Source organism: Vigna umbellata, chromosome 1 (genome assembly GCF_029865625.1).
Source record: "Vigna umbellata cultivar VRB3 chromosome 1, Vumbellata_1.0, whole genome shotgun sequence".
NCBI classification, from domain to species: domain Eukaryota; kingdom Viridiplantae; phylum Streptophyta; class Magnoliopsida; order Fabales; family Fabaceae; genus Vigna; species Vigna umbellata.
Window position 1 is genome coordinate 106442258 of NC_142165.1, and position 112892 is coordinate 106555149.

General features: G+C 31.0%; 16 protein-coding genes and 1 pseudogene across 19 annotated transcripts; 8 read left to right on the forward strand and 9 right to left on the reverse strand.

Annotated features, from left to right (window-relative positions):
- Window positions 1-7094: 7094 nt before the first annotated feature.
- Window positions 7095-9424, forward strand: LOC124835372 (transcription factor MYB108-like). Its single transcript, XM_047310284.2, has 3 exons — window positions 7095-7574; window positions 7977-8106; window positions 8382-9424. Exons 1-3 carry the CDS (start codon window positions 7418-7420, stop codon window positions 9037-9039), a joined length of 945 nt encoding a protein of 314 aa, XP_047166240.1. The 5' UTR covers window positions 7095-7417; the 3' UTR covers window positions 9040-9424.
- Window positions 9425-24361: 14937 nt separating this feature from the next.
- LOC124835377 (alkaline/neutral invertase A, mitochondrial) lies at window positions 24362-29383 on the forward strand. Its single transcript, XM_047310289.2, has 6 exons — window positions 24362-25450; window positions 26125-26290; window positions 26489-26700; window positions 27352-27845; window positions 28098-28146; window positions 28752-29383. Exons 1-6 carry the CDS (start codon window positions 24659-24661, stop codon window positions 29076-29078), a joined length of 2040 nt encoding a protein of 679 aa, XP_047166245.1. The 5' UTR covers window positions 24362-24658; the 3' UTR covers window positions 29079-29383.
- A 127-nt stretch (window positions 29384-29510) lies between these two features.
- Window positions 29511-32868, reverse strand: LOC124835378 (gibberellin 2-beta-dioxygenase 2-like). Its single transcript, XM_047310290.2, has 3 exons — window positions 32442-32868; window positions 30541-30895; window positions 29511-29992 (listed from the first exon to the last, which is right to left on the reverse strand). Exons 1-3 carry the CDS (start codon window positions 32807-32809, stop codon window positions 29744-29746), a joined length of 972 nt encoding a protein of 323 aa, XP_047166246.1. The 5' UTR covers window positions 32810-32868; the 3' UTR covers window positions 29511-29743.
- Window positions 32869-44151: 11283 nt separating this feature from the next.
- On the reverse strand, window positions 44152-47041 carry LOC124835388 (transcription initiation factor TFIID subunit 9). The gene is made up of 2 exons (XM_047310308.2): window positions 46596-47041; window positions 44152-44607 (listed from the first exon to the last, which is right to left on the reverse strand). The coding sequence occupies exons 1-2, from the start codon at window positions 46857-46859 to the stop codon at window positions 44338-44340; spliced, it is 534 nt and encodes a 177-aa protein (XP_047166264.1). The 5' UTR covers window positions 46860-47041; the 3' UTR covers window positions 44152-44337.
- Window positions 47042-49672: 2631 nt separating this feature from the next.
- SFR2 (Glycosyl hydrolase superfamily protein) lies at window positions 49673-54254 on the forward strand. Its single transcript, XM_047310285.2, has 10 exons — window positions 49673-50032; window positions 50462-50774; window positions 51000-51138; window positions 51311-51477; window positions 51892-52113; window positions 52436-52604; window positions 52681-52914; window positions 53012-53161; window positions 53247-53376; window positions 53974-54254. Exons 1-10 carry the CDS (start codon window positions 49861-49863, stop codon window positions 54162-54164), a joined length of 1887 nt encoding a protein of 628 aa, XP_047166241.1. The 5' UTR covers window positions 49673-49860; the 3' UTR covers window positions 54165-54254.
- A 1669-nt stretch (window positions 54255-55923) lies between these two features.
- LOC124835375 (serine carboxypeptidase-like 26) lies at window positions 55924-58649 on the forward strand. 2 transcript variants are annotated; one of them, XM_088105409.1, is made up of 10 exons: window positions 55924-56334; window positions 56445-56552; window positions 56646-56738; window positions 56819-56911; window positions 56992-57080; window positions 57219-57500; window positions 57592-57749; window positions 57907-57932; window positions 58212-58317; window positions 58397-58649. In XM_088105409.1, the coding sequence occupies exons 1-7, from the start codon at window positions 56055-56057 to the stop codon at window positions 57736-57738; spliced, it is 1092 nt and encodes a 363-aa protein (XP_087961535.1). In that variant the 5' UTR covers window positions 55924-56054; the 3' UTR covers window positions 57739-57749; window positions 57907-57932; window positions 58212-58317; window positions 58397-58649. The 2 variants fall into 2 exon arrangements, with proteins under 2 accessions (XP_087961535.1, XP_047166243.2); XM_047310287.2 differs by having other exon boundaries at window positions 55926-56334; window positions 57837-57932.
- A 3101-nt stretch (window positions 58650-61750) lies between these two features.
- Window positions 61751-62463, reverse strand: LOC148207046 (plant/protein (Protein of unknown function, DUF538)). The gene has a single exon (XM_088115891.1). The coding sequence runs from the start codon at window positions 62291-62293 to the stop codon at window positions 61853-61855; it is 441 nt and encodes a 146-aa protein (XP_087972017.1). The 5' UTR covers window positions 62294-62463; the 3' UTR covers window positions 61751-61852.
- A 3221-nt stretch (window positions 62464-65684) lies between these two features.
- RWA2 (O-acetyltransferase family protein) lies at window positions 65685-71376 on the reverse strand. Of its 2 annotated transcripts, none has more exons than XM_047299234.2 (15): window positions 70940-71363; window positions 70614-70705; window positions 70007-70147; window positions 69857-69913; window positions 69697-69769; window positions 68939-69097; window positions 68532-68681; window positions 68186-68441; window positions 67982-68103; window positions 67719-67805; window positions 67545-67633; window positions 67384-67446; window positions 67153-67209; window positions 66448-66544; window positions 65685-66368 (listed from the first exon to the last, which is right to left on the reverse strand). In XM_047299234.2, the coding sequence occupies exons 1-15, from the start codon at window positions 70970-70972 to the stop codon at window positions 66186-66188; spliced, it is 1659 nt and encodes a 552-aa protein (XP_047155190.2). In that variant the 5' UTR covers window positions 70973-71363; the 3' UTR covers window positions 65685-66185. The 2 variants fall into 2 exon arrangements, with proteins under 2 accessions (XP_047155190.2, XP_087961536.1); XM_088105410.1 differs by having other exon boundaries at window positions 66227-66368; window positions 66448-66539; window positions 70940-71376.
- Window positions 71377-73091: 1715 nt separating this feature from the next.
- On the reverse strand, window positions 73092-75185 carry LOC124826410 (uncharacterized). Its single transcript, XM_047299235.2, has 2 exons — window positions 74655-75185; window positions 73092-73673 (listed from the first exon to the last, which is right to left on the reverse strand). Exons 1-2 carry the CDS (start codon window positions 75006-75008, stop codon window positions 73440-73442), a joined length of 588 nt encoding a protein of 195 aa, XP_047155191.1. The 5' UTR covers window positions 75009-75185; the 3' UTR covers window positions 73092-73439.
- A 4749-nt stretch (window positions 75186-79934) lies between these two features.
- Window positions 79935-80707, forward strand: LOC124826407 (cell wall / vacuolar inhibitor of fructosidase 1 pseudogene; annotated as a pseudogene).
- Window positions 80708-81449: 742 nt separating this feature from the next.
- LOC124826415 (cell wall / vacuolar inhibitor of fructosidase 1-like) lies at window positions 81450-82567 on the forward strand. Of its 2 annotated transcripts, XM_088105413.1 has the most exons (2): window positions 81450-81768; window positions 81936-82567. In XM_088105413.1, the coding sequence occupies exons 1-2, from the start codon at window positions 81655-81657 to the stop codon at window positions 82374-82376; spliced, it is 555 nt and encodes a 184-aa protein (XP_087961539.1). In that variant the 5' UTR covers window positions 81450-81654; the 3' UTR covers window positions 82377-82567. The 2 variants fall into 2 exon arrangements, with proteins under 2 accessions (XP_087961539.1, XP_047155198.1); XM_047299242.2 differs by lacking the exon at window positions 81450-81768 and having other exon boundaries at window positions 81776-82567.
- Window positions 82568-83060: 493 nt separating this feature from the next.
- LOC124826413 (peroxidase superfamily protein) lies at window positions 83061-85481 on the reverse strand. Its single transcript, XM_047299240.2, has 4 exons — window positions 84394-85481; window positions 84118-84309; window positions 83720-83885; window positions 83061-83614 (listed from the first exon to the last, which is right to left on the reverse strand). The coding sequence occupies exons 1-4, from the start codon at window positions 84625-84627 to the stop codon at window positions 83229-83231; spliced, it is 978 nt and encodes a 325-aa protein (XP_047155196.1). The 5' UTR covers window positions 84628-85481; the 3' UTR covers window positions 83061-83228.
- A 536-nt stretch (window positions 85482-86017) lies between these two features.
- On the forward strand, window positions 86018-86909 carry LOC124826418 (cell wall / vacuolar inhibitor of fructosidase 1-like). Its single transcript, XM_047299245.2, has one exon. The coding sequence runs from the start codon at window positions 86026-86028 to the stop codon at window positions 86584-86586; it is 561 nt and encodes a 186-aa protein (XP_047155201.2). The 5' UTR covers window positions 86018-86025; the 3' UTR covers window positions 86587-86909.
- A 611-nt stretch (window positions 86910-87520) lies between these two features.
- Window positions 87521-90073, forward strand: LOC124826417 (cell wall / vacuolar inhibitor of fructosidase 1-like). The gene has a single exon (XM_088105411.1). It carries the CDS (start codon window positions 89359-89361, stop codon window positions 89917-89919), a length of 561 nt encoding a protein of 186 aa, XP_087961537.1. The 5' UTR covers window positions 87521-89358; the 3' UTR covers window positions 89920-90073.
- A 1440-nt stretch (window positions 90074-91513) lies between these two features.
- LOC124826416 (uncharacterized) lies at window positions 91514-93954 on the reverse strand. The gene is made up of 4 exons (XM_047299243.2): window positions 93668-93954; window positions 92746-93480; window positions 92025-92169; window positions 91514-91905 (listed from the first exon to the last, which is right to left on the reverse strand). Exons 2-4 carry the CDS (start codon window positions 93266-93268, stop codon window positions 91860-91862), a joined length of 714 nt encoding a protein of 237 aa, XP_047155199.2. The 5' UTR covers window positions 93269-93480; window positions 93668-93954; the 3' UTR covers window positions 91514-91859.
- Window positions 93955-101081: 7127 nt separating this feature from the next.
- GALK (Mevalonate/galactokinase family protein) lies at window positions 101082-106149 on the reverse strand. The gene is made up of 13 exons (XM_047299246.2): window positions 105860-106149; window positions 105537-105715; window positions 105362-105408; window positions 104857-104951; window positions 104601-104683; window positions 103951-104019; window positions 103250-103435; window positions 102653-102787; window positions 102345-102479; window positions 102062-102132; window positions 101781-101858; window positions 101422-101563; window positions 101082-101321 (listed from the first exon to the last, which is right to left on the reverse strand). Exons 1-13 carry the CDS (start codon window positions 106020-106022, stop codon window positions 101211-101213), a joined length of 1494 nt encoding a protein of 497 aa, XP_047155202.1. The 5' UTR covers window positions 106023-106149; the 3' UTR covers window positions 101082-101210.
- A 2775-nt stretch (window positions 106150-108924) lies between these two features.
- Window positions 108925-112586, reverse strand: QQT2 (P-loop containing nucleoside triphosphate hydrolases superfamily protein). The gene is made up of 6 exons (XM_047299247.2): window positions 112428-112586; window positions 112026-112161; window positions 111696-111922; window positions 111056-111346; window positions 109743-109948; window positions 108925-109639 (listed from the first exon to the last, which is right to left on the reverse strand). Exons 1-6 carry the CDS (start codon window positions 112506-112508, stop codon window positions 109348-109350), a joined length of 1233 nt encoding a protein of 410 aa, XP_047155203.1. The 5' UTR covers window positions 112509-112586; the 3' UTR covers window positions 108925-109347.
- Window positions 112587-112892: the final 306 nt, after the last annotated feature.

A 112892-nucleotide genomic window follows, 5' to 3' on the forward strand; every position in this document is an offset into this window, starting at 1 on the left:
CGATAAGAACATAGTATTCAGTTGATCCAGAAGTTCTTTTTAATCCCCTCTTAATTTTAATAATAAAAAAAGTCGACGTCAAGTAGATAACATTTCAATCATGATTGTAGTCTACAATATTATAATAAATTTCAAATTCAAGAAAAAAATATAAAGAAACAAAATAGGAATTTAAGAAATTAAAAAGTACAAAAAGAATTAATTTCTTATTTTTTTTGAAGTGTTTAAAATTATCTAATTTTAAGTAATTAAATTACAACAGTAAATTCTTGAAAGTTAATTTTAAAAATTATTTATTTAAATAACGTATTAATATTTTATATTCTTTATAAAAATAAAAGAAACAAAAATGGTTAAGTACATTGTTTTTATGAATAAAAAGTGTAATTAAAGTTTTTTAATATTATAATAGTTATCAAAACAAAATAAAAATAGTAAGATTTGTATTGGAATAATAAAAAGATAGATATATGCAAAACATAAATAATTACAAAAAGGATATACTAAAAAAATAATTACAAATAGAAAGAGTGTGTTGTTTGTGCTTTTTAAATAAGCTCAAATATGAAAATGAATTTAAATTAAATTTGAACACTTAAAAAATTCAAAGAAAAAAAAAGTATAAACCTATTTATAAATTTTCTTTTTTAAACAAATTAAAACCACACCAATTTGTTGTGTGTTTCACCCTTTCTTTTGTTGGATCAAGTATGCTGTAATTCTTTTTACATAATTTACGTATTAAATTTTGGATGTTATTGTGAAATAACACCAAGTTTTCTTCATTAATTAATCAGAAAGCTTCCCGACAAGAACACATAACAAGGATTCGAAAAAACAAAAAAATTGTAGAAAAACTTGTGTTCATACTATAAGTGACAAAGAAGCGAACTTTGTCGACATTATGAAGCACAGAAGCTTTAGTTTTACATGCCACGTGATTCTCATGTGAAAAGATTAATGTTTCGTCTTTCTTGTGCACACATGATAATCTCATATACAGACACTGGGCTATGATAATCAAACCCTAATTTTTTAAACATGACCAATCATCTAAAACAATAGCCATGGTTAAATTATTCCTTAGTTTGTTTTTCAATATTATCTAAGGCAAACACGTTTTTAAAGCTCCATTAAGAAAATCACAGGGTAACCCACTGAAGCTCAATAAATAAAGTAAAATTTTAATGTGTGTAATCCTTGTCGACATTCATGGAACCCAACTTCTTTCATCTAACCCCCTTTTCCTTTTATCATTATATATATTAAGATGAAGAAAAAGCCTAACTCATATTATATTTTATCTAAGATAATAAGTGTTAAACTTTTCTGTTAACTTTTTATTAAACTATGGAGATTACCAATCAATCAATCATATCTTCTGATTTTTAATGTAAGTTTTTAATGTACATTTATATTTATGCAAATAACATTATCGATACAATTAACCTTTTAAAATTTAGCAAGTCATGTTTACTTTTTTATCATGTTATAAGGATAAACTATATATTTATTGATTTTGTCAAAACTTACCAAATTTATTTTATGTTTTATTAGTAATATTTGAGAACGATAAATTGGACAGACACTCCCAAATATGGTTGAAAGATTAATTAAAGGTGATTAATTAAAAATAATATAATTTTAAAAATAATAAATGTTGTTTTAAGTTTTGTTATATTTAAGCCTTTTTATTTTTCTTCCTCTTTCATACATGCACTCTCTTTTATTTTATTTTTCTCTTGTTATTGGATTCTTCTATTTTTCTCTCCTAAGGCATTTCTTTTTGTACCTTCTTTTTAGTTTTTAAAATCAGTCTTATGCTTTCTTTTTTTTTCTTAATCTGGATATTTAAACAACAATTAAGTAATAATTATCAAGTCTAATGAATCATAATTTCTTTTATAGTAAGTTCTCTTCAGTTTTATAAAGTTCTTTATCTTTTATGTTCTTTGGTTTTACCTTGTAAAGGTTTCACAGATTTAATATGATAAATATCATATCAAATGGTTTATAACTTTCTTATTAACACAAACACATTTCAAATACATGATATATTAAGTTGATTTATGAAATTAATCGATTTTGATAATGTGGATAATTATGAGTCGTGAAGGATTTGTTTTGATATCTAAAAACTCGTAATTGTTATTTAGGATTTGCTTGAATGAGTATATATTGTATATTAAATACAATATTGTTGAGTTTGAATAGTCAACTTAAGAATGAATAACAAGATGAAGAGGTGGAATGAACAAAATTACTACAAAAATACATTTTAACTAGGTAAAACTTAATACCAAAAAGCTTTAAGACATTAAAAAGCATTAAATCTTTAGACCATTTTAAAGTTACTTTGAGTTATCATTGAATATTTAATGCATTCTCAATATATTATGTGTATCCAGTCACTACATTTTAGTTTTGATATCAGTTATGGATATAAAGAATTGCATCATTTCAAATCTAAAATATTAACATAATTAATTTATAATTTTTTTTATTAAATTTTATCATTTTTATTCAACAGACTTATAATTAGATTTTCAACAAAGCAAAATACGATTTATTTATGTTTTATATATCTTTCTTAATATACTTTATTTGAACTTGAGTTAAATAATACTAGTTGGATATTGGTGATGTGTCAGCACTTATTTGAATTATGTTGAATATATATATATATATATATATATATATATATGGGGTTTGCTAACGCGCGTACGCCTGTTTTTCAGTTGGTACATTTTAGCAATGTGTACCGGATTTTAGTAGACAAAAATATCCTTATATATCATGGATTCTAAGTTTTAAGGTTAAGGGTATTTTAATAATTTTCATTCTCAAAACTAAAAAAAAAAAGAAATCCCCAAACCCTTACTCACCTCTCTCATTCCTCTCAACCCTTTCTCTTTCCTCTTTCTCACTCCAATCTTTTATCTGTTATCCCCACTGTAGCCCCAATTCAAAAAATCAAAAACACTTGTTGTTAAACAATCTTACAAAAAAATGATTTATAATTTTTGTCTTATCTAATTTTATCTAATTTTCACAAGCATAATGACATCAAAGGAATTGGTAATTGGCTTGGAAAAAATCAGAAACACTCAGTTGTTAAACAATTTCTTATAAAAAAATGACTTTATAATGAGTTTTCATTTTATAATTTTTGTCGTATATAATTTTATCTAATTTTCACAAGCATAATGACATCAGAAAGAATTGGTAATTGGCCTAGAGGGTTTTTTTTAGAGATGATGATTCAACAAATACAGATGATGAAATTAGAGAGGTTAGTGAAGATGGTGAAATTGAAGAGATCTTGAATGAACCTTTGCCTTGAAGGTGAATGTGAATATGTCAATGACTCAACTCTTTACAAAGGAAAATTTTTTAAAGGCATGTGTTTCAGATTTTTTTCAATTGGGGCTACAGTAGGAGTGAGAGAGATGAAAGAGAAAGGATTGAGAGGAATGAGAGAGGTGAGTAAGGGTTTGGGGGGTTTCTTTTTTTTTTTTAAGTTTTGAAAATGAAAATTATTAAAATACCCTTAACCTTAAAACTTGGAATCCATAATATATAAGGATATTTTTGTCTACTAAAATCCGGTACACATTGCTAAAATGTACCAACTGAAAAACAGGCGTACGCGCGTTAGCAAAGCCCTATATATATATATATATATATATATATATATATATATATATATATATATATATATATATATATATATAATCTCATCTTGATAATATTTAAATGACTATTATGTAAAAAACGAAAGTACGAAGATAAAATATTGAAAAATAAAAATATACATTTGCATATTTCAAGGAATATTTGTATAAACATAATATATAAAATCAACTATATCCTCCGATCTAAAAGCGAAGCTGTGTAATAGTTTTTAAATTATTTATTTCATCAAACATGTTTACTCCTTATAATTCAATATAATATAAGTATTAAATATTAATTATTTTTTAGACTATTTAAAAGATGGAAGGAGTTTACTTTAATTGTTTTTAAAATATCAAATTTTGAATCACAACCATCAACATTTTTCATGAAAACACACCGTAAATGAAATTCTCAAAATCATTTACAATTTCAGTTTTAATAACAAAATAAAAATACCTCAATTTGATGTACGATTCTACACTTGTAAATGATACTGTACCAATCTAGTAGTAGAGCAGTAACACAAAAGAACACGAATACAAGTTTACCAAAGAAGAGAAGCAAAAGATCAAAGGATTAAGAGAGTCACTTATCGTAATAAAATTTTCTACCTCACTTTTTCACATAAAAACACAATTGCTTTCATTTTTTATTTAATACTATTTTTAGTATAATATTTTTCAAAATCATTTAATATGATTTCTTAAATTCTTTTTATTTAATACAATTTTCATATTTATTAAAAAAAAGTTAATATAGTCTATTCCCTTAGAAAATAACAACATAATAATAACCATATAAATAATATATGACATTGTTCACAATAACACCAATATTTGGATTTTAAGTATTATTTATATTATTACATTGCTTAGAAAGTAATAATATAACATTTTAAATGACACCTATTATTTTTCAATGTCACTAAATTATCTAATATGAAATTAACTTTTGTCATCACTTTATAAATGGTACACACACATCAATTTAACGAAAGATATTATTAAATTTTTACAGTGTTTGGGTGTGGGATCAAGAATTATTGTCAAATACTTATATACACTTTTCTCTGAGTCAGTTTGTGTTATTTTAAGTATATTTAGTCAAATTCTTCTACGTTTTCTTGAACTCCAAATCATACATGCAGATACTATTAAAGACACTCGGACGTTCAAGTCAGTAATCTAACCAATCGGATATCATAATAAAATCTTAAATTCGTAATAAATACAATTACTTAAATCCTTATTTGAGACTTGTATTTATAGGTTTCCAAATGGAATTATGATTAGCTATAATCACGACTCAATACCTAATAAGTAAGATTTACCAGCAAATTTGATTAAAGATTGTACTTAAAATTGCATAGGATTCATGATCGTTCAATCATCTTATTCTCTTCGGACAATTTCTTACTTGCCTGTATGAGTATATGGTACACATACACGGTACAAATTATATAAAAAAAAATGAAGAAAAATATTAAATAAACAAATGTTATATTAAAATTGAGTATAAAAGCCTTATTTTAATTTTTGTAAGTTGTATTTTCTTAGTTTTTACTTGATCCCCAGAGGATAGTTGAGGAGGAAGTGTTGGCCAGAGATGGACCAGTCCCTAGTCAGAACCTGCTTTATGCAACTTAATAAGAGCATCGGTTTCAGAAAGAATGTTCCTAGGGGCAAGGTCCCATCAACCTGCTGCAGTGCCCACACCACCATAAAAAAACCCTATTTTTTTCTTTAAAATTAAAAGCTGGATCTATATGTGATAATTGTGAATAAAGTTTAACGTAAAAGTTGCGAGAGAACAAAGTTTCTTTCAAGCTGCATTGAAAATCGACTAATAATCTTGCAGGGGAAAGTTACCTTTCGTTTGGGAAAAGGTGAAAAACATAAATATTTTACGAAGAAACAATTTTAAATATGCAAATAAAACTAAAACGATGTTGTGTGAAGCTGATGAAGATGAAAAATGGTCCCCGGAAAGGTGGTAAAAATTCAAAGGGTAGTAAATGAAAATTTGATTGCAGCCGTCCTAGACGAGGCACATGACACAAAATGTATAAATCTTGGCCTTATTAAATTGCACCATTACTTACAGAGAGAGTGAGAAATTTTCATTTACTACACAGAACTGTAGTCTACTTTCGATTTCAATGCCTCAGATTAGTGCCTGAAGCGCTCGGTAATATCACCAATATTAAATCCTTATTTATTACCAAACACTTCATCTTTAATTCCCTAAGTATTGAAGATTGTTAAGCGTGTGTGTTGTTTATTACTTCCTTTCATGTTTCTCACTAAACAGAGACATGACATAAACCAAAATAACATTTAGCCTATCACAATACAAGCTTTGCTTCACACAACTCCTTCAACTCCATCATTTCAGAGTGGCCTATATTAAAAGTAGAGAAGGTTTGTGACGTGACTCAGATAGAAAGAAAAGAGCAAATTAACAAATTCATCAATTAATTTGGCTTTAATTGCTATATATGTATAAAAATAAAATAAAAAATTATTGAAAAGTTAACTTTAAATTTAACTTAATCTTATAAAAATAATTTATAAAATAAAGTCTGTATCATTTTTTATATTATAAATTAATTTTGTTTTTAGTTAATACGTTATTTCCAACACATTTTTTTATATTAAGACATAATAAAACTAGATATTAATGAATGATTTAATTGTTAAAAATGAAAGAAAGTTTCACATTGAATGAAACAAGATGAATATAAATTTATTATATCTACATAAAATAAGAAACTTTTTAAAGTAATATCAAAAACATGCAAGTCCCTGAAAGTTTAACCAAAAGTAGAGAATATCTTAAATTTAATTCAATATTATAAAACTTCTTATAACATAATATTTACACATATTTTTATATTCTAAATTAACATTACATTAACGGAGACTTTCAATTTGGATTGATGCGTATAAGAACGAGTGAAATGACTCTTCAAAATGGTTTTATTTTTATCTAACAGGTACACTAGAGTTGACAAGTTGAGAATGAGACATGAAATGCCTTATCTTATAATTGTGGTATATATATATACCCTTTTGAACATATGTTTAGAAAGATAGAAAAGAAGGCCATTAATTATTGTTTTCACGAAAATGAACCATTGATTATTTTTTGAAGCCACGTTAAATAAAAAAAATTACAGGAAATTTAATATTTGTTAAATATGTAGCGATATAGAAAGCAGGTGTATTTTGTCATGTGCAGAGGAAGATATTTGTGTAAGTAGTATGAACACAGAAAGAGAGGAGAGGAGGGAGTCCGTGGTCAGACAGAACAGCTGGTAACTTGAAAACGCTTAAAGTTAAGATTGAAAGTGTGTTGTGTTGTGAGCATTGGTACGCACGCGCACACAAGAAAGAAGGAAAGAAAGTCAAAGTGTGATACTTAAAAACTATAATTAATTATGCTCCAAATTACTACACATTCTTAAGTGTTACTTAATTAATCATCTTCTCTCTCTTCCATCGTTTTCCCTTTCTCCCACATTTTGCAAAACCCCCTCCTTCCGTATTTATAAGAACCTCACCCTTCTTTATCTCCCTTGTAACAATCCAATCCAACACAACTCAACTCCCTTTTCTCTCCCTTTCTCAATCTCAATCTCCATCCACCGCCAAACTCAAACACAACCCAACAAACAAACAAACAAACAAACCAACCTCTTTTCTTCTTTCCTTTTGATACAATCTTAGTTGCGTCACCAATGGATGAAAAACCAAGAAGAACCTGCAACACCCTTTTCACTGACGACGAGATCGACCTTCGACGAGGCCCTTGGACCGTCGATGAGGACCTCACTCTCATCAATTACATTGCCACTCACGGCGAAGGTCGCTGGAACACCCTCGCCCTCTCTGCCGGTATATATCTCTTAATTCATTCAGATTTCTACTTTTCGATCTTCCACCGTAATTCTGGTGTCATCTCTACCTTTTAATTGTTCCAATGGATTTTGGGTAGCCAAAGTTCCATTCTTTTGGTTTTTTGGATAAGTTTACAGATATGTGTATGGTATATAAAATTCATGAATATTGGTTGGTGGTAATTGCTCGGGCGCACCCACTTGTGAAAAAAGGGAAAAGAAAATGAATTGATGCTTCCTCTCTCAATCATTAACGTTTCAGAAAAAGAAAGTGCCATATAAAGGAGGCTGGGAATGCTCTTTCGTTTTCCCTCCTTTGCAGTGTTGTGTTATTTATACCGGCTGTGCTTTACCAATCTGAGTAATAAGTTATATAACCTTTCTCCTCATGATTTCATAGGGCTGAAACGAACGGGGAAGAGTTGCAGACTGAGGTGGCTCAACTATCTTCGTCCTGATGTTCGACGTGGAAACATCACGCTTGAGGAACAACTTTTGATCCTGGAGCTCCATTCTCGCTGGGGAAACCGGTAATTAATTACCCTAAATATGCATGCATTCGTTTCAAAATACCTATTCTTCTTTTCTATATCTTATGCATAAACTGTTGAACATCAAATCAAGGACCTTTAATTATTATTATTATAAATCATTTAACGATTCTGATATTACAGTAAATGTTTTCGTGTGGGATAAAAATAGTGACAACCAAAAGAGAAAGCAATATATATTATATATTAAGAGTTTTTCTTTTAGTAGAAATATATGTGCTTTATTATTAACTACTGTTTATGGGTGGGTTCAGATGGTCGAAAATTGCTCAATATTTGCCTGGTAGAACGGACAATGAGATAAAAAACTATTGGAGAACTCGTGTCCAAAAGCATGCGAAACAGCTCAAATGTGACGTGAACAGCAAACAGTTCAAGGACGCCATGCGTTACCTTTGGATGCCGAGGTTGGTGGAACGCATTCAAGCAGCTGCAACTGCAACTGCCTCGGTCGCCACCAACAATGCATACACCTCTGAGAACAACATTAAAAACAACCAAATAGAGGTTCATAATCTCAAGGACAAAATGGGATTAATCGAACCTTCTCTCATGAACAACGACTTCGTGGGTTCCTACGTCATGCAAAGTCACACCCCAGAGAACAGTAGCACGGCTTTGTCGTCATCGGACTCGTTCGGGACTCAAGTCTCAACAAAATCCGATCTCACCGATTATTACAGCGTTCCGGTTAGCAGTAACAATAACAACGCTACTCCTGCAGATTATTATCAACCCTCTCAAATGAGTTACTCCAACTGCATCGGCAGCCCACCCGGGTTTTTCCCTCAAGGATTGGATTTTCAATCCCTAGATCCGTGGAACCTCCAGAATGGGGACTCGTCTGACAATTTTTGGAACGTCGAAAACATGTTGTTCTTGGAGCAACATCTCATGAACGACAACATGTGAAACATTCGAACTCAAAAAAAGAAAAAGAAAAAAAAACTTAGATGCAATTCTTTAAGTAAGTTTAGCGCTGTATTTTAATTAAAGTTAAAGTTAACGTTTATTGAAGTGAAACTTTAATTTTAATTGAATAATAACAGCACTAAAAATAAGAGTTGTTTTCAAGTTGTAGTATTTTACAGATACCAAGAGCAGGTGGAAGTAGAAAAAAAAAATAGAGACATCAAATAAATAAGTTATTCATGTGTAGGTATACAAAATCCATGATGGTGATGGAGGTGTTATCTGAAAATTGTGGATTAAGGAATTAATTGGGGATTATTTTTCAGCCTATTATAAATGGTTTATTGTAATGGTTGTTTTCTTTATAGATGATTTGATTCTTTGATACTATTAGCCATGTTCTGTTTTAGTTTTGATTCGATTCTGGTTTTCATTCTCTTGCTTTGTTTAGTAGGTAGCTAGTGAGGGCATTATAGATGGAGAATGGTAGAAAAAATAAATAATAATTTAAGAAGCACACTTTATAATTTTCTTGCCTACAAGTGTTATTATATTAGATTATGAGTAATCCCACTCTTGAAAGCTTGTCCATGGGACCTGAACCAGCCCCTATCTTCCAAAGTTTCTAGATTGGTAAAGAAAATGTGGTAATTTTTTAGACGTGGTAGAGTATTATTGGTGACCAAGCTCCAATCTTGAAGTTGGCCATTAGGGAAATTTTCTTTTATAAAGTTCCAAAATATGCCCCCAAAGTACCACCTCCAATAACCCTAATTCTTCTCACGCTTGTTGCCTTTCGTACGGACACCATTATTTTTTTCACTCACCTCCAATCCTTCATCGGTAATATCACACTTTCACCACCCAACTTTATTCTTAAATACTTCATTAATGCCTCCCTCCATTACACGTGTCACCCAACAAAAACTCTCAATACTACCAACTTTTTATTATCAAATTATAAAACCTTTTAATAACTATGTTTTTGGTAGTATTATCAAAACAAATTACTGATCCGATTCAATGTTGATCACTTAGTGAATTAATCTAATTCGGTTTATTTATTAATTAATTAAAAAAATATGAATCCAACTTGTTCCATCATGAGTTTGTGAGTTAAACGAATTGACTCATTTTTACTTAATTTCTTTTTCACTTTCTTTTTTCAGGATTCATATAACATGTTATCAAATTGAAAGAATAATAATTGGACCAATTGATATAGAAAAGGATTTTGCATAGATAGAATAAGGATTTGAATTGTAATATCTTTTATTTCATTAAATAATTAATTAATTTCATTTCATTAAAAGAAATTAAAAAAAATAAATGAGTTGGTGAGTCAATCTGGTCACGGTTCAACCTGTGTGAGTCAAATTTTTAGTGAATTAGGTCAAAATTAGATCATCAAAATTTCACATTTTTTCAACTCAACCCAATTTAAATCCGTGATAGACCAGATTAGTTTACGAACTTCGACATGTTTTCACAACAATTTTTTTTGTATTACCTTATTACCATGTGAAATGTAGGGTATACCGGATCAAACTTTTTTTTATGAAATAATTAAAGCCTTTAAATGAAAAAAAAATGACAAATTAAACAAGATTTGTTAATAAATAAATAGACAAATTTAGTTATATTTTAGTCTTTTGGAATTCCTTGAGGTGGGTCCCGGGGAATGAATGCCACGGTGAATTCCAACGTGGATATCGTGTGGGTCCCGCCCTGGCTTGACTTGAAAGTTGGAAGTCGCTTCCCCTGGTCCCACACACCGAGATTGATTTTCAATTTGATTTGAATTGCATTTGCATTTGAATTTGCATTGCGGGTAGAAAATCAAATTTGGCACTGAGAATAAAATTAAAGTCTTGTTTGGTCCGCACACTTTTTAATTTTCCTTTATTTCTTTGTGTTGTGGAGTCCAGTTATACAATACTTTTTCTACTTTCAACTTTTCTAATTCCTCTACTCAACCTCGATACGTTTCTCGTACGTATAAACCATTCTCGTTTTCTAAGCAAAATACAACCCTCATTCTTACAACTCCATTTTTATTTTATTTTTCACACTAAAAAAGGTAGGTACTAAAATTCATTTCTATTTTCCTTTTAAGGAGTTAATTTATTTTTATTTATACAAATTATACACGTATTTAGAAAATAAATTTTCATTTAAATGTAAATTAAATTATTTATTTTTAGAAATAACAAAATTTCGTAAAGATATAGACATTGTTTGTCACTAATTATGGTTGGTTAGTTTCCATTTGATGTTAGTTTATTTTGTTCATCAATTAACAGGTATTAAAGTTTTTTTTATCAATATAGATAAGAGATATTTGTCGTGTTACTCAAAGTTTTATCAATCATTTTTAATTCATATAAATTAGAGTTTTATCAAACTACATTAGAAATGATTTATTAGTCAACACCACTCACATTTTTCTCAATCAATATTTGTAAGACAATTTTCTTTTGCCAATGTTAACTGAAAAAATATTAATGAACACTGATAAAAAAAAAAGTCAACAAAAAAATATGATTATTATATCCTCACTTATATTACTAAAAGATAACCTAGCCCACGAGAATCAATGAACATCTCTATTAACATTAACAAGAAAACTCTCGATAAATTTTGGCTAAAAAATACTCTTTATCAACATTGATTTAAACGTCATAAATTGATATTTTTAATTTATATAGTAATTAAAATATTCTATCTAAACAAAATTTTAAATGTTTTAAATCTTTTAAATTACAAAAGTTTAATTTGATTTATTTTAATTTTCCTAATATTGTTAATTTTTCTATTAAATACAATATCAAGGTTTTTTTTTTGTGACCTTAATTTTTTAAGAAAGTATTAAAGCAATTAATCATACGTAATAAATATTACTAGTTACACTGATCTGCTTCATAAGGTTCGTCTAAAGAGAAAATAGTTAAATTAATTTCTTCATGAAATAAAATTAATGTATAAAAATTTTGTCAAAAAATATCTCACGCTTTCTACATTTTATTTTTAATTTATATGGTGTGTTAATTTTGATTTATAAAAAAACTATTCTCAATTTTTTTTAAATATCGTTAAAGTATGTTTATGATTTTTCAACAGTGACATATCTTAGAAAAATAAAATCATTTTAAGACATATAAATTTTAAGACATTAATTTTTAACAATTTTGTTAGAAATTTTAAATAAAATATATAAATTGATGTAAGTCTTAATTTTGTACATCGATTTTAGAGATTGATTTAAAATCTATTTTTTAATGTGGTATTAAAGTTACTGTTAAAATCTATTATAAAAAAATTAGATGTTTGTTAGATATATTATTGTATTTATTGTCGAATAATTTTAAAAATATACATATTTTGGTGTGAAAGATGTTCCATGTCAATTATAAATTAAATTAATTTAAAGTAGTTTGTTTTTCCACCCTATATAGTTATAAATATAAAAAAGTTTAACTAAATATACTTTTATATGTGATTAATTACACAAGAGTGTTTCATACGACGAGGTTTCTTTTCAAACAAGTTAATAAATTAGTTTACAATCATATTTAAATCAGATTCTCCATAAAAGACCACTAAAAGTAATTAACTGATCCATGAGTTAAAATTAATATATTAATTTATATAATACATTTATACAACTCTTCAAAAAAAAATTAACTTTCACATACTTAGTTTTCGTATAGAGAATTCATTTTCTTTGTCATATTTAGATGTCTCTATCGTATAATATAAACTACATTGAGCTTTGAAAATATTGGGTGTAAATTTTGAACTTGTGACTTTAATTGAAGTGACACTGAACACTACATAATAAATAATTATATCTAGAGTGTAATATTTCTCACTATATACTTATATCGATTTATATATAAATTGAATCAGCTGTAATTAGTTTTTTGTGTTACGAATCACAGCTGAAAATTTCAACTTCAACTTTAAGTTCAACGGTTGCGGCTGCGAATAGTTGGTTTCAGCCATTTTTTAAAATATTTTTATTTAAAAAGAAGAATACATGTAAAAAGAAAAACACGTGGGAACTTGTAAACACGCACACCAAAGCATTGTTACAGGCACGCGCCCTACACAGATTCCCCGCCGCCACTCTTCGCCCTTTTTCATTTTCTAATTTTTTATTCATCTAATTTCTCACATCACAAAATACATTTTCTTTTTTCTTTTAATCACATTATATTAATAATCTATATTTTCTTTTCCACCACGTTATTATTTGAATCTTCCTGAACTATTTTAGTGGAATCTAATAGAAAAAATTGGGCCAATAGAAACCAAGAAAAAGTCTTTACCATTTACTTCATTAACAGAGACGGACATAATTAACAAGAATGGATTAATCCTCACTTGTTCAATGGAGAGATTTACATAAAATAAAAAAAATGTTATTTTGTGAAAGTTATTTTACGGAAATTATAAAAAACCTCTCACAAATTGATTAGATTTAAAATGATCCTGCTAATTTATATAGATGACACAAATTGATTAGATTTAAAATCATGCTGCTAATTTGTATAGATAATAGTAATAATGGGAGTTTTAAAATTTTTTTAATAGGTTATTCACTTTCTTATTATATAATACTTTTTCATTTTTTTTCTCTTATTTTTTACATTTTTTATGTCCAAAAAAATTTATACTTAATATTTTTTTTAACTTTAACACTGTAACTTATGTCTTCAAAATTTCTCACTCCTTCTCCCCTTTCAAAATTTCTCACTCCCTTTCCTCAAAATTTCTCATTTTCTTGTTTCCGTCGCTTACTCATCCAATAATGTATCATTTTCTTTCTTATTGGTTTTTCATTCCGTCTTCCCATATAATTATTTCCTCTTCCAGTAGAGTCGCCTGTGACGAAGAAATACCTCACCCAACAATGAAAATATATTAAAGAAAATGATATGGAAAGAGAGAATGGGAGAAGCAAGAAGAAAATGAATGATATGTTGTTGGAGGAGTAAGTGACAAAAACAAGAAAGTGTGATATTTTGAGAGTAAAGAGAAAGTGTGAAATTTTGAGAGGAAAAAGGGAGTGAAAATTTTGGAGATAAGTTGGAGGGTTAAAGTTTATAAAATAATATTAAGTATAAATTTTTTAGAGGTAAGAAATATAAAAAATAAGAGAAGAAAAAAAAATGTATTATAATTTGAGCAGGTTAATAACCTCTTAGAAAAAAGGTTTAAAGCTCTCATCATTTAGACAACCTAACATATTCTAAATTTGATGAATTTGTGGTGGTTTATTATAACTTCCTACCCATGCAGATGGTATGGAAGCTGATTACAACTCCACGCCCGAGACTAATGTCTACATTGATTGGTATATGCATCTTTAGTTCTGGTCGGGCATACGTGACGAATGACTTTTGGATGAAAAGAACGAAACTGGATCTTTGGATGAAAAGAGCCGAACTGAAAGTCTCAGAAAACGAAAATCATTTTAGAAAGAGGGAAGAAAGATCAGAAAAGAAAGAAGATTCAGCAGAGAAAACAGAAAAAGATTGTACAAAAAGAAGAAAGATCAGAAAAGAAAAAATATTTAATCCAGAAGAAAAAAAAAGATTTTACAAAGGAAGAAGGAATATCAGAAAAGAAAGATTCAACCGACAAGACAATTTTTTTTTACATAGAATGAAGAAAGATAAGAAAAGAAAGATCAACCGAGAAGAAGGAAAAAGATTTTACAAAGAAGGAAGAAAGATCATAAAAGAAAGAAGGTTCAACTTTTGTTAAATGACTCATGAGATTTATACTATGGATGCATTTAAATTAAATCACTTTTTGTTAACTTTTTTTAAAATCAATAAAACTTTACGAGTTTTATATCATTCAACTTAAGTGGTAGAAATGAAGTGTTATAAAACTTAGTAACAACTTGTATAAATTTAATTACTAAAAACATCATTCTTTAAGGAAGTTTCTTAAAGTATTTTTTTAATGACTTTAATATCCATATTAATTAGTTTCAAAGTATAATATTATCGATAAGAAATATATATTCAAGTTTGTTTTAGTAGTAAAGAATTTCAGAAGAAAAAATTAAGAAACCTAGTTTTTTTTATAAATTTTAATACACACTAAAAAAAATGTTATTTTACCGAGGTTATTTTGCCAAAGTTATAAAAAAACTCTTATAAACTGAATGATGCTGCTAGATTGTCTAAATAATAGTAATAATTGTAGTTTTAAACTTTCTTTTGAAGAGGTTATTAACCTCCTCAAATTATAATACCTTTTTCCCTTCTTTCATCTTATTTTTTACATTTCTTACCTCTAAAAAATTAATACTCAATATTTTTTATAAACTTGGACTCTCCAACAATGTATGTCTCCAAAATTTTGAGAGAGAAAAAGAAATGGAAATTTTGGAGATATATGTTGGAGAGTCAAAGTTTATAAAAAATATTCAGTATAAATTTTTTAGACGTAAAAAATGTAAAAAATAAGAGAAGAAAAGGAAAAAAAGTATTATAACCTGAGAAGGTTAATAACCTCTTAAAAAAAGTTTAAAACTCCCACTATTAGTGTCATCACAACCTGTTAGCATCATTTTATATCTGGTAAAATTATGGAGGTTTTTTATAACTTTTGCAGAATAACCTCCCAAAATAACATTTTTTTTAGTGGGTATTAAAATTTATAAACAAAAGAATGAGTTTTTTAATTTTTTCTAAAATTGTTTACCATTAAAACAAACTTGAATATATATTTCTTACAAATAATATTATACTATGAAACTAATTAATACGAATATTAAAGTCATTAAAAGAATATTTTAAGAAATCTCTTTAAAGAATTATTTCTTTTGTAATTAAATTTGTACAAATTGTTACTGAATTTTATAACACTTAACTTTTATGACTTAAATGAATGATTTAGAACTCATGAAATTTTTGTGATTTAAAAAAACAAAGTTAACAAAAAGTCATTTAATTTTTGTTAAATGACTCATGAGATTCATACTATGGATGCATTCAAATTAAATGACTTTTTGTTAACTTTTTTCTTCAATCACAAAAAATTAATGAGTTCTAAATCATTCAATTTAAGTTATAGAAGTGAAGTATTATAAAACTTAGTAACAACTTGTATAAATTGAATTACTAAATACACCAATTTTTATAGGAGTTTCTTAAAGTATTTTTTTAATGACTATAATATTAGTATTAATTAGTTTCAAGGTATAATATTATTTGTAAGTAATATATATATTTAAGTTTTTTTAATAGTAAAAAATTTCAGAAAAAATTAAGAAACTCATTTTTTGTTTATAAATATTAATACATACACTACAAAAAAAAATTTGTGGAAGTTATAAAAAAATCCCCACAAATTGATCAAATTTAGAATGACGCTGTTAGGTGTCTAAATGATACTAATATGGGAGTTTTAATATTTTTTTGAAGAGGTTATTAACCTCCTCAAATTATAATACCTTTTTCTCTTTCCTTCTCTTAATTTTTACATTTCTTATCTCTAAACAATGTATACTTAATATTTTTTATGAACTTTAACCCTCCAACATATGTCTCCAAAATTTATACTTGTTCTTCCCTCTCAAAATTTCCCACTCTCTCCACCCCTCAAAATTTCACACTTTCTTGTTTTCGTCACTTACTCCCCCAACAACGTATCATTTCCTTTAATATTTTTTTACTCGTCACAGACGAAGCTGTTGGAAGAGGAAAGAATGATACGGGAAGAGGAAATGAAAGAAGCAAGAAGAAAAAGAATGATACAATGTTGGAAGAAAAAAAAAAGTGTGAAATTTTGAGAGGAAAGATAAAGTGGAAAATTTTGAGAGGGAAGAAGGAGTGGAAATTTTGGAGACATACGTTGAAGGGTTAAAGTTTATAAAAAATATTAAGTATAAATTTTTAAGAGGTGAGAAATGTAAAAAAATAAGAGAAGAAAAGGAAAAAAAGTATTATAATTTGAGGAGTTAATAAGCTTTTCAACAAAAAGTTTAAAACTCTCATTATTTAGACAACCTATGGTTTATTATAACTTCCTCCACATGCAGTGGTATGGAAGCCGATTACAGCTCCACATCTGAGACTGATGCCTACACTGATTGATATAGGCATCTTCTGTTCTAGTAGGGCATACGTGACGAATGACTTTTGGATGAAAAGAGTCGAACTAGTGGGACATACTTGAAGTATGATTATTTCAAATTACAGTAAACATATTGAGTCTATTTCAAATTGCAAAAGACCAACCTTTTTAAAATTTTCAATATCATTTGTATGAATTAGCATACATATATTAACAAAATTAAAAAAGAGATTAATACAATAAAAAGAATGAATGATGGCTAGAAACACCAAAATACATAAGAAAAAAAAGTATACAAAAGAAGAAAGATCATAAAAAAATTAATTTTCTTTTGTTTATAAATTTTAATACACATTTACACTATTTTATAAGATGTGAAGAATAAATTTTAATGTGTTTATATAAAACTTAAATATTAAAAAACTTACCGAATAATTATTATGCTATTCACAAACAAATCAAAAAGTAATTGGTCGTTGATTGCGTGAAGCATTGTGATGAAAACAGGTTGGAAAAACATGGTTGGAAGTTTTTTTTTTTCTGTTTTTTTTTTCTATAAAGGCCAACTCCTCACAGCCACATGTTGGTTGTGTACAAAAGTTAATGCTGATCTTGTAATTGACCTCAAAAATACACCTAACTTGTTTCCAATCCGTAACTAAAATCTCCATGTTTCATTTGTCATTCTACTTAAAGTAAATACACCTTTTTCTGCTTCTTTCATTCTTATCTAACACTAATGGAACCAACCTCTCTTTTTTGTTGCTAATTAAGATACGAAACTAGGATTTGAGTATGTCTAATGCTTAAATCACATAAATGGAAAGTTCTAATCATCATCATACTCTGCCAATTCAAGTCTAATCATTGAATTCACTGCGTATGGAGATACCATTTTACATTAATTAGCTTCAAACTTCAGCAAGGTATACAACAGTTTTGAAAAAAATAAAAATGTGATGAGAGCTTTGTGGATTTGAAATTTCACATTAAATCAAAATGAGTTAGGTAAATAATAAGTTATGATAAGTTTTATTATACATTAATTAGTGATGCTCTAATTCACAAGGAATTTATATCATTTTCAATCCAAAATTTTAAGACTTTGGATTTGAGTGATATTAATATCTTACCTGGATTAGACTCCTATTTTATTGTTGTGTTTTTTCAATAAATTTTTTTCTTCTCGTTACATCCATAAATAATATCAAAGTCGATAACTAATTTTTGTAACAGAGTCACACAAATACAATATGTTTTTTGTATTGAAAGTATTTCTAATAAAAGTTTCAGATACACATGTCGTGTTAAGATGAAATGTGGTATGAAAAGAAATATTTGTTATTGAAAATGTTTCTACTAAAAAATTAAGGTGGAAAAAACTCATCTTTAAGGCCTTGTTCTTTTGAGTGGATTTAAGAGAATGAATTTGCGAGGATTTGAAGATAAATTTTTTTGTCGTTTATTTGAGTGAATTTGGAGGTAAATGAGAGTGAATTTGGAAATAAATTTTTTTAATTTGTCACGTCAATACAATTCTATACTAATTCTCACAAATTTTATTTCCAAATTCACTCTCATTTACCTCCAAATTCACTCAAATAAATGACAAAAAAATTTATCTTTAAATCCTCTCAAATCCACTCAAAAGAACAGGACCTAAAAGAAATTATTAAAAATTTAAGTGTGAATCTAAGTTTTACCTTAATTAGATATAAAAAAAATTAAACATAGTATAAGGATAAAATTTCATAAGCTTATTATATTAAAAATAATATTAAATTATTATATAATTTGAATTCTAATTCTATTAATATTATGTGTTCATAAACCTCTCCCATAAGTATTGTTTATCATTATTAACTCATGCATGCGTATAATTAGTGAATGATGAGGTTATACAAAGCGTATGATTAACACACACACACACATATATATATATATATATATATATATATATATATATATATATATATATATATATATATAATTAATTAATGTTATACTTTTATTCACACGTATTTTATTTTTCTGGCCCTCAACGTGTTTCCCAGTCCTTATTCTCCTATTCTAAAACAATTTTCAATTACATGCTAGTATAATTAGTGGAGCTTAATTAAAAGAAACAAGAAAATCTCCTTAATTATTTATTAACGTAGAATATAATGGGCACGATGATATGCGTGTTAGTTGGGTACAGCAACAGGAAACACGTTTTTCGTGTTCTTAAGCTTTTGGATAAGATCAAACATAAGCTTCTATTATGTCATGAAATATTTCTTTATCACTATTTGTTTTAGTTAATGCGTGATTAACTACTGTTGTTGTTTTCTGAACTGTTGTCTCTCATTCAATATATAAAAAAAATAAACTAAAATTCTGATACTATATTACAATACATAAAAAATTGAAATTTGACAACAAAAATAGAATCATATATAATAATTTAAAGGAATTGAATTAAACATCTTGTTTCTTTAAGGAGTATCTTTTTTATTGTTTAATTAATTCGACAAAGTGAACATAATGCCATGACAATTAATTGATAAAGTTGGAAGAAGGAGAAGAAGTAGTAACAGTTAAATTTGAAGTATAAATTCTTGATCCAATGATTAAAGATAACTAATTGTTTAGTAAAGAAATAATTAGATATTAATTAGTGGTTGACTAGAAAGAAGTAGAAAATATGGCGTAATAACTTTAACGCATAAAACACGAGTGAGGTAGAGTGCATAATTATATAACATATGTGTTTGTCTAAAACTATATCACTGATTACGTAAGAGATTATTAAAATTTAAATCATGTGAACACTTTTTTCTTCTATGCCTTTGGCTACACGCCTTTCTCTTGCTCTAAAGATTCTACCCTTAAATTTATATTCTTTTAAATGTTTTAGTAATTCTCATATGGAATTTTAAATATATCATAAAATAAATTCTGAAATAATAACAGAAAGTGTCACATAATCTAAATCCAAACAAAAACTCCGTGAAAAAGATTCAAAATTTATTAAGCATTCCTCAAAAAACTTAATTTCGGAAGTGATTAATAAATCATTTAAATTAAATTTCGGAAGTGTATAATTTCATATATATATATATATATATATATATATTGAAATTAATTTGTGATGCCGTTTTTCGAAATTAATAAGTCAGATAGTGACCTTGCTCATACAAAATTATTGTTGAAGATAAATCACAGTTTTAGATCTTAGTAATTTAATTATTTATAATTCACGGGTTTTACCAATTTAAAATACTACGATTGGTCTCGAAATTATACAACTCATGACTATACTAAAAATGAAATTAATATTGTAAATTTCACAATTAAGATAGAACTTGAAATTTAGTTCCATATTTATTTATCCTTGTTGCTTAAATGCTTTGGCTACAACAATACTCATTATTAAATCCAATGTTTAAGAAAGAAACTTATAAATAAGGACACTATAAAATGGATAACATTAATGGAGCTTTTGGAAATTAAATGAATTATAAAGAAATATAAAAAAGGATAAAATGCATGATTGCTTAAAAAATGGTGCAGAACGAAACTAGAGGGGTGTAGGAAGCAAATCCCAGTATTAATCAGTTAAATAGTCTGAATTTATTTTATAAATTCGTCTTTGGGCTACACATTGCTAATTTAGAAGATAATGCTACTCTCACCCCTGATTTTACTACAATCACTTCCTAGTTTTTCAAAAATGTATTTAACAAAATCACCCTCAGCATAAATGTAGTTATTTAATTACATTATAAGATATAATTTCAATATCGTCAAATCAGTCATTTAAATGGTTTGAATGATGATACGAGTTAATAGGAGTCAGATTAGTCGCAAGTAGTTTGATGTTAATTAAATATAGTGATTTCTATATCATATTTAATTATTATTATTGTTGTTATTATTATTATTATTATTATTATTAATATTAAATAAAATAATAATTAATTTTATTAAATCGTAAATCAAATTCTTAGATAAATGTTTGTTATGTGCCCTTAAGCACATTTTTAACTATATTCAAAGTTGTTTTTTAATATCAGCTTTCAACGTTTGTTTTCATGTTATTGTTTTACTTTTTAAACTTTCTCTCTCTCATGATCTTTAATTCATTGTCTAGTTAAAATTACAAAAAGGCATATTTTATTTTTATTTCTTAAACTAATATTTAAAAAAAAAAAGATATATCTATTGATAATACAAACTTTTTAACACTATCATATGTAAAAAGAATTGTCATATGTGATCATTTTTGTTTTACAATTAAATAATAATATGAATATTCTTCTTATTATCGTGTGTAAAATTCAACTTGAAAATGATAGATATAGATATTCCTATAATGTTTTTAAATAATTACACCTGTAATAAAATAAATTGAATAATTACATTTAATACTTTATTTTAAAGTTTTAAATTAGATACGAAGGTCAAAATTACAAATTTTTCCCAATTGACGCACTAAAGGAATGGCAATCATGAGAATTATAGTCATGGACCGTTTTTAAAGTATCGGTTGAGTTACAAAAAGTTTATTACATCAGTATAGTTTCAATTATTTATATAATAAATTTTATCCCTTAATATATAATTTTAGCGTATAAAAATATATCAGTTTATGTTAATAAAAATAAACAAACGTGGTTCTAAATATTGATGTTTATTTAAGTAAATTATTTTAAGATCAATTAAATTTTAAGGGTTCATAAATTTTTGTATTTTAAATTAATTCTCAAGTTTTTATGTTATACTGAATACTCCGATTTTTTATATATTTTTAATTAAATGATATGATTGTTATGTTATAACATGATATTGCTTACTTGTTTCTATATATTAATAAATATGAAGTTTTATGATTAATATAAAATGATAAAAGTAATTTTGATTGTGTTCATAAAAAAATATGTTGAATAACCAAATTGTTATATTCGAATAATTTCTACGTCATGAACTATGATTGATGTCACTATTCCTAATGTAAATGCTTAGGATTTAGAGGTATAATATTTGTATCCAACATAATTTTAAATAAAAATAATAAAAGTCATCAGTATGTTAAACACAACAATTCATATATTTTTAATACGTGAGAAATAAGTACAATAACATATAAAATAATAATATATCACTTTGTTAAAATAAAAAGACTCTGTTAAAAAAAAATTAAACACTCACTATACTACAAAATTTTAATACAGATTTAATTATAAATATTAAAATTTGTGGAAGAATTAAAAGTTAATTAAGTATTGTTTTAATATAAAATATTTCACACATATAAGGGATAGATGTGAACTTAGAAAGAGGAAGGGGTGAAGTAACAAAATCTTTACAAAGAATATTTGGGCCCATATAATCCGTTCCAAGTTGCAAGGAGAATCTATTCTTCGGATTTGGGTGTTGCTCCCTCCACCCCCACACATCTCTTCCTCCACCTCCCCTTTACTATTTTGCCCCTTCCTCCACCTTTCCTTTACTATTTTACCCCTCAGTAAAATTTTATTTTTAAAATTGTTGTTTTTTAATTTTATTCATTTATAACATATTTCATTGATAACCTACGTAGTTTCTTGTATGAGTAAAATATTTTTCTACAAAGCTTGGTGATCGTGAAAAGAATTATCAAACAATCTTCTTCTTGTTCTCGGTGTAGTACGTGGTGCAGTGCGTTTATGGTGTAGTGTCCTTGTCGTGGTTCCTCTCCAGGTACGTAGTCATAATCCTTCCAATAATCCTAAACCCTAAATCCTTCCCATACTTCCAATAATCCTTTTAATATCCAAGCCTATAATCCTTGCATGAGCCGCAAAACGTAGTAAAATAAAAACGAAACGTAAAAGGAACACTGCCTCTGGACGGATGACATCCTTCAACGGATGTCAACATCCGTTTTGCCTTCAACGGATGTTGACATCCGTTGAAGGATGTCATCTGTCCAGGCAGTGTTCCTTTTACGTTTCGTTTTTATTTTATTTGTTTATTTTATTTACAGTAATTTATATTTAAATTTATAATTTTAAATGTTATATAGGGTTAGTTTTTAAACGTAATAATTTTGTTAAAATATGAATTTGTTAAAATATGAATTTGTTATAGGTGGAGAAGAAGCTTAACGGAAGAGAGAAAGGTAAACGAAAATGGAAGAGAGGAAGAGGTGCAGAGGGAAGTAAATCAGAAGTTTTAAATAAATTAAAATATTAAAATAATAAAAATAAAAAATTTTAACTTTTGAGGATATAATTATCATTTTAGAAGGATATAATTGGCATTTTAAAAAATTGGGGAAGTGGAAGAAGAGACGTGTGGGGGTGGAGGGAGTAACACCCTTCGGATTTTGTGTAAACTCACGCAACTTTAACGTGCGCAAATATTTTTTGTCCAGAAACCGAAACCGAAAAAGAATGCCACGTGCGACAATATAGCTTGCACGTGGGAAGCGCAAATCAAACATATCGCGATATTTGAGACAGTGAAGATTATTATCTTACCGTGTAACGGAACCAATAAATAGTTGCCACGTAGACTTACGCGGCGTGCACCGTGGGAAGTGTAGTTGAAAAACATGTGCTTTTGTAGCGTTGTAGGGTCGGAACTTGTTTGTTGCCTCATCCATTCAAATATCTACAGTTTTTAATACCCGAAAAGACGGTTTTACCCTCCATGATTATCCTCACCACGTCACCGCTTTATTTGATTTCCCAATTTGTCCCTTTTTTTACTTGCTTTACCTTCTGAAATTGCTTTCTAAAAGAAAGGGAATCCAACCTTACAAATCACAATACGTAAATACAAAGAAAACAACGTAGAGTACACACATCCTTACCAAAATGCATACGCCTCATCAGAAAAGAAAATCAATATACGTTATAATAGCATCATAAAATTATTTTTTATTATTAGTAGCAATTTTTTTAAAATAAAATAAATTAAAATTATACTTTTTTAATTCATAACTTATTATAATTAAATTCATAAGTATATGACCAACTCATCTGGTTAAGTTAGTACGTGTCTTTTGCTGGGTGGGAAGTTCATTGAACCAACGAAGGGTATTATTGTAAAATCAGATGTGGTAACTCAAAACGAGAATCCCAGCACGTGCGAGGGATAGTGACGTAATTACACTTTTCGTCAATTTGGGAAGCTGTCCTCTTTCTCGTCCCAACTTTCCTCTCTGAGCGCCTATAAAGTGGCTTCGTGAGTTTCGTTCTTTCATTTCTTCATATCTCAAACACTTTTCGCTTTCATTGAAACCATTCGATCTCTTCCTCGCCTTCTCAAACAGTAAGTAAACCCACGAATCATTGTAAATTTTACCATTACCATTCTTTTAGTTATTAACTTAGAATCTTCCCTTTCTAGATTTATAATTGTAATAATTCTTTGTTATATATACGTTGATGTTACTGGGATATACATAAGGTGTTGAACATAGGAAAAGTCTTGATTTTTAATACTTTAGAGCGGTTTCATTTTCTGGGCTGTAGTTGTTTTCTCATACCAAATGACTAGTGGTAGTTCTGTTGGAATCTCTACCATGAGGCCTTGTTGTAGAATCTTTTGTAACTACAAAAGTCCATCGCTTTTTGGGTTTTCTCCAACGAACTTCGGTGATTCAGCGATCACGGGCATGTTGTCCAGATCAGGTCATCCCAAGTCAACCCATCGTTATAGATATAATACCTGTGATACTCAGATTGTAGGGTACATAAACGTGATCAAACCGAATCGGAGGGATTTTAGTATTTCCGGTTCGAATTGGCGTCTTGCTAGGGATTTTAGCACTAGTGTTTGTATCAATGTTGGTAGTTTTAGGCCTAGGGTTGTGTCCTTGATACCGCATGTAGCGTCGGATTTTAGGAACCAGTCTACATCGGTCGATTCTCATGCTCATGACACGAGCTTTGAGAAGATTTACATTCAGAGCGGCTTGAATGTGAAGCCATTGGTGATTGAAACAATTGAGACTGATCAAGGTGTATTGGAGGAAGTATCTGAAGAAACATGTGGTGAGTCAAATGTAAATTTAGATCATTTGAAGGATTTAAGTGAGAATAAGGTTCAGAGGAAGGTCTCTGAGGTTGAAAAGGAAGCTTGGAAGTTGCTTCGGGATGCTGTCGTCACATACTGTGGGAATCCCGTTGGGACCGTTGCAGCTAATGATTCTGCTGACAAACAACCGCTGAATTATGATCAAGTCTTTATCCGTGATTTTGTTCCATCGGCGCTTGCCTTTTTGCTCAATGGCGAAGGGGAAATTGTCAAGAATTTTCTACTTCACACATTGCAATTGCAGGTATGTTATGGCGTTATTAGCTCAATTAGATTGTTTCTGCATACACTTGTTTTCTGTTCTTCTACATATTAGTTATGTGTACACCGCTATTTATGTTGTGCATACTCTGTTGAGATGATATTATTTAGCTTTAATGCTGCATAACAAATAACTGATGTTCTTTTCTATCCATCAATTGTATATTTGAAAGGAATTTACGCATAGATTGTTTCTTATTTGTGAATCAGAGAAAGATAAGACGTCATGTATCTAGTTCTCATTGTCGCCCTTATTTTAAATTATCCTATGTTAGACATTACGGAAGAAATGTCAAAGCGCATGTTGGGATTCACGTTAGAAAAGCCTAAACCATTGTTTGGCCAAAATCTTCCCTTTTGTAATTTTTGCTCAAACATTAGTTTGGAGATTCCAACTTCAAGACAAACATTCTCTAAGTGCTTCTCATCTACTGGACCTTTTTCATTTTTTCATAACTCAAGAAACAAAGAATCCTTGTAAATGCCTCACGACTCTCAAGCTAAGTTAACATGTAACCAATGAATGAGAGGGAAGGACTAGTATGTAAAGTGTTGTCGGCAAACATATAGATGAAGCTGTTATTGGACTTGAATTAATTTCTTTTGGTGTACTTGTTTCTTGTTTTAGTATTTTAATTAAAAGTTTATGTTTGCCAGAGTTGGGAGAAGACTGTTGACTGCTACAGCCCAGGTCAAGGGTTGATGCCTGCAAGCTTCAAGGTTAGAACTGTGCCTCTTGACGGTAACAATGAAGCATTTGAGGAAGTTTTGGATCCTGATTTTGGTGAATCAGCTATTGGACGTGTTGCACCTGTCGATTCAGGTAACTTGTTTATTGTTGTGGAAGCTTAAGACATTTTCTATTACATTAAATGCTACCTACACTATCATTATTATGTTGTTCCTTTTCCGGATATAGTCTTGCTATATTTTTGCTTATTCAAAATTAACTTAACATCTATATTTTACAAATCATATTTAGGCCAATATTTTAAAGCTTATGCTACATTCTCCTTTACAGGACTGTGGTGGATTATATTGTTGAGAGCTTACGGGAAATTAACGGGTGACTATACTTTGCAAGAGAGAGTGGATGTCCAAACAGGCATAAGACTGATCCTTAAGCTGTGTCTGACTGATGGATTTGACATGTTTCCTTCTTTATTAGTCACTGATGGTTCCTGCATGATTGATAGAAGGATGGGCATTCATGGCCACCCTCTTGAGATCCAGGCAAGCTGATAACTTTATCTCTATTTATATAAGCAAGTAGGAATTATGATTTATTTTGCTCTTCTTAATGTATGGTACTGAGGGATTTTTTTTTTCATTGATAATATATTAGCTATCTCTATTCATGTAAGGAATTATCAGTTATTTTTTTCTTCATAATGTATAAAATAGGGAATTATTTCCTTGATAGATAATATATGAATATGCTTTTCTGCTCTGTATTTGAAGCATGGCAGCATATTCTCTCAGTTAGATTATTTGAGCAAGAACAAGTGATGTCACTGTGATTCAACAAAACTTAATTACTTGACATAGACCTCTCAGTTGAGAGTTTGAAATGTATAATTTTTCATTTACTCATTTTTGGACACAGACTGATGTAACTTTTCATATTAAAAATTAAAATTAATTCAGCATTTCAAGTTCACAATGTGCATTACTCAATAATATCTACTGCTTGCCCAGTGTTTGCTACATCTTTATACAATTAGTTTTAAAATGGATTACAATCAGTTTTGGGCTGCGGCCTTGTTGACTCTTTAATAGTCTATTGTGTTTCCCTCCTCTTTCATGTTGGTTGTCGCATGTCTGAATATATACCTGGATACTTATTAATTTCCCCTTGGGTGGATTTTAATTGCACACTTGCAGGCGTTATTTTACTCGGCTTTACGCTGCTCACGGGAGATGCTGATAGTCAATGATGCAACTAAGAGCCTGGTGGCTGCTGTCAGTAATCGCTTGAGTGCACTCTGCTTTCACATGAGAGAGTATTATTGGGTTGATATGAAGAAGATTAATGAAATTTATCGGTATAAAACAGAAGAGTATTCTACTGATGCTGTAAACAAGTTTAATATCTATCCAGAGCAAATTCCTTCATGGCTAGTGGACTGGATATCCGAGGATGGCGGATACTTCATTGGTAATGTGCAACCTGCTCATATGGACTTCAGGTTTTTCACACTTGGAAACCTTTGGGCCATTGTTTCTTCTTTAGGAACAACAAGCCAAAACCAGGGTATTTTAAATTTAATTGAAGCAAAATGGGATGATATTGTTGCTCAAATGCCTCTCAAGATTTGTTATCCGGCTCTGGAGAGTGAGGAATGGCGTATCATCACTGGCTGTGACCCCAAGAACACGTAAGGCTATTCTAAATTTCTTGTTCTCTTTTGAATTTCGCAGTGTTTCTTGGCACAACCACTTGGATGCAAAAGTTCACAATTTGTGTGATGCAAAACATTGAAATAAATTGTCAATGATTCAATATCTTGCCAGAGATAGTCGTGTTTTCTTGTATTGTAAAGGTTTTGGCTGTTGCCTTACTCTTGTTTGATATTTATCTCCTGCTCTAAATTACAAACTTTAATGATAATTTGTTAAACTGCTTGCAGCCCTTGGTCATATCATAATGGAGGATCTTGGCCAACGCTTCTCTGGCAGGTCAGTTGTATATTTGTTTGGATCAAGTCATCCCTGTGATTGTTTGTTACTTCTTCTGCTTTTATGTACAAGAAGATAATAATATTTAATTCATCAAGACCAAATTCTATTTATAGTTTTTTTCAACCTATTCGTGCTAGTTGGTTAAGAGTCTAATTTAACAATAAACAAGTGGATGTCTTGTTAATAGATTTCACAATAATTAAGGGTATAAAAAAACTAAACGTTGTTGACTAAGACATTTAAAAGTGGAACTATGTTTGCTATAATAGGATAAAAAAACGTTTTTATTTATTTTTCTTATTCAAAGGAGGAGAGGAACCATTGACTCCAAAAGATAAATAGAAGTACATAACATTTCACGTTAGCATTAATTAGTATGACAGCTATTATTAATTTTTATCTTTTAAAACATGTCATCTGGTATTGATATTAATTTTCTTTAGTTCCTGTTTTGTAATAATTTTATGGCCTGATATATAAATTTAATTACTATTGGTTCGATGACGATTTAGGTTTATGTCGTCCAATTATATGGCAATGCAAAAAATTTAACATTGACTTTTATTATATTGGCTAACTAGTATGATATGTTTAAACTTCAGTTCACATTAGCCTGCATGAAGATGGGAAGGCCCGACTTGGCACAGAAGGCTGTTGATTCAGCAGGGAAAAGGCTTTCATTGGATAAATGGCCCGAATATTACGACACACGAAATGGAAGGTTCATTGGGAAGCAATCACGGTTGATGCAGACATGGACCATTGCTGGTTTCTTGACCTCAAAGATGCTTCTAGAAAATCCAGAAAAGGCATCCTTGTTGTTTTGGGAGGAGGATTTTGAACTTCTTCAGAACTGTGTCTGCATGCTAAGCAAAACTGGTAGAAGAAAGTGTTCCCGTTTTGCTTCAAGGTCTCAGTTTCTTGTTTAACGTCAACATTCTCCCACTAGAGTGCCATTGTTTGGTGAACTAATGTATTGCAATAATTGATTATGCATGTTAACTATTTATGTTGTTTGGTGACAACGGATAACAGTATAACAGTTATATTGCATCATTTATTTATGCGGGGTAACTCACTCCATGCCATGTGTGGCATCAGTGAATCATATATTTGAACAGTACCACACTAGTTCTATAAGAACCGGTTATTGTACCACCAGAGTACTTTTGTAAATCTTTGCTAATTGAAGGATTGATATATCTAGTGAAAGAAATCTTACTTTAGGACTGAATTCAATTGAGTCTTGCTTTTATTTTTCCAGGGGTATTGACTAAGTAGTCAAAAGGGAGGTTTTTTGAAGTATTGAAAATGAACTTTATAATCAAATGTTAATATATAAAAGGAAATGTTTGTTATCGTTAAAAAAATAGGGTAGTTGAAGTTAGCATAGCAGATAAATAAAAGAAAGAGATGTATAATTTTGGTTGGAAGGAAAGAAGAGAGAGAGAGAGAGAGAAAAAGTTGAAGGATTGGAATTTATGATGATTGGTGGAAAGGAGTACAGAGAAGTTATCTTAGGGTAGTGAAGTTAATAATGAGTGGGGAGAGTATGGAAAAAAATGGGGAAGCAGAGGAAAAGAGTGAGTGGTGGTCAGCGTTTGCAGTTTCTGAAAAGCTGAAGGCGTGTGTCTCCAAGCCTGAGAGAATATGTGGCTTTCTTGTATTCGGCCCAAGTGAATGGTCGGAAGAGAGAGGGCCTCTGAGGTGTCACCATAACTGAGGGAGCAACAATGGTTTGATGCAGAGGTGGAGCCCCAAAATATGCCACTGACATTCTACACTTGTATGAGTTCGTCATTGCCCTGTGTCTCACGCTCACAAATCTTCCATTTGTCATAACCTTAACACAACACCAACACCCACATAAATCAATCACACTTCAACCCCCACTTTCCCAACATTCATTTCTCATTTCATTACTTCATATCATATTCATTTCTTACACTTGTCATTAATTTCATTCAAATGTTCCCCAAATATTTTAGTAGATGATTTCAGACCCACTGAAATTTAGTTCAAAAGCTGCAGTGAAAAGAAAAGAAAAAGAAAAATACATTGATTCCCATGTCATTTCACCTCACTTCACTTCCCATCAACTTTTAAGATTTCTTTTTCTCTTTCTGTGCCAGCATACAAACCAGGCCCCCCACTCCCTGTTTTTTTTTCTCCTTTGCAAATCGAATCAACCTCTGTGTTCTGTTCTCTTCTGTGGGGTTCAAAGACTAAACCTTTCACGTTATTATTCTATACAAGTCATTATAATGTGTTTGAGTATGTAGGAAAGAGAAAGAGGAAAAATAAGCATGTTCCCAACTAATGTTAATGCATTAGAAAGTGTATATGATGGAGTGAAAAAGGAAGCAAAGCATATTACATGCATAGAGATACCTGTAGTACATCACCGACGTTGACATAGAATGCAGAGGGGTCAGGTGTGACTGGGATCCATACCCCATCTGGAAGAGAAATTTGGAGGCCTCCGACGTCGTTGGATCGGAGAATGGTAAGGATCTGAGGGTCAGAATGCTCCCCAAACCCAACCTTGGTAATTTGTGATGACTTGTCCTTATCTCTGTTAATTATAGGTGGGTAGTGATTGAGTCTCAGCACTGAGTCACTTTCACCATCCCTTATCAATCTGCTGAAAACCCAAGTGTCCGGGACCCCCAGCTCCTCTGCCATCACCTCCAATATCTCACATGCTAGTTCTTTCACTGCTTCTGTGTATGCACTCAAGCTTTTCCTGCATCCCATTATTCAAATCACACACAAAACAGACATATAAATATCTCTCTTTTTTCTTTTATTCTATATGACCAACCTCCAGGTTTTATAACGAACACAAATATCATTTTTTAATTACCAAGAATCAAATTGTAATTTTCCCTTCCTTAATTAAGGGGAATACCATCGTCAACACTGTTAATATCCATTTTATATATACATATAAAAAAGAAGAAGCTCGAGTTGTATAGCATAATGTCAGAATAATGAGTTGCAACATGTCATTTTTTTCAAATACTGGTTATTGGTTGACTCACTTTAGGACTTGTTCGTTCAAAGGGGAAACTTTGAAACCATTATTCTCTCTCCCTTCTTTGCTGGCCAGTCAGATACAACTCACACCAATGTACTTCCAAAAGCGTTATACTTATTCATTGAACGCTGCTAGTAACAGTGTCTGCTTCAATTTTTTTTCTATACTATATTAAATTTACAAAAATAATACTCTTATACTTATTCATTGAAAGCTGCAGTGTCTGCTTCAATTTTTTGCTATCCTATTTAATTAGATTTACAAAAATAATACTTTGATACGGATATTTTCTTTTACACTCAAATGATAAGCATATTTCTTTTTACATTCAAATGACACGAGTGAGTCTTAGTTTTTTTTAAATAGATCATGATATTTTAATAATATTTTTTTATAATTTTTTGATAAAAAATTATGTGTCACTATTTTATTGGTTCGTATATTTAAAATGGATCATAAAAAATTAAAAAAAAAAGTTGTTAAAAGAGATTTTTTTTAAATATTTATTAAGGATGAAAGAGTAATTTTGAAAGAAAAAATTGAAAAGTACCGTGTGACATGAATGTTATTGTCACCGTCACCTGTGGGTGTCAATATACCGGTGCTCTTAAATTTATTAATACATGATATACATTGAGTAAAAGTTAACTACTATTTTTAGCAAGATCTTCTATTTTAGTCATATCTATTCATCAAATGATATTTAAGCTTCAGACCTTACTCTAAGAACAACGAATCCACTTCTACATTGTTGGTTGGTATGGTGTGTATGGCATAAACTGATGAATTTACCCTCTGTGTGTATATATACATATATTTAATATCTGATGCATGTGTAAACAGATTTTTGTTATTATATTAAAGTTAAAGGTAAATATACGTACCACTTGTTAATTCTAAGTCTGGATTATGTAAACGTGTGTACATGTTGTTATTGAACGAAAATATTATTGTTGTGTGCGACATGTATAATAATCTGTTCTGATAATTTCGTGTATAGCATGCAGCTAAATTTGATTAACTTTTCCTATATAAGCTATAAATATGCATAACATTTGAGATAATTAACATAAATGAGCAAAGTGAGAATCTGTCTGAGATAATTGGCAGAAGAATTGTTGAAAAATATGATATGAAAAAGGGTGGTAGTTAGGGAGCATGTGGAGTTAACAGTAAAGGAAGCATGCAGTAAATATAAATAAGAGGTGACATGATGCATAAGATAGATAGATAGATAGATAGATAGAGATACCTGAGATTTAATGGGTCAGTGGATATGGTTTTGGAAATGTGAGCAATGGAGTCGGTGGTGGCACTGAGGAGAAGGTACTCGACCTCACCCATGTCTCCATTGACACCTATGTTCTTGCACCCATATGCAGGTACCGCCACTTTCTTTTCCACCATCGGTTTCCCAAAGAAACCGAAACCTGCTTCTTCGGTTTTCGCTATAACTTCCTTGCTGATACCGTGGTTTATCACTTTGAAGAAACCGTATTCTTCGCACGCTTTCACGATCACCTTCGCCACTTCCGCTCTCTCCCCTGAGAAGTCCACCACGGGAACCTCTCTCGGGAGAATCCCTTCGCTCTTCATTGGGTTTCGGGCAGCCAACACCATTTTTCTAGATTTTGCAGATATCTGTTACTGACTGAAGAGAATGCAGAGGGAAAACAGAAGAGAAGAAGATGAAGAAGATGGTGAATTGTGAGCGGAGATAGTGGCCTATTTATGCACCAATAATAGGAGAGAATCCATGGGAGGAAGAGATTAAAATAATCTATATTTCACTTTAAATAAACTCTAAACCTAGTTCAATAATTAATTTTAAATTAAAATTACAGATAGAAAAAAGATGCACAGATTATATATCAGTGCTTATAATGTAATAAAAATGGCGTAAATGATGTGAACTTATTAGAATCTGATGAAAATAATTCTAATCTAAATATTTCTTATATTATTATTTAATTATAAACTATTATTATAGTATTTAAAAGAGTCATAACTGCTGCAATTTCTAATTGAATAATGTGGTAATGCAATTCAGTTGATGTTGTTGAGACGAGTTTAATGAGAAAGCATTATTTATGTAGAGTAATTTTATGTTTTTTGTTTAATCGAAATTATAATTGATATATGATTTATTCAGAAAATTGTATTATGAGACAGGACTGAACAAATTTAATATACTATAAAATACTTATAAACTTCAAACTTTGATATCTAAAACAGTTTTTAATTAAGTAATATCATAGAAAATATGGACATGAAAGCTGAAGGTTATCTGAAAAGGTAAATGGATGAAAATTGTACTTGATGTTTCTCTTGGAAGTGGGTGAAATTTATAGTTAAAAAAATGAAGTACAATGCAAGTAGCAAAATTCCCAGAAAAGAACGTTGACTTTCTACAGACTTTCTTGACTCCCCCATTGGCTTTTTCACTTTAGTTAGTATTTACTGGTCTAAATCGTCCTTTTCATCAACCTTTTTTATTCTCTTTTTGACTTGCTACGCTTTCCCTCTTCAATGCTCACTTCACGTGCAAATCTATGCCTTCGAATTAAGAATGATTCTGCAAATTTTTTAACCTTCTCTTTTACATTCATACTAGTAAGTAGTTTGTTGAAAATGGGTTTGAAAATGAAAGTATAATAAGGTGGTTTAGGTTTAGGGTTTCCATGCACACTTGCTTTAAATAGAGGGCTTCACGTTCCCACAGAGTCGATATCATAGGACGAAGCTTTGCTGTTTAGGGTCACCCTAATTATATAGGAACGCCAGCTAACAATACAATCCCACACGTCCTTATCAAATCCTTGTGCCATTGAGTACTCACATGTCTTTAAAGAAGGGTCCATTAGTATATCACTTACACCGTCTTCAACACACTTTCAATTGGGTCGAAAACTTTCCCTTCATATTTTAGGTTAATCTTTTCGATTATTTTCACTTCACTTATTTCACAGTCTTTTCAATTATTTTTCTATAAAATCTAAATCCGAGCGATTGATACTTGTCAGAGACATTTCGATGCTTAAGTTAATTTTTAATTATTGATCGATTACTACAGTATATATCTCTTTATCTTATTTATGTATTTATAAATTTTAAAATGAATTTTTGATAAAATTAGTCCAATCACGATCAAAAATCCTCCAAACATGTTTTTTACTTCATTAATTAAATTGCGAGATTTTTGATGCACTATGAACTCAATGGTTGCAGAAACATTATTAATCATTCGGTTGATATCATACGAGGATTGCTAAAGTTGATTTTCTATGTATTTGATCGATCGAATAACGTATACTGGTTTATATATATGATACAAATTCATTCGTTTGTTTACACTTCCTTTTCTTGGTTGTCCTATTTCTATCCAAATCCTTTTCTTTACATTTATCATTCTTCCCTCTTTGAATATTTCAATCATGGAATTGCCAATTGAGTGTGTTATGACCAACTCATGACACTCAACTATCAATGTTAAAGGCCCCATTTTCAACCACACTCATTCTCACCAAAACTAACCTAAATTGTGAGTTTATAAGATCACTAAATAGTAAAATAATTACATTTAAAGATGGCAGAAAAACTTATCTTTTTCTCCATCGTCTTCTTTGACTTATAACAGTCTTGGAATGCGTAATAATTATTTAATACATAAAGTGTGGTTATGATGTGATATATACAAGAGGAGTAAGTGAGTGCATGATGCTGTGAGAATTTAAAAATGATAAATATACATTATTATTTGTGTAAAGTACTGAAGATATTTTAAAGCTGACTACGACCTGTAGCTGTACAATTTAAGTATATGATATTATTATATTCTTTGAATATGCAAGAACCATTTGTTTAAATTTAATATTGATTTATTAGTAGCTTAATCTCAAAGAATCGTTAGTACCATTCAGATAAATCAAATGCTAAACAATGTATTCATGACTTGTGCTTACAAACATTAAAGGTTGACTTAGTAGTAAAAAAGTTTAAGTAATTCTTATATCTGAATCTCATTACACAGAAAAAATTGGACAATTTATGAAAGAGAACGTAGACTTCTTTTTTGGATTATGCTCTTCTTCCTTTATATATAGCTTCATTTAGGGTTTTTTTTTAAAACAAACGAATAATTTGGTTCTGGCATAAGATTTTTAGTAGAAATGGATAGAAAAGAACTATGAAAGGAAGAAATAAAATAAAATAATTGATTTTCTATAAGTTAATAAAAAGGGTGTTGCTCCCTCCACCACCACACTTTTTTCCTTCCGCTTTCTCAATTTTTTTTAATTCTAATTATATCCTCGTATTAAAATTTTTTACTTTTACTATTTTACTATTTTAATTTATTTCAAACCTAGTTCTCCTACTTTACTCCCTCCATCCAATCTTTCCATTTCCCATTTCCGTTTAACAATTTGTCTTCCGTTTTACTCTGCCACTCCATTTGTCTTCTTCGTTTCATTTCTCCTCCGTTTCTTTTTTTTTCATTTTCCTTACATTATTAAAAATATATTCAAAATTAATAAATCAAAACATTTAAATTAAATTATTAAAATATCTCCAAAATAAAGAATAAACTAATAAAACAAACCCTAAAAACCTTTAAAGGGAGGTGACATCCTTCAACGGAAGTCAATATCTGTTTAAGGAAAAATTGATGTCAACATCCGTTTTTACCTTAAACGGATGTTGACATCCGTTGAAGGATGTCACCGTTTAAAGGCTACGTTTTTTATTTTAGGGTTTTATTTGAAGGTTTATTCGAATACGCACCTTATTTGAAGGTCTATTCGAATACGCACATAGAGGAAGCACCACACACTGCACCATGAGAGCCACACTGCACCACGAGAGGGAGACTGTTTCATAATTCTTTCCACCACCACCAACCTTTGTGAATGGGTAAAATTAAAAAATAATAATCCTAAAAATAAAATTTTACTTAGGGACAAAATAGTAAAAGGAAGGTGGAGGGAGAAAGGTGTGGTGGTGGAGGGAGCAACACCCTATTAAAAAAATCGTGGAAACTGCTAAAAAATACTTTAAATTGATAAATTGATAGGAAATGAGAGGGAAAACACATACTCTATTTTTTCTTTTCTTAAAAATAAATTTGTTTTTATATCTTCTTTTTAAAAAAACTGATTTTTTGTGTTAAGTACAAAAACTATTCTTTTGAACGAGTATACACGTGTATTAAGCATCAATCACAAGCTGGCATGGTTGGATACACATGGCATCCATGTGAAAATCAAATTAAGTTTAATTTGTAGAGATAAAAAAGTTATTTTGTATTTTTTTTATATAATTCAATTGAATATACTTTTTAGATTAAACATTGATACCACGTATACTCATTTTTCATTTTAACAAAAATAAATAAACCCTTATAAAGATATTTTCAACAAATTATTAATATTAAAACAATGGAACTAAGTAGAACGTGCGATGTATACTTTGGCTACAATGTTAGGTTTATCGAAGAGAACAATAATTGACCAACTGTAGGATTAAAAAAACAGCGGCTAATGATGTTAATTAGGATGTCTTGAACCAATATTAAACTCTGTAAAAAAGAAAGAGATAGGAAATTTGAATTTAATTTTTATGTTGGTGTCTTTGAGGTTGGGGTAGGTTTGCTTTTTCCCATGCAGTGAGAAGATTATTCCCATACTTCCATGTCAAAAGCTATTATAAAACAAAAATTCACATAAACTATAGCATTAATTCCAGAGACTAAGTTCCTTCTGACTTCCACTTTTCCAGGTTCATCTCGATCAGTCTAATCTTCCAACAACATCTACCTTTATTTTATGCCTCAGTGGAAGCTCGTACTTCTAATTTTTAAACATTCATCTTTGTTTCATAAAGAGCAAACAAATAGAAGTAGAAACCAGAACAAGATAAAGAAAAAAAATAAAAAAATGAAAAAAATTAATGAAACGAAAATATATTTAATTGAAAAATGTTGCAAAATTACTTGTTATAATTAGGTTTGTTAATAAGAAGAATTGATCACACAATCTCTTTTACTCTCTATTTCAACTTCATTATATCAATTTTATATTTCTAAAGCATTGATGGGGAATTAAACCTATCATCTCTTTGATCTTTCTTCTAACTTTGTCACTAAATCATTCTTATATATTTTAAGAGTAACCTTCATGTTTAATGTTATTATGAAATTTTATATAAAGATTTATTAAAAAATACAACTCAATAAATCTCAAATTCAACTAATATAAATTATTAACATCACCTTTAATCAAATTTTAAAATAATATATTTACGATATTTTATTTTATAACGTGTTTAATTTTCTTGTATATATCTTATATATTTAAAGTTTTTGTACTGAACCGATCGAATAAGATTACCGAAAAGGGACAACCAGTGTAAATAAATAGATAGTTAATAATATCAAACATCATTCAATCAAGATAAGTAAATGTTGTTTATTAGCTGACTGCACAGTTGTAGAGATGGGAAACCAACAGCTGGACGACTTTTAACAACAAAGACCACTAAAATATCGTTTCTACTCAAGATTATTTGTAAAAGTTATTTAGGAGATGATGGGTTGTGATTGGGTATGATTAGAATTCCACTAATCACAAGCACATCACAAAACCTATAAATAGAGGTCAAAGGTAAGAAGATAGGTGATTGCATTTGTTATATTACTAACTTGAGTGTTGGAGTCAGAATGTCTTTGACAAGTACACTTTAGAACGTGAAAAGAGAATGATGTTGCTTAAGAACATTCAAAACTACTACTCAGAAGAAAGTGTAAAAGAGTATTCTATGGAGATCATCGATTTTACACCCGAAACATTTTTTTTGAATTTTGTACTTGAAGTTTAATTTTATTTTATATATTTTGTAGAAAACTAAACTTTTTTTTTGTCATGAGTTAATATATATGATGTTTGACAAGGCATGAATTAAATGGCGGAGGTTGTGTTATTGATAATAAGAAGATTAAGATGAAAATAGAGATAGGAGGTAGAGATAGATGGTAGGGAGTTAGGGTCGTCCTTGTAGTTATAGGGTATGGTTTGGTAAATAGGGGTCCAGATAGAGTCCTCTTTGCCTTTCTCCCTTCAATTATTAACACACCTTATACAATTATTATATCACTCACATAATTGCCCAACAAAAGCGATAGTACACTATCACCCTAATAATTGCCATATAGTACACTCTTTCTATACCTCCTAATTAATCATATTATCAACTTTTTATTTTTTTCTTAATCTTATTATAATATTATTCTCATGTATGTCAAAAACATAATACTCTCCATAAATAAATGCTTGTGGTCCATGAAAATAGCAGCATGGCCAATGAAGAAGACGATACATTTTCTCTTCTTGTTTATTCAACTTTCTCATTTCCTTTTCACCTTTACAAACTTTCAAAACCAGCTTAAATCAAAATTATAAACCACCTAAATGTCAACCATCATTTTTACATAACCGAAAGTGGATCCTACCATTTATAATTTCATTAATAAGAAAGTAAAATTCTATTATATACATGAATGGCAATATCATATGATAAATTATTTAATACAAATAAATAAAATAAGAAGAAGAAGTGTATAAGATGCTCTAGTGGGTGGACGATAAATGAGAGTTAAATTTGAAAAAGAGAAGAAAAATGTTTGAATAAGAGAAGCATTTAGCAAAAAAATATATATTGAGTTTAAGAATATTGTATTCTCACAAAATCATCTTTTAATGGATAACCTGTAAGATAATGTTGTTGAATGTGAAATTTTGAATACTGTGCAAAAAGAGGTTTAGATAAGAGATATGTATAATGATGAGTGGTGTTGGAAGGTGAAATAAAATGAGAATTTATTTTATAAAATCTAGAAATAATTGTACCAAGAATAATAAGGTGAGAAGTCAATCAAATGGAATATATGTAGGACATGGAAAATAAAGTACCTGTTTTATTTTTCTTTTTTATGGAGGTGATAACAAATAAGTTAATTACAGAATATAGAAGTTGAAAAATAGAAAAGGTTGTATAAAATGATTATGGCCTTTGTTGTCCTTTTTCTTATTAAGACTTGGAAACTACAAAAACCACTTTCTTATTAAGGCATAAGGGATATGGGTGCAAATCAACGTAAAAAAATAAAAGAAATTAACATAGTCATAGAAAAAAAAAAGTGGAAAGAAATAAAATAATTATGAAAATGCAAGTGCGTATTTTATGTATATGGATGAAGAATGTGGAAGGTGGTAGATACCTATATTAGGTTAGCTTCTATTTTTCTATCTATTTTTCATGTTATAATACTGGTTTTTGGTTGTCCAAAAATGTTTATATACTATTTTTTTAATTGAGCTTAAATATAATATAAACCGAGTTAGAAAAAATTTAAGTATATAACAACATAAAAAAATATATGAATATATAAATGATCATATAGAAAAAAATTGAGTGAGTACCTTTTTCTTTGTAAGAATCAACTGTATTTATAACAAAGGTAGAAAAAAATATTGTAGATATGATAATTGATTATTAAATAAAGTTAATTGACAAAATTCGTTTAAAATATTTCATATGTGCATCAATTATCATATTTAATAAAATTTATGATGTAATATCTCATAACTATATTTATTATGATAATAATATTTTATAATATATTATAACTGTATTTATTACGAGGACAATATGTATAGTAAGATATCACTTGAATAATCAATTGATTTAATATTATAATATATATTAAAAGAAACATCATGTAAATGTATGAGAAAACAAAAACTACCAAAAAGATACTTATAGCAATTTAAAACACTGGTTTTTGAGATTCAATTTGTTAGTTTATACAAAAAAAAATGGATGTAATTTTGAATGAGACACATTAAAATAAATTATTTAACATGTTTTATCTTCTTTTTTTTTTTCTTTTTTTTAGATATTGGTCAACAAAGCGAGTTAAAAAGGTATCTGAATTGGGGTTATTTTATAAATTCAAATTCGTTTTTTAAAAGGATAATTTTAAAAAGTGATACAAAAATTAAGTACTTTATAAAAAAAATATCTATAAATCTATTTTTAAGTTTTAGATTAGAAATTATGTGAGTTTTTATATAAATAGAATGTGTTTGATGGTACATTTTTTTACAATGAAATTTTCTCTAAAAAAGGCCATTAAGAAAGGACAAAAGATTTGTGTGTTTTCTGAAAAAGGTTTAGAAATGTTTGTATGAAAATTAAAAAGACAATAATGAAAGAAAGTTTTGGTGTATTTTATTACACGACTTGGCTTGTTCCAATAATTTACTGTAACAACTGTTGATGCACATGCAATCATTTCTAATGCTTCAGAGTACGCAACTGCTTCTATACGATTCAAGGTTCCTTTATAACGAATTAACAAAATTCATTAAATTTTACAAGAAAATTAAACTTATTTTCTTCTCTCTCCCCAATTTTTATTTTTATTTTATTTTTATCGAAAAATAAAATTGAAATTTATTGTGAATATGTTAATTAATGCTTTGATTTGTGTTTGTTTGATGGATTATAATGATAAGCAGATTGAAGAATGGATATGAAATTATTTAGGTTTAATTAATTTTATGTACCTTAAAGTATTTGAAGAAAGCTTTTGTTAAAAAAATAATTGTTGAATGTTTAATTTCTTTTATCTAAATACTTTGTTGTATAATTTTGGTGTTGAGGAAATAATGTGATTGTTAATTTTGTCTTTTTTTTTTTATCTTTAACTTGTTCATCAACTTCTCTTTTTCCTTTTCAATTTTCTCTAACTCGTTTTTAAAGAATGAAGAAAAAAATTAATCCATAATTTGAAGAAGACTGAAGATAGAAAAACAACAAAATAAATAAATTAAGGGCGAAAAGATAAAATTTAATTAATAACAAAAATCAAATAACTAAACACACGAAAATAATAAAATATTTTAAACACTCACAGTAAAAATTTATAATGAAGATTTAATAAGAAAAATATTCAAATATTGAGATAGTTTAAAATTTAATTAATGTATAATTATATATCTCAATCTCAAATTATATTGAAACTCAAATATTTACACATAAATTAACAATAAAAAAGTTACCTTTTTTTATATGCTGTCTATTGCAAGATTGTTTTGTTAATAAATTAGAAATCATAATAACTATATAACTCTTTTAATTTTTGTTCATAAATGTTAAAGTACTCCTTCCATTTCAGTTTGAGTTGATGTAGTTTTCTGAATAAATATTAAAGTACTCTTTTCTTCTTTATTTTATGACAACTTTTATTTTTTCAGCAAAGATACTCACAACTTTTGTTTCTCAATCTCTTTTTATTCCTGATGCGAAAAGTTATATTATTTGTTGGAATAGATGAACATTTACTCTTATCACCCTTAAGAAGCTAATTAACATGTCAGCTAAAGTTTTGATTTAATTAATATCTGTTTAAGAACGTTATTACTAAGAAAAAAAAGTCCTATAAGAGTTGATTTAGTAATTCTTAACTTAATAGTGAGTCAATAATTCATTTAGCCAATAATTAATAAAGGGTTTAATTGAATTGATTTAACTTCAACTTGGTCATTAATAATGTAAACTACTTCTTTTCAAAATAAGTAACATTTGTGATTTTTCGTTAGGATTAATAAAAAATAATAAACAACTTCATGTGAGGAGATTAACTTGTTCAATTATTTTTGTTTGTCGTTAAAAAAATTATGTCGAGTGCATATCAAAACCGTTATTTCAATACTTTTTTAAGACGAAATTGTAAGAAAAAAAAAACATTTTTAAAAGTTTAACACGTTACTTAATATGGAGCTTTTATTGTGTTAAATCTTTATTTTTGAAATAGAGAAAATCAACGACGAACCTACATGAAAAGACATTTTTTTTAATCAACAAACCTACATGATATGAGTGTTTAAATATATTCAGAGTTGATAAAATTACAAGTAAACATTTATAATTTTTGTGTTTTGCTTTTATTTCTTTTATTATGTATTTTGACCTATTAATCTATATTTATATATAAATCTATATATAAAGAAAAGTCTTATCTTTTTTTTATATCTACGTTTTCTAATTTTACCTTTTAAATAATCGCTTTTTTTTTAATTTGACCATTTTTTTTAACTTGTTTCAGTATATAAATGAGTAGGATCGAGAAATACACTGTTATCACTTTCTCTTCTTTCTTGCGTCTGAATCATTTGTTCCAATGTTTCACTTCTTCAAGTCCAAGTCGAGCAGTGGTAGCTGCTAAAGGCCTTCCGACACTCAAGTTAGATTTTACTTAATGAACTTAATTCACAATTAAGTGTCAAACTCATTTAAGCTAATATTTTCTCTATAACTTACCCCTATATTTATAGGTATTTCGTGGACCTTAAACTGATGTTGGCCCAATACATTAATGTTCGCGTTAGCCCAATTATAGCTCGACATTCATAGGCCCACTTCACCTGCTTAACCTATAATTTAATGAATAAACTGAACAGTCTTGAATATATATAGAAAACCGTTCGATTATTATGTTGTGTTTATCGTCATGACTTATTTACGTAGTTTACCGTCGTGGACCTTAACTGATGTTGACCCAATATACTAATGTTCGCGTTAGCCCAATTACAACTCAACACTCACAGGCCCACTTCACCTGTTTAATTTATAATTTAATGAATAAACTGAACAATCTTGAATATACATAGAAAACCGTTAGGTTACTATGTTATGTTTGTCGATGACTTATTACTTAGCTTACTGATCGAATCTTACAGTATACCATACAAAATTTAATAATTTTTAATTATAAAACTACTTATAAAATAAATAAAAACTATTTATACAAATTATTTATATTTAATATATAATGATAATAACTTTGTTATTTTTAATTATAAAAAAAATGTGAACGTAAGTGTGTTAAGTGGTTCTACAAAGATGGATCAAAGAATGAACACATAGGTATGCTTGAAGTAATGGGCACAAAAGTGATTGATGGTAGTTATATTTTGTTAAACTAATTTTTGAAAAAAAAAGTAGTTTTTAATTGTTTAAGAAAACTTTAATAAACGCGATTAATTATAAAAAAAAAATGCTTACCCAGGAATTAAATGTGTCACATTATAAACACTCAGATTCTTCTCTAAGGTAATAAGTAGTTCGTAGCAAAATTATTACTCTTCTTGAGTTCAATATTCTATCAAATAAAATAATTTGGTTTATAAGATCACATTTTTCTTAATTCACACATTTTGTTTTGAATATCTCAATTCTTTTTTTTTATTTTGCATTAATTTTGGGTTTAACTAAAACGTAGTTCGAGAAAATGTATTTTCTTAAATAGTTTTATAGAATTTCACCATACCACATAATATTAGGGTTAACCATGTATTAATCGCGTGTCCATTCATGCTTAGTAATTTTGATGAGGTGTGGTATAATTCTCACATTGCAACTTTGTCTACTTGTACCCAGAAAATGGACATACAGAAGGAAGATAACAAATTTTTGCATATTTGTGTGACGGGTTAATATAAAGAGAAAATCAGTTTAACAATTCATAAATTTCTTTAATATTTTTTTCATATGTAATTTATTCCAAGAAAAATTGGTCGTTTTTTAAATTTTACTCCTGATATATATATATATATATATATACATATATATATATATGTATATGTATATGTATATATATGTATATGTATATATATTCATAAAATTGGTCCAATTAGCTTTAACAAATTATTTTCTATTCAATCCAAATTGACCAAATGAAATGTACTTATACTCAGCTCAAATTTTCTATATACAAACCTAACTGAAAACAGAAAAAACACCTCAACTCATTACAAATTTTTTAAATTGAATGTCATTTCACAGTTTGCAAGCTCCAAACCAACCGAGAGACAATGCTCACATGGACTTTGAAACGAATCACATGTACATATTCCAAGCAGAATGAACCGTTTGGAAACTTTTTCATTTCATTATAATGTCAAAACCTAGTGAATGTTACACAATAAAACAAACATGGTATCGTTTATAGAGATTTTGTAGCTAATAATACTGTTGTACAACAATTACACAAAAGTTAGACTAAAACATGTCACATAAGGGAATTCAAATTAATCCTTTTGGCGTTTGGGCAGGGGAAATGAAACTCTCTGATGGGGATTCTGCTGCAGCTCTACCTTGTCTTCCTGAGTGGGATTGGGAATGGTAGTTTCTTCATCCTCTGTTTCTTCTAGAGGTTCAGCAGGCCTTTTGTTTCGAATTCCAAACTGGTAGTTAGGACTGATTAATGTGTCCTGGTCAGGCGGAAGTGGGATACCGGGTCCTGCTATAGTCTTTGGCAATGGTATCTTGTTGCGGTTCTGAGCCAACTCCAGCAGCACCTGGCAAGTGATTATATTAAACATTTTATTTTTCAAGAAGACATAATATTTGATGGAAAAGAGTGTTGGAGATCCTATATTGATTAGAAATATGACTAAATTATAATATATAACTGAATATAAATTTCACTTTATAAGTCAGTTTTATAAGTTGAATTAAACTAAAAATTCATTTCCTAATTAAGTGCAGATGGTATTGGATCACCAAAGAGACAGATGACTTCTACGCAAACAAATAATTCCAGATTGCAGCTCATGACATGGTAATTAGTAACTAATAAAATGAATCTTAGAAAAAATGTTTCTATATAATTTAGAAAAGGCTATCTCAGCCATGATTCTCAAACAAATGAATATTAAAAATTAGTAGAAGATTAATATCTGCAACCTAGTAATGAAACTGCAACACAGAAAGGTGGACGCTTTTCACACAAAAGAAAAGAAGACAAGAATAATTTACATGAATTTAAAAATAAATTTATAAAAACTATATGGCACAGGAACTTGTGCCACGGTTGTCAGATTGAAATGTACATAATTGTGCTAGTTTACAATTCAAGGCAAAGAACATAAACTCGCTAGAAAAACTTAGACAGACTCGAGTGGATACTATATTCATTCACAGTTTCATGTAAACTTGGTCAGTCAAAGTCTAGAACAACCCAAATAATATTCTCCAAAACATGAGAAAAACAACTGCCTTTTAGGTGTTAGGTCATTCTATCCAATACGCTCTACAACTGGTCATGCAAGTTTACTGGAGTACTCTGTCCATACTGTCAGTGCAGGTTTTGATTTGAAGAGAGTGGACAAGATCTGCAGATGGTTCTTAAGGTCTAGTCCTCCTGATACAAGTACAAAGGGAATATTGATAGAAAATTTGATGCCTTTTAAAGAAGGAGCTCAGACCTCCTCAATGGAGTGGAATAAAGCTAGCAGCTATGAAGCAGCATGTCCGGGTTCAGGCTAAAAAGTCCTTCTATCCAGGTTTGTATCTTACATACAATGATTTTCAAAAATAGAAGCATTTTGTTGGTGTATTAAACCAGCAAATAATGGTAGCTAGGTTTGTAGGAAACTTTTAAAAAGTTAGAGAGTTGGCTACAAGATATACATGATTCTTGGCAATGAAACCAAGTTGGGAGGCATGTATGGCAAGCGGATAATAGGGTTGTCTATGATCCAAAAAATGTAAAAATTGCAGATTTGCTTTCTAATTCCAGATGGTTTCTGCCTGCAGCTACAAATCAAGATCTGTCAAAATTGGGGAGTGTATCAGAGCCATAAGGCCCTTGCACAGTGATCAACAAGACACATTCATATGGATGCCCAATTACTCAGTTTTCCATAAAAGTATGCACCAATCCTCCTCTCCTGGTTCATATATTCTTTGTTATGGTGCATCTAACCATATGTCGAACAACAAAAATCCCCTTTCTCACATTCGTAAAAAGCTTGATGCAAGTGACCATGAGCTCCAGTTTAAAGGGGAAGTGTTAAATATAGAAGACGCAGCACTTGTAGATGCTAGTTTTAGCACATGTATTATCTATATGATTGGATTGAAAATTAACCTATGTTAGGGATATCACAGAACACACTATTCTCAATATGAATATAAATGTGTGGTCATCATTTGACACACGATTACCAAACCTAGTAATAAAAAGAAAATTAATCTTTGGAAGTAAGAGAACCCAACTATTTCAAGTCCTGTGGTGGGCTTTGCTTGAGTTGCGACACAAAGATTTAAACTTCACATAAACAAGGCAACCTTTCACACTACCTTAACTCTTGCAAACTCGAGCAAATTGCTTCAAACTATCAGCACACCCAATTAAGCCAACAAAATTAACACACTTGACTTTTAACCTCAGACAACAAAAAAGAATCCCTGTTTTTTTTCTCTCATAAGTGTTTATAACCATAAATTCACATGAAACAAAGTTGAACAATTGGAAAGGCGAATTATTAATTACTGTTATTACCTCACGAGGTGGTGGTTGCGAGAAGCTGAAGTTAATCTTGGATTGAATCGCAAGCTTGACATCGTCACAATCGATTGAGGATTTTCCGGCGTGCTCTGAATAGACTTGTGCATCGGTTAATACATCGACGACGTATCGATACCACAGTTCAAGGAACTTGTGAATGACGCGAGGCTCGTACTCCTCCACGCCCATTGACTTCAACAAAGACTTCACAATCTTTGCATCCCTTGGCATTCCCGACTCTTCGTCTTTGTCACCCATACCTCGCTACTGCTCCACCGGAAGACAAAATGTAATTCAAACGCACGGTGGCCGGAATCGCCGTGGACGGTGTCGGACGGATGCTGGTTATTCGCCTAGAAAGACTTTGGGAGAAGTCTAGGGCACGAAAACTTCCTTTTGCATGGGCCTCGTGAGTCGGAATTTTAAAAGGCTCAAATGAAAACACTGTGGCCCATGGGCTTTGTTATTCGCACTTCCCAGTTTTATCTTTCTGTCTGCCCATCGTTCAACAGAAATTTAATTTTTCTTCGTAGAAGGGGGAGTTGTTACTTTACAGTACCCATGGTGTCCTTAATGTATTTGTATTTTTTATTTTTATTAAATTTTGTGAATAAGTTTAGTAACTTGAAAATAAAATATTAACTGCTTTTGTTAATTTTAGCATGTGATTTATTTATTTTAAATAATTTTAATAATACTAATGATAAATTAGAAGAAATAATCAAACAAATCAAACTAAGAGAGCATACTGATATTGAAAAAAATAATAATAAAAGGTTTAATTAAATATTTTATCAATGAAATTTTAAATATTTTTGTGAATTTCACCCTCAATTTTCCATTTTGTGAATATTATTATCTGAAATTGAAAAGAATGTATATTTTATGTTTTTTCATATTTTAAATTACCCGTTTTATATTGAATTTGCAATTTTGTAATTTTACTTTGAATTTTCAATTTCAGAATTTATATTACTGAAACTTTAATTTCATAGATTTTAACATTGAAATTTTAATTTTATGAACTTTACATTGAACTTTCAATTTCACCAATTCTATTATTTAAATATAAAAATTATATGCATCTATCTTTCTACTTATTAGATTTCAATTTATGAATAATATAATTGATATGACTAATAATAACATTGAGTGTAAATTTGAGGTGGAACACTATTACTTGGACAATGTTAAACAAATGAAATTTGTGTACATAACTTCTTATGATAATAATTTGCAAATTTTGGATGATATCGTTTGAGAAATTTTCTACTTATCAATTGACCAAAACATATTTTTCCTTTATTTTCTATAATAACTAGATGATAAAATATTTTTAAAATAATTCATCGAGAGAAAATTAAATTAAATATTTATAGTCATTTTAGAACAAATCAATATTACAAAAATTAAATTCGTTTATAAATATTCAAAAGTACCTTCACAGTTTTCAATTTTATATAATACTTAAAAGTAAGTATTTTAGCATAATATCTGATTAATTAAATCCAATAAACTATAACATTTGAATTTTCGAACTTTTAGATGTGACTCAACATATTAGGTTAAAATAATTCAGCTATATTTTTTCAATTTTCTTTTGCTGTAAAATTGTTTATTTAATTGGTAGTTTAAGTTATATTAGTTATATCACATAAATCGTGTCCATAAACCCTAACAAATTGTCATAATAATTATTGATTATCTGTGTTGAATTTATTTTTTAAAAACAAATTTTAAATTTCTGTTCGTATCTTTCTCATTTTCCCTGTTATATAATTTTTAAACATATTAGTTATTCTATAATCATTCGAAACAGAACTCGGTGAAATGTTAAAAACATAAATTGGGTAAGATTTTAATTATGATCAATGTAACGTTTAAGGATTTTAAACTATTTTTTATGCTAATAAATTAAATAATTAGTTCAATATTCAGTAGTGTTACATGATCTTTACTACTCATTACAATATGAAATATTTTTTGTTTTTATTTATTTTTATCACATCATTACATTTTTATGTTCTTATTTTTCTTATAATGTGATTATATATAGAAAAATATTTTCCTATATATTATTTCGATTTACAGTGATGATTTTTAAATCCTTTGATAAAATGAGGTTCAAAGTCTTAATCATCATCAGTTTGGATTCCGAAACAATTTAGTCTTCCTAAATATAAATATAAGTTAATCTGAACTCGGTTTAATTAACTGTGAATTAAATGAGTTTGAGTATGATGTATGATCCAAATAGAATTCTTTATTATTTTTTATATATTTTTATTATTAGTATTTATTAGTTAGGTTGAAAATTTGATTTCTTTTCAAAATGTCCTTTATTAATATTTTTTCGAATGCTCTGATTTTACTGAGAAAAATAAGTTTTTAGTTTTTTTTATTAATTGAGTTTTTATTTTCAAATAATTAAAATAATTAAGTATTTATCATTAGTTTTGTATTAATACGGGTAAAAGAAGTGTCAGTTTATGATTTTTTTTTAAATTATTTAATTATTTTTAAAATAAAAATAAAATAAAAAATAATAATAATAAAATAATTCAAAAATTTAGAAATTAAAAAAAAAACACTACGTGTTAGGACGGAACTAACAATAAAGACTTAATTATTTTAATTTTTTTTGAAAATAAAGATCATTGAAAAAAAATAATTAAAATCTTTGATACTTTTTAATAAAATTAGAGTTGTCAAACCGATTAAACTTAATATTTTAATATTTTAATAGTTTAAATATTTAATTTATTTATTTATTATTTTTATACATTTAACAAAAATAGGTGATTATTTTAATTTCAAATCAATACAATTTAATTGTACTGTAATAAATATATAAAATAAATGTTCAATCGTATTGATGAATAATTAATGCAATGTTCTTTCTATTATAGATGCGACGTTAAAAATAATGATACTACACATTATCTCATTATAAACAAAAAGCACTAAATAAAATATTGTTGAGAATATTCATGCATCTTCGTGTTCTGGTAGATTGAAGATAAATAAAAAATGACAGTTATCCAACAAAAATTCCATATAGACACTCCTATGCTGGCACGCGCCACGTGGATACAACACTCACTCTCAATCTTTCGCAGTGAGAGACTAAGTTCAGAAAACGCCGGTGAAAGTAGCGTCGTTGATTTGGGGGAAGTGACGTGGAGATCACGCGCACCTTGTCATCTTCTTCTATTTTCATGGCTTAGAGGGTTACTTAGCAACTGAAACACGCATTACGATGACGCTGGTCGCGCTCTTCCTCACCGCCACCAAGCTCGCCGGAGCTCTCTTTACTCTCACCGTTGCCGCCAACGCCTTCTCCTATTCCCGCTTCCGCAAGAACAACCTTCGCCGATTCCGCTCCCCTATTGACGAAACTTCCGACACTCTCGCCGACTTCAACGTCTCCGGTAACTTGCAGTAAAACGCTCTCTCTTCATCAGTAACGTTTTGTTTCCCTCGTCAAAAGCCTTTGTTCTCAACGACCTAGCGGAGGGAGCGTTTTCAGGCTCATGTCCATTAAGTTCAATTACACAGAAACTCTATATTATGATTGGGTGCTTTTAATTACGAATTTAATCAAGTTGCAGTTACAAAAGTCATGTAATCATTGTAGATGAAATTCGTGTTTGGGATAATTTCGGCAGCATTTTCAAGGTTTCTGTAGAATTATCTATAACCCGTAACTTCCTGTAAGCTCTCTAGGTGTTTGTTTAAAAGCATACGATGAGGTTAAGAGGCTGTGAATTTTAAGGTGTATGAAAAGTGAGCTCTTTAGGTGTTTGTTTGAAAGCATATGGAGAAGGATACGAGTTATATTTTTTTATTTTTTGTTTCAGAAGAAGAGTTTTTCTTTGGTCTGGCTACAGCACCGGCTCATGTCGAGGACAGGCTTGATGATGCTTGGATCCAGTTCGCTGAGGAAAAGACCGGTGACTCCGAGGGGAGGCAGACAGTGGATGCTGTGATGGGTTCTGCTTCTGGCGACGGTGGTTCCCAGCGGGCCGTGACGTCTCCGCGGGGCAGGAAGCCTCTTAAGTTGGCTATGGAGGCCATGATTAGGGGATTTGAGAAGTACTTGGAAGTGGAAGGAAAAGAAGGGGAAGAAGAACCTCGTCCTAATGTAACTGCTTGGCATAATGTTCCACGCCCGTAAGCCCTGTGATTATTTTGTTTTGACGTTATTTTATAGTAATTACCTCAAAATCAATGATGATATTGAGAGTATCAAAACATTGGCAGATTCCTATAAAACTCCTTTTGTAAACATTATGTAACTCTCTTAATTCAAAATTGAGAATTTTACCCTCCACATCTCCATAAAGTAGAAAACGCTGTAGCTTTATGGCTATCTTGTAAGAAATTTCTGATTTTCAGGGAGGAGAGGTTAAGATTTTGGTCTGATCCTGAAACAGAAATAAATTTGGCCAAGGATACTGGTGTTACCGTTTTTCGCATGGGAATAGATTGGACAAGAATCATGCCAATGGAGCCAGTAAACAGCCTTAATGAATCTGTAAGTTAGAAGCGGACCTTTCAAAATGACGATAAAAAATTACGGTGCCATTCATGGCGAAGCTTATTCAGTCAAAAGCTTTAGTGGAGATTATGAACATGCTTTTCAATTCTCAGTTTTATGTTGAACCTTATCAATAACTATGAGTAACTCAGGTGTTTCTCTTTCTTAGGTTAACTATGCTGCATTGGAACGGTATAAGTGGATTATCAATAGGGTTCGATCATATGGAATGAAGGTGATGCTTACACTTTTCCATCACTCACTTCCACCCTGGGCTGGTGAATATGGCGGTTGGAAGCTGGAAAAGACAGTGGATTATTTCATGGACTTTACCAGGTTAGTTTTTCCTTTAGTGTTTGTTATCTGTATGCTATTATTTTCTTATCAGAGCAGCAATTGAACCGCGCTAATTGCTAAGAAAATCATTCGAAAGTTAAATGAAAAGCTGATGTGTTCCTCTGTGAATTCTCTATCTAGACTCCATTATAATATTTTAGTTTGAGTTTCCAATGTCACATTTAACCATCCTTCCATCTCATTACTTATGACTACTAATTACATGCATTTGTTTATTTAATGCATATTTGAGAAAGTTTAGAGATTGAAATTCCTGCTTCTATATACGATTTGTTCTTTTCATGAATATCAATGTTCCTGTTTAGATCACATTATTGTCTAGTCCTATCGAGTTACTCATCTTATGATAGTATATTCATGAAACTTTTTCTCATATCCTCTCTTTTCATGTAGGCTTGTTGTAGACAGTGTCTCAGATTTGGTAGACTATTGGGTAACATTTAATGAGCCCCATGTCTTCTGTATGCTTACTTACTGTGCTGGTGCTTGGCCTGGAGGTCATCCTGATATGCTTGAGGTCGCAACTTCAGCACTTCCAACTGGTGTTTTTCAGCAGGCCATGCATTGGATGTCTGTTGCACACTCAAAGGCATATGATTACATCCACGGACAAAGGTTTTTCTTTCTCGTAGGAGCTTTAGATTTGTTGCAAGTTTATATTGCGCATATAGATCATCATAGACCTGATTATGGAATTTAAAAATGTTTATGATATTTATCCTCTTTTCTTGGGCTCATTAATATTAAACTTTATCTATTAGCTTTTGTCCATGTCCATTCTCTGTCTGAGTTCGTGGCTACTATACCTTTCTATTGCAATCAATTCTTTTATGCCTTATCCCTTCATATACGTAAGCTAAACATTTGGAGTTGACCACTCAGGCTCTTTTCTATTTTTATGTTTATAGTTATCTGAACTATAATATCTTTTTGGCAGTAACCCATTAAATTCAATAGTTGGTGTAGCACATCATGTGTCATTTATGCGACCCTATGGTTTGTATGACATTGCTGCTGTTTCACTGGCTAATTCATTGACTCTCTTCCCATACATTGATGGAATATCTGAAAAGCTGGACTATATAGGCATAAACTACTATGGGCAGGTTTGCTTTATTAACCTTGACATGCACTATGGATGAAATCTGGCATACACACTATCAATTCTGACATTTATTTCAGGAAGTGGTTTCGGGGGCAGGCCTGAAGCTGGTGGAAAATGATGAGTATAGTGAATCTGGTCGTGGGGTATACCCTGATGGCTTATACCGCATGTTGCTTCAATTCCATGAAAGATACAGACATCTAAAAATTCCCTTCATCATTACTGAAAATGGGGTTTCGGATGAGACAGATTTGATCCGCCGGCCATATCTCTTGGAGCATTTGCTAGCTGTTTATGCTGCCATAAAAATGGTTCTGATAGTGGATTAAATTTTATTTCCTTAAAATTAACTTATTATTTCATAAACACCAATTTGATTGTAGAATTTTTATAATAATTGTTCTACAGGGTGTACGTGTACTTGGTTACCTGTTCTGGACTATTTCTGATAACTGGGAATGGGCCGATGGATATGGTCCCAAGTTCGGACTTGTTGCAGTTGACCGGGCAAATAATCTTGCACGGATCCCTCGCCCCTCTTACCATCTATTTTCTAAAGTTCGAACTCCCTGTCTGTATTTGCTTTTCCGTGACATTTGCTCTGTCTAGTTTTGAATCACTTCCTATGGGCTCTTGATTGCAGATTGTGAACACGGGCAAAGTTACACGTGAAGATCGTGAACGAGCATGGGATGAACTCCAAAGAGCTGCCAAAGAGAAGAAAACGAGACCATTTTATCGGGCTGTGAATAAACACCGTTTAATGTATGCAGGTAATTATTTACTCATGATATGATTGCAAAGTTTTCCGATTGTTCTTTAACTGTATTAGTATGATCTCGCCTTGTTAATTTAGTTGATGCCTTGCCACTTTGGCAACAAATTACATGAAAACCCAATAGTTAATGGCTTAGACAGCAGTTGCATAATAAGTATTACTTCAGTCAAGACAATCAATTACAATGGACTGTGAACCAAATCAACTATAATTATATAAAACCCATTTTAGATCCACGGCAGTTAGATTTAGAATGTCTAATTGAGATTGCATATGCCTATAATTAAGAAAAATGAACCTGCTATACATTAGTCCCAAAATACTGTTCCCTCAGACCATGTATCAGAATACTGTTCCCTCAGACCTGAATGCCTCCCGCTGAATTTGGGTTTTGGCTCCTTTGAGAAAGGCTACGCCAGGCAAATATAGCACCTTGTGTCAAGGTGATCATGTTGAAAAAGAAAATGTTTGGCTATGTTAATCCATGTGAAACATTTAAAAGCTTATGTTCATAGGTATAGACATAGTTAGAATTTTCTTGTGAGGGTTATACAGAAAAGTTTCTAAGAAGTCTTCTTGGTTCTCGTGACAGGTGGACTTGATGAGCCAGTACAGCGACCTTATATAGATCGAGATTGGCGGTTTGGTCATTACCAGATGGAAGGACTCCAGGATCACTTGAGCCGCTTCTCACGATTCATTATTCGACCCTTCTCCCCCAAAAAGAAAACAAAATCTCAAGAGAAGAATCCCAAATTAATTCTTCAGCCTCTTGAAACTTAACACTTCACAACTTACCTATTTCTCTTGTTCTGAAATCTATATTTTGTGCACTAAGCACTTTTAATTTCAATATTCAAGTGAGTTGTTTTATGTCCAAGTATTCCTAATTCCTACTGCTCATGGCATATCTGAATATTAAACGAAATCGCATCACTTTATTTCTCAAAATCACTTCATTTTAGGAATTCATTTTCGTTAGAAATTTTTTAGTGCTACATTCATCGATTTAAAAACATCGAAATGAAAATTCATAATCCTATTACTTTAAAGTTAACCTTAATATAATATTCTTATATATTATATAGATTGAAGTAGAAACTAAGTTGAGTTATGAGTCATTGTAACATATTTTAAATATTTATTAAAATTGAGGTTATTAAAATAAATTAAAAGTAACTAATTTTGATAAGTTTTCATGATTTTCTTTTTACACAACAAATTTCTGTGATATCTCGAGTTTATAGAAAAGACAATTATTTACTCGTTCGAATCCATCACAATTTGCAAGTCATCTTACGAACTATCATTCTTTTTTATATATAAAAACTAAATTATACTTTCGGTCATTTAGCATTTTATTTAAATTCAGTTTAACCTTTTTCATTTTTTAAATTAATTAAATCCTTTATTTTTAATATTATCTTTTAGTTTAAAATAATTTGTATTAATATTTCAGACATATTCGCCGCTTAATATAATTAATTAAAATTATTATTTTTTATTACACTAATTTAATTATTCAATTTACAACTTTAATTACAATAAATTTATTAATTAAATAAATTTTTAAAATTAATATTCTTTTTTATTTATTAGATGATTATAACTTAATAGTTACACATTTATTAATTACTATATTTTTACTAATTAATTAATTAACAAGCTTTATATAATTTATTAATTATATAAAATACAACAACTTTATACAAATTACTTATTAGTGTAGTTACGGCAAGCAACATGTTACTTCTAGAACTAAAATTACTTTTTATTATTGTTAGATAAGAAAAGATAAACCCTTGTAGTGGATTCTGAACACACTATATGCGAGGAAATTTAGGCTTTGTTCACTTGAATGGATTTGGAAGATACTGATTGAATGAATTTGAGAGGATTTGAAAATAAATTTTGTTGTTGTTTATTTGAGTGAATTTAAAGTTAAGTGGGAGTGTATTTGGAAATAAATTCTTTTAATTTGTCACATCAATCAAATTCTACATTGATTCTCACAAAAGTTGTTTTCAAATTCATTCTCATTCTCAGTTATCTCAAAATTCTCTCAAATAAACAACAAAAAAATTTATCTTTAAATCCTCTCAAATCTATTCAATCATTTTCTCCGAGATCCATTCAAGTGAACAAAGATTAGTGTTTATACCAAAATAATCACTTCTTAAACTTTTATTATTTTATTCTAAACAATAGTGACTTTCCCACTATTTTTAATTGCCATTTTTTTCGTATTACCCTTATTTTTAGTGTATCTTTCACTCTCAAATATGTTCCAATCCAATCCCTTCTATCCAAACGAAGCCTTAGGAAAATAAAACAAGTGAATGAGGCCAAAGATGCGTTGAATTGGGTAGAATATTGATGTGATGTAGTGCAGTTTATGCAGATAAGGGACCACCACAGGGGTTGGTGAACACTGGCCATAAACGTACCTGTTCACATCAAAAACACAAATATTATCTGTATTATAAAACATGCACAATTTTTTAAACTATATAAAGTATTATATAAATCACTGTAAAAGGACACAAACACAAAAAAAAAAAAAAAAACAGTTCCACGTGTACATCGGCCATTTCCGAGAATTCCGAGTGATTTCATGAGAGTCAGCAATGTTAGCACTATAAGAAAATAATGAACTGAATGGTTTAGCGAAAGATGTCCCTTTTCAAGATGAACATCATCAATGTTATTCTCATTCTCCCTTTCATATGTTTCTATGTTCTGAGTACTTTCTTCATTAAAGCATCTGCAGTAAATGCAGCATACGAGTCTGATAGAATAATCGATCTTCCTGGTCAATCTTCAACCCCCTCAATCTCACACTTTTCAGGTTACATCACTGTCAATGAAAACCATGGAAGGGCCCTTTTCTACTGGTTCTTTGAAGCTCAGTCTCAACCCTCCAACAAGCCTCTTCTTCTCTGGCTCAATGGAGGTTTCTTCTTCTCCTTTTATTACATACTTTTTCACTTTTAATTTCTCTCATGTTCTCCATAGTTAGAGATCTTAATGTATTGAAACCATTTCATTGGTTGGCATTTGGAGGACCTGGATGCTCCTCTATTGGGTATGGTGCCGTTGTTGAGATTGGACCTCTTATAGTCAGCAAAAACGGGGAAGGACTACATTTCAACCCATATTCCTGGAATCAAGGTTTGGAGTTTCTGGTCTCTTTGTTTGGTTGTTGTTATCTTTTATTGCTTCCGATTATTCTGCTTCTTGCTTCAAAACTTGAAACCCTTGCAGAAGCAAATTTGTTGTTCGTGGAGTCCCCTGTTGGAGTTGGATTTTCTTATACCAACACCTCTTCTGACACCATCTTAGAGGATAACTTAGTTGGTGAGTTTCCCTGACAAAAAGATAAATTCTTCTGATTTTGTTGATTGAAGTGATGATATTTGTTGAAATACTTGAATCAGCTGAGGATGCTTACAATTTCTTGGTGAATTGGCTACAAAGATTCCCACAGTTCAAATCCCGGGACTTTTTTATATCAGGAGAAAGCTACGGTGGTCAGTGTTTAACTTCACTGTGATTTCTCTGTCACATACCTTACTGCCATCATCACAATTCCATTTTCCATATTTTCCAGGTCACTATATCCCTCAGCTTGCAGAGTTAATCTTTGATCGAAACAGAGATAGCAACAAATACCCCTTTATTAATCTTAAAGGTTTTATTGTAAGTAAATCGGACACAGCTCATTCTTTTTGTGAAAATTGAAGCTTTATCTCAAGAACTATTAGTGACCTTCAAAAGTCTGAATATGCATGCATCCCAGATGATTTCTTTGCTTTCTAAATAGATTCACATGTTCAGGTAGGTAACCCAGAGACTGATGATTACTATGACTACAAAGGTCTTCTGGAATATGCATGGAGCCACGCAGTTATATCAGACCAGCAATATGAGAAAGCAAAACAAGTATGCGATTTTAAACAATTTGAATGGTCTAATGAATGCAACAAGGCCATGAACGAAGTCTTCCGAGATTACTCAGAAATTGACATATACAACATTTATGCCCCGGCATGTCATTCAAACAGTACATCCTCAATAGCTGATGATAGCAACAGTGACGGCCCCGAATCATTTACCAAGGTTGATAAATAACATCACAGATTTATAATTATTACCGTTAATTTATTCCATGCCGAGTTGCTTAAGTTAAGGGAGAATTTGGTTATTGCAGGTGAGAAATTATCATAGAGAACGAAGGATGAGAATTTTTGGGGGCTATGATCCTTGCTATTCCAATTATGCAGAAGAGTATTTCAACAGAAAAGATGTTCAATCATCATTTCATGCAGACACTAAAAGAGCCACTAACGTGGCATAGAAGGTTTGCAAGTAAGCACTTAAATTTGTTCCTTGAATGTATCTACAGTATTAACTTTTACCAATGAACATTGAATATTAATTTCATGATTTTCCTAGTAATTCCATATTGAGAGCTTACAACTTCTCTGTGTTCTCGGTCCTACCCATCTACACCAAACTCATAAAGGGTGGGCTTAAGATATGGATATACAGGTATTTATCTTTCTCTCTTTCAAGATAAAAAAGTGTCTCATCACTAACATGATTGCTAACTTTAGATACAAACAATGTGCATTAATGAAAAGATGAAATTTTTACTTGGTTTGAGCAAAAGGGTGACTCACTCATGTGCTACCCATGCAGGGATTCTTTTTTTCCAATAACCATTGTTATGTCATGACTGCATTAATTAGGTTCCATTTCTGATAAGTTGAGTAGGAAAGTTCAAACTCACATCTAAGAAATTAAAGAGATGTTTTGTCTGTGGTACAGTGGAGACGCAGATGGAAGAGTGCCAGTGATAGGGACAAGATATTGCGTTGAGGCTCTTGGATTACCTCTCAAATCTAGGTGGCGAACATGGTACCATGATAATCAGGTATATACATATATGAGTGGTAAATTTTGATTAATTATGATGTAATTTGTTTATGTGTGAGATGTTTGGTTGTAAGCAGGTTGGAGGAAGAACAGTGGAATATGAAGGATTGACGTATGTGACAGTGAGAGGAGCTGGTCACTTGGTGCCATTGAACAAACCTAGTGAAGCTCTCACTCTTATTAATTCCTTCTTAAAAGGAGACCATCTTCCTATTCGTGGATAATCATTCTTACCGATTTCAGTTGCCAATTTTTCTGACAACTATATCAAAATCCTATGTTTCAATATCAATAAATCGGCAGCAGTAATAATTCAGATGCCTTCTTTTTCTGTGTTATCTTTCACTAACTCACTTTCTAATAAGAATATGTCATATCGGATAACAATAGAGTCTTGTTGCCATGACTTGTTGACAAATATTTCTCTGAAACAGTTAAATTTGGTTTGTTTATAAACTAATTTATAATTAAAAGTTAATTTAGCTCATAAAAAGGCTCTTAATTTTTTGTTTTAATATTTTTCTCCTTAAATATTCTTCTAGAGTAGTTTCTCCAAGTAGGCCAACGTTGAATTGATGACACGGTTATTTCGTAGAGAAATTATTAGGTGATTCTAAATCACCACTATAGTGCCAACCAACCAACCAATTTTTAAGTTATGGATTTTAAATTTAAATTAAAATAATTAATAATATTTAATTATGCTACATAAGTTAAATGATTAATAATATTTAAAGTAAAATAATTAATAATATTTTTCTCTAAGTTTGATGCAAAATTGAAATATATCTCTATCCTAAATTTTAATATATTTTAGGTTTAAACCCTCGTTTGGTCTTCATATTTGTTTGTCAATCTCAAATGGGTCATCATTTTTTTCCGGTCTCAATTGGGTCCATAAACTTGTAAATTATCTTAATTTCGTCCAAATATTTGAAAAATTAAGTCAATTAAGTCATGTCTTATAACTTTTCACAAACGGTGTTAAAATTGGCTGATGTGGTACACACTTAATGTCAGATTTGCAGAGCTCTTAATCCTAAGATATGTCAATTGGCAGAGACGGATCCTGATAATACTTAGACAATACTTAGTAACAAATTAAATAACAAATTCCACATAATATTCCACTTATAAGACATATACATCAGCCGATTAAGTGTGCACCACGTCAGTCAATTTTAACGCCGTTTGTGAAAACTTAACGGACATGGCTTAATTGACTCAATTTTTCAAATATTTGGACCTAATTGAGATAATTTACAAGTTTATGGACCCAATTGAGACCGAAAAAAGAACAATGACCCACTTCAGATTGACCAACAAATATGATGACCAAATGAGGGTTTAAACCTATATTTTAACATTTAAAATTAATTAATATATATTTTGTAACCTTTTAATCCCATAAATCTATAAATATATCACTATAACTATATAATGAGATATTTTCTTGTGTACACATTAATTATTTCCATTTTTTCCTTTTTAGTATAATTGTTTACTAATTTTTAAAATAATATTGACAATTTCATAATTTGGAAAACCGTTTCTATGAAGGTTTAACAATTTTTTACTTAAATATTATTTAATAAGTCAAAAGTTTTAATAATTTTATTTTTTTATTATTAATATTAATATTATTTATGACAATGATACATATCCAACTTAACACAGTCTAACAAGATTCATCTACTATGATTGATATAGAATAATTACGTAATATTTTAAGATATATTTATTGAATGTTGAAGAATTTTTTACAAGCAAGTTTTCTCACTCCTTCGAAAGTTGATTGAAAATTTCGATAAAAACAAATAATAAAGTAATTTAAATAATAAATGTTATAATTTCTAAATATATATTGTCACCATTATAAACCATTTTATTATGATTTTTTAGCAATTTTATTTAATAATTTTACTATTTTAATAATAATTTATTTTTAGATTTTGAAAGTTTACTATAATATTAGAAAGAATAAAGGAATAAACTCCAAAAGTTGTTGAGACACATCAGAATTTTGAAACCCATATCTTGAAAGAGCATAACAAAATTATAATAAATTTTTATTAGTAAAATCTTTAAATATGGTTTGTCTAGATAAAATCACTAGACAATTATATAAAATAGAGATTTAATATTGAAAAAATATAAGAATATGACACAATTTTAATATTAATAAAAATGGATATTTGCCATAATAGTAATAAATAAAATAGTTTAAGGAGCAAGTAATTTATTATTGTACTTGTGCGATATTTATTCAGTCTTTTATACTACATTATATATTATTAATATTATATATATATATATATATATATATATATATATATATATTATTTTCTATTTTAAGTTTTTTAAATTCAAAATAATTATATTTATTTTATCAAAACCAACTCTTATAAAAATTTAAATTTTTATTTTAATTATATATATATATATATATAAATAGATATAAAAAATATTATTATGGAGTAAAATAATAATTAGTTGTTGCCTTTGAAGGTGATAAACTTGAAATTTTAAACACACAAAGAAGAAATGACATAATAATTTATGTATAATTATGCATTTAATCAAAAAATGATATATGCGTAGATCATATTTTCTATAATATAAAAATGAAATTATTTATGATTAGTACAATTTTTCCATCTGTATAAATTTAGAGAAAGTGAATTAAGGTGTGTGTATAGTCATTGACCACATAATAATTGTTTGCCACCATTTTCTGGCAACTTCTTTTACTGCACCACGTCTCCATCATCATTTCTTATTATTTTCAACGCTTATATTTAGTGATTTGTTTTCTAGTTTTCTAGCTTTCTTTCAACCATTTTCATCATCATCACAAACTTATCATCAATCTCTGTTTCTTTCAAAATACTTTTAAATTCATTTGATACAAAACACTGATCAAAATATTTTAAAAAAAAATAATATCAAATAAATATAAAAATTTTAAATTCATTTGATATAAAACATTTGATACAAAACACTGATCAAAATATTTTTAAAAAAATAATATCAAATAAATATAAAAAATTTAGGTGTGTAATATTTTTCTATCAAATATATATAACATCATGCTCTTATACTATATGATGATTTCTTATTATTGATGTTGTGAGCCATCATCCTCCACAACATATTATATAATGAAGAGATGCATTGATGCAAGCACAAATGTTTCTTTTCACGTAACCTATGCTAATCAAATGAAAGGCACACGCCTCTTCAAAGACTTTATTACGTAAACAGTTTGAAGAATAAGCACCTCTTCGCATATCCTAAACATATACCATTTTCTTTCTCTTCTCTTCCTTTCAATTAAGGAAATAAACTTACAATATCATCATTCATATATACAGTATTTTGAACCAAAAAAAGAGGCTTAAACACAACTGTTATCTCAATAATCTGCTAAACGGATGATAATTCAATATCAGAACATTGACAGAATTTGTAATTAATATATACAATATTTAAAAGTGTTTGTTTTTTGTTCTTGAATAATTACAGAGTGAAACTTAGGTTGGTTTGAAGAAGGAGAATGGAAAAGACATGGAGAGACCAACGAAAGATTTGAAGGTGATGATAGATCCTTCCGGTGGACTCCTAACAGAAATCTCATTCAAAGTGAACCAAACCAAAAACTCCTTGGCCTTCACCCCAGTAAGATTCTTGATCTTGTTTGGCTCCACATAAGCAGTGACAATAGAATCATAACAGACAAGTATGTTATCAAACCTGTGCTCCTTCTTCTTCTCAAGCTTTAGCCAAACAAACCCTATTTCCTTCACATACCCACATTCTTCAATGTTCTCAATTCTCAACAGCCCTTCAGGTAGACCTTTTTCTGCCAGCAACAAACAGAACTTCTCCCTGCAAACTTTGTCCCCGTGATAAACCTCAGCTTTCGACTTCAATTCCTCTGTTAATAAACGCTTTGCTGCTGCTGCTTTCTGCATTGTCAAATATCTCTGTGTTTATCCAACAAATGGCGGTGATCTTCCTACAGCTTTTTGTATAAATTGGCCTATATATGTTGATTATAGATGAGTTTTGGAGATCATAGGAAAATTTTGAGGCCTTCACCGCTTCGCTCGAATATTCGGGTTTTATAATATATATACCTAAAATATACACGACCAAACAAATGAAGGTTCTTCCACATCCCCCGTATCTTCTTCATATATAAATACTCAATTGCCCTTTTTGTATATTATTCAATATTTTTATTTACTAAATTCTATTTTACTTAGGAATAATGTAAAATATTCTAAATAAATATCATGTTCAAAACTATTTTTTACGGTTGAATTTTATGTGTTCCTTGGAAACGTAAAAACATAAATAACTTTTTCCTTCTGTGTGTTTTGGTTTTAGTCCTTTTCATTTTATAATTTTTACCTGTCGTTATTTGATTTTGGCCTCTACACTTGACTTTTTCCAAAGCTAGTAGATAAAAAATATTTTTAATTATAAATTTATCATTTTGTGTTTTCAATCTGTCATTTTTTCTCAATAATTTGTAAAAAGATAGTGAAAAAATACAGTAAAAATTATTATTTCTGATTACATTTTTGGTCATAATAAATTAACAACTTTTTTTATAATAGATTATGTATTATTATTTTATTAATTTGTATATTTAAAACAAATCAATCACAACCTCTCACTTGTAAAAAAGTTGTTAAAACAATATTTTTCTTTTATTATTATACATACTTTGAGTTTCATGGTGCAGGTGCGTTTTCTTTGATATAAGGGGCAATTAGTTAACGGGTGTTACTCCCTCCACCACCACATTTTCTCCCTCCACCTCTCCAATTCTATTATATATTTTTTGAATTACAAAACTAACCTTTTATAATTACACAAATAATCTTTTTACTTTTTAATCATAATTATTTACTTTAACCCTAAAACTTATCTTTCTACCCCTTCTCACCCACCTCCCAACCCCTCAGATTCTCACCTAAACTCCATCAGATTTGTTTCTCATCTTCCATTTTTTCTCACAAGGTTAGTGATGATATTTTTAATTTTTTTTTAAATGCAATGCATATATCTCTGTGTTGTGCTCTGTGTTGTGCTGTGCTCTGCGTTTTTTTGCTGTGTGCGTGTGTTGGGAGAAAGGAAGAAGATAACCAGGCCAAAAACGGATGTCGGGTATCCGTTTGGATCTGAAACGGATGTCGATATCTGTCGACGGATGTTGACATCCGTTTTCCCTTAAACGGATGTTGACATCCGTTGACGGGATGCTCACATCCTTTTAAAGATTATACGATTTATATTTTAGGGTTTTATTACGCACCTTTACGCCTCTGAACCTCTCACGCCTCTGAACCAGTACCTTGAAGCACCACCACACTGTGAGGAAAAATGGAAGATGAGAAACAAATCTGATGGAGTTTAGGTGAGAATCTGAGGGGTTGGAAGGTGGGTGAGAAGGGGTAGAAAGATAGATTTTAGGGTTAAAGTAAATAATTAGGATTAAAAAATAAAAAAAAAGGTTATTTGTGTAATTATAAAATGTTAGTTTTCTAATTCAAAAAATATGTAATAGAATTGGGAAGGTGGAGGGAGAAAATGTGGTGGTGGAGGGAGTAACACCCTTAGTTAACGTGCATTTTGCGAACAATGGTCTTGGGCCGGTTCAATGTTTTGGCAGCAGCTCCATCATAGCAGTTTCTTCTTGCACCTCTGTATCTTTCTTTCTGCACCACCATAATTGTTTTTCCATTCTATGCTCATAGAAAGTCAATTTTTATTACATAATCATGTAACCGAATTTTTTTTTAAATTAATAATTTTGAATTCTATAATTTGAAAATCAATTTTGAATTCTAGATTATATAATTTTTCAAAACTTCGGAATTACACTGTTAAAAAGTCAAGAAATTTTGAATGTACAATCCAAAGAGGGCAAAATAAGAAAATAAAAAAAATTATGATAAAGGCTAGAAACAACAATTTAATAGTACTCAGTTTAAACACACATTATGGGTGTAGTTACTATGAAAGTTGTAATAAATTAATCGCTAGTCATTTTTTATGTATTTCCTAGTTGGTTATAGTGATGATCTTATAACTAAAAAAATAAGATTAAGATTAAAATTTGTCGATTCGCAATGATTTTCTATCAAGAAATTATGTACTTTTAATTTTTCATTATAGGCTAAATTAATCTTTTGGTCTCAAATTTAGTTGAAATAGATTATGTTCTCTAATTTTTATTTTTATTTTAATTAAGTCTCTTTTTTAAAAAATTTGATTCAATTAGATTTTTTTTAATATATTCATACCAACCACATTAATAATAAGTTTTTTTATTTTATTTATTATAATAATAAAATTGTTTACATGTCAAATCAGATTTTTTTGTTACATACGTAATTATCTAATATTCAATTAAATTTCTATATTTATTATTTAATTCAATTAAATTTTAATTTATTTTAAATGAAATCATGTTATTTGAGAATTTTTTTATATAAATATTATATTGATATTTTTGTTAAAATTAATATTTTTATTAGATATTTCTCAAATTATTTTTAAACCAATTTTTGAACCATATTATTAGATTCAACTTAAATAAATTACTTTTAAACAAATATATATTAAATTTATACATATAAAAGCATTTTTTATACCCACATTTGTTTTCTAAGAGGCACTAAATTTAGAAATATATAGAATTGAAATTAAAGAATATAATCATAAATAATTCAAAATATATTATAATTCATGTAATGATATTTATATCTATTTATATATTATAATACACTTTAATTAATTTAGAATCTCCAACTTCTCATTATGATACATATGCATCTTGAACATCAAATTATATATTTATAACTGGCAACTTGGTAATAAATAAGTTTATCAAATAACAAATCTTATTAAGAGGAGACTTTCAAATAACTTTAGTTTTAACTAAAAATCAACCAATTTATATGATGAAATTTGTAATTATATAAATTTGTCTTATATCTGTTAATGTGAAATCTCTAACATAAGCTGTGACCAACACAAAGTAAGGTTGCATAAAATAAAATAAAAAATAAAAAATCAAATTGCAACGTCACCCTCTTATCTATACAACTCAAACTCCTAAAACTGCAGAGCTATTAGACTATTAGAATAATTCCATTTTGCTTCTTATGGGTACAAGTTTACTTTTACTTCTGTGACTCAAAAAAGAGATGAATGCGTCTTTAGGTAAAAGAAAAGGCCTGACAAACCAATGGTAGCAGCTGGCTCGGTATTCGTCCATCCACAGGAAACTATCATAGAAGCTTGCAACACTATATACATATGCAAATTTTAAACCTGCGAATTTTTGCATATCAAGATTTAGTGAAATGTATGAGGCATAAAATGCAAATGTAAACGATAAAATTTCAACTGTTCCACACAAGTAGGCTGTATTTCATTTGTGGTGGTGGCATAGCTTCCTAATTTGATATGATATATCTCTACATATTATTCACTCAAACAATGTCGCATTCAACAGAGGTGTTAGGATCCATGACAAAAAGCGAAAGTTTATTTTAGCTTTTATGTAGCTCTTTAACCGTAGATTAGTTCTACAGTAGCCTAGTTTTAAAACTCTGTCAAGAAGACAGTTTATCCATAGGGCATGCAAGCAAAAAACCGTCTTTCTTACCAGCCTCGTTATCATCTTCTGTTACCAACAAACTATGTTGTTACATGTAAGAAAACCTCATGCCTATCTTGAGTGCTTTCATACACATTCATGCTATCAGGTGTGATGTATGAAAGGATGTTTGAGCTTAACTGGTAGATTGCTTATATCTAACGATAATTTAAGTGATTCGGACCAGATCATGTTATTGCAATAACACTTACCAACATTTGAGGTACCCTAAGGAAGCCAAGGGACAAAGAATATAAAACAACTGAGATTGTTGTTGCTGTAATTAAATTGTGTAAAAGACGCTTGTCGTCTTTGCTGGGCACAAATGCCACCTTGAGTACATTTGTCAGGTCAAAAAGCCTATAGGAAATCTGCGAAGAAAGTTAAAATCAGAACCAATCAACATAAAAAAAAAAAAAAAACTCAATCCAACTAGTGCTTTTTACTTACTGCAACATATATGGAAGTAGTAAGCATGAAGTTCAACATTGGGTAGTCTGGGATCAGGGAAAGCAACAATTTGGGTTGTCCATCTGGAACACCTGACCTAAAATCAGCCAATTACATAAAGGAAGAATTAATATATTCAGATAAATAACAAAAATAATTACATTACACTATACATGTACACAAGTTGCATCAAGCACGAAAGTAATTGTGCATGAATGTATATTAGAACCAAATTTTAGAACAACAAAAGCAATTAGTTTAGCAAAATCCCTTTCCCCCCTCAAGGACGAGGTAATCATCCAACAATTTAAATCCAATTTGCCCCAATTTCTAGTGCAAAGCATATTCATTGTTATGTTTTTGATATGGCAAATTGATATATATGAAACTATTTATTAGTTAATACACAGCATAGTTTCTAAATTCAAAGTTATCACTCCACCAAAAATTAGTAATTAAAATAATTCAAAATTAAATGCTCAACATTGAGTGTAACGAAGCAAATCTAGTCTATTATACCATGCCAAACAAGTGAAATCATACATGCCCAAACATGTATCCAGGTCATGTCTAGGAATCGAATATGGTTGGGTCACTGACTATATGTGCACCAAATAACCCCTCAACTCATATTAGGACAACCAATACATAAGATCTAGTAAAGCATCAATAAATACTAAAAGCAGTATATCAGCTTCAAAGTACCTTAACCAGATATGGATCTGGGAGATGTAAGTCTCCAGTGTAATCTTTCCAAGCCATCTAGCAAAAGTAGAAGCATTATAAATAAATTAACAAATTGCCAGCCTTAAAACAAAGTGAAGAAAGTTAAATTTGACAGCATTTAGCAGTAAATTAAGTCATTGAGTATGAAGGCATGTCCATGGGAAGAGAAGAAGAAGAATAAAAGATTGTACTTCTACAAAAACAACTTACGCAAAAAGTGTCAGAGTATAGCTACGGAAACTTTGTGTGACATTCCGCAAGCATATGTAAACCCTGTCAAATAAAAAGGTGTCACATTAATAACTGAAAAGGTCTCTCGCCAGGTTCCTTCCCCTCCTCCTGAATGGAATAGCAAGGAAAAATAAACATACGTTATGGGAATCCACGAAGTATAAGGATGGCATTTATTGTATGAAAGCTTGTCCAGCTTGTATATATGCTCAAACCAAAAATAACCCACCTAGAAATCAACTCAAATGGTCAGGCCATCAAATAAAACAAAGTACAGGATAGTAATATAATAATGCTATTAAAAAATACGATACCGATGAGCATATCAGCACAATAGCTGCTTTGATTGATACTCTGCGCTTGATTTCTGCTTCCTCCAATTTTTCCATCCATCGTTCAACCTTATATACAATGTGACAGTCAACAATATACTCAACTCACAGGTAAAAAAAAACAAAAAGAAAGAGAGAGGAGACAGAATTTGGAGATATTTTCCTTCTTCATAATCATCACCTCGATCAGAGAGGATGATAAGATTTGTTTGAATTAATTCAAAAACATAAAATGGGAAACTTACAGTTGGATGATAATAGGCATAAATCATGCCAATTATCCATATGTAGCGATCAAGCCCTGAGCGAAAATGCCATTCATGCAAGCGGGAAAGATGCGATTTGGCAGGATTAGGATCAGTATAACCTGCAAGTTTAAAGAAACCTTCCAGTTAGCATGATCTGTTGTTCTTTTAGTGGTGCAGTCAAATATTGCAAATGTTACTAACCAAGAAGGAAAGTAAATGGACTCCAAAGCCATTCAAAGACTCCAGGTATCTCCCATACCAAGATAACAACCAAGAAGCAAGCAATGATTTTCACAGCAATGACTGACCCAATCTCATTGTACTTGTTGAGAATACCAAGTGCCCCATAAACCATAAGAGTGAAAAGTGTGTGCATGGGGCAGATGTAGTATAACATGTAACTGTTGTTGAGTACAATACAACAGAACACCACAAAGAAATTAAGCCTCCACATCATCTGCTCGACCAGAGAAATTAAAAATTTGCTGCAGTTAGTACATACCAAATATGAAAAATAAGGCTTTTATTGTTCAAGGAAATTGCATACCTGAGCAAATCTAGCCAGACTAAAATCTTTACGAACATAATAATATGAGAAGTTCCCAAATCCAGTCATCCAAACATATGCGGCAATGAACAATCGGATTGCATTGTAGATTTCAGATGCAGCAAAGTAATGGTACATCAAAAACAAAACCTGTTATGGATGTTAAACAATAGAAATATGAAATTTTAAAATTTGAAGAATTTACATTATTAACTATAAGTATGGAAGAGTTGAATAATCAGAACATCTAATGCAAAAATCAACAAAACAACAAACAGAACTGCATTTCCATATCACTAAATGTATTAATTTCAGGGGGTCTGCACTTGCATAACTCAGAAGTTTCAGGGAGTTTATCCAGCATATATGGAAAGAGAAAAGCAACATCAACCGAAAAAGTGACAAACCTGCATCCAGCCTTTCCATTCTTCAGTCTGGTGTCTATTTAAATAAAGGATGGATTTCCCAGAAAATGGTGACTTGTCTTGATGTTTCTTAAAGGAAGTCATTGCCGAAACTATTATGAGGAGAAAATAGAGAAATAGGAAGAGATCCCTATTGTAACTCTGCAAAACAGATGACCATTGACAAAGATTGTATCACTTGAGGATAGTAGTCACATGACAAAGATGATTTTTAAATATATATATATATATATATATATATATATATATATATATATATATATATATATATATATATATATATTACTGCTTTCACGGTAATTAAGAGTACTGATTTTTTCTAACCCATGAGCAACAGCAATGGGCACTGACTAAGGTGGTACATTGTGCTTTGTGTGTGTCTTCATGCAACAAGCAATTCACTCCTATATCCTTTCTCTTTTCCCTCTACTTTAATGATTGATTCCAATCGTTTGTCAATTTTTTATTCAAGAAGAGAGTTTAACCTTTCTTGGATTTTCATAAGTTTACACTTTGACTTGTTATAATGTATCTTAAAGGAAGTCATGGTTACAGAAACAAAAGAAATATGAACCGCCACAAAAAAATTTGCTGAAAAAATAAGAAGGTAATAGTTATGTTAAAGATAATAAGCATGCCAATGTGCAGCAATTTTGTTTGCTGAACTGACTATGCAAGCACAAAATAGTACTCGTCAAGAAATGAAACGAAGAAGATAAATATCCTGATTAAAGATCAACCTTTTTTGACGAGGCAAAGAAATCCGTGCGGTCACACAGATAAAAGTAAGCCAAAAGGAGACTAAATTCAGACCTGTCATGGAGGAAAAACAGGGGAAATGAAAAACAAATAGTCTGATCCACATAAACAAATAATTCTCATTTCATATAATTTACTTACATCGCTCTGAGTGTCAAACGGTTTTCTAGAAGGAAATACTCATCCATCAAAAGGAATCTGAAGAAATAAGGAAAACACCAAGCGTGTAAGTGCAAGTTTAAGCATAAAACCATAATTTAAGCAAAAACAAGGGCGACATGGATTACAAACCGGATAATGGATGGTGAGGCAGTTATGCTCCGCGCCCTCGGGGATCCCGATTGTAGAGCTCCTCCCTCCAATAAAACTGCTTTGTCTTCATCTTTAACAGCATCACTACCCATTTCAACCAAGTTGATATCCGACTGCCCACTAAACGAGAACAACTTCCATAAGAAATCATGGCAACAATTTTCTAATGCACTTCCATTCTTAAACGTAGGAATAATATAATATTTCTGGAAGAACCTCCACACTATAACTCTCACACAAAACTCTTGACTCTGCCACTTAATTAATTAATCCATATCGGATTATCACATTCTTTATTCTGAAAAATTGTGGTAGATTAAAAGAAAACAGAAGTTGCATAACGGTAGCATCATAATTCATAACTATTAAAACCCGTTATTGCGACATAAATATACGCACGTTAATCCAATTGTCGCCAACTACTTAACTCAACACTTCAACGAATAACACAGCAACTGTAAGTCATCATTTAGTTTTCTAGTTATCTCGAAATTCGCAGAAGCTATATTCCCGTAATTGAAAAAATTGTGCCCACAGGTGCAACTAAACTAACGCCACAAAGAGTTATCGATCCAGTCGAACTTACGCTCTGGACGAGACAGAGCTTTTCCGATACTCCAATATCTCCGAATATATCCATGCCACAACGACCGGAGTGATCCCGAGCAAGAACGACACCTGCAAGAGTAACGAACCGAAGAATCAATAGCGATCACTAATCACAAACACAGACACTTCAAAGTAAAAATAAGCAACGATTAACAAGCAGCGAAAAAACAAGAATCAGTCTCTCGCACAAACACAACACATCAAATACCACGATGAGATAAACATGAATGAGTAACTAGCGGCAACAAAATACGAGTCGGTGCAAGATCTGATGGCTCTAGAAGACCGAACGAGAAGGCGTACCTGACCGGGAGTAACAGGACTGAAGATAAGCATTTCGGAGAAGCAAAAGATGCAGAAGAATCGCAGCACAGTTCCGAATGCCGATGCAGCGGAAATCACAGGAACCGAAGCGGCATTCGAAGAATGAGAGCGGTTCGACGGTGATTCGCCACCGGATCTGGTGGAGAGAAATGGAGTTTCCTAATTCAGCGAGAATGAAAGAACAATTGAAGAGAATTTTCAGTGCGCAAAATGCTTCATGTGGTTCACTTGGTAAATACAAGAAGAGCGCAGTGAGCGACGGTAGGTGATAACAGTAGAACTCACTGCGCGTCTTTGTTGAAGAAGAAGAAAAGAGTGTCGAGCAGAGAAAAACAAATCCAACAAAATTCTCAATTATTTATTTTTTTGAGGAAGTCATTAACCATTTCACTGTTATCTTCTTCTCATTTTATATAAAAATTACATATAAGAAAAATAAAATTTGACTTGTGTTTCTCTTTTTTTACTCTCTCCACGGAGTCTACCGAATGCCGACAATGCAGATGAATGTAGTGATAATGTGTTTGATCTAAATTCGGGTCATGGGGTGGGTGTAGTTCCAATTAATGTCATTTGTTTGGTTAATTTAATTTCAACCTAACTAGAATTAAATATAATGATTTAATGTAATTATGAAGTTAATTGAAATTTGAAGTGTATTAAAAAATATTGCAAAAGTATTAAATATGCATAAAGATGGATAATGGCATTACACCTGCCCCCGTCATATATGGTGGGAAGAGAATTGAATGGTGGGAAAGGGATTGGTATTTGCTTTACCGACACCAGTATTAATTTTAAAAATATGTTGCCAAATAGTTATTTGAGTATTTGAATGTAATTTATAATTAAATATGTAAAAAGAGGAAACAGATATGTGAAAACAAGAATATGTAAAATTTCTATTGCAACCCCAAACCTTCTTACTTCACCCATATATTTTATTTAGTTTTCTGCTACAGTTTAAAATAAAAGCCCAAACCTAAAAATTCAAATCTCTTTTCACTATTATATAAGTTTTTTTCCTGTACCCATTAATTACACCCTCAAACTCACAAAACAAAAACTTAAATATCTTTTCTTATTATTTCATACCACCGGCGTCCTGCTGCACTTCTGTTCTCCACTGTAATCTTTGAGAGGAAGCACAAAAAGAAAAAAAAAATCCGTTTTGAATAAAGGTTTTGAAAAAAAAGTTTGTTTAGAAAAACTCAATCTAAAAACTGTAATTGATGTTTCAGAATGAAAATTTTGTATAGGAAAAGTATTAAATATTTAGTGCAGAAGTTAAAAGTATTAAATATTTTGATTTAAGGGATAATATTCAATTTAACATACTATATTCTTTTAATTTACCGAACTTATAGGTTTGATTCTATGTAATATAAAAAACTATATTTAAGTCTACCATTAGATTCAAACTGGTGAGCATTTTCTATATTTATAAAGATGAAAGAGGAAACTTTAGAGGTGCTAAAAAAAACTTAACCTGATTGTTTAATTCTGTCTCTCTATTTATCTCTTGCCTGCAACTTTGATTTAATTTTACCATTATGGACAAATATCCAAACAGTGGCAGACATCACAATAGGCCATCAGTTCATTTCAATCGAGTATAGTGGCCAGGCCAGCCATCTCAACCGTACAGCACTCAAACAAAAACAATAATGCACGGATTTTACTTTTATGGCATGTACACCTTTTTTTTACAGCAAACACCTAAAATTCTAAAAGACCAAGTACGACCAGTTTCAAGTTCACCCCGCCAAGTTTCTGCTTTTATGGAATGTAAAAGCTTTTCTTTTTTTTTCTGAAGGAACCTTGTAAAAGAGATTCTAAAGAAGTACGTGTGTGAATAGTTTAACTTAGATTCTAAAAAAACATGTATGAATAATTTCAACTTCACCTCTTTCAGTGGGAACGATTGATTGATAGTCAGATACTCTTAATCAAACAAAATGGCACAAAAGAAATGCAGCACCAATCGACCCTGTGGTTGAAACCCGTCAAAGCACAACTATATCATCATGGATGCAATGAGGAGTTCACTTTCTGAGTGCCTAAAATAGAAGAGTGGATGCCCTTGCCGATCCAGTAATCACAAGTCCAGGTAAACATGAATCACCCATCAAAAATGTAATAGAAACCAATGAGCATAGATTTTAAAAAGAAAAAATATTTTGTCAGAGGAAGAAATTTACCAACAGATACAGTAATACATAACATGAGATCTACTGAGCTACAAAGTACTTAAAAACATTCAAATGTGCAAAATTTGTTCTACCGAATGTTTAACCCATTATAGACTATGCACCAAGCATTTGAAAGTAATAAGCCTAATAATGTCGCAGCATAATGATACAAGAGAGAATGAAACAATTCCCATAACCTTTCTCTGCAGTGTTTTTAAAGGTCAAAGGGAGATAAGTTAACCTATGGTTGACTAGTTTAATCCCTTAAGCCAAGAAGGGACCCAACTCTACCGCTTAGAGGGTCTCTCATCATCATCATCATCTTCTCCGCCATCATCGTCGTCTGAACCATCTTTATCCGATCTCTTCCGTTTTGGAGGAATCTGAGCCTTCTCACCGTTCTCGTCATCAACATCTTCATCTTCCTCTTCCCCATTCTCCTCTGGTTCAAAATCACTAGATGCTTCCTCCTCCTCAGCAGTGCCTAAAGGTCGAATAAGATACTCTGTTCCCAAATCCTCCTACAAGTAATTCAAACGCAGGACGCCATGGCAAAGTAGAAAATTATATTTATAGATTATTGCAAAAGATACACATGGACTATGGAGCAACTCAATAGATTCAGTACTAAAATTTATTTCACACATCTTCATTTTCATTTTTGCTACGGAATAAAATTTGACACAAACTATGCTCTTTAAACAAAAACTTCATTATATTAAGTAGATTCTCAACAATCCCCTCCCCCATAAAAAAACCATGACGACTAAATTGGGGAAAAATAAAGAGATCCAAACAATGCCAATGAAGGACCTCCGGTCCATTATACAATGCATATTCCAAGTGAACGTGTATTCATTGTTTCCCCCGTATGGTTGGCATCAAACAAGACAACAAGAACAAATTCGCAAGCATATCAAAATATTAATGAAAGGAATTATCAAAAGATAAAGATCAAACAATAAAAGGTTGGAATTGAACAATTTAATGATTAATATTTCGTTAAACATAAAGTATAGTAAAATTCATGTATGTCTAAAATTAAATAGGAGCTATAACCAACTTTCCCCCTCCTTTTTTCCAATCAGTACAAACCGTACTGATCCGTGTATTTCTGAAACAAGGGAAAAGGACATTCCAGCAGTGAAATGTTACGACAGATCCAGCACATCAGAGATAAAAATGAAAATAGAACACAGTAACGATACAACACAACGCAATTCCACTGCAAAAAGGTTGTTCCAAAAGAAAAAAGGAAAACTCAGAAAGATGTAAGGTCCGTAAATGATTAAATGAAGAAGTTTGTGAAGAATTCCTGAATAGTAAACTATAGCTTGAAACAGAATAAAATTTGGGGAAAACATAAATTATAGGGGAAATCAAACGAATCAGGGGAAAGTTAAAATATAATAAACAATCCAGGATAAATAATGGCAACGAAACCAAAACCGTAACAATTACAGGAAATTAGGGATTTAAGAAATTAAATCAGAGATAACTACCTCTTCCCCGTGGTCATCCTCATCCTCCTCCTCGTCATCTTCGTCGTCGTCATCATCTTCGTCGTCGTCATCGTCGTCTCCGTCTCCAGGATCAGCACCGTGCTGGACACCACCTTCTTCTTCCTCTTCGTCATCTTCGTCGTCGTTACCGGCATCGGGAGCATCGTCTTCATCATCATCTTCGTCGTCATCATTGCCGTCTTCATCGTCATCGTCGTCATCATCCTCGTCATCGTCTTCATCGTCTTCGGCGTCGTCTACTTCATCCTCGGAGTTGTACTCTTCGTCGTCCTCACTCAAAAGCGTGATCTCGTTCTCCTCCACTTGCTCGCTCAATTCCTCCTTGACCTTCATCTTCGAATCCAGAAACCCGAGCACGTTTGCCACACCGTTTTCAAATTCTTTGCTCAGCGAAAATCGATCGAAAACCGAGCACGCGAGAATGGAGAAAACAGCCAAGTTACCAGCCTCTTCCCTTCGCTTCCCCAGTTGCTCTGCAGCACTGATCTTAGCCGTTGAAACACGAATTCACACGGATTGATGACGTGTCACTCGATCGGACGGTCTATGTAAAAGCATTTGCGTTTCAGCGGAGATAGTGTGATTGCGCCTTGCGGCGCTCACTACTCCTATTTTCACAGTCACGTGTGTCACGTGCTACTGAAATGACAGAATCCAGGGTTAGGGTTTTCTTTACCGGATCATTCATTCGGATTCCAGTTTCCTACCCGGACCCGTACGTGTCCATAATTTTAGTTAGCTTAGTAAGACAATTTCTTTTTCCATCCCTCTAATTCCTTTTCACACCTCTTTTCTTTTAAAATTTCTAACTTCTCGTTTTGTTTATCATAATATTTTATTTGAGTTTTCTTTGATTGTATAAAGTGAAAATATTTTATATTAAATAATTTATGAGAAAATATGTAAATTTAGTGTTTTATTTCAAGTAGTGTAATTTGAAGTATAAAAATAAAATTTTACGTTATATAATCCAAAATACTATTTTATGTTATAAATTACACAATCTAAAAACAAAGTTTGTATCAGACGTCACATAATTAGAATTCACCATAAAAAATTCAAAATTTTATGAATGACAACTTTTCAACCAACGTGGTTTATTTCATGAGCGTATCTAACACGAGTTCCTTGAGTGTATATACAATGATTTCATATATTGTTGTTTTAATTAAATTTTATCATGCCATGGTGTCATTCTACGTTAATTTTTTTATCAAGACTCTTGTAGTAAAGAGAAAAAATAAATAAATAAGTTGGTGAAAGAGAAAATAGAAAAAAAAACATAGAAATTTTATTTGGCTGGAGAGGAATATGTGACAAATATAGTAAACATAGAAATAGTTTTATTAAATAGAATGTAAAAATAATATTTTTATTTGTTCATATATTATTATTATATAAATAAATAAAAATATTATAATTGATTATAACATGATATAATAGAATATATTAAAATCATGATGTATTTTTTTAAAAGAACTGAAAATATAATCGGTTATGCTTGATAATTAAATGGCCAATCATATTATAATTTAATAATGGCTTTTATGCCTTATTTTCTCTGAAGTGCGGAAAGTTTGAACTGTGAGTTTCTTTGTGGTTATTCATGTTTCGTGTAACATATAATATTATTTGTTAAAATATGAAATTTACAAAAGTGAAACTGAAAACTGGAGAGATAGATGTTGCGATAACACAGCTAAGCATTCCACATTATATGATACATGATGGATCATGGAAGTCAACATTTGTAGAAGCTGAGATGAGACATCTTTCATCTTTATGAACTGTGATAAAACCACACATTCAGACCAAACATAAGAAAATGCATGATGCAAGAAAACCTGTGTTTGCAACCATTCCTTTTTTCGCTGTATGCTGTGATCAATGCAAGTATCTGATTATAGCTCTTCTTTCTCTTCAAAAAGGCTTTCCATGCACACTTCCCAAAACACAAAACCTACCTCAATAATTTTCTTCATCGTGGAAGAGAAGCAACAAACATCTCAATGCTATATGGATAATTTATTCAATAATTTAGGTTTAGGCATGGGTTATTAATTTATCGTGATTATAAATGTTAGGTTTTCTTTTAACAAAAAAAATATATGTTACTTATTAATAATTTATTTATATTTATATAAATTTAATTTAAATAAAACTAAAGATAAGATGATTTCATAATACGTGCAAACTTTGTCTTACAACTCGGTTTTATAGAGTTGAGATAGGTTTAAAATCAACTTCTTACTCTGGTATCATAGTCGTTTGTTTGACATATTGTGTCATCCGCTATTGAAAATATTTGTTGTTTGTTGAATATATTGTTACACTCACTATTAAATCATTACCGGATCACTCAATAATGTCTAGTCACACATATGTACCTGGAAGGGAATATGTTGAAAGTTTCACTTCAATTAAAAATAAAACAATTTTATGATGTATATTAAATACAAACTTCAAACCGAATTTGTAAGGTTAAAATAAATTTAAAATTCACCTCTAACATTAAAAAAATAACAAATACAAATACAAATATAAATATATATATATATATATATATATATATATATATATATAAAAGAAAAAACATATTTTATATATGCTTGTTATAATTTTAATCATCATAAAATGTTTTTAAGATATCCAAAATAATTTCTTCTCCATCATAAAATGAATGTAAAAGAAAAAAAATGGTAATGTGAGATTTTAAAAGATAATATATTAAAGAAAAAAATTCCTATAAACATTAAAATTGAAATTTATTCATTTTATAAGAACTAAACATAACAAACTCAAAGTTTTAAAAAGTGAAAAATATTTCTTTATACAATAACAAAAATGCATTCATTTCATATTAACTAAAAACATTTTTAAACTTTAACATCAATCTTAGTATAGATTTAATATTTTATCAGATTATTAAACAAAAGTGTAATAAAATATTAATTAACGTGAGTCATGAATTTGGATACAGGAATATATCTTGTAGGTAAGGTATACACAGATATTGAACTTTCTACCTAATATGTTTGGGCAGATATATATATTTTTAAAAATATCGGTATTTATGCCAATATTATTCATTAATTATCATCCTAATGATAAACATTGCTTAGTTTTTCAGCTTGTTAGGTCAAGTGGAGTGTTTGGGAAGAATCTATAGACTAATATTGTATGAAAAAAAGAGGCTTAATAATTACCTAACAAGTATATCATTCTATATGCTATATTAATTTATTTTTTATTTTTTAATAATTTGCTTGAGTGTTTCATCTATTAGGTTATTTTAGAAAAATAAAAATAGTATATGTAAATTAAACTGGCTTCAGATTGTAGTATTTATTTATCAAGGGGTGAGATTCAATGCAACTATGCATATGTGCTTTAGCACTTTCCTTCCTAAAATTACTTACAATTATTGTATTATATTATTACTACTTGCGTCTCACGTCCAATCATTGCATGCAAATACAGCTGCAAATTAAAATATTTTTTAATTAAATACCTTTTTCCTGCGTATAATAATTAAGATATACATAGTGGAAGAAAAAGTTCATACACTGAATTTAGCTTCTCTAAATTAAAGGTTAAAAAATATACTTCAAGAAGAAAATGTCAACCTCGTTGAATGTGAGTCTATTAAAAAATATTCAATCATCTTAAAAAAAATCGTATTTAATTTTCTTAGAATGAGATCAATTAATTCCGAAATGGAAAAAGAAACACACCGTGTTGTATGGATATACAAGATAACATATACATATATACTTATATTAATAGTATATATATATATATATATATATATATATATATATATATATATATATATATATATATATATATATATATATATATATATATATATAAGAAATAACCTTTAATGACTTAATTGGAGAAGCTAAAACTCATACAAGTAAAGTTTATGTGAAAAATTAGTTTTATGATTTTGGGTCATGAGATATATTGTTTTAAAAATTTATATGGAAATTAAATTGATTTTATATTGTAGTATATTAAAAGGTTAAATAACAATGCAATACAACCATGTATTTGTGCTTTATCACTTTAGTTTCTAAAATAATTACTACTTGGAGCACCACCAATCATCGCATGCAAATAGAGCCGCAAATTAACATCACCAACATTTTTAATTAAATACATTCTTTTGTACATATGATAATAATAATTAAGACATAGCCATTAAAACTAATTTTCAATTATTGATTACAAGGATCTTTGTCGTAACTTAGGATTGAATTTGCAAGCCGAAAAAGTAAATTTAACGAGCCAACATAGAACGGTGGATATTTAATCACAGAAAGCAAATTTGAATGAAGATGATAAATAATTTTGAAAAATGATAGTTGCACATTTTTTATTCAAAGTTGTAAATTCTTTGTATTTCTCTAAATATATGAAAGATAATACTCGAAACTGATATTTTGTTTTTTTAAACTAATCCACATCAAACATAAAGTTAACAAATCAAATTGTCATTAACAAAACAATTACATTTTATTTACAAAATGCTTCCTTAAATGTTATAAAAAAGATGACAAAATCATGAACAAAATTATATATTACTATATTTTTAAGAATTTATCTGGGATGTGTTTGCAAGTTTCTTAAAATACAACAAAAACTTCTAAAAAATTTATGAGAATTTCAAAATTAGTAAAAAATTCTAAAAAGATTAAAAGAATAAATCTAAGATATAAAAAGAATAATAAAAGAAAAGAAGAAAAACTAATAAAATAATTTAAGAAATAAAATTTACTTTTGAGAAGAGAAAACTTAATCTTAGTCAAAAACAGCTCTCAAAAAACTTAATCTTATTCAAAAACAGTTATTACAATAATCAATATTAAAAAATGACCGTTGACAAACTTTAATGAAAGAAAGGAAAAAAAATCTATACATTTATAAACATTAATGTGAAAATAAAAACTGTTAGTGATCAACCTTTGAAATTAACGTTTCTTTTATTATTATTATTTTATAACATAAAATGCATAAGGTTTTTTTGTCATCGATTAAATTTATTAAAAAATAGAAACAAATAAAATTTATTAACAAGAAATAAACAGACAAAAAATTTGTAATTTTAAATAAATTTAGCAAATAATAATTTTGTTTTTGGAGAAAGTAGATTTGTAACACGAAAAAAAGTTCGAGTGTCTTTGTGGAAAAAGTAAAATGAGAGTGAGGGAGGTCCACAACGTGAGCCTCGAACTATAAAATGGCGTAGCAGCGTTCCATAAGGTGGAATCAAGCTACTGTGATCGATCATCACCAATCTCTTTCGAAGATTCAAAATGACAAACTCGAAATCACTGATTCTGTGCTTCTTTCTCCAAGCCATTTTTGTTATGGTTACAATACCAGCAAGTCACTGCAGAAGCTTTCTTCCAAGCAATGAAAATCTGATAGAGAGCACTTGCAAGAGAACACCCAACTACAATCTCTGCCTTCAAACACTGAAGGTAAGCCCTGGAAGCTCCACAGCTGATGTCTCGGGGCTGGCTCTTATCATGGTCAAAGTGATGAAAGCCAAAGCAAACGATGCCTTGAAAATAATCCATGACTTGCAGGGGAAGGGAGCAGGACCTAAGCAGAGAAGAGCCTTGAGTTCTTGTGCCAGTAAATACAAAGCAGTGTTGATAGCTGATGTTCCACAAGCCACCGAGGCTCTGCAGAAAGGAGACCCCAAGTTTGCTGAGGATGGAGCCAATGATGCTGCTAATGAGGCTACCTTTTGTGAGAGTGATTTCTCTGGGAAATCTCCACTCACCAAACAGAACAATGCTATGCACGATGTTGCTGCTATTACTGCTGCTATTGTTAGATTGCTGCTCTAGATTTTCAACTTCCTCGAACCAGTACTTAGTTGTATTCACTGATTGTTGCAGATGTCTTGGAACCTGCTCTTGCCTGTTATGTAAAAAAAAAAAGCTGGTATCTATTTTAAAGCTCTTATAATAAGTTATATGTAATAAAATCCAAGCCTCTCGTGATTCTGATTTGCATTGAGACTAGTATCGTAATTCCTCTTTACTCTGATTTTCATGTGAAGATTTGTATATTTTCATTTGCTTTTGCTGGTAATGGTTTTAAGAAAAGGGTTTGCTATCACAGCTACGTAAGGTCGTGGAGTCTGTATGCTCACATGGTTGAGTCTGGACAATATTTTTAATGGAGAAACAAAAGAGGAGTTTTTCTAGAAGTCGTACAAATGGTAAAAATTTAATTTTTTTCAAAAAAATCGCGTTTTTCAGAAATATCAAGAATTATGGTGAAACTGTTAGTTAATTACGTTTTACCTATGTTTTCTTTTAAAGACAAAGCTACTTAAAAATACAGTAAAGTTATGTTTTTCACATTTGTTCAGCTGTTTTATCATAAGATCAAATGACATTATTATTGAATGACAGAAAGTTGAGTTTTTGGAAGAAATTTATTCTTGTATGAATGTTAACAAAAAGAGAGAGACCCATGAACATGATTTATGAATTATTGGGAATTGAGGATAGGCATAACTGGTATATTATTCTTGTGTATGCTTTTTTTCCCTCCCTCCTCACTAATGCGTGTCTCATTCTTCTTTAGCAATGGTGGGGTAGGGTAGGAAGAAGTGATAAGGATAAGTGAAGGATATTAATCTGTGGGTGTGGCTTGTCCTTTTGTGGTGATTATTGCTGTTTTAAGGTGGTTGGAGATCATGTTCCATCCAAATATCCAAACACGGCTCTTCATTATAGCATCTATTGTGGGAAGGGATCATATTTGGTCACTCTAAAGAGACAACACTCCTCATCAACCTTTCACTTTGGCCTTCTTGTCCACAATCGCTCACCACCTTGGTTCCTATTCCAATGTCTGCCACGTAATGTACAAAATTTTTATGATGTTTTAGTCTTTAATCACAAATTAGGTCTATTCCGTGCTCAAACAAAGTACTAAATTATTCTAGAAAATGGTAGGAATAACTAAAATAATTTCATGTTCTCTGCTCCTAAAGCAAGACAGAGAGACCCACAACGGTGATCCCTTCCGTGCACGGCACAGATTCATAACTACAAAAACAAAGGTAAACAATTTTTCAGTTCTGAGAAGACATTGTTGTTCCATCCCCACATCATTTTTTTCTCATTTTCCTAAAGCATGAAGCCACCATCTTTTATTTTTTACACTGTTGTTATAGCAACAATTTCGGTGCCAGCAGCCACTAACTGCAGAGTCGTTCTGCTAAACAAGGCCAATCTGATAGAAGAAACATGCAAGCAGACACCCCATCAGAATCTTTGCATCCAATACCTCTCTTCTGACCCTCGCAGCGCCGATGCAGATATTGCAGGGCTAGCTCTAATCATGGTCAATGTAATCAAAACCAAAGCAAATAATGCCTTGGACAAGATCCAACAACTTCTTCAGGGAAGCCATGAACATTCTCAAAAGGAAGCACTGAATTCTTGTGCTGGTAGATACAAGACAATTCTGGAAGCTGACGTGGCACAAGCCATTGCTGCTCTGCAGAAAGGAGATCCCAAGTTCGCAGAAGATGGTGCGAATGATGCTGCTGTTGAGGCCACCTCTTGTGAGAACGGTTTCTCTGGGAAATCGCCACTCACCAATGAGAACAATGCCACGCATGATGTTGCAGTCACAACAGGAGCTATAGTTAGACAATTGCTCTAGTTACTTACTCAAACAAATGATGCAATTTCGTATTTATAATGTCATATTCACTATCCTATAATCATATATTATAGTATGTTGTTTGTATGGTGTCCAATAAAATGCTATTAACTTGAGCGGCATCATAGGGGCATACTCTCTTGTTAATCTCATCTGTTTCGGAAATACAATTGTTTTTGCCACTTCCACAATTCTCACGATTTCTTTGTTGCCAATTTTCATTTGATTGATTAATTATTGCGAAATAATTGGCCGAGCTTGAAGGTGTAGCATGAGACCTGATATGTCTCTCTGTCTTGTATTTCTTTCTTCTGATGTATAAGCTATTTAGTCTTTTCAACAACTCTTTGGTAATCAGAAGATCCTTGATATTTTGATCAAGACAGTTTTATCTGAGTGAAGTTACTGACATTTTAATTCATCTATTCACACCCCTAACTTTTCTTTTTATTATTCATGTCCTATTTTCAAACTTGCTATTTAAGTATTACTGTTTATATCTTATGTTGTAGGGGTGGTAGTTTCCCAATAGAATCATGCAGTTATTGGAAAAAAGGGTCTAAGCAACGTTGTTACTTGTGTTTTTAATTTGAACTATTTTCTGCTACATGCTAATATTTGTGACAAACTGACATAATGTGAAGCTGAGGCAACTAATGGCTTTAACCAGTGCTTGGAAAACTCTTACTAAAAGCCGATTCAAGTATTCATTAATATTTACTTCCATAGCAGTAACATAGTTCGCCCCTTCTAATGATCAATTAGTATGAAACAACCATATTGCTTTTACATAGGGCAATACCAGCTTTAGAACTAGAATTATTATTTTTGGTTATAAAGGAAAGGCTAAGACTAGTTAACAGTTCGGCAGTCCCTACGAATCTGGCCATTACTTGGTGATCCCAAGCTTCCCATTTTCAACATTGAATGTTTGAAGTCTTCAAAGAAAGCTAATGGGTTCTCCACATAGTTTTCCACAATCTGTCGTGTCTGATCATTTCCATTCACAAGAGTCTGGTCTGATGGGAGCAATCCCTCCCCAGAGAGAAGATTAACGAAGTATTGGTTATCAAAGGTAGCAGGTGTAGCCAAGTCAAGATGTGCAACTATGTTACCATTATCTGACCCTGAGCACAACTGTTGCAATGATGCGATGAAATCAATGTTTTCTGAGTCGCTACTACTCTGTAATCTAGAGCTGAATGTTGTGCAGCGTGCTTTCCCTATTGTGTGTGCACCTGAAAAGTGGAATGGAGAAAAGAATGGTAATCTTGCTTGTTTGTCAGTGATTGATATAGAAGAATTGTTACAGCATGTGAATAGCATATTGTAAGTTGATTAACCTGAAAGGGCAACCATGTCTTTAAGTGTAAGGCCTAAATTCTCGAACTTGGCTACCAGCACATCAACAGTGGAGTTTGGACCTGGGATGTTATTATTTGCTGCATCCTTACTGGCAGTAATGCTATCTTTCCTTCCCATTTGCACCTCCCAAATTGGACCTCCTGACTGTGACATAGTAATTCGACTTCAATATGCTTCATGATGTCACAAATTGAACAATTGAGCAAGAAAATTAAAAATAATAATAATAGTTACTTATTTCATTATGTAATTATAAAATCTTTTATATTTTTGGTGCCTTTAAGATTAAAAGAGTAGTTTAAACCAAAAAAAAGAAAAAAAAAACGAGAAAGAGAGGAATGAGGTTGGGACTAGAAGGCATGAAGCAGTAACAAACCAGAAGAACTGAATCTCTTGCAGCAGTTGCCAGTATGTCAGCACAAGAGACAGTCTGTGGACAGAGTAGTTCCAGCTCAGATTTGATTTTGTCGATCACTTCAAATCCTCTGAGAGAATTCAAATTTGGCCCGGCAGTTTTCTCACCAACAAAGTCCTGTGTGTCATCCAGCAAGACTGAAGCATCACAACCCTGAAATTTCAACAAAATATTAAGCGGTTAATGAGGTTTATAGAACATTCAGAAGATAATGTGTGGAGGAAAATAATGTCTTGCATTGACAAAGCAATCATGGAAATGTAGCCTAAGCAGTGAGGCTGCCATTCTCGAGTCTTCAGCCACTGCCTGCTCCACCCAATAGAAGATAATGGCCTCAGCCTCTGGGCAAGTGTGGCGGTATATGCCACTCCCTAACGGACAACCAGGATCACCACCGTAGGCATCATTCAGGGTGGTTGCAAAGGCTGGAGTGAGCTTAAGCATCACTAGACACAATAGTACTAATTGCATGGCTATATTTTAGGGATGGTAAATTATTCTAAATGTTATTGTATGAATAGTAAGGAAGTTATTGGATATAAATGCCTACCTCTGCTCTTCTATATATAGGAACTTACTAGCAGAATGTTGTGTGAAAGTTTAATGGAAGGTGTTAACGGGGAGTTGTTGAAGACAAAGTCAAGCATAAGTAGTTAGTCGAGTCAGTAGTGTATCAACGTAATCAAAACCAAAGAAAAGAATGAATCCCTTAGACAAAACCTATCAACTACTTCCTAAGTCCTTGAACCCGGTCAAAAGGAAGCATTGAGTGTTGGTGTGCTAATAGATACAAAGCAATTGTTGAAGCTGATGTGATACAAGCAGTTGCAGCTCTGCAGAAAGGGGCCCCCAAGATCATCTGTTTTGGCCAACTCTTGCAAGATCATCTTCTCCGGGATATCAAATCAACACTCGCCAATGACAAGTTGGCAACAAGGCTATGCTTGATTAATATAATATGATATTGATCAAATTATAAATATATGTTATAACTTGTTTATCATGTCCTTCCTAATTAAAAGAGCACTATAATCCTGAATGAAATTATCCACATTTGAGAAATGCACAAAAGAGGGAGGGAGAGAAGTGCATGAAAATTTTGTCAAAATTGATAGATTGGAAAACTGTGGAACGGTTGGCGCTAAAAGCCAACAAGATATCCGTGATACAAGGAAGGATTTATCCTTAAAATCAAGGTGACGCAATTCCAATGGCCCTGCTAGCCCATGATTACAAACAGCAAACAAAACACCTGTGACCAATTATCGTATATATGAAAAAGACTCATGCATTTTGTTTTATTGGTTTCTTGTGTGAATTCTCTTTCACATAGACAATCATGTTTAAAATACTATTTAGCATTAAATGTCTGTTTTTTTCTTAACTTCTCTGTAAATCTGTTTCTTTTTTTGATGTGAGATGTTTTTCCCATAGAGGAACAAGATAAATTTTATCACTCATTTATACTATTTTAACACGTCTTTTCATCTATTTAAATTTTGGTATGTCTCATGAGAATCATATTGATTCATGGTTTAATTGTCTGTTTAATAATCTAGATGCCCATCAACAAGTAACCAGGTTGAAGGAGGTGTAAGAGACGGATCTATCTGAAAAAAGAAAAAATCTACTTCATGACCTTTTTTCTAAGAAAAGATTCAATTTTTAATCTGTCATGACTAATCACTTTCATGTGATACTCACAAGTATGCTTAAAATGCACCCAACTATAAGAGTCCAAGAAATTTTGTTCTTGTTATTTTTCAATTGGTGGTAAACAAATCTCAATTTGTTACCTTGCCAAGGACCAGCTAACTTTAAATAGCAGCCAAGAAAAAAACATGATGATTCATACCCCTACCCGAGAAAATGAGGAGCTCACTCTTTGGGTCCTTTTCTATTCTCCACATTCTTATTCTATCATGTATTCTTCTCACACCAACAACTCTTTCCTCTGATGGAGATGGTGACGATGATGGTGATTTGGTGGACCAGATATGCCGAAAGACTCCCTTTTATGATCTCTGCAGCTCCATCTTACATTCAAATCCCCTGGCCCCCAAAAGTGATCCAAAGGGTATGGCCCTCATAATGGTGAACAACATTCAGGAAAATGCTACTGAGACACTGAGTTACATTGAAGAGTTGATCAAGCAAACCTCAGATGAACAATTGGAGCAGCAACTGGATTTCTGCGCAGAGTCATACATCCCAGTTGTGAAGTACATTCTCCCACAAGCAGCCGATGCCATAAGCCAAGGTCGATTTGGGTTTGCCAGTTACTGCATAGTTGATGCTCAGAAGGAAGTAAATGCCTGCGACAAGAAATTTTCTGGCTCATCTCAGGCACCCTTAAGTGATAGAAATGACATTATGCAGAAGCTGGTGGATGTGGCTGCAGCCATAGTTAAACTACTATTAAATGGCTGATTTTTTTCTCTCCCCTCTTTCCACGGGTTTCCCACACCGTTTCCGAATTCTTTCTCTGCAAAAATGGATCCAAAACCGAGCATGAGAATGGAGAGAACAGCTTCCCCCAGTTGCTCTGCAATGCTGATCTTGGCCGTTGAAACACGAATTCACACCGATCGACGATGTGCTACGCAATCGGACGGTCCATGTAAAAGCATTACTTGTTCATATTTTAATTCCATTTCATCTTAGTATATGAGGTCCTTCAATTCTTTCTTAAACTCAATTTCAGTATTTTATTAATATGATTTTGTTTATGTACTAATTTGTATTTGTTAAAATACTACTGTTTGGGCATAATTGATTATATGATTCCCTCTGCAATTAAATTGTCAGTATGCTAATGCTATATGATTGGTTAGGTTCGCAAGAAAATATACCATTAAAAAAATTAACACAGCGGACGCTAAATTTATATTTGTACTAAAAAATTGTATATATTACCTTCTTTACTCTGGAAAGAAAACAATTTTATCGATTTTATTTTCACTTTATTTCTGAATATTTTTTTCAAACTAAACAATCTTTATTCTATGTTTTTACCTATTTTTATTTTATTTTTTCACTTAACTATTTCTCCCCCAATGAAATAAATCACAATTGAACAATTCTTTACCAAAAAAATAAAGCATAATTTGTTTATCCTGTTATTTCAAATTTACTCTGACTCCATATGTTCTATTGTCATTTAAATTAACTAATATATAAGTTAAGCAACACAAATTATCATAACACAGTTTAGTTGACTAAATTTCCATAAAGTAAAATCTGTTTTATTTTAATAATTTTATTCATACCCGATGAATAGAAACAAACGTTTATATATATACCCAATGTATTAAAGTCTCAAGAGTCGGGCATGGTAATCAATCCTTCACAATGTAACAAATAAACTTAGGTTAAAATCTTCTTTATATATGTCCACATATTTAATCTTTAAGAGTGTCAAAAAGAAAAACAGATCAGAAGGGAGCAGTTAAATCTTCTGCATATATCAAGAAATCATCAACAAGAATCGTAGAAGAAAAAAGATCATAGATAACTCCGATGTCACATGAATGTGAAACCTCAATACAAGAGAGCAAGTACAGTATATAAAATTCAAAGTTAACATAACATCATCTGATAACTTTCATTTTTACTGACATAATATTCATTTCTGCAGAACCTGCTAGAAAAATGATAAGGTTGGGTGAAAAAATAAGTTAACATAATTTATATCATGGGTTGGCCCTTTTCTTTCTGTGGCTCAAAGCAGATTTTGGGTGGTATGACCTCATTCAGTTTAAAGATGTTTGGTTCAGTTTCCATGTAGGGGACCCTTTTGGATGCCTTGGCCAGGGGCACCCCTTTGCTTTGGAACCTCAAGAACAGTTCCTATTTTGTCCTCTTGTGATCCCCACCACAAGAACAGAACACCCTGTTATAAAATTGATTGGCTCTGAAAGCAAGACAGAATGTGAACTCAAGAAAAGAACATACCCAACCACACTATAATATTGAGTAATACATATCAAACAATGGTTTTGGGATTTAAAATGTACTAGATTCTCATAAAGAATTCTTAGAAGTCTCTCACTAGATATAGGACCAGACTGATTGGGAAAATGTTCAAACAAGTTGGGAGTTGAAAGCAATTGAAAATTATTGAACGGAAATAGAGGGTGTTATGTGTTATGTGCTATTAAACTATAATTGCTTTGCTTGCCATTACTAACAAGACAAAAGTGGATAACTAGGATTCCTTAGTTGAAGCTATGCCAATTATGCTTGGTGTTAGTGTGAGTTTGTTGAAGGTATCATTGATGACTCTCTCTTGTAACCTTTAAAAAACAAAGTTCAAACAGATGCAATCATCAAAATCTTGTCTTTAATGAAGGAAATCTCAGCAATGTCCCTTGCCCCCTGGTGGTGTAATTTCATAGGGAAAAGGTTTATTGATATGAAACCAACATCATCTCGAAAGATCTCTAATTTGTCATCTTACAGCCTACAGAAGAAACTGTGAAACTGTTGGCACTAAAAGCCAGCTGAAAACAAGATATCCGTGATACAAGGAGGGATTTATCCTTAAAATCAAGCTGTAGACGCAATTGCAAGAGCACTGCTAGCCCATGGTTACAAAAACCAAACAGCACACCTGTGACCAATTATTGTAGATATGAAAAAGACTCATGCATTTTGTTTTATTGGTTTCTTGTGTAAATTCTCTTTCACATAGACAATCATGTTTAATATACTATTTGGTATAAATAAAATGTTGCTGTTTTTTTCTGGTGTGAGGTGTTTTTCCCTTGGACGAGCTAGATAACTTTCACCACTTATACTGTTTTAGTATGTTTTTTTATCTGTATGAATTTTGATGGTGGTTGATGTTAACGATAACCTTTTTATTACTGATTTAATTTGACATAGGTGTTCATCAACGAGTAACTAGACTAGGTCGAAGAGGATGCAGACCATGAATCTGACAAAAAGAAAAACGTATTTTTCTGAATTTTTGCAAGGAAAGATTCAATTTTTAATCTGTCTTGTCGTGAATGACTAATCACTTTCATGCTATAATCAAGTGGCATAAAATGCACCCAATTAAAGGAGTCCAACAATTTTTTTCTTTTTTTTTCAATTGGATGCAAACAAATTTCAATTTTTTTAATTTTCCGAGGACCAACCTAACTTTAAATAGCAGCCAAGAAAGAAGCTTGGTGATTCATTCCCCTACCAGAGAAAATGAGGAGGAGCTTACCCTCTGCGTCCTTTTTTCTGGTCCATGTTCTTCTTCTATTCTGTATTCTTCTCACACCAACTCATTCCTCTGACGGAGATGGTGACGACGATGGTGATTTGGTTGACCAGATATGCCGAAAGACTCCCTTTTATGATCTCTGCAGCTCCATCTTACACTCAAATCCCTTGGCCCCCAAAAGTGATCCAAAGGGTATGGCCCTCATAATGGTAAATGACATTCAGGCAAATGCTACTGACACACTGAGTTACATTGAAGAGTTGATCAAGCAAACCTCAGATGAACAATTGGAGCAACAACTGGCTTTCTGTGCTGAGTCATACATCCCGGTTGTGAAGTACATTCTCCCACAAGCAGCTGATGCCATAAGCCAAGGTCGATTTGGGTTTGCCAGTTACTGCATAGTTGATGCTCAGAAGGAAGTAAATGCCTGCGACAAGAAATTTTCTGGCTCATCTCAGGCACCCTTAAGTGATAGAAATGACATTATGCAGAAGTTGGTGGATGTGGCTTCAGCCATAGTTAAACTACTATTAAATGGTTGATTAATTTGATTTCTTGTAGCATTTAGTAATTATTAGAGCTCTTATTCTTATTCCATGAATAAATGCTTTAGATGATTGAGTTTGTACAAATAGTGGTATGCTATAATTCTGTCTACTGAAAAGATGCTCTTCATAAACCATACTTTTCATACAACCTTGGTGGTGTCACTTTTAGCATTCTGGTCCCCTTTAAATTATAATTGATTGTTACATTGTAAGATGCTTCTATTTTAATTTATTTTGGAATATAATAAGTTCTTAACCCACTTTTTGAACAAATTCTGACCAAACATGCAGATAAGCTATTTCACCACAACCTCTAAACAGGGTTAAATAAATCTACAACAATTGAAATTAAGAGAGTGATTACTACTTACTAACTCCAATCAAGTCAAATTAGACAACCTACGGCTCCTAGGACTAAGAATATGCTTGTCTTGGATTTGACCACAGACTAAGTAGCAGTAGTTTTGGTTTTCTCCAGGGCTAGGTGGTAGCCTTTCATCAATTATCATGGTGTTGGTACAATTCCATTTGATATGAAATTGAATGAGGAGCAGCAAAATAGCATTGAATTGTTTCACTCATCCAAAGTCTCTGTAGTCATGAAATGGAAACTGTTGCAGGTGTCCACTTCCTTTGTGATGAAGATTGTTTTGTCAACTTTTTGTTAATTTTGTTTGTCGGATCAAGATATAGAGAAGCGGTCACATGTGAAATCACATGCCTAGTTACTCCTCAACATGCACAATAGTAGGTAGAGTCCAAACTGCCATAATGGCTTCAATCTCAGACCAAGCTTGCAAGAGTTCACACCTATTTTGAAGTGCAAATATATGCATTATTTTTTTCATGGTTGAAAGATATGCGGTGAGGGGAAGTGAAATGGATTTCCAAATGAAATGAAAATTTTATTACATGATTTTTGTCACAATGTATCTAAATAATGATAGCAGAGTAATTTAATCTAGTTTTATTATGCTTCACTCGTCACTGTCTAAATACAACTAGTGCTACACACCCTACTGTTTTTTGTCTGAATGTTGAGAAATCACTCTCTTTCAGAGGTAGTCCCTATCTTCGGTTATGTAACCGAATCTTGTAAAAACAACAATCCATGAGGGGTGTGGAAATTAGGTTTTTATACTACAATTGGACTATATAATTAATTAGTACACGTGAAATCTCAGACAAAATTAATATTCCTTTGCATTCCTTTACCCTACACCATGTTATTGAATGTGATATTAGAGTTTCCATTATGTTTGAAGTAGAAAAACAAATAAAGACAAATAGCTTTTTACGCTCAGTGTCTTCTCTGAATCTTCTTCATATTTATTTTACTTGGTTTTCTGAATTTTACCTCAGTTTTGGTGTTTCTGCAACCATCTTTCTTCCAAAATGCAAGGATATCAACATATTCTGATCTTTGTTTGGTTAACTCGGTTTGTCAGTTAGTAAAAAAATCTGCTTACCCAAATGCAGAAGATAAGTTGATTAATATTATGTAATATAGTATTCCACTTTGTTGCATTCGATTATCACTTTACCATATGAAAGGCTTCACTTTCTCCCTCACATAAGAATTGGAAAATGATAAAAAGACAGGGTGTGATTATATATATAGCGTGAAGCTTGAAAAACAAAATCTCCTCCAACTCTGAATTTGAACGTGCATGCAACAAGCAGCTGCTGAGGAGGTAACATCCAGCAACACCATCATGCAATTTATAGCTCACCCCACCCCCCATTGACTAATTGACTAATAATATACATACAGGGAAAAATTGTCCATCACATTCAGTCTCGTGATAGTTGTGAAATACAGTCTGAAAGACAAGGGAAAAAAATCTTTGGTGAGAAGCACATGGGTACAATACCACATGACAATGACATTCTTGGTGTCACTACACTGACATTAATTAACCAGCGTCTCTTCTCTATTGTTTGGCAGGCAAATCTGAACCAGTGAACTGCTGTACAATTCTGCAGGGAACAATCAAGTAACATGATTATATTACAAGGTTGTCAAACCGGTGTTGCATTCTTTATGAACAAAGTAAAGAGAGAGTTCAATTCAATAACCAGTGTGCATCTCAACTTACTTGTGGTACTGAAAACCAGGTGCATTTGGGTAACTTGAAGATGGATTGAGTTGGTGTTGAACATCAACCAGACCACCCTCTGTTACTCCTGCGGGCACTGGAGATCCCTGGAATGTTGCAAGTGAACTTTTCCCAGAAGACATGCCTGTAAAGAGAACATGTCAAAAATAAAAGAGTGAATTTTTACATTACTAAGCTCATTATTTGACAGAAATGTGTTTTAAAATGAAATCGTGTCTGTTTTCCTTCTTTCCTTTTTCCTATAACAGTAAAATTATCCAATAGCTGGACATTCAAACGATCCTATAGTTGAATAAAGAACAAACAGAACAGACATGAAAAAAGGAAAAAAAAAAACAAGGTGGTATGGTGTTTCATAGGAGAATACTAAACAAACATGAACTTAAAATATCTCCCTTTACAAATACTGACACGGAATTCCACTCATCGTGTAAGTTTTGCAAAACGGTTATTCATGAATTCCCCAAATATAATACTGAAGTAACAATAATCACGAATTTGAAATGGCCAAGAATAGGAAATAAAACCAAAAGACAGAGTTGGTAATGAAATGGCAGAATCCAAAGGTAACAGAACAAGGCAAAACAATACCCAATCCAACAGTAAGCAACACTTTAATCATACAACCATGTTATAGTGCAGAAGAGTAGGGAAAAAGTGTGATATGCATTATAAGAACTACTTTGAATACAATCATTACCTTGGAGTAATATCACAATACAGAAGATAACAGTGAAAACCATAGCAAACATGCTGCTACTGGAAGACGATGAGGATGATGCCTTTGCAGCCTTCATCTTCTTCAAAGCTTTCATCCGCTCAATCCTCGCACGCTTTAACATGGCAAGTTCAGTGATCTCCCTGATTAGCTTGTGGTCAGCTGCATCAAGTGATGGAGCTCGTGGAGGTCTTGGAGGTTTGGGAGCCTTCTTGTTACTGCACTTTTTTCGTTTCTCCTTTTCTGGGGTATCATTCTCCACACATTCTACTGAGTACAACCTCCCACTCACTTTCACCATGTCCATTGAAACTACTGTTAACTTTGACTCATTGCAGCATCCACTATACCTATCCTCACCTTTTATACAAGAAATCTCAGTAAACAAAATCTTTCCTTGTTTTGTGTTACCTGGAGAAGACACATTCTTGGAGTCATCTTCAACCACTGCCAACCCACTTTCAAGATCAATTTCAGCGTCATCATTGACACTCTTATGATCCATCCCAAACCCAAAATCACAAAACTAATCCAACTTTTCTCCCTGCTTGTTACCCTACCCTACAAAATCAGGACACCCCCAAAGTGTCCCCTGAGCTGTTTCCCTAACCAAATCCTTGAACTCAATCCACAACACAAAATCACCTCCTTAACATAAAATATCACCAAAGGGATAAAAAAGAAGAAGAAAAAAACAAACCCAGTAATGGACTAGCCCTGCACCATAACAAGAAACATAATTCAATCAGTTACAAACAAGAAAAAGGTTCAAAGCAGTAATCCACCAAAGAGAAATGAAGAAAAGTATACAACTGGTGACTTAAACGAAGGAAAACTAGACAGAAAGACATAAAGTTAAGCTTTTGAAAGCAGATTAAGTCAAGCTTTGTGGAAAAGCGAATACCTTGCTTGAGGGAAAGAGAAAGAAGGCGAGATCCAATGAGAGACAAAAAGCATGAGAAATGGAGTTCACAACATCACAGGAAAACTACCTCACACAGTGCAATTTAAAGATTTCAAATAAAATTCAAAATCTTTCTGTTTCCTTTCATTGCCAGAGCCATTTCCATGTGATGCCTTCTAAAAAACTGCTCATTTATAGTACAGAGCGAAAATACTCGGAAGGAAGGACCAAAACAGCACCGCGCCGACAGTTGGCAACTCTGTTTCACCCTCTTCCTCACATTTTCTTTTATTGTTTTTATCATTATCTAATCACTTTTCTAAATCGGATTTCGTTTTCGTCAAACTTTGTCTTTAAAACATGCTTTTCAAATAGGAAAATGTTTTTTTCTAAATAAATGTCTGCTGTGTTACTGTTGACAGAACACGGTTTTAGTTAATATGATCGTGTTACAATTTTCTATTTTATTTTATTTTGTTGAATATTTTAGATTATTTAAAGAATAATTGTGTACACTTTTTTTATGGAAATTTTGGTTTTTACTTGTTCTAATTTCTAGAACACTAAGAAATTCTCACACTTCAATTTGTTCAACCGCGTTAATTTTATGACGCTTTAAAATTTAAATGAATTTTACTTTATCTATCAGTGTCACCACTCGTCTTAATCATAGGGTATGAGATGATGACACGCGTGCAAAGAAGATAAAAAAGAAAGAAAAATTATTAAAAGATATTAATCTGATGAGTGGATAATAAAAAACGAAAAAAAAAAGATTGACGTGTACGTAAATAAATCAGAATAATAAATATATTAATTAGTAATTTTATTTTTATTTTCTGTTCAAGCGTTGTTCACGTTTTTGTTACCTAATGCTGCTTTAGACACAGTTGTGTTCGTTTAATGAATACTTCTTCACCGACACTTCTTTTAAGCTATTTATTTATCGATATAAATTCTAAAAAAGATAAATTCATTAATGACAGATAGATTTTGTGTAGAAAAAGCATTCGCAATAATAAGCCTTCTTTATTTGATTATGCGTTTAATTTTAAAATGGAAAAGATTCCATTTGAAAAAAAAAACTACATTTATTATTTTTTGAAATAGTTTAATTAAAATTTTGATTTGGTAATTTAGTTTTTTATTGAATAATACACTTAAATCTGCTTAGAAAAAACACTCGCAATAATAAACCTTCTTTATTTGATTATGCGTTTAATTTTAAAATGGAAAATATTCCATTTGAAAAAAAAAACATTACATTTATTATTTTTTAAAATAGTTTAACTAAAATTTTGATGTGATAATTTATTTTTTGTTTAATAATAAACTTAAATCTACGTAGAAAAAGCACTCGCGATAATAAACCTTCTATGTTTCGTATATTGCTAAATTCACCAAAAGAGCACGTTTCCAAAATACTTTTTTAATGATATAATATTCGTAATATTTATTTAAGTAGCAGTGCTGTTTGCTTTTTATAATTAAAATTTGATATTGTAAAATTGAATTTTGAATTTCATTATGATATATTATTAATTAAAATTTAATTACCTGGAAACTAAATTCTGAACTTCTTTTGTAAGGACATGTAAAATTAATAAAAGGGCATTTGGGTTTTATGTGGAACAGTCAGACCCATCATATCAAAGGCACATGACCTTAGCAAGAGTCTTTCTTGTAAGTCAGTTTTTCACTGTCAACTTTTTTCTTCTCTCTCTAAAAACTCATCTTCTAAACATTGTTCTGCCTTCTCTCTAAAATATCACCCTATTGAACCGTTCAATTGTTGAATAGGTGGTATTCAAACGTTCACCGCGTCAAGGGCTCCGTAACGGACCGTTCTTGTTCCAACCTCTCTTTTTTTCCACCGTTTCTAGCACCTAGGGCATTGCTATTTTACTGAATGCATGCCGCTAGAAGTGTTCTACTTTAAATTTATGTTAATTTCTAGCCTAAAAAGCGAATTCTATCACCATTGGGTGATTTATAGGGTGTCTTTGAATTTTGCTGTGAGAAGCACTATTTAGATCATCCCTGTCAAGTAAACTTTTAAGTTTTCCAGGTAAGGGGAGCTAATTATTTTTGTATGAATTTATTTTATACAAATATATGCAGGTTGAATGTTGAACTAGTGTTCTTCGATGTTAAATTTTTATTGGATAATTATAACTGAGACTGTGGAATTGTGCTTAAATAATTTATGCTTTGGTGTTGAACGTGTCAGTGTTTCTGTTGAAATTAACCTGTTTTGGTTGAAATTGTTTTGGTTGGAGGGTTTGGAGTAAGGGCTATGTGATAGCATGTATATGGGCAGGTACTGTTTAAGGTTACTGTGAGGGGAAGGGTGATATATATAATTGGGTATTTGATGTCTAGAACATTGTAGGACAATTCTAATAACATAGATAATTAAATCATAACTTGTTAAAAGCCTTTCTTTGTTGGTACGATAGAGGGGACTTAAAAACCTGAGTTGGCACATCCTTAATCATAGAGCAGCCCTGGCCTGGTCCAGTGACTAGTCATATGTGCTAGCGCCGAAGGTGTGTCTGATGTGTTCAGACATCTTAACCCTCTCCGGTGACCAATTTGGGGAAAGTAAGATCTCTACTATGATGAAAATTAGACAAGTAATTTACCAAATAAGAACCATGATATATATATATATATATATATATATATATATATATATATATATATATATATATATATATATATATATATATATATATATATATATATAAACGTAAACTGGTGCATGGAGGGGATCTCACTCATTTTTCTTCTTCTGTTTGGATTGATTGATGTTGTTTGACTGCCAGGATGTATGTATGGTGTTGTTGAGTGGTTGTAAAGCATATGAATGTGAACTACAATGATGTAATTGAGTATGAGGTGGACATCTCAGGGTGAGATGATTGAAAGTGATGTGTGGGGTGTTGTTGTTATGTATAACTGTATGGAGCTTTGAACTGGTATGTCTATCCCTACACTCGAAGCACTGTTCATGCTCAAATAGAGGGGAGCAGTGTAAGTGATGAGAGTAGAGGGAGGTTCTCGTCTATAGTCTTAGAGTTTAGACATAGACAGATGGGGGATTTACCTTGCATAGTGTTGGGGAGTGCCAGCTGAACTACGCAAGTTCAAAGACGACCAATAGTTGGACAGTTATACCAATCCGAATGAGTCGTGTGGTGTTTGAGTCATGGTTTAAATGGTATGCCTTGATTGTTCTTTATATGTAGCTAAGCACGATGATATTTATTGATTGAACTATATGATTACTGCTTGGTTATCTAGCTCACCCTTGCTTTCTTTGTTGTGTGCTGCTTGTGTATGTTTTCCTTTGCAATGATCATCCATGGAAGCAGATGTTGTTGAGGAGGTTCCCTTGGAGCAAGAGTTGGAGGATGCTGATGATGCAATATAGTATTTTTAGGATTTCTAAATTTAAGTTGGTGTTATTTTGAAGTACTCTGAACTGTTTAAGTTTTAAGTTTTGTCTGTAATATCAACTACTGAACTACTATTCTACTCTAACTGTTCTCTTTATTGGAATGTGGACGCCTAAGTTATATGATTGTGGTTATGATATATTTGGGATGCCACATTTAGCATGTAACACCCGGGCACTGACGAGGGTGGGGAGTGATCGTCGGTGCAAGAGGCATGATGTGCAAGGGGCACAGACAAGGAACGGCTCCTGGCAGGCTTCCAGTGGAAGGGACACATGGATAATCGAACATACACCGGAATGAGAGGGATCTAGAGACTGTATAGGTATGAGACTATACAGTTGAATGATATCTTAAAGGGATTGATTTGGCTACTCATATCACCAAATGCATTTGCTTTTCGGTAGTCTGACCCATAAGAGTGAGGACAAAACACATTGAAAAGTCTCGTGGTGATGTGTGGGGACAGTCAATAGTCCCTAAAAGTTGTCGCGGCGTTACACTTTTAATTTTTAAAAATTTAAATTATAAAATATTTTTAAAATGAAAAATATAGTAACAAATTTAATTAATAGTCTACAACGTACTAATAGTCAAAAGTATTTTGTAATAATTTAAATAAATCATTGAACTTAGTTAATATTGAGATTTTGTAAAAAATATTAAATTATTTGATAATAAAAATTAAAAACTGTTCAAAATGAGAAATAGACAATACATTAATTAAAATTACCATTTTTTTACAAATGTATTAAATAGTGTAATATTTTCAATATATGTTGGAGATATACTATTACATTACAGGGTGTATTGATTGTTTCGTGATGATCATGATGTATCAGTTATAAAAGAGTTAGGTTTTAATTATAAGTTATGATTTTTAAGATAAATGTTCGATTCAATATTTGAATTTGATTCACAGTAAAAGAATAGTTGCAAATTGCAAAATCATATAGTATTCATAGACAGCAGGTTTAATGGTTTCCTTTCATATATTTGTTTAATTTTTTTATAATAGATATATGTAATTTATTTATAGTTTTAGAAGTGTAATTTTTATTATAAATTTAGTGTGATTTTTCATGTTTTATATTTTATTTAAATTTTATGTAATAACAAATGATTGATAGATTTTAGTATGTGAGTATAGTTAGACATGTCAAAATTCATAATAATACTTAACATGATTTTATTTAAAAGTATATTTAAATTTAAATAATTATAAAATAATATTTGCAATTACGTTTGTAGTATTTGATGTATCCTTTTTAATTTATTTAAATTTTTCATTTTAAAATATTTAATTGTAAAATAATTAACTTATACAAATGCAATTAAAATTGTTGATGTAAATAATTCATGAATTTGATAAGCTGAGGTGTAATTTAAGTAGTATAATTTATGTTCAAAGTTTAAGTTGTGTGATGAAAATTTGAGAATGCCATCTGAATGGTTATGATGAATTGAGGAGATGAATGTTATTTGATTTATAATTGGTATATTTTGAATTATATATGTGGTATTGGTTTGAATTGGTATGGTTGAGAATGTCATCAAATTGTAAAATTGTGTTTTCTGCAAATTATGCATATTTGTAAGAGAGTTAACTTACTTAGTGATCGTTTGACAAAAAATTCGTTGAACGACTCTAAAATAAAATAATTCACTAACTTAGTAGTTGTTGGAAGCGATTGAATTTCATTAGATAGATTTTAGTAATAAAATCCATATGAGTTTTAGTATTAATAGACTTCTAATCAATGGACAAGTAAGTCTTCTAATCGTTGAATGTATAAACCTTTTAATAATTGTAATTGGATGAGTAAGTCTTTAAACACTATTCACTTAGTAAGTAGATATTCTTGTTGAATAAAACTAACAAAGTTATTCAGTCATTTCAAACTCTCATTAATTTAATTATATGCTTTTAATTTAATTATAAGATTGTGGTTAGGTTTAGTTAACTACATTCATTTATCTATATATAAAAAATATTCCTAAATATTCCTTTTTTTGGGTATTGGTGTTTATTTTAAAAGATCATCCTTCAAATAAAAGTTTTTTTTAAATTAAAATAACTATTTATTTAATTTAACCAGTTTTTAAAATTTAATTACTTTTTAATTATAAAGCTATATACACAAGAAATAAAAATTATTTATAATAAAATTATGAAAAATATTTATATTTAATAATAATAATAATAGTTTTATTATGATAATAAAAGCGAACACATGTTAAGTGAAGAAACTATAATCAAAATTCGTTAATACTTACGGATTAAAAAATTGAAAGTAAAAATAGTTATTTATTTTTTAATTTGCATGCTTATTTTTAGTTTTTTTTACCGAGGCACCGTCGTCATCGAATTCTAAAATTTCTCTAATGAACAGAAAATAGAAACCTTTTATAGATTGGCACTGTTTTCATTAAAAGCAGTGGTGGGAATGAACAATAATTGATGGATTTGTAGCAGTAAATTATTATTTTTTTCAAAAAAGCTGTAAAGGATCAATAATAGTGAGTTTAGGATCTCTTTAATAAGTGAGTGGACCTTTGAACATTAATTATTAGAAGCCCATGAATAAATAAAATCCAAATAAAAAAAAATGAGAGAAGCATGAAGAAAAAAAAATATATACATAAGACCAGAGATTAAATTTAACATGAGATTGATAAAACTAAGAATTGAAGAAGTGAATGAAAATATTCATCTGACCATAGAAACATAATAAAATAAAAAATTTATAGTGAAGATTATTATTATAGTTAATGAATAAGTTGTGAGATAAGGGATTTTGCAGAAGCACGTGGAATTCGAACCCCCGTCCAATAAGTAAGGTACAACAGCACGTGGGTTCTGATATTTCAAGATTTGTCAGGCTTATCTGTTACTCATGCCACTATCAATAATAATATCTAAATTTGTGACTACAATAATGAACTATTATTATTTAGTATTTGATATCTGAAATTGTTGTTTGCATTTGAGAATAAATATTATTTTTTAATAATCGTGATTGTTGTATGAGTATTGAAAAAAATAAGAAGGAACTATAAGAGGTGTGAGTCGTTTCAATTTTGATTCAACGCGTTTTCTGCTGCCAAGATTGTAGTTCCCGGAAGGAATCACGTTGGCATGTGGATTTCGCGGTGCTGGGAAGCTATTCCAATTCCAGAGAAGAAATACAATAATACAGGATGAGAAAGACTCAATAATACTGGATGAGTAATCCCAAAATTACTAATTGCACACCCATGATTTTTATTTCAATGGTGTCTCTCCTTCAAGTTGTATTATGTTTACTCCACTGTAAGTTTATACTTTCTTGCTACAAGATTGAAGAAGATTCAAACAACTTTTGATGAGGTTTGAATTTAGTAAATTTCAGACAGGTGTACAAAGTACGAATGAATAACATCAATGGAGTTTTTATTTGTTGTGATGACTATCAGACAAGTTCTTATATCATCCGATCCAGAATTGAACTTTTCAGAATAAACAATCCAAAAGGTATTTATACAAAAATATAATCATTCTGAATTAAACTATACAACACATGAATTTTGATTTGCAGATGAAACATTCTCGTAAAGTGAAAATTTTCAGAAACCCTACGCAAAGAGATTACTTCTCTCCTTTCCGGAATGCGTAAACAATCCAGGAGTTTAAAATGAATCACCTGCAGCAAATGTGGTGGTTTGAAAAAAGAAAATTTGTTGAAGAGGAAGCTGAAGACTCACACTAAACAATCCTCCATTTTATTCTCTTCAGAATTAACCCACATTAAAAACTTTACAGGTATTTCTTATCTCCAATTTAATAATTTGTGTAGGTCAAATAATTTATATGAAGAACTGTAAGGAATTTGACTGTTACCCAATCGCGGCAACTACTTCGGTGTTTAAACGCTGTTTTTGTGGTCAAACATTTATTTATCAATCACAGAAGATAACTGCAAAGCCATTCGGCAATATCATTTATTGTTTTCTGTCAACTAAAATAAATTAAAGACGAAAATAGTCCGTGTTTATATGTTTTGAGGGGACAAGGTTTTGAGGGAAAGTGGGTAAAAAATATACTAAAACTTGAATATAGCAGCACCGCTTGATGGCTTGGAAGCAAATACATAAAGGCCAAGATCGTTCTTCTTAATAACGCCCTTGTCTATCCTAGACTGGTAGAAGCATTCCTGCAATGGGTATAAAATTCAGCATTCACTACATGTTAATCCCAGGTCTTCGATGATTGATAATTAGGGTTACTAAATATTATTTATAATGAAAACAAACCTTTAAATTAAGGATAAATTGTGGAACTATGTTCTCCTTCACCAAAGCAACTGCACAACCACCCCATCCAGCTCCAGTAAGCCTAGCCCCGAGAGCACCATTGTTACGACAAACATTTACAAGTTCTTCCAACTCTGGACAGCTGATTCCATGAATAAAAGAAAATATCAACTCTAATTGCCGGAAAAGGAAACCATATCTTACAAGGACGATTACAAGGACGACATCGTTCTGTTACTTTAACGGTTGTAAAATCTCGCATGAAATATTCATGCCTTGTGAAATAATCCTTCCAGAGAAACCAAACAATTGACGATGCATACATTATTCTACTAAGACACAATACTCTATTTCAGTACCTGCACTCATATAAAACGCTGCAGCTATGATGACTCTCGTTCATAAGGTCACCAAGCCTCTTTAGCTTGTCCTCGTCGCTGAAAAAATTGGGTAGTTACATAAAAGTAATACATAGCTCACTTACAAAAGAATAACAATATATGCAAAGTTGCAAACTGATGAGATTAGTCCTCGAGGCATTTTTGTATCAAAATAAATAGAAACCCGTTAGACGAAATTCAGAGTGGTCCTCATCCAACTCACATTCAAGACCGACTGAATAGTAGTTCAAAACACTCACCTTAGATCAGAGGACACGACATCCTTGAAAGCATGTACCCTCTTTGCTTCTGAATACACGTGAGAAGCTCTCTAGAAACAAAATGTGTCAAATAAACAACAGCGTATAAAAGGGATAAATGCATTGGCTGTGGCTGTTAATAATTTCTATTCGATGGAAATTCCCATTGGCTGGTGAAATACGAAAGCACGAGAAATTATTTGAAATTTTCTATTTGGAGTATGTTATCCACAAAACCTTCTAAACAATTGGGCGTAAAGTAGATAATGAAGCTTAAAAAAACCTGATGCAACTTGTATTGCTTTGCAGCTTTTAAGACATCTAAATAAGCTGCATTGTTGCTCAAAAATGAGGTAAGCTTTTCCCCAACAACTTCTTCAATTTCTTCGGCTGTATATGGTTCTTCTTTCAAATATTCCTGTACCGAATGAAAAGTTTTTATAACAGTTAACAGGCTTGAGATTTTTATGAATACAGAAAAAAATATTAAAGTTCAAAGAAATCCATTAAGTGATATAAATTGTTTCTCAGATAAAACATAGTGTCACCCCGGGCAAATTCTAAAGATGACATCATACCAGGTTCAATTACCTTTACAGCAAGTACAGGATCAGATGAGTTATGAGTACCAGCAAATGTCACACATAAACCTTCAACATCAGACAGTGTGCTCACTTTTGATATTGCCTCTTTTGGATCCATTCCTAGCTTTATAGCTAGAACAATCTGAAAATTTTTGTAACAGCGATATTTAGTGAATTGAGCAACAGGTTTTCTATTGCACAGGTACATGTAATGAATAATTCCAACATGAAGCAACTACCCTTTGATGGATGCACATACACATTAATGATTAAGTCCGGCATGAAATTACCAGAAACATCTGAAATGAAGGTCTTTCCTTGTTCAATTCAATAATAAAAGTAGGTAAAATAATGTTCAGACTTCAGCATATGAAAGAAACTGAACAAGTTAAATCTAATTGACCAATCAAAAAGACTATGAATGTAATGGTGACAAACAAGACATTTTGGTAGTTTACAAGAAGTCATAAAGGACGCTACCAAACTACTTATGCATTTGCATCCAATAAATGTACCCTGACAGGTTATATAAAATAGTGCGGTAAAGATATTTTTCTCCAAATGTAGTAATTAAGGAGAGGGCACATGATTGGAATATACTCACAGAAGACAAACGGCATTCAACAACCCTATTGTTGTAATTTGTCGCAGCAGTAACAGCCTTCTGAGACTCTGCCAGAGAATGAGCTATCACAAAAGTCCCACCAGCAGGAAGTTGCACATCTGTTGTACGAATTGGGTTGAAATCAATCAGCTCTGCAAAGCCAGTCTTGGCCATGACAGAGATTGCCTGTCGAGTAAAACCAAATAAAAAAAAAATTTAGCCAAGGTAAATCGTCAGAATGTTGGAAGAGAAACACATTGGATAGTAATACCCCATATGCAGTTGGAAGCAGATTAATGCATCTTTGATCAATTACGCAACATACTTCCACAGTGAAATGACTATGGTTTTCAAATTGTGGCCCGGATCATCCCTAAGTTGTGGAATTTAATTAAATATCTGCATTACTTCCCACCCTAAAGCAAGCTATTTTAAACATCTAGTATTTTATACACGGTTGTTCTTGAGTTTCAAAATTCATGCAGCAACACCGTACGCCCATGTTCAATTATTCACTTAAGACATTATACTTTAGGTGTTAATTACAAACATTGGTCAAGGAGTGTATCAATTAGCAAGAAGCTGTAACATAGACGGAGTGTCACCCATAGGAGATATGGAGGAAAAGAAGATCTGTAATTGGGACATACGTTCACATAAAATTACAACAGAAAACATCTGTAATGAGAAAAGTGAAGAACCTGGTCCATTCCACCAGATTGTGTACCAATATGTCGTTCACAAGCACATGTAACTTGTGCAAGTTCTTTCTGTTAAGAGTATATGATTACATATGTCAGAAACAGAAAATAAAAACATTAAATAAACAACAGAACAACAGAATAAAATGTTTCTAAAATAAAGACAGGTATTCAACAAAAGCAGTTGTAAATCATCCATTTAAAAAGGTATAATCAAGAACTATTTTAGATGTCTACAAAAAACATAAATCTTAACACGATTGGGTAAAAAAAATAAAAAAATTCACGAAAACAAATAAATCATGGAAGCGTAGAAACGTAAATTTCAATGCAGCATATAATTTGAAATAGGAATTAGATCTGATCATCCAAGGTTGAATATGTGAAATTCCAGTAATACTATAATGTCAGTGGTATTGAACTGATACCGGATTTTGATATACTGTTACATTATCAGCTCCAAAAATTCAACTATTTTTTTTTTCCTTTGTTACTTAAATGACACAAAATTCCAGCAACATCTTGTCATAATTCGGAGTAATTAATAATTAGTACAACAATTTTAAAATCTTACAAGCTATTATATGTGGAAACAATTTATCCATTCAATGTTCCACATACACATGAGCATTCCAACAAAAAATTCATACCTTTGGGAAGTTCACATCAAAAGCAGCCATAATAGCAATTGTGGATGAGCAGACAAACGCTGCAGAGCTTGATAGCCCAGAACCTGTGAATATAAATAAATAAGTGTCGCCCTTTATCCTTTTAATTTAACACTGTCAACAGAAAAAAATTTCATCTCCAACAGAGAACCAGAGAGGCCGAGCAACATTCACTTTGAGGTAAATTGGAATGTCTATAGCAGTAGCACCATTCTAATTCCAAAATTAATGAACACACCTGTTGGCACTGTTCCATCAACAAGAACATCAAGCCCAACAGGTTCACCAACATCCACTCCTTTCAGTTTTGCATAGTCATAGAAACCTTTGTACCTTCAGAAATTGCATTACCAATTAATATTGAATTAAACAACAGTGCTGCACTCTTTCTTGTACACCCAAAAAGAAAACCAATACATCTATCCATAAGCTCCTCCATCCATATTTAGCGGATAATTTCAAATTGCACAATACCAAAGGTAAAATATATCATTATAACAAACTTGCAAGCACTACTTTTCATAATTTAAATAGATATGAATGGTAACCAGTACGGACATCAGTGCAAGACTAATTACTTGAATGACAAACAAACTGCACCATCTTGGTAGTGTTAACTGTCAAGCAATGTTCATGAAAGAGAACATACACAAAGCACATACATCCAACAAAGCTTGCAACTATCATTCCTCCAAAAACCGAAAGAATGGCAAGAGAACAAAATGTATATGAAATAAACTTACCCACAAATAAAATAATGGCCCCACTTGTGATTCTTCAAGTCGATTTCCTGCATTAAAATCACAAACAAAGAACACCAAATCAAATTATCAACAAAACAGGACGATCTTATTGTGAAGAATATTAAACACGTATTGCCAAAGAGAATTTAGAACACAAAAGGATTAATTAATCCACCTGGAGAGGATCAGCAGGATAAGTACAAACAGAATATTTTTCACCGTTCACGTTAGCAATCCTGAGAACCTTTTCCGCTTCGTTTTTCCGAATCGCCACGATCGTATCTTGCCGAATAGCCATAGGCAACACCGAATAACCCTCATAATCAATGTGCTCTCCGATCAAGTTCACTCTCCCTGCTCCGCATATCAAAATTATCATAAAACACCGCAAAACTCTAATCTCTATCATACAAACTAACAATTCAACCACAATACCGACATTAAAAAGCTCAATTAAAACAAAAATCTAGAAGTTCAGAGATAGAGAGGGAGAGGAACCAGGTGAACGAGCGAAGACTTGAGGATAATGACTGAAGACTTCGAAGAATTTGGACTTCAAATTATCGAAACGAAGCTGAGCTTCTTCAAGCGCTGAACCGCCCCCATAAACCAACTCTAGGTTATCGTAAATCGGGATCGGAAGATCCTCGTGCTTCGCCATTCCTCTTTCGTTCTTCAACTACACAATTTCAAACAAAAAAACAAACATATAATTTTTTTTCTCTCTTTATATATATATCTTCTCTGTATCTCTATCTCTATCAAGCTCTTTCTGTTCCAGAATGTAACGTAAACAGATTTTTTTACGGTCCTTTAATTTCGTAATTATCATTATTCACTCTCTCAATCATTAAAAATAAAATAATAATAACAATAATAATAATAAAGAAAAAGAACAAAAAGAGATTGTGTCAACTTTATTGGGACTGTCAATGACGTGATTGTACTTCAGCTACAAAAGGTTATTTGGATTGTGAACAAGGATGGTCATGGATTTGATTTTTTAAATATCAGATTTGAATCCAAATTTACTTCTTGTACAAAACTAGATTGGATTATTTCAAAACTCAGATCCAAAAATTTGGATCAACCTGGAAATCCAAATCCATTTTTAATGAAAGATTAATTTTTTTATAAATCTAATTTTAATTTAAAAAATAAGTATTTCATTTAATAAATAAGTATATAAAAAAGTTAAATAATATTTTTAATCCAAAAACACCTTAAAGCAATCATTTTGACTTTAACGGTTAAGATGCACTTACTTTACAAAGAAAATATAATTGTGAAGCCTGTTTTATGCGATAGCTGAAGAGCAAACCAAATCCTAGTGGGCCTTCATTCCAGGCTGAAAATAAACAGGAAAAACATGACGAACCCCACCACGTGATCCACCAGCGCAGTGGTAGCACCACCGTATTGCGAGCAATGGTAAGAATCTGTGCGCAAACAAAATTCAACGTATTACCAATTAGATTTACCTTTGATTGCTCACTGAAATTTTGGAGGGAACGCAAAGAAGAAAGAGGAAAGATGTTGAAATTTTCAAATAAAAGAGAAAAGGTTTCAGATTTATTTTGATCTGAATATATCTGAACTGATTTTCCAGATTTTAAAATCTATATAAGTAAAACAATAATCTATTTTAAAAATATTATAAAATATGGATCCAAAATAAAAAACAGATTTAGGTAAATGGATTAGAGCAGTTTAAAAATTGAGCAATTTACCTATTTAAGAAAAACCCAGAATACCTAATTGCGTGGCACTTGTCTCGTTTTGTAGATAAATAATACTTTTCATCTAATGACATGTCATGTGCTGACATTATTGAGTCTTATCGTCAATGAAAACAACAGATACCTTGAGCTAATTAACTATTCTAAGAAATCATTAACGAATTAATATCTTCCTGTGCTTTTCAATTCATGTGGGGATACGAAGAGTTTCTAGATTACATCAATTATTGTTAGAATGTTTTACGTAGAGTGTTCCTCCATGTTTTTAGATTCCTCCTTCATCATTACAATGCAAAGGTGAATGAATAGTATACACTCTTTTCTTCTTCTTTTTTCTCTTGGTAAAACACATCATTTTTCTTTGACTCTTTATTCCTAGGATTCATCTTGATTAGGGAGAGAGTAGAAAAGGTAAGAAAAGAAAAAAAAATAATAATAAAATATTTCAATGATTTTTAAAATGTTAAACATATCATTTTAATTTCTAAATTGATGTATAAAGTGTAAGACTGGTATAATTACCATCAAACATATTCATTCGTTTAAATCGTTTAATTGAATTAATCATATTTAAAAATTACTCAATGTATAATTTATAATTTTTTATGTCGAGTATAATAGGGAAAATTAATCTTTCGAATGAAATTAACATATCCCCGTCTTTTTAGGTGTTATAGCATTTTTTCACTTTTTTTTCTTCTAGTACATCTTCGCTTTACCAATTCTATTTTCATCTCACACATTTCTTTCTAAAGAGAGGTTGTCCTCTCAGTTACAAAAATATGAAAGTCTTAACTGAAGGACTTCATGATTCTTCCTCAATTATAAAATAACTGTAATTTTTAAAATACGATACTGATAATTACTTTTAAATTTATCTTTAACGAATTATATTAATAATTGCATTTACAGATAGTTAGCAAAGTCTAAATGGCTCTCCTAATGTATAAGAAGTATCATGTATATCTATAAGATTTTTAAACTTTATATATATATATATATATATATATATATATATATATATATATATAATAAAAATAATATCAAATAATATTAATAAAATAATAATTTTTCGTATATACGATAATTAATAAGATAATCACAATAATATAACACTTTATTTGATATATCATATATTCTCTATAAATATATAATATTTAAAAAATATTATAATATAATTAAACTATCTAAATTTAATCAAATATAAGATTAATATATAAATATTTAGACAAACAAATATAATCAAAATATCCTTTTATCAATAAAACTCAATGAAGTTCGTTGAACAACATTACTTAATATCTTAATATATTTATCGAATCTAGTATATAATATATATATATATATATATATATATATACACACTTTTAATAAATGTTATGTAACTATTTTTTTAGTTTTGATACTTTACTATCCATTTTTTATTCTTTAAATTTTATATATTTTCTATAATTTTCTTATTTTTTTTACAATAAGGTAAAAGTGGATTCATACCCCTTCTGCACATCCACTAGTATATACTAAAAGAATAAGATTATTATAATAAAATTTATTATTATTTAGTTTGTATGAAAATTTAAAATAAAATCATTTTAAGTTTTGCCATGGACAAAGTATATTCTATATAAAAGGGTAATCAGAGTTAGTCACGCTAATCACAAGAGCATTCTACAATTTAGAGACGGCACATTCAGCAATATCATTTACCTCCAAAGAGAAGTAGCTGCTAGACGCATTTCAACACACTGGAAATATTAAGTTAAGCGATACTCTATGTTTGGTGAAATTAAAATTATCACGGAAAAGACACAGAAAGAATAGAAATACTGAATAACACGAGACCATATACAATCATCTGGCCCAAATTTTCATTGTATGGAGTTATGATCCAAACAAAAACTACCAGTTAAATTGTAAGAAAGAAAATATTAGTCAGGTTTGTTGAATGTGGAAATGCCTATAAGAACCCCTTCCTTTGTCAGACAAGGCAAAACCACTACAGATTTCTGGCGCAGCAAATGTTCAAGTCATTTATAAATACAAAAACAAGTTGCACAAAAAAAAACAACTATCTTTGAAAGTATTGCAAAAACATAACGAAATAAACCTAGAGCAAATGGAGTTATATGAAATAAACTGGTTGGCTAATTGGTAATCAAACTTGTAAGGTTGTAAACATGTACACCATATGAAGGTGAAAAACGTGCTATACAAACTCTGATACAGTCCAATTGATGATTAATTCCATCACAGGCCGAACCTATCAACCTCCTCATCTTCGTCCTCATCAATAGCATCATCATCTTCAGTATATATCCCCAAATCTTCATCATCTTCCGTTACCTCGTCCTCCTCAACCTCATCTTCCTCATCCATCATACTTTTACTTTTACTTTTCTCTTTGTCCTTCAAACCAGTGTTCAAAACTACAGTTTCTCCCCCAGATTTCTCCATGTCTCTCCTCAGTTTATCCATGTCGCCCCTCCTACGGTCTTCCTCCAAACGTTGCTTCTCTTCTCGTCTTTTATCAAGATCAGCCCTGAACAATGTATGATACAATGAAGTTATTTGGTTAGCTATATCGAGCACCCTGTTGTATATGCTAAATCAATAGTAATGTAATAGTGAAAATAAGACAATACTTGTAGGTGTCCATGTATTCATCTGCACTGGCTTCGACAACCTTAAAGAAGGCTTCCATTCCTGCACCAGAAACAGCAGAAACTCCAACTGATTTCAAATTATTGTAGAATTCATCTAGCACAAGACAAAGGCTTTGAGTTAAAGTTGATGTGTATGACTGATCTGAACTTGCTGCTGCTTGGAATGCCTCAAAATCCTCCATCCACTAGATAATGAATTTCACACCAAAAAAATTGGATCAAAATAAATTTGGTACAATCTATCATGTAAGTTTGTTAGGCCAGGAAAAGACTAGATAAAAAAGAAGCAACAAGGAATAGAAAGTAGGCTACAAAATTTCCGAGTAGTCTTGACGCCAACTATACAATTCAGCTTAAATAGGCAAATGACAGAGCCCATAACCCCATAATAATGGCAATATGTTCAATCTCTATATACAATAAATTCCCCAACATGAGAGGCCAAATTAATAATTATGTCCATCAATATTGTTTTCCATTTCACTGCAATTTCTCAAAATTTAAATTACTTATGCCTTAACTTCAATTTCATAAATTAAAAGCAATGTCAAGTTCTACTAAGGATACTGATTGATGTTGATACATGCAATGCTCATTAAAGTCATAGACATTCAACAGAAGGGTGATACAATTAAATGTGCCAACTTGAGAAATCCTTCCAAAGATAACAAATATATCAAAACTTCATAGGTGAATGATTCCATCAACTTGAATGTTATCATTTCTGGTTTTGAAAAATCTTCTACTGCGAAGCTAAACCAAATCATAGATAAATCCAATGTGTCATTATGTCTCACTCTTGTAGTTTAAAGTTTAAACACACGATCCAGTTCTTAAAAACCAACATACAACGTTTATGAAAAAAGTGATTTGATGACCCTTATTTAGGGATTACAATAAATAGAGGTTCATTATCTTGTTGACAATAAAAAATAAGTAAAGAGAAGTAAATGATTTATAGAATAACTTATTAGGATCATATTTCTGATTCTTTTCAACTTCGAGTTATTTTTAAAGGTATAAGAGGTATATAAAAAACCAAAATAATGATTATTATATCTTTGAGAAGAAGTTATTATTTGGTGAGAAAAGCTTAAACAAACAGGCCTATAACTAAAAGTAATATATTAATCTACTCTGCAAACAGATTGTACTAGTTAACCACAACTTGATGTTAGTGAATGGGTAGATCAAAATAGTTTGTTAACTAAAAAAATTAAAGTGACTAATCTATCCAACACATCATTTGCAACTCAACTAAGCACAATAAAAATCATCAGAAACAAAAATACCTCCAATGCAAACTGATGTGCTGCTACATCAACTTTGTTGAATGTCAGGATGAGAGGTAACCTTGTCTTATAGAGGATACTACAAGCATACAACATGTTGCTCATGAAAGTTGTGGGATCTTCTGAACGAGGTGTATCAACTACATAGGCCACTACAGTGGGAAATGTGGATGCAAAAGCTTCTGTAATGATAGCACCAGAAGCAGACCATGTAAATATTTCAATCTGACCAGGGGTGTCCACAAGAACATAGTCAAGTTGATCTGCCCGTCTCTCAATCATAGAGATTACCTGAAAATGAGGTGATCCAAAAAATTAAAAAATGTAGTAATAATTAAAACAAATTACGACCTATGCGAGTAACTGCCAAGGTACACAGTATAATCTCCTTTTCTGCATCATAAGCTTAACTAGAAAAAGTAAAACCAAAACATTAAATCAAGGAAGTTAAAGGAAAGCCTTCGATCATATTGCCATTACAAGCAGACAGCATTCCCATTTGTGTCACTACTGTTTTTAGTGATGGGAATAAGATTGTCAGTTGAAAACACTGTCTACTTGTAAGTAACACTTAGTTTAAAAGCGAGTAACAAGATATGTCACAACTCAGTAGTTTCAAAAATTAACAGACCAACTTTACCTCATCAAACTTGGTGGCAAACAAGTTCATAGAAGTCAAAATTCCACCATTAGGGCCAAGGTTAAACTGCTTCATGACTTCTTTGTATTTAACAGTGTCTCTTATATCGATGTTGGAAGCATATGGAAGGGTCATGACGGCAGGGTCAAGATTCACCACATAACCCCGGATGTTTTTTATATGTGTATGGGCAACCAACCTATGCATGAGTGTAGTTTTCCCACTCCCTAAAAACACAGACGAGGCTTATATTCAGAGACTTGATAAAGCATAGCATTACAAATGAAAACCAGTTTCGACCAAACATGTTAAATATAAATACGAAATCACCTGCCATTCCTACAACAATAATGATGACAGGTTTTCTTCGAAAGTTAGGAAATCCATTTCCAGAAGAACATCCTTCAATATGCAGCTTGTTCATAGTCTCAGTGAGTTCTTTCTTTTCCTTCTCATTGTCTTTTACCTTCAAAACCAACCACAGGATATACTATTATCATAATCACAATTTCTAATTTAAGTAACCAAATTAAAAATAGAGGTGAGTTAGGGTTAATCCATTATAGAATGTATAGAATAAAAATTTAACAATCCTATGATACTAGTTAGACCTAGTCGCATGAAGTCAACAACACAATCTAACTTTAAATTGTAGCTTAATTTTCATTTATGAGTTTATAGTTTATTAAAGGGAATGAGAAAAAGAGTGAAAAGAGACAAGCATATTGGTACTTGATCGGAAGAGTCACCGGAATCCATTTGCATGGACGAGTTGTCAAGCTTCGCGCTCTCTGAACCGTTATCGACATTCATTTCCGATTGAAGGGTTCTGCGAGATCGATGTAGAGATGATTGAAATTGGGTTCTGGGGAGGACAAGAACCAGAGAAAGAGCGGAATTGAGGTTTTATATTACTTCTCTTGTGAGGGTTTATGAACCAAGTCAATATGCGAATTTTTGTAATATTTTTCTTTTTTACATAATTTTAAAAATTAATCAATTTTATAAATTATTATTGGTATCCTCTTTATGTAAAAACTTTTGAGTTTATATTGTTCAGACTAATAATATATTTAAATGAGAAACTTTCAAAAGATAACTTATTTTTGTTAAAATAATATCTATAAAATTATAATCAATCAAAATAAAATACAGTGAAAACACATGCTCTCTTGATAATACAAAATAACAATTATT

What these genes read in the sequence shown, in the direction of transcription:
- LOC124835377 (XM_047310289.2), top strand. Translation starts at nt 24,659, where the DNA reads ATGACTAGTGGTAGTTCTGTTGGAATCTCTACCATGAGGCCTTGTTGT. An exon ending in TGTTGCACCTGTCGATTCAG is followed by an intron (nt 26,291 to 26,488) that starts GTAACTTGTTTA and finishes TCTCCTTTACAG; the next exon opens with GACTGTGGTGGATTATATTG. An exon ending in GGCCAACGCTTCTCTGGCAG is followed by an intron (nt 28,147 to 28,751) that starts GTCAGTTGTATA and finishes TTTAAACTTCAG; the next exon opens with TTCACATTAGCCTGCATGAA.
- LOC124835388 (XM_047310308.2), bottom strand. Translation starts at nt 46,859, where the DNA reads ATGGGTGACAAAGACGAAGAGTCGGGAATGCCAAGGGATGCAAAGATT. An exon ending in CGCAACCACCACCTCGTGAG is followed by an intron (nt 44,608 to 46,595) that starts GTAATAACAGTA and finishes ATCACTTGCCAG; the next exon opens with GTGCTGCTGGAGTTGGCTCA.
- RWA2 (XM_047299234.2), bottom strand. Translation starts at nt 70,972, where the DNA reads ATGCTTATCTTCAGTCCTGTTACTCCCGGTCAG. An exon ending in CGTTTGACACTCAGAGCGAT is followed by an intron (nt 69,770 to 69,856) that starts GTAAGTAAATTA and finishes CCTCCATGACAG; the next exon opens with GTCTGAATTTAGTCTCCTTT. An exon ending in ACTTCGTGGATTCCCATAAC is followed by an intron (nt 67,447 to 67,544) that starts GTATGTTTATTT and finishes TTTATTTGACAG; the next exon opens with GGTTTACATATGCTTGCGGA.
- QQT2 (XM_047299247.2), bottom strand. Translation starts at nt 112,508, where the DNA reads ATGAATGTCGATAACGGTTCAGAGAGCGCGAAGCTTGACAACTCGTCC. An exon ending in TTGCCACCAAGTTTGATGAG is followed by an intron (nt 111,347 to 111,695) that starts GTAAAGTTGGTC and finishes CCTCATTTTCAG; the next exon opens with GTAATCTCTATGATTGAGAG. An exon ending in GAATACATGGACACCTACAA is followed by an intron (nt 109,640 to 109,742) that starts GTATTGTCTTAT and finishes TACATTGTTCAG; the next exon opens with GGCTGATCTTGATAAAAGAC.
- LOC124826410 (XM_047299235.2), bottom strand. Translation starts at nt 75,008, where the DNA reads ATGAAGGTCAAGGAGGAATTGAGCGAGCAAGTGGAGGAGAACGAGATC. An exon ending in AGGATGACCACGGGGAAGAG is followed by an intron (nt 73,674 to 74,654) that starts GTAGTTATCTCT and finishes AATTACTTGTAG; the next exon opens with GAGGATTTGGGAACAGAGTA.
- LOC124826413 (XM_047299240.2), bottom strand. Translation starts at nt 84,627, where the DNA reads ATGCAATTAGTACTATTGTGTCTAGTGATGCTTAAGCTCACTCCAGCC. An exon ending in TCCATGATTGCTTTGTCAAT is followed by an intron (nt 84,310 to 84,393) that starts GCAAGACATTAT and finishes TTGAAATTTCAG; the next exon opens with GGTTGTGATGCTTCAGTCTT. An exon ending in CAAGAGATTCAGTTCTTCTG is followed by an intron (nt 83,886 to 84,117) that starts GTTTGTTACTGC and finishes ACTATGTCACAG; the next exon opens with TCAGGAGGTCCAATTTGGGA.
- LOC124835375 (XM_088105409.1), top strand. Translation starts at nt 56,055, where the DNA reads ATGTCCCTTTTCAAGATGAACATCATCAATGTTATTCTCATTCTCCCT. An exon ending in CTTAGAGGATAACTTAGTTG is followed by an intron (nt 56,739 to 56,818) that starts GTGAGTTTCCCT and finishes TACTTGAATCAG; the next exon opens with CTGAGGATGCTTACAATTTC. An exon ending in ATCAGGAGAAAGCTACGGTG is followed by an intron (nt 56,912 to 56,991) that starts GTCAGTGTTTAA and finishes CATATTTTCCAG; the next exon opens with GTCACTATATCCCTCAGCTT.
- SFR2 (XM_047310285.2), top strand. Translation starts at nt 49,861, where the DNA reads ATGACGCTGGTCGCGCTCTTCCTCACCGCCACCAAGCTCGCCGGAGCT. An exon ending in TATTTCATGGACTTTACCAG is followed by an intron (nt 51,478 to 51,891) that starts GTTAGTTTTTCC and finishes CTTTTCATGTAG; the next exon opens with GCTTGTTGTAGACAGTGTCT. An exon ending in TTTATGCTGCCATAAAAATG is followed by an intron (nt 52,915 to 53,011) that starts GTTCTGATAGTG and finishes ATTGTTCTACAG; the next exon opens with GGTGTACGTGTACTTGGTTA.
- LOC124826417 (XM_088105411.1), top strand. Translation starts at nt 89,359, where the DNA reads ATGAGGAGGAGCTTACCCTCTGCGTCCTTTTTTCTGGTCCATGTTCTT.
- LOC148207046 (XM_088115891.1), bottom strand. Translation starts at nt 62,293, where the DNA reads ATGCAGAAAGCAGCAGCAGCAAAGCGTTTATTAACAGAGGAATTGAAG.
- LOC124826418 (XM_047299245.2), top strand. Translation starts at nt 86,026, where the DNA reads ATGAGGAGCTCACTCTTTGGGTCCTTTTCTATTCTCCACATTCTTATT.
- GALK (XM_047299246.2), bottom strand. Translation starts at nt 106,022, where the DNA reads ATGGCGAAGCACGAGGATCTTCCGATCCCGATTTACGATAACCTAGAG. An exon ending in GGCCATTATTTTATTTGTGG is followed by an intron (nt 104,952 to 105,361) that starts GTAAGTTTATTT and finishes CAATTTCTGAAG; the next exon opens with GTACAAAGGTTTCTATGACT. An exon ending in TGATGGAACAGTGCCAACAG is followed by an intron (nt 104,684 to 104,856) that starts GTGTGTTCATTA and finishes TTATATTCACAG; the next exon opens with GTTCTGGGCTATCAAGCTCT.
- LOC124835372 (XM_047310284.2), top strand. Translation starts at nt 7,418, where the DNA reads ATGGATGAAAAACCAAGAAGAACCTGCAACACCCTTTTCACTGACGAC. An exon ending in CACCCTCGCCCTCTCTGCCG is followed by an intron (nt 7,575 to 7,976) that starts GTATATATCTCT and finishes ATGATTTCATAG; the next exon opens with GGCTGAAACGAACGGGGAAG. An exon ending in CATTCTCGCTGGGGAAACCG is followed by an intron (nt 8,107 to 8,381) that starts GTAATTAATTAC and finishes GGGTGGGTTCAG; the next exon opens with ATGGTCGAAAATTGCTCAAT.
- LOC124826416 (XM_047299243.2), bottom strand. Translation starts at nt 93,268, where the DNA reads ATGGATCATAAGAGTGTCAATGATGACGCTGAAATTGATCTTGAAAGT. An exon ending in TATTGTGATATTACTCCAAG is followed by an intron (nt 92,170 to 92,745) that starts GTAATGATTGTA and finishes TTCTCTTTACAG; the next exon opens with GCATGTCTTCTGGGAAAAGT. An exon ending in CCTGGTTTTCAGTACCACAA is followed by an intron (nt 91,906 to 92,024) that starts GTAAGTTGAGAT and finishes TGTTCCCTGCAG; the next exon opens with AATTGTACAGCAGTTCACTG.
- LOC124826415 (XM_088105413.1), top strand. Translation starts at nt 81,655, where the DNA reads ATGGTAGGAATAACTAAAATAATTTCATGTTCTCTGCTCCTAAAGCAA. An exon ending in TCATAACTACAAAAACAAAG is followed by an intron (nt 81,769 to 81,935) that starts GTAAACAATTTT and finishes CTGCTAAACAAG; the next exon opens with GCCAATCTGATAGAAGAAAC.
- LOC124835378 (XM_047310290.2), bottom strand. Translation starts at nt 32,809, where the DNA reads ATGGTGTTGGCTGCCCGAAACCCAATGAAGAGCGAAGGGATTCTCCCG. An exon ending in ACTGACCCATTAAATCTCAG is followed by an intron (nt 30,896 to 32,441) that starts GTATCTCTATCT and finishes AATGGGATGCAG; the next exon opens with GAAAAGCTTGAGTGCATACA. An exon ending in ACGTCGGTGATGTACTACAG is followed by an intron (nt 29,993 to 30,540) that starts GTATCTCTATGC and finishes TGTTGTGTTAAG; the next exon opens with GTTATGACAAATGGAAGATT.